Raw genomic sequence first — 143,832 nt, forward strand, 5'->3', positions numbered from 1 at the left:
GTTATTTTCCTTATGATTGAAGTAATGGTATATTTAACGTAACAGTTTTTAGCACAGTGTTGATATTACTGATGTGTGTTATCAAATCCTCTTAAAAAACACTTAGGAATGAACATGGGCAGATCATAGTTTACCTGAATTTTACACTTGTCACAACAGCGTGTCATTTAATTTATCCCACGATGGTATTGATGTTAAAGCTTTTACTAATTACAATTCCTTTTTTGTTTATTTAAATTTACTTTTTGTCCTTAGAAAATGCCTTAAAGAGGGAATTTTCTTTTCTTCCTCCGAACCACCAGGTGTCGCTGTTCCAAAAGTCGCACAAGCTATTGTCCAATCAACGGTTTCCAAGAATTTAAACTAGTAGCGGCTCCTAAAGCTCAACGACCTTAACAAAAAATAAATAAACAAGTAAAGCCTGATCATTGTACCGCGTTTAAGATTAGCGAGTTTTAGACATTTTCCCCCTAGAGGTGGACTAAAAGTGGTATTTTGTTCAAATTTTTTTTCATCAAGTGTGACGAAGTAGATTGAACGCATTGGACCCGGTACTACTACTGTAGCAGCAGAGATCATCGACGCCTTAAAACTTGACGGGTTTTCTTCAATCAGTTAGTGATATTTTCGTTTAACTATTTAATTTCAACGTGTTTGGATAACTCGCCCGGTTACTGCAAACATGAAGCCGGTAAAGTCGATATTTCTGAAGACGTATGGCAAACAGATGCGGAAGGTTTCCGCTTGGATTTCCCCTAAAGATCGCAAACGAGCCTTCGACAGCACCGAATCTGATGATGATTCCGTATTTGAATCTGCAAATCCCAGAAGGACGAGGTATGATTGGGCTTTTTAAACGGATCAAAACAACATTTATAGATTAACAAAAACTGCTTGAGTGTATTTAAATTGTGCTGTCTGTCAAGTTTACAGCATGACAAAGAATGTGTATCATGATAGATAATAAATAAATAATAAACAGTAAACAGCTGATAACTCTAATGTTATTTTATTGACATAATTGCTAGTAGTATTTAACTAAAAAATAAAACACCCATGACTTTTGGCTCCTTTCAGAAATGATTAACTTAAATAATTGTGGCTTCTGTTGTCTTGTTTTGTAGAGGAAAGCACAAACGGGTCTTCAGACAAGAAGTCCGTCCAGCCAAGAAAAAGGCCATGCAGCACCTGATCGAGTCGAGTTATGATGAAGACAGTTTAATAAATGAGAACTTCAACCAACCCAGGTTTGCTAAATAACACAACTGAAAAGTTGGTCTCAAAATACATTATAGAATCTCATCTCGCCTCAATCCTGATGGGCTGTTTATTTTTCTTTGTATTTTTCCATCTCAGAGGCAGAAAAGCCAGTGTTTTCAGCAGAACCTGTGGTTTAGCGGGTCATCCAGTGAAGAGAAGGGCCAATCTGCGTTCAAAAGAAACAAGCAGCAGTGAGGAAAACTTACCTGTGGGGCCATGTACCCTAAACAAAAACAAAAAACTTAAACGGTCAGTGCTTTATTCTTTTCTTTTTTTTTTGAGCCATTTTCCAACTAACTTGGATTTCTGCTGATGGTTATACAGCATATAGTCAGGCAAAGAAAGAAGATTTTTACAGTTCGCTATTTAGATGAAATTTGTGTTTTTTAAACATGTTCTTGTGGCATTTTTCCTCATGATGCAGGACATATAAAGAATATTAAGATTTGTTTTCTTCAAATCTTCAAACTGTTCTGCTGGATGTCTCCAATATTGCTCGCCATTTTTATTGCACTGCTAATGTTATGTTTGGATTGTGAGGGTCTGTAAACTTTATCTTTCTGATTAACAAACTCGGTCTGTAAGCTAGTGGGAGAGAGTGTAAACAGGGGGGTATTCCAGAAAGCAGGTTATGCTAGCTCCCACGATAAGTCTGAGGCTAAGGAAGTTGATAACCTCTGCTTTCGGTTCCAGAAATGGAGGTATGTTTCAGGGTAGGTCAAGTTACCATGGCAACTCATGCTCTGAACATAACCTGGTCCGGAGCAGGTTTCGTTGAAGCTTAGTTTGTTTACAGAGAGGTGAAGCAGCATGGCGTGTCCATTTGAAGATGATATAGTGGATGAAGAAGTTCAGATAACACATTTTCCACCATGAGAGGGTGATAAGACCACGTATGGATGTTGTAAAGATAAACATTTTTATTTTGATCCAACTTAATTATTTTCTTCAGTTAAGATAAATCATTTTTTTAGGTCACCTTAAAAATAACACGTAGTTTTCAGACAATCATTTTCCTTTCATTCAAATTAATTCAATTAAGTAGGTGTAACTTTGATGCTGCCGTTAGTTCGGCACCGCAAGGGATTCTGGGATATCATTCCCTTTGCCTGTCTGGACGGATTTGGGTTTAAGTGTGGGTTTTTGACAGAATGTGTTTAGTTGTATAGCTATTTTACTGTGTTATACCGTGTTTTGCCGAGTTATTTTGTCCTACTATGCTTACGGCTCTGCACCATGAGTGAGAGTGAAGGAGAGGATGATGATTTTATATAGCACCCCTACCAGTATACATTGTAATGACAATGATGGAAAATTCTTTATTGGATTTTTGCACTAAGTGCATTTTTTCCGTCCTTTTTATTGTTATAAAAATGAGCACATCCGCCGGCTCAAACTTAGACATATGAGAGTTCAAGAAATATAAGTAATTAAGATTGAAAAAAGATTAATGAAGTAATGTGACATTTAGCTAGATAAATACGTAAAAATTGAGTTGTATAAACAGTTATTGAGTTTTATAGACGTAAGAAATTAGGTTGAATAAATTTAACTAAATTATTTGTTACTAATAGAAGAAATTTATTTAAGATTATATATATATATATATGCAGCCGTGTTACTTTTTTGATGAACGTATAATCTTTATCCGCCGTCATTAAAATCTCAGTCTCCGTCTCACTTCCGTCTCAAGTGTCCCGCTTTCTTTTTTTTTCTCCGCGCGTTTCCATGGTGACTCCAGAAATCGGCGATCTATTGAGAATGTCTTTATGTACCTCCTGTGCACGAGCGTAATTACGCCAACTCATATCCGGTCTTTTGGAACCGACATACCCAGAGTGAGCAAGTTCAGGCGGATTTCAGCCAGAGTTCAGGCTTAAAGTCTGGCTAGTTTAAACATGCTTCCTGGAATACCTCCCAGATGGATGACAGGAAGTGGGGCGGGTTTACTCTGCACCAACAGTCCCGCCCACAACTCGGAGGAGAATTTCTAATAAACTACTGTTGCTCTGCAGAAACTATGTCCAAGAAAATGATGATCCCCCCCCCCCCCCCCCAATTTTGGATAAAGACAGCATAATCATAATTAAAAGACCTTTGGGAATGCTTTGAAAATGAGATCTGAGTGTGACTTTACGCATTTTTGTTTCCTTCTCCATCAAAAGGAATAACCGGCTTGTGTCCGCCCCAGTTTTAACAAAGCGGAAACGCCATAAAATTACGTTTACGAGTGACAGTGAGGAGGAAAACACTGCGCCAAAACCCAAGACAAAATCAGTTGAAGCAACTACAGACTCCAAGTAAGCACTTTTCATGTAACGTTTGTGAGTTTCAGCAGGAGAGAATGTCACGAGTTATTCCTCTCTTTACCTTCCTCAGTGTTCACCCTCTGTCTGCTGGTCGCTTTGTAACTCGCCGCAGATGTGCAGGTCTGACCAGGCTCACCAAAGCTACAGCCAGTGGCCATAGCTCATCAGATGACTTTACGTCTGAACGAGTATTCCGGCCCACCAGGGGAAGAAAAGCCCCTGTGGCATTTGGACTTTGCAGTTCAGAAAGTTCAATGAATGACGTTGGGATGTCAAACTGCACTGCCAATCCCCTTCAGGAGATTTCACTCAACGCGTCTGTGGAGCGCAGCCTTGGGCCTCACCTCAGAAAGCCCATCTTCTGCTCCACGCCCTCTGCAGGTTTCTTCAGAAAACAAGGACCATCTGAAGCCTTCCCCACCTGTGATCAGGGCAGCTCTCCTCCGTCCATGTCGGTCAGCTGCATCGGCGCTTCACATGAAGACCTCTCTTTTCGTCAGCGTGTCCTTCCAGCGCAGCCTGGATCTGTCTGTGGATTGCATTCTGAAGACAGGCAGCAGAGCAAGCGAGATCTGGATCACATTGAAGAACAGTCTGCTGATTTGTTTGTGGAGCCCAAGGAGAGCAGCTGCAGTGAAGCCAAGAGTGTATGTGGAGCATCGCGGGACGTGAACCTGATCTCTGTAGACAGTGACGGCAGCAGTCATTTTGTGTCTGCAGCAGGAGGTTTGGAATGGTTGATCGAAGCTCTGAAGGAAGAATGTTTGAGCCGGCGCTGGACGGTTCAGTTGGACAGGTTGGGTTTGGTCCTTGTGTCTCAACTTGGAGACACAACATACTCCTCCTGTTTGGAGCGTTCAAGCTTTGTCAGTAGCCCGCAGACGGCTTCCCTGCGTCATCTGGTGGGAAATGACAGAACTTTAAACTTGGCTTCTTCGGCCTCTGACCTTCACGAGACAAAGGCTTCACCCTCTGTTGACCAGGAGAAATCATCTGATGCAAGAGCAACCAAGAAGCAGTCAGATGACTCAACTCACCCGTCTGACTTCAGCTGCAATGTGATCGTGAGTCCACATTCTCCTGCAGAGGCAAAAGTAGCACAAGGGGAGAGCCTTTCTAAGAAACGGCTTGTTGGTTTACAAAAAGAGCAACTCAAAGTCATTACGCAACCTAAGGATGCAGCTTTGGCTTCTGCGATGTTGCCAAGTCAAGATACCAATCAGCCAACTGACGTTAAACGCGCTAGAGAAGTTACTGCTGCTCTTTCTAGGGCAGACACCACCAACGGGCTTAAAGCTGCAGCAGACACACCCGACCCTAAAAAATCAGCATCACCACTGAAGAAAGAATGTCTGGCCAACAGGCCTGTTGTACCGGTTAAGAGGATACGTCTGTCTGAACTGAAGGAAACGCTGCAGATCAAAGATGCTGCACGGGAGTCCTCCGATCTGTCGGAGTCGGACGCTGATCGGCAGGCAAAGACTGTCCTTCTATTGGATGGTGACGAAAACAAATCCACCTCGAAAGCCAACGTTCGACGCAGGAAGGTGGCCTCTGGGGAGAAGGACTCGTGCAGAGGGGCCACAAAGCATAAACAAAAGCCTGCAGGGGACAAGAAAAAGAAGAGCACCACCGCAGACACGTTTAACACCACCAGGAAGGTGTGTGTCAGTGGAATGAGTGTTAGTCGCTGGAAAAACAAGGGCGGGAATTTCAGGAGCCGGGCGGAGCAAACAGGAAGCTCAAAGATTGTGGACTGTAGCATCAGTGAGCTGATCTCTGCACCGTGGAAACAACCACAGGTAAGAGCGCAGGAAAGGATGTTTTTTTTTTCATCAAAGTTTTTAAGCTTGTAAAAGGGTTACTAATTCTGGTGTCTCTCTCATTCAGGAGCTGGTGACAAATCCAGAGAACATTTTCACCCCGCTGAAGGCAAATCTGCCCCCTCTGCTGGCTAACTTAACACCCAGCACACACACCTGGAGCCGCATCAAAGCCGCCCTCTCCGTCCACCGCAAGGGAATGGGTAAAATATCGGCTCTAAAGACCTTCTGTGATGAAAATCCTGTTTTTGACATGTTCTGGTGGCATTATTCTGATGAAGGAGGACATATGTATAGAAAATCAAGCTGGGTGGCTCCAATGTTGCTCGCCATTTATGTCGCACCTGTAATGCTAAGTTGGGGGTGTTATGGGGTAACGGGAGCGGTTATGGGTGGCGGAAAGGGGGGGCTGGGTTGCTCCCCCCACATTTCCGAGGTAAATTTTTAATGGATCCGCAGAAACTATATCTTAAAAAAAAACAACAGGTCTTTGGATTTTGGCTAAAAACTGCATAATCATAATGAAAAGACCACTGGAAACACGTTTGGACTTTTGATTCTTTTGCTTGACTCGAATAAGCGCCATAATCAAGTGACTGTCTCGGCCCATCTTTTGTTCTTTTCAGTTCAGCTCACCCCCACGACTCTCCGGCTGTCGGAGACTCCAAGAAGGAACGCTTTGGCAAATGTGAGTCAGGATCTCTTTGCTACTCCTCTACGTACGCCCCTCCCCAAACACCTGCAGTCCCAGCTGCTGACCCAGCACTCCCTGGTAAGACACCATGTCACTGCCCCTGACCATCGGCGGAAGGATTCCACCAGATGCAACCTTTTTGCATCTTCCACCACAGGTTGTGTGTGAAGAGCCAGACTTGTCAGACGCGGAAAAGGTGTATGCTGAGTGTGGCCAGGAGCACCCTCTGCCCTGGGAAGAGTGCATTCTCCCTCTTCGCAGCAAAGGCTGTGTGAAGATCGGGGAGGGGACCTTTGGGGAGGTCTTCTCCACCACCAACGCTGCGGGAGAGACCGTGGCACTCAAAGTACGAGTATTTTTGGGGGGGAGAGGGTTAGCTACATGATCATAGAGGCATAGTGCTGCCTGAGGAAGTCCAGCTGCATGATAAATGGCAAAAATGCTTCAAATGTGACGTTCACTTATTAAATCAATATTAACTTTAGTGAAGCTTATGTGACACTTCGGCGATTGTTTGATCCTGGGGTCCAGGGAATATAATCAACTGGCACAGACAGTGGGTTTGATCCAGTAACCCAATTTTTTTATTTAGCCAGTTTAAAAAAAAATCCACTGGTCAGATTTAGACTGAATGTGATGTCATCAATTTGGTCTTCCTGAAACCGGCAAATAGGCACCACTGGAGTGCATCTAGTGATCATGATCCAGATCTACAGATCTTGTTATAAATATGTAACAAACAACCATGAAAACAATTAAAAAAAAATCTTTCTTTTTAAATCGGTCACTACTTGTTTTTGTTGTCCACTTTGTGTTACTCTGGGCTGACTACTTGAAATTCAGGTTGTAGTTTGAAAGCAAAAACTGGAGTTGTGTGCAAAATAACCACTAGGGGCTCAATTAAAAAATTGATCATGGCATTTTAGGGAAGAGGATCAGGAATGCACTGTTGACTCTGATGTATGCGAGACTGTATCTCTATGCAGTAAATGTATTAAGTAGTACATACTACACTAAGTACATGTTGAGGTCTATTTGCATTTTTAATTGACTCAAGTTTCATTTTCAGATCATTCCAATAGAGGGCAGCAAGAAGGTGAACGGAGAGGATCAGAAGACCTTTGGGGAGATTCTCCATGAGGTTATTATATCCAAGTAAGTACAGGATAAAGCGCCAATGCCCACCTCCGAAAATCTGTTGTTTACCTTTCATTGTTTACATTAATGCCGTTTTTTGATGGATCATTCTCTTTAGGGTCTAAGAGTTTTGACCCAAAAAAACCCCAAAACTATCAAGAAAATATCTGATGTGGCAATTTGTTTGAGCTTTTAGAGCAAAAAGTGAACATAAATGTTTGGACATAATTGAGACTGCACGGTTCACTGTCACAGGCGTGCACACTATTTGACTGTTTCTGGAGATACCAGGATTATAAGGTCTGGTCGAATTTAATTGAGTGATGCATGATAATTAACTTTGGAAAGCACTTCAAAGCATTCAGGCAGAGCTGTGCTAATAAGCTGTGTGGGTGTGTTTTTTATTTTTTTCTCTGCCAGGGAGCTCAGCAGCTTGAAAGAGAAACAGCACAACCAGACTAATGGTTTTATTGGACTCAATGAGTGAGTTTGATTTGATTTTCTTTGAATCTTGTTTTCTATCTGATCAGGTTTCAACAATGTGACTTAATGTGTTATTTCTCTTAGTCTCCACTGCGTTCAGGGGTGCTACCCGTCAGATTTCTTGAAGGCGTGGGATGCTTATGACCGGCGGAAAGGCTCTGAAAATGACAGGCCAGGTGAGTGAGATGAGATAAAATCCCTTTGATCACGTCTTTCAAGGTCTGAGCAGTGAAAGTTGGAGAGTCATTCCGTGGCCTTGTGTGTCTTTGCATAGATTTCTTTTCAAAAGAGCAGTTGTTCATCATCCTGGAGTTTGAGTTTGGAGGCGTGGACTTGGAGAACAGCAACGGAACGGTATGCACAGTTTGGCAGCTGTCATTTTAGCCCATCTACTGAAGAGGAGATGTTATCGTAGACCATTACGAGTACAGATAGTTTGTTTACAATTTTACTCCAGTGAAAACAGGAAGTTATGATGCCAGAAGAAGGAGGAAAGAACAAACCCCTTAGCTTCTCAGCATTACTTGACCTCCGTGTGTGTGTGTGTATGTGAAGCTGGCGTCTTTGGGGGTGGCGAAAAGCATTCTTCATCAGGTGACGGCTGCATTGGCGGTTGCTGAGCAGGAGCTACACTTTGAACACAGGTAAAGCACTTTGATGACCAATCTGCTTCTTTTCATGCATCACAGTCAGTACTTGGGATTGCTCTACCATTGTTTGCAGTTTATGACAGAACAGCAGATATCCACAGCTTATGATTGACTTTGTCTTAAAGCGATGAAAACCGTGTTCGTAACAGGTTCTTGTGGCGTTTTTCTGATGATGGAGGACAAATATTAAGAATATTGAGCTTAAATAGTATTTTTGAGGATCGCTTTAATCAAATTGTTCTGACTCAGGGGCAGATGAAAAAGATGTTGTTCGAAAAATACCTTTTTTTGTGACACAGAAAACACGCTGGGCGAGCCACAAGCTCCTGCTCTGCTCCATTCTAATGCATCCACTTGTAGACGACTAGATCCACGTATGTCTTTGTTTTCCTCGTCTGAGCTGGCATCTGGCTCAAAACTGTTCTAAGGATCTGCATCTAAATGACTATATTATCAGCATATGGAAGGCCTTCAAGTTTATTACATGGCCGTTGCAATGGATACGTCACTAGCATACACTGGCACTTTCCTTTGAGCTCAGAAGGTTAGAGGTGCAACATTGAGCTAAGTGTGCAACACAGCCTCAGTGCAGTCAATTTTTTTTGTGTAATCCTTCCTTTTTTGTTAACTCACGAAATGTTTGCTTCAGGGACCTCCACTGGGGTAACGTTCTGGTCAAAACAACCAGGAAACGAAAGGGCAGCTTCCTCCTCAATGGAGAGACCCACCACGTGGAGACCAACGGCGTGCTGGTCCGCATCATCGACTATTCTCTCTCCAGGCTGGAAATTGGTCAGCTTTTTACATTTTTCTTTTTCCTTATTTGTTTTACTCTCACAAAAAAAAATAACGACAAAAACCTTTATTTTACTCTTTTTAGATGAGCTGACAGTGTCCTGTGACATCTCAAACGACGAGGAGCTCTTCATGGGTCAGGGAGACTATCAGTTTGAAATCTACAGGCTGATGAGACAAGAGAACGGGTCAGACTCAAACATTTGAACATATATGTACTGTGTGGAGGTTTAACCAGTATAGGTGTCCAACCAAACAGATTAAAAAGGGATTGCAGTACCCCTCAAGTACAAGCCGGTAGTTGTGGATTTTGTGACCACACACCACTGATGCTGTTGGTATATATATAAAAAAAAAACATTTATGTTTACAGAGACTGTTCCTTGTAAGTGGTAGCTTTAACGCACCTAGCCAAGGGCGGTGTGAACGCAGATGAACACTGTCCCCTTATGGATTGCTTGGGTTACTACAGTACGATATTTTCTGAGGTTCAGGGGGTTTAATACATCTGAAGGAAGAAATGTGCCCAAAAGCAAAACAATTTCAGAAAAATTGATACAAATCGTAGAAAAATATTGTACAGCAATCACGTCTCCTTTACTAACATCCATACCTGACATCCTGACTACATTCCTGTTTCTTGTAATAATCCAAACCTAACTTTGGCTTAACTAACAGCTCAGTTGTGAATTCTGCTCATTGAATGAAGCCATGAGAAGACATGCAGTTTTTCAGTCCTCTTTCTGCTGGTGTTTTCCCTACAGGAACGACTGGAGCAGCTACCACCCTCACAGTAATGTGCTCTGGCTGCATTACCTGTGCTCCAAGCTGCTGTCCATGAAGTACCGCGGTTCAGGACGCAAGGGGGCCAAGGACACGCGAGAGGCGCTCAGCCGTTTCCATGACAACATCCTCCAGTACAACTCGGCCACAGAGGCGCTGAGAAATTGCGCCATGTTTCAATAATGAGTGAGTTAACTCCCCAAGTGTGAGAAAGCTCACATGGACAGAGGCTTAAAGGAGAGGGGGGTGAATTCTGACCTGATGTAAAAATTGAAATAAAGTGTCGTAATCCAGAGAACTTGTAAAAAGTATAGTTACATTAATAAAATTGACATACTGGTCAAAAGTAGTTTTTCTTTTTTTAAGGTCTTTTAAAAGTTATTTGCCTATTTTATTTTACTTTTTGTTTTAGATCAATAACCTTCCATCTTTTCTAGTAATCTTGAGCTGCTGAAAAGTTTCATTGAATGACTTGTCCAGTTTTTGTTCAACTCCTTGTTGCTTGGCAACGGCTGCTTATTTAACAGCCTCTGGTCTTTTACGTAGTGTGTAGTTTTTCATATCTTTGGGCTCCCGCTGTTGCTTTTTTAATGTAATGCATCACCTCTGCTCATGAGAAATGGCTAGTGGGATGTATTTGCAGAAACTTAACAGTAGCTCTGATGATTAATCTTTGCACTGGTTAATTATTTGCTCATAAAAGCCAAGAAAGAAAGCAACCAACTGCAGAATCAAATGAAAAATCAGGGCAGGAACACTTACAAAAACAAAATATGTTTATTCAATTTCTTAAGTAAGATTATACATTTTTGCATTAAGACGAGCTTCATTTTGATATGCCGTAGAGTTATGTGGTTTTAACAACTTCAACGTTTCCTTAATTGAAGAGAAATGTATTTTTTTATTTTTAAAAAAAGTACACTTATCTGGAATATCTGATGCAACGGTTGCATTTAAAAAAAAGGAAGACTGCCTTTAAAAAAAAAAAGTGAAAAAAATTCCATGGAAACATGTCGGACGATCCAATCAACATACGTTCTGAGAAGAGGTCAGGCATGTGTAGAGAAGCACTTTTTGGTTGATCTTAGAGGCAATGTTAGAGATGGCCTTGCTGGTGATGAGCCAATAAATCCGTCAATCTGGGTATGTCTTATTTGTGTGTGTCCTTTAGTCTGTATTTGTATAGGAAGCAATGAACTGTATAGGAAATGCAGTTGCAGCTGGAGTGTCTGTGTGCATTTGTGCTTAGAAGGAGAAGTATTTGGTGAACCACTCCTGCTTCAGCCCTTCTGTGCCCCTTTGCTCCAGGTATGAGCCCCTGCAGAATGCAAAAAAAAAAAAAAACTATATCAGGCATTTAGGACATTAAACTAGAGGAATGCATCTTCCTCACCTACTGTCTAACATCCAACTGTCCTGTCAAATGTATTTTTATATTTAGAAATGGTGGAAATTTCCCTTCTGATTTTTATGATAAATGGCTCATTTATCATAAAAAGTGCAAAACAGTTATTATGAAAAGAAAAAAAATGCTTTGAATTAATAGTTTTAATGCTGTGACCAGAATATCCATTAAAAACAAAGTAATGATTAAAAAAATAGTGTTGAAGTGACAAAAATTGGAAAAAGAGCAAAAGTACTTGTTTTAAATAATTATTTAAAGAAGACATTGCTTTATGTTTTTTTTTCTCCTAATGATTTGATGGCTTGACCTACCAATGCGGGCATGTGACGCTGTTTCTTACTGACCAAAACCCAGAAAGAGTCACTGTTTAGAAAATTACCTTTTTTGTATGTCAAAAAATGTTTTGTGACCAATAAACTATTTAACTTCACTTTCAGCCTTGAAATTCATACCTGACTGATTGGGCTTGGAAGTGTGCATGTGGCTCCTGGCAGGAAGGGGACACGTATCGGATGCCTGTGGTGGGTGAGGGGCAGACGGGGAGGGGAGCCGTTGGCGCCGGCGTTGGAGGGATGCAGGAGGCCCGGGATCTGGTGGAACGTGGGAGGGACGGGGAGGAATGCTGCCCTAAGGAGATGGAAGTGTGCTTGTGTGGAAGAGAGGAGGTGGAATATTGGGGAGAGACGTGAGGGTGAGAGGATGACTGGTGGGGGAGGGTGGAGGAGGAGTGCTGAGGGATGGAGGACGTGGAGGATTGGGAAGGGAAGATGTTCCTGTCGAGGGCAGCAGTGCTAGGGATGCTGGTGACTCGGGGGGGCGACTCCACGCCCTTTCTCTGGAAGAAGATCAAATGCACACGAAAACCATTTAATATACAGCAAAGCACACAAAGTCAGTGATTCAGCTGCAGCCTTTCTATTAATGATGGGAATAAAAACTCACTTAAGGTAATTTCTTTACTTTCAATCAAAATATGACTACGGATTTTTCCCCTTTTATGAGTCTTCTGCAAATAAAGCAACACAGGTGCTATTTTAAAACGCGTTACCAATGGCCTTTCAATTATGAATATGCCGTTTTTAGCCAAAATTTTAAAATCAGTGTCTTTTTTTAGGACATAGTTTCTGCAGAGTGACAGTAGTTTAATAGAAATTTTTCCCTTGAGTTGTGGGCGTGACCGTTGGCGTGGTATAAGCCTACTTACACTTCCCGACATCCGACTGTTTACACTTTCTTCCACTTGCTTACAGCCCCGCACAAACCCCAACCTCACATTACCAGTGCAACAAAAATGGCGAGCAAAATTGGAGCTATGTAGCCGTACAGTTTTGATCCAGATTCCAGCTCAGACGAGGAAAACAAAGACGTACGTGGATCTATTTGTCTGCAAGTGGATGCATCAGAATGGAGCAAAGCAGGGAGCTAGTGGCCTGCCCACGTTTTACGTCACATGTAAATGTTTACAAGGACATTGACTGGAATCTTGATATATTTACAAATGTGATTAGGTAGGCAACCATATATTTAATTTTTAAACAAAACAGACGAATTAATCCATCAAGGTAAACCTCCACCAAGGTTACCTTTGATTCTTTTATGTTTTTATAGCTCTTAAATTTGCCATTTCTGACATTGTTTGCCATTAAGCTTGTTGATTTTATGCTCCATGAAGCACTTTAGTGATTTTCAATCTATAAAGAGTGCTACGGAAGAAAAGTTGCTCATTAACTTATATCACAAACACAGACATCGCTTATTTTTAATATTGTTAAGGTGGACAAAGTTAAACGTTATGAGCACATTTTTGTCCCCTAACCTAATCCCAAACCTACACAAGTAATAATAAAATAAAATGAAGATATACCAAGGGGCGCACTTTAATTGATTTATTTTATATTACAACAAATTACTTAAGCCTGTGCAACTGAGTGCTTGCACAGTTACTCCTTATGACCAACTTCCCTGAGGAAAATATAAAAGAAGAGAGTCAACAGTAGAATCTAAACACTGGAAATTCAGCCCATAGAACAGTTAGGCAAATAAAAACATTGATTTTCCAGCAAGGCTGAAAATGGGACATTTCAGCAACATTATGTACAATAAGCAAAGAAATTGGGACAGCTGACATTCTAAATTTGCCAACAGAATGGATTCTTCCTTTCATAACTTCTTCCCGTCTGGTGGCTTAGACATCTTCAATGATGACATCTGTCTGAAACCATCAAGTCTCTTGCTCTCTGAACCTTTAGGTGGGCCACCGCAGAGCCCAGGATGTGCAGGACAAGGGTCCTCCTTGGACATACACAGAGGAAGCTTTGAACATCTCAAAGATGTCGAAACATTAAACTTAATGTCATAGAAGTAGTTAAAAAGATTTTTCCCAGAAAATCTGGCTCCATTATACGTACCATTTTAAAGGATCTGTAGCAACAGACCAACATTTTTTTTTTGGCTTAGATGTTGCAATTTTTGTTTCATTATGAAAAATAAGATGTTTCATCAGGTCAACAAATCCTGATCAGGTCATCCTAAAATGTTTACCTCGCTAGCAGAGAGAGAAACACATGCCCCAGGATATACAGAGACTTATAGAGACTTAAACAACTACAGATTAGAAAATATGCATATTTATTTATGCGGTTTATGAGAAACTACTATAAAATGTGGCTAGGCTGGATCTGCAGAGGCTTTGCAGCCTCTACAGAGATCCAGACTCAATCAGGCTGGAAAGAAACATATTTGGATGAATAAATTATGCTCATGAGCCAAAGCGGACAAACTCACTCTCATAGTTGGAGTGACGCTCCCAGGGCGGGACTTGGTGTCCCTCAGCCTGAGGGTGTTGTTGTCCCCGGCAACAGGAGGGTGAAGTTGCAGCTGATGCCTCTCCTCCTGCAGGGAAGAAAAGACGAGGCAGGGATTTTACTGGCCTTGTTTACAGCTGCTGCTGTTGTTCTTGCATGTGGAGGGTAGACTTGTGTCCTTCATGTCACATAAACATCACACATGTCAAAATGCTCCGTAAGAAAAATGATTAATAAACATTTTTCCCCCAGGAGTAGAACGACATTCCAAGAATTACTATAAAAGCCTTGGTTACTTTAGGTGCATCACCACTGTCAGTTTAAGTCTTCACCAAAGATTTCCTGTATTTTTTATTTCTAGTCAGCCTTTTGTCGTAATCAGGTGAGAACTCTAATGCAAAAAAAGATAACGCCTTTTTCCTGAAAGGAATTCAACGTGACATGGCAGGTGCACGGTATTAGTCAGAAGGATATTCAAAGACTTAAACAAGCAGGACATAAGGTTAGAGTGCTGTTCACGTAGTAGTGAGCTTTAGAGGAAAACTGCCACTTGCCGTGAGAACCATTTATGATTTTAATTTCTAAACCACACAACTACAGGGAAAGCAGAAGCAATTTTGAAGAAGCAGTTCTCTTGCTTAAAAAGACACTTTTTTTTATTGTTTATAAGTTTTAAAATGAGTGAAGAACAGGCTGCACGGTGGCGCTGTGGTTAGCACTCTTGCCTCACAGCAAGAAGTCGTGCCTGGGGGACCGGAAACCAAACATCAATGGGGGACCTTTCTGTGTGGAGTTTGCATGTTCTCCCCGTGCATTCGTGGGTTTTCTCCGGGGACTCCAGCTTCCTCCCGCCGTCCAAAAACATGCTTCATAGATTAATTGGTCACTCCAAATTGTCCATAGGTGTGAGTGTGAGTGTCACCGCCGTGACCCCGAAAGAGATAAAACAGAAGAAGTTGAATGAATGAATAAAAAACAAATCAGTCAATTTGACTGGTATTTGAAAATGTATTAGTCAAAATATGTTCAGACAAAAATGATAAATCTCACGGGATCTTGCTCACAAGGTTTGCCCCAGTTAAGTAGAAATATTGGACATAAAGCCACTTTTTCAAGCAGACATGAGGTAATTTGTTATGCTACTTTTGTATTTTTTTTTGCATCGTTTTATCCATGAGTATTTTATTTCCACGAATGTTCTGTTGTTTCTTTTACAGAGACACACAGTTGTATAAGAAGGCATGAGATGATGTGCAGGCTTACATAATAAACAGCTGTTGCAGATACTGACCTGTGTTGTACCGAAAAGACCTAGGCTCTTTATAAGGCTTCCCAAATTTCCGACCCCTGCGTGTTGTTGAGTCAAAAACAGAGCAGAAAACACTTGTTCTTTCAGCCCCACTTGTCTCATGCTGTTGTTTTATTTTGAAGGCTGAAAATGGTCCATCTGGAAATTGGCTGCAGCTGGTTTCTCATCTTTTAGACTTTAATAGAATTATTGCTTTCCCTTTCATCTTTATACCATCCATCCATTTTCTGCACACACAACCCCACCGAGTGACAATCTAGAGCAGGGATGGGCGCGTTCCCTCGACAAGGTGAATTCAGTGACCACTTCCAATTTAAGGTCTATGTAGATGTGCAAAAATGTGTGTTTCAGGCTTCCGCGTCCCAAACTCTCACATTCAAGCAACGCTCTGCAAGTGTCTAAGTCTAGGTACAAAATGCATGGCCACTGGACGAGCGCTGAAAGTCAAACCAGGTTGAACTTTGACCAACTAGGGACTCAAATTTAGTGGTGATGTATGGGTGGTGTCCCTTTTAATTCACCAGAGCGCTAACCCTTTGAGAATTGATCACACTAATAGGAGCTCACCAGCATTTGAAACAGGGCCTCTTTCCCGTGAGGCAAGAGTGCTAACTACTGCACCATTTAGACGAGCAATATGATAGAGGTCTTGATAGGTTTTGAAACCTTTTGTTATTTTGCGTAGGTCTGCATCCTCACCACTAATCGTTTGATGAGCTGGTCTCTCTCTGTCAGCCTCTCCTGGAGTCTTCCCAACTGCACGTCGTCCCACCGAGGCTCCCGCCTCCTGCACCGCTCCTCCCGCTCACGCAGTCTGCAGATTAAAAAAAAAAAGTTTATTCTTGCGCAGACGGTGAAGGAGTGGTGGCGGTTTGCTGAACGTTTGTCCTCCACTCACTCATTCTCCAGAGCCACTATTCGAGCCTGCAGGTGGTTTTGGGCGCTACTGTACTCCGACACCAAGCTCTGAATCTCCCTCTTGTGCTCCCTTCTGATCTCCTCCACTTCTTCTCTCCTCTTCTCCTCCTCCCGCTCCTTCTTCTTCTCCTCGTCCACCTCCTCCTCCTTCACGTCATCCTCCCTTTTCTCCTCCCACTGCTTCTGGGACTCCTCAAGTTTCTCCATTTCCACCCTCAGTTTCTCCACCTCCTCCTTCAGACGTTGCGCCTCTTCTTCTAGCTGAGCGTCCCTCTTCTTCCTCATCTCTGCACTGTCCTCTTCTTTCTCCACAATTTCAGAATTCCTCTGAACTGACCTTTGATGGAGCAGCACACAGTTGGCAGTTACAAACTTCCCGTTGCCATAATTTTTTAAAACTGATTCTTAAATGGATCTGAGCTTTTTTTTTTACCTGCTGTTTTCTACTAGTTTTAAGAAAAGAGGGATTACATTTTCTGAAACAACCCAGCGCTGTTTCTCAGCAGAGGTAAGAAATCATACAAAAGCCTTTCACATTTCTATTCTTCTACCTTTTTTTAAGAAGAAATCCAATCATTTAGCCTGTTTCTGCTAATTTGTCACAAAGTTTTTTATAATAAAATGAAATATACATGTAATGGTTGGAGCTGACGTCCAGCAGCGTAGTTCCTTACACCCAGATTACAATTATTTCTAATTATTTTTTTCCCTAATACAGGAGCCTGCAACCTACATTCAACACTGAAAGAGCCATTCAGGTCAATTTCTCGCTGACAACTTGCCACAAAGGCTAAGATCACCCTTTAAAAAAACCAAAACAGTGCTTTGCATTTATATTTTAATAAATATTATGAAAAACATAAATAAAGAATAGCCTTATTTTCTAAGTATGAAACAGTTCATAACTTTTGACAGAGGTTCACATGACTTCCTTGCATAATAAAAACCACATTGTATCTCATAGGATAGTCTCAGTGTAGCAAATATAGTAGTAGGTAGTGTAATGCAGTTCTATAAAAAACAAAAAGACCCTTAATGTATTTTTTAGCCCACTTAAAATCTATCAAAAATTTAAAAAATCTGCTTTAAAATCCAGCAGACATTATGAGGAATCTGGTTGTGCTTATTGACCTCGCACTGATTTTCTGTGGTAATCGGCGCTCAAATATCGATCAACATGTTTTAATATGACTTTGGTAAATTACAGAGCTGCACCTCTGGATGGATTGTTGGAGCATCACAGCTACTGTAGTCAGGACCCTCGTGGAGTAATAAATATTGTTTGTGAATGAGTTGACTAAAGTTTGACTAATCTGACTGTTACCTTTCAATTAATTTGCCTAAAAATACATTACTTTTTTAAGCGCCTCAGGTTGCAGACCCCCAATATAAACTTTCTTTAGTTACATATTTTTAACTTTTTTAAATTAGTCAAGTATACTTTTTTTCCTGCTGCTGAACGTAAATCTGGTGGATTTTATTTTGAGTGACAAGCCAAGACTAAAGGCAATGGAAATGGAAAAACAGGATGGTTTTAAAAATGAGTCTATTCCTATTTTTCCAAATGAAGTGACGTATTCTGATAAGATTTTTTGTGTTTCATTGTGCAACAAGAAAAAATTCATTGATGTATACATTGATGTGCTACATCAATAGTACATCTGAGCTCTTCCTACCTTTCCTTTAATTGCTTCTTTAATGCAGCGTTTTCTTTCTGGAGCTCTTGCATGGCGCAGCGACTCTCATCCAGCTGACGCTCAAACACCTGGTACTGGTTCTGTTGCTTCAGGTCCTTCACACCATAAACCAGAGAGTAAAGAACAAATAAAAAGATGGTTTATGTCTTATTTTTATGATCAACCAACTTACAGACCATTAGAAAGGTTTGTGTGCACAGCCACTGCCAAAACAGACTCTTAGGAAAGTACAAAAAAAACTTGTTTCTGTTTTGCAAGAAAAACAATCCTATCAATAAAGCTTTTCAACAGTTTAAAAAACATGTGGTAGTGACTAGAATTTCTTTCTTAATCTTTTGCAGATCCCCCCCCCCCCCGCATATTTAAAGAAAATTGTTCAACTTTAAGAAACATATATCAAGGGTGTCTCTTTTTGCAGTGCATTGTGGTTGGGTGTGTGAGTCACCTGCTGCAGAGCCATCATCTGCGTGTGTGCTTGCAGTTGGGCCTGTAGGTCTTCTATTTGCTGCATGTGTCTCTGGGTCATCTGTCTGCTCCACTCCGTGTGCTGCTGGGTCAGCTCAGCTCGCTGCTTATCTGACAACGCACGCACAAAACCACACGGAAACAAGACCAGTGTTGCCCTCAGTACCCCTTTGCTGTTGCCATGGTGAATTGTAGCCATGGCAATGGGAAGTTCAGTGTTGGATTTGAAAACTTCTCCATGCACATCACTCTGCCTTAACTTCTTGCTCATTTTGTTCCTGTTTGTGTTTCTCTGTGAGCTCTTTTGTGTTGATAAATGAGTGTGTTACCGAGCTCCAGGTGGTGCAGCGTCTGAAGTCTGTTTCTTTCAGACAGCAGATCTTCTTTTGCCTGTCTCTCCATTGCCTGCAGCGCCATGGCATGACTGTGCCTCTCCTCAGCTGACGTTTGGGGCTCCTGTTCCATATTAACACATTTTCTTTTCAGTATTCATTTGCTTTTATTTGTAATCAAAGTGCAATTCTTTAAGCCCACAAAACACGTCCCGCATAAATAGGGCGCTTCAGCTTGCACTCGCTCACACTTACTGAGAGAAATTACACGGCTTTTCACGGAAACATTTTGATCAAAGCTGCTAAATTATTCATCATAGAGAAACTCTAAGAAGGAGAGGACATAGGATTTTTCAAGCAGCACATGAAAGTATGTATGTGTGTGTGTGCGTACGTACCTGCAGCAGCTCCTTCAGTTTTCTGTTTATCTCTTTGGTCTCTTGAACCTCCCTTTTCAGCCTGTCAATCTCAGTCTTGCCGTGACTATCGTCTCCCTGCCCCGCCTTCTTTTTCTCCTCCTGCGTTGGTGACAAATTGCAAGCAGAGGTTTTTAAAGGTCACCGTGCTGCCATCCTCAGCAGATGAGTTTGTAGCAAGAATTTGGATGCTGATGTTTGCTGACTTCATATAAAAAAATGAACAATTTTGACGTCCACTTAATGATCATTAAAGTCCAAATCATTGAAAGCGATTTAATTATGATTATGCTGTTTTTAGCTAAAACCAATAAACCTGACATTTCTTAGGAGAGTTTCTGCAGAGCAGCAGTAGTTCATTTGAAATTTGCCTCTGACTTGTGGGCGGGATCATTGGAGCAGAGCAACCCCGCCCTCACTTTCCATCAGCCATCTGTTTACACGCTCTCCCACTAGCTTACAGCCCCTCACATCCCCAAATACCATTACTGGTGCAACAAAAATGGCAAGCAATATCGGAGCTATCCGGCCGCACAGTTTTGAGCTGGATGTCAGCTCAGATGAGAACAACAAAGACGTTCATGGCTTTATTTGTCTGCAAGTGGATGCATCAGAATGGATCAGAGCAGGGAGGTTGTGGCCCATCCAGCAGACTTTCTACTCTCTTTTTAAAGTGGCATATTTTGTTTGCTCCTTTTTCACAAAGATCTGGAAAAAAATACTTACAAATGGAAACTTAAGGTTAATTTTCTTTATATATGTCATACATCAGCAGAAAAATGCCACAAAACCATGTTAAAAACACCAAAAACACTTTTTTCCTCTGGGTGTATCTTTAGCGCTTTCTGCTGGTTTAATTGCTCTTAAAAAACTTGTATCTGCTTCTGTTTGTTTTAAACTTGAAAGAATAAACGTTACCACAACGTGAGAAGAAAAAATGTGAAAAAAACATGTAGAAATTAAATGGAGCAAATATCTTGGGCTCACCTGCTCCTGCATCTGGGTCAGCTGAGCCTGCAGCTCAGATATTTGGCTCTGCAACTCCTGCTCTCGGTCCTGCCACCTCTGTTCACTCTCTGCAACGGCTGCATTCATTTCTATCCGGAACTCCGCTCTGAGGCGATCTTCACACTCCACCCTGGGGACGCAAATCAGAGCGAAAACGGAGTCACTATTAGCTTAAAAATGAATATTTATCATTTTCTACTGTTCCTCTCTCTCATCTTTGCACAATCTCGGGCATAGTTTTGTTCTGCACTTCATCTTCTGTTTAAGAAGTCCCTTTTCCCTAACAAGCATTGTTGTAGCCCAATTAATACTACTACTTCAAAGAACATGAGCACCAAATTGTAAGTTGTATTTCATTGTCCAGGTACTAGGAGTTCTGAGGACGCAGCAAAATCCTGATTTGATTATTTGTTTTAAAACATACATTTTTTTTATTGTTGACTATAATTTAAAAGTAAATGTGCATCTATACTTTGTCAAGGCTCTAGAGAACTCAAATGTTGTTTGGAGTCACCATCAACTTTGTCACACAGTTTGGGGTCACTTGATATAAAAAAAAAAACTGTCAGAGAGCTTTTTTATTTTGGTGTGGTTCTGTTGGTCACCATCTGAGTTTGAAGATTTTGTAAGATTGGTAAAAATGTATTTAGAAGATTTCTGTACTCTGTGAAGAAATGAAAAGTATTCTATTTAAAAAAATCATTTATTTGTTCAATAGCATCTAATGATATTAAAATGGTTCAGAGAATGAAGGCCAGTCGGTTGTCCATCACACATTTTCACCTCACCAAATCTGTCCCTCTTTGCAAAAAGTTCGGGACCCCTGTTCTAAAGGCTGCTACCTTATCCGGTCCTCCATCTGCCGCTGACTCTGCTCTAGAAGACTCTTCTCTGCATTTTTCCAGCTCTGCTCCAGGATCTTCTCCTCCAGCCGATGCTTGTCAGCCTTCAGAAAAGCCATCTCCCTCTGCTGCCTGTCTCGCTGCCTCTCGGTCTCCTCCTGAACCTGAGCCAGCCGACCCAGAGCTTGGCTAAGCTCCTCCTCCAAACGAGAACAGCGGGGTCCGCATGAGTGTGAAGCTTCAGGCGTAGCTTTTTCTTTGTGATTTGATTGTTGGATGGTTCCTTCTAACCTCTGGATCTGAGAGCACGGAGACAGTTCACTAAGCCTTCACAGCTTATGGGATTTAAGAGATATTTATTAATCAAAGATATACACACCTCAGTGGTTGCATCCTTCAGCGATTTCCTTAACTCCTCCTTTTCCTTCTCTAACCTGCTGCGTAGCTCGTCAGCAGCCCTCCTCTCCTCCTCCAAACGCAAACACACCTTAAAGAGCATTCATCCGTATCAAAGACAGTGTAGCAACCGTATTTAGTCTTCATTTTAGCAATTCTGTGCTATTATTACCTAATCTAATCAAAACAACACACGGCAAAAGCATGCTGAGAAGGGCAAGACTTTAAATAATCACTCTGTGAGCAACTATAATCCATTTATCATTTTTTTGGTTGATCTGTGGTCAAAGCCCCCCCCCTCCCTCCCCGGGTTCCCAAGATACTAAATTAGATAAGAAAGAAATCATTTCCTTTGAAGAAAAAAAAATATATATATAACATTAGTTATACGGAAGGTACCAATTTTAAACACTGAAAACGTTTAGAGCAATCGTTTTTCATCTGGGGGTGGGCAGTTAAACTCCTTGAGGCACAGAGGGTGTTGGAGAAGCTCAATTAGAGGATCACTACAAGCCCCCCCATCTCAGTTCCTGTCAGTTTGATGCATTGGCCCTGTTTTTTTGAATTGACACACTCAGTCATTTTTGACAGGTTTATGAATCACGGGCTCAAATGAGCTGTATCACACATATGCAGATCAGAAGCAGCTAATGACAGGAAACACTAAGACTCCAAGTTGCTTCTGCGCCCAAAATAACTACATCTAAAGTTCGGCTGAAACTGAAACCCAAAAATATCCACCTTTTAATGTTGACATTTTACAGTAGGCTATTTTAAAAAAATCCATTTCAGTTCACGTTTAAGAGTTTGTTTCCTCTAATAGTCTTCTTTGAACAAACAAACCCCAGTATGACAGAAGATGATGGTCTCAGTTCCAAGTGAATTCTTGGTGCAGTTTGGAAACAGTGTGAACACTAAGTCACAATTTAGAAAACCAAAGAACGGAGGAGGCGGAAGACAGAACATGACAAAGGAAAAGCATATTCATGTGGAGCACTACCCCCAAAATAAGCAGCTGTCATAACTGCATGACCTTTCCAAGCACACTGGTTTTACAAAGTAAATCGAATGAGAACTTTTCGGTATTTCCTGCCCAATCCAGGACTGTTCTAGTGTGACAGTGCAGTAAAAGGGAACGTTTATAGACTTGAATCCCCTAAAAAAGCTTGGGCAACCTGTTCTAGTTTAAGCTTGAAAAGCATATAAACTGATCATTAAAATTTTGTTTTTGTCATCAAATAAACCAATAATTGATATGATTTTATCTGGACTACTACAAAGCAACTTAATCTGTAATAAGTCATGTAGCCGTTAGTCCAGCATCTCTGAAAGATTTTAGGCTGGATTTTTATAGCTTCATTGTTTTTAAAGCAGTGAGACACTTGCCCTCACAGTACGCTTTAAATCGATTAAATTTGCACACTAAAGTTAGAAAGTCAGCCCTAGAAAACTGATTTTTTTTGTGCTCCCTCAATCTCATTTCAGCTTTTTAATGCCTTTCTAAGTCGTTTTTGGTGGCACTTTATGGTCCATCGCTTTTTTTTTAACAGCGCACTGTTCTGACTGACTGTTGTCAATCAACCTCTTCTGTGCCATGTGACCGATACAGAAGGAGTTCAGCTTTCCAAATTTCCATCGCAATCAGATCTTTGCTTTTATTCCATAAAACTAGACTTATTTTCTACAAAGATTTGAACTTTGAGAGTTTAAAAAGAGATAAAAGTGTGAAAACGTTCATGTCTGTCTGAGAAAAGTGTATAAAGTGTGCAGTGAGGAGTTTTACAGATTCTAGATTTTACCTATGGTGGACTAATTTTTTGAACGCAACTCTCACTGTAAAAAAAAAAATGTAAAAAAGAGTTTCTGACCTCTTGGTTGGTCTTTCTCTCTGAGCTCAGAGCTTCTTGAACGTCATTTAGTTCAGCTGCATGTCTCCTCATCACCTCCTCTATCGCCTTCCGCACCTGCTCCTTCAGTCGCCTCCTATCCTCCTCTGCTTTCTCCACCAGCCTCTTCTTCTCCTCCTCCAGCTTCTGCTGCACGTTTGCTCTCTCCGCCTCCACCTGTTCGATGTTCTTGTCCAGTTGGGAGCGGACGCGAACCCTCTCGACCTCCAGCTCCTTGCGCAGCCGGTCCACCTCTTCATCTTTTTCCCTCCTCAGCTTATCTCTGATCTCTTCAACGTCTTTGAGTTTGGCCTCCTTTTCTTCATCTCTTTCTTTGCGCAGCTTTCTCCTCTCCTTCTCCATATGATCTTTTTCTTGTTCCCTCTCCCTCTGCATGTTTTCCCTTTCCTTTTCGATCTCCCTCTGCAGTTTGTCCCTCTCGTCGTCCGCATGTTTTTGGATGCGGCGCAGCTCTTCACTCTGGGCTCGCACCATCTCCGAGCGCAAACTGGACAGGGCCTCAGCGTGCTGTAACACACACACACACACACACACAATAGATACTTGCTTCATGTTAGATATTCTCCAAGCGTCATTTGTCCAGTGTTAGGGTGGTACCTGACGTATCTGCCGGGCGTGATCATTGTTCCTGCCGCTGCTCTGCAGCTCCAGCTCCCTGTTCCTGCTCTGCAGACGGCTCACCTGGCTCCTCAGCTCCTCCACTTCAGCGCACACACACACTTCACAGCCTCTGCGATTCAGCAGCTCCTCTGCCGGACACAGGGGACACACATCGAATTAAAACCAATGCCACTTAATTCGCAGCTACTGCACAAGCTCCCTAATTAGTTCCATTCAACAGAAGTAAGAACAACAGAGAGGATTATGAGAGCAACTCACTTGCAAGAACTTTAACAATCTATTGATCTTAATGCAAGACCTGAAAGGAAATCTAATGCAGGAAGTTGCTGATAAACAGAACTCAGCAAACGGGAGACTCAACCCTTCACCACAGGCATGCAATAACTCACACAACATTTACAAAACTCTGGCTCAACTGAGATGACAAAAAAGAAAATCAGATTCACAATCATGATTTGGGGACTAAATCTTTGCGACAGAGTGATTATTACAGATAATGAGGGAAAACCTTTAAAAGTAAAAAAAAGAAATAAGAAAATGGCGTTACTTATTATCCACAGGTTTATGACAATATGCCCTGAAGTCTTTCTTGGAGGCTTTTTGACCATCTAAATCACGGGGCTGGAAACTTTAATGCTAAAAAAGCCATTTGGTCCAGTACTAATCAAAATCCATAAAGAGTCGCAAAGTCCCTGTTTAGAAAAATACACTTTATTTATGGTTTTGTGACCATTAAGCCAATTACCGGTATCTATAAAATGAACCTATTCAACATTTTCAATAAGTCAATTATCATAATTTTCTTTGAATACTTTCGCCAGCAGCGCATAAAAGTTTTTTTCAAAACAAAATACACCCTAAGTCAAACAAGATCCTTCTGCTGCAGCAGATTTACTTGCAAATAAGAACGCAAGAAAGCCAAATCAAAACAAGGCATCTTTCTATCAGTATGACTTTGATGCTTCTTCATCATTTTTCCTCCTTGTACTGTCAAATCTAAACATGACAACAACCAACTTTTTAAATAAATCCACATAAGCTCATTCTATGAATAAACCACCCTTATCATTATTTTCTCAGTCATGTGACATGTTAAAATTCTAAATATAAATGCCAAAATTTATTTAACTAAAATAAAAATCAGTCACAAAGCCTTTATTTATTGAAATTGTTTGATTTTTTTTCCATAGCTAAAGAGCCACGATGGAGGGATGAAGGAGTCGCATGTGGCTCCAGGGCCTCAGGTTGTAGATTCCTGATCTAAATATCGAGCATCTAACTAAAGGCTTATCTCTGTCATTGTGTGGTAAATTGGGGTGTGTTTTTGCTAAGACGAGTACTAAGATCCAGTGCTAAAACCATACTACAGATGTAACTGTGATGTAATGTATGTCTTGATTCCTATTTTATTTAAGTAAAGTTTTCTTCCCATCCAGCTGATAAACAGCATAGAAGGCCTGAGAGTCTTAAGAGACCTTTGCTACCTCAGGAGGGGTTAAATCAACTCCTCCTTGGACACTCCAGAGGTATAGCTGTGTATGTCAATGAAATCCTCAATAAACTACGAAAAAAGTCATGGAGGTGCCGCAAAAATATAGTTTTACATAAAAATAAAAATTTAGAAACTTTATTTTAGATACACTAAAGCAAAGATAAATTTCAATATTTTTAGCCAAAAAATTGATATCTATGAAGGTACGGTAATTAGATATTTCTTTGTCCACCGGGGGACAGTCTATCATCTGTCCCCAACTTACCCCCTTCCTCATATAACCTCATAATAGGGTGAGGGGGTGGGGGGCTTAGCCTGCGATGAGCCTTGGGGGGGGGGTTTACTAGGCAGTGACCCCCCTCCTGTGGTTGCCGTATGGAGTGGGCCCCCCCTCTTTCGGTTTTATTTGCACCTTAGACATGTAGGGCCCTTGGTAGGGGGGGTGCTTGGACATCACTGCCAGCAAGCAGCGGATGTCCTCCTAGCACCCTACCCGCCAATTTTAACCGCACCTTAGACATTTAGGGCCCCTTGGTGGGGAGGGTGAGGGGACATCACTGTGAGTAATCAGGAGACGTCCCCTTAGTGCCCTACCCGCCAATTTTAACCGCACCCCCCTTAGTACACACACCCCTCCCCCCTCAATATATACATCCCAACATAAACACACACACATGCACACACACACTCTCTCAAACACACATACACGCACACACATTTTGCAAGGAAGGTGGGACCTAGGACCATCTGTCCCCTGCCTCTTCCCTGGTGGGGGGTACGGGCCCCTTTGCAACGGCGGCTGTGTCCCCGGGGTGCCGGCTTCCTGGGCCCGGCGGTGCTCTCTCCGCGCGGTGGGGGGGTTCACATTACATCTGAGCCGGGGGTGTTCGTGTCCCTGGGGGGTGGGTTCTGGTCCTTGCTCCTGAGTGCTGGGCCCCGCCAAATTTCCAACTGTGGCCGAGCCTGGTCGGGCCATATTTACAACACCCCTTGTGGGCCCTCTTTTTTCCCCGGGGTTCCCCCCTTCTGGGCGGGGGCGGCGGGCCCCTGCCTCGCTCCTCCCTGGACCAACCGTGGGCCGGGCGGATGGCTGCCTGGAGTGCGGAGTGGGTCTCCCTTGGGGGGTCCTGGCTCGTACCTGGGGTTGGGGCGGGGGGATGCCCGGAACTCCTGGGTGGTGGTGGGGTGCTCGTCTGGGGCTGTGGGCGTCCTTCTCCGGTGGGGCCCTGCGTTGGGTTCTCCCGGCGCGGCGGGGGGGCTGCTCTTCTGGTTGGGCTGGGGCGGCGCCCTCTTTCCCTCCGTGCCTCCCTGCTCTCTGGCTCTGGGGGCCTTGCGGCGGCCCTGCTGGCCCTGGCCTGGGTGGCGGGCTTGGTCGCCCGGGCGGCGGTTGTTCCCTGCCGGTTCCCGTTTGGCGTTGGGGGGATTCCGGCTGCCGCTGCTGGTGCGGTGGGGGTCTTGGGGTGGGGATGGCTGGGCACTCTCCCTCCTTCTTTTCACGTTCCACCATCCATTTTAGAAGAACATAAACACTCACCTGAGCACAGGTGTTAGCTCAACAGACTGAATGACTGAAATATTTCACACTAGTTGGTTTTAAGGCATAAGTATGCGTGTGAACACTATCTGTTTTGTGTACATGTCGACAGGTGGACATTATTGCAACTAACAGGTGTGTTTATAACATTTGAGTGTGTGTGTGGACAGGCTCCGCCCTTTTTTTTTGTTTTTTTTTACATTTGAACCTTACCATAATGATTAACAACCAGTAAACTTGCTGCTTTATGCTGCTTCATGGTCTTATCCCCCTTCCCCTCCTATTATCACCCCCTACCCCCCCTCTCTCTAACGTCCCTCTCTCTTCTTCCCCTCTTTCCTTTTCCGTCCGGTCCAACACCAAAGATTTTCAGACATGTTTGAAATGAATAAAGTTTGGCCTCAATTACAAAAGGGGTTTATTCAGACATACCTTTGGTTTGTCTGAAGATGAATAACCCCTCTTGTTAAAGTAAAATATGTCCAACCCAAGAGGCCCTCAGCTCTCATCTGTCTGCCTAGCTGTTGGACAGGACAAGTTAAAGAAAAAAAAAAAAAAAAAAAAAAAAGATATTTCTTTGTCTATAATATTTGATGGCAAAACATTTTATTATTAAAAAAAAGGAAATAATAGACATTTTTTATCTACGGGGATTAAATTATCTGTTGTAAAATATGCGTTGAGGTTTGCTCAAGTAGGAGGGTGTTAAAAAATGTGTCATGATGTGGCCTGACGGTTCTTGTTTAAGGGGAGAAAAGATTATTGGAAATTATACCAGTCAGACCAAAAAAAGTGCTTTGAATCCAGTAATCTTTGCTCATTTGGTATCCCGACACCTTGACAAAAAGCTATCGGGGGAGGAGGAGCAATAGCAGCTTGTTGCTGCATCTCTTTGTAGCAAAGAAGCATGAGGCGAAAGCCTGATGAGGAACAATGGAAATGCAACGATCTTTGCTGACTTTGCTTTTTCTTCTCACTTGACTACAACAGAGGAGCATGAGGATAATGTAAAGAGTCAGACTCAACCTGCTCGGCTTTGCAGCTCGTCTTCCTGCAGCAGCAGCCTCTCCTTGGCGACTGCAAGCTCCTCCTCCGCCCGTTTGGCCACGCCTTCCGCCTCCGACACGCGCTTCCGATGCAGCTCCAGCTCCTCCTCAAGGTCCTGGTGGTGTGCATCAACGCCAGGAGTGTTCAGGGGGGAATACAGAGGAAGAGAAGATAGATGAGAAAAAGAGGAACCAGCGAGAAGTTTGATATGGATAAGAAGTGGGCAGACAAAGAAATCAAGTCAGACAAACAGATGATATGGAGGAGAAATAAAACGAGGCATAAAATGTGATGAGTCAGAAGCTTTCTAGCACAGAATTCCGCCTTTAATGGTGTGCTTTGAGGGCTTATGTCAGCTCTGTGGCGGCTCTCCCAGGGCTTCTCTAATGCTTGAGGTGGTAATGATGGTGGCAGTGACTATCTTGCTACTGCTACTCATTAGCAGATAGTTGGCAGAAGAAATCATACTCAGGGAAGGCTGTCTGTGGTTAGACCAGCATAACCTCCAGGCCTTGTTACCTCACTCCCAACTTTCCTATTAACACAAAATCAGTAGCTGCTGAACCAAGAGCAGAAAGCTGCAGCTTCCCTGAATCTATATTCACACCGAGCATGTGTTGAACATTCATTTTTCTTTCACAGGTCTATTCCGATGAATGAAGGAGTTGGTGTCATATAATTCAGGTGGGGCACAAACCACAGTTAATAATTTCTCCTTCGTGATAAATTTTCAAACGGTTGGCACTCCTGTCAATTTAAAAGGGACGATCCCCATACGTCACTACCAAATTCGAGTTGCTAATTGATCAAAATTCAACTGGTTTAACTTTTAACGTTCAAAAGCATTGCCTTTTAATACAAAGAGTCCGAAAATGGACTTAAAAACTTGCATAGCGACACGTAAAATTATTAAATGTGAAAGTCCAAAATGCGCATTTACGCACATTAGCATAGACTTTTCATTGGAAGTGGTGGCTTGAATGCGTGTTTCCGCGCCGTGTGTGAATTTTAGCATCACAGCTCTGATTCTAGGTTCAGGATGATGGAAAGTGATCACTAGGATGTATACCTGTATGCGCTCTTGCAGTTTCACTGTGTTTCTCTTGCTCTCTGCCAGCCTCTCCAGGTGACTTTCCACCTCTGCTTCAGCCCGCTTCACTCTTTCCCGCAGAGCACTGTGCATCCCCTTCTTCTCCTCCTCTTCCCTCTCCTCCCACCTCTGCCGCTCCTCCCTAAACTCTGCCTCTATTCTCTTCCTCATCTCCTCTTTCTCCTCACTCAGATCATTCACCTTTTTCTCCCACTGTTTCCGCTCCTCTTTCATCGCTTCTTTCTTTTCCTCCTCTGCTCGCTCCCTGTCCTCCTTCAGCGCCTTTAGCTCCTCCAAGAGGGCTTTCACTCTTTCCAAGTCCTCCCGTTTTTCCATCCTTCGGTCCTCCTCTTGCCTCTCCTTCTCCTTGTCCTCTCTTTGTCGCTCATCCTCTTTCCTCTTATTCTCCTCATCTGAAGCTTTCTCCAGCTCCTCACATTTGGCGCTCAGCTCTTGGATCTGCTCCCCGGCTTTCTCCAGTTCTTTGCTCAGTCTCAGGCTCTCCTCTTGGGCAACACTGATCTGAGCTTTGGCCTCCTGGAGCTCTTCCTCTGAGGCCTGGAGTTTCTCCTCAAACTCTTTCCTCAGCTCTGCTTCAGTCTCACGCTCCCTCTCCTCTGCCTGGATGCGGAAGAACTCAAAATCTGCTTGAACCTGGAGGCAGAAGGGATTACAAACTGTTTTTAGAAATAAATAAATGAAGAAACATCTCGGGCCCTACAAAACTGCTAATTTGCATTAATGATTTTTTTATGATTTGCAATAGCAATGGAAGTCTGCTTCAAAAGCCTGTTCTATTAATGTTATGTTGTAGCTAGTTTCTAGGTCAACTATTTGTCTCCAACTTTTTATGCAGCCATGACGGATTTTTGAGTTCATTTTATTTAAGGAGTCTTGCTTTGTTTAGAATTTGCAGTAAAAGTAGTCTTAGATGAAGAAATGAATGGAGTGCACGCACAGGGAGAGCAGATGTTCAGATTCAGTCTCATGTTTTTAGTTGTCAGTATGGGTTTTCTAAAAGAAGCAGATTTTTTTGTGATTTTCAGTGTGATCCACAGCATGTAAATAATTGGGTCTGATTTTTGTAGGACATGTTCTGGTGCTCGTATGCTTTGCTGCTTCAGATGGGAGGAAAAAAGAAAAATGGATCCCATTACACCAGCATTATGCAATTACACACCTGGGCTCCGACCCGCTGCTGCTCATCCAGAGACTCCTGCAGCTCCAGGAGTCGTGTCCTCAAAGCTGACCCCTCTCCTTCGTGGCACGTCTCCACAAGGATGCGGTGCAGCTCATCGTGGTGGGCGTGGCTCAGGGCCTGCAGGGCTGTCTCGTGCTCCTCATTCCTCATGTTCAGAGAGTAAATCACCTGCAGATTGGCAGGAATAAGCAGTAGTAAAATCATTGTTAAAACCCTGCACAAATGCATATCATTTTTCAAATAAAAATGTTTTTACTTTATTTGACCACAGCCAATTTATTGCATTTTAATTGTCAAAATATAGAAGAGCAGCCAGCATCAAACATCTTGTCTTTACTGGTGTCAGCCAAATAGAGAAGGGACTTTTCTCTGACCAGGTCATGCTACATGTGCATTTTCTTATAATGCTTATGAAATAGCGGATAATGAAATACCGCGAAGGAGGGTCTAAGGGCAGCGATGCCCTTAGTTTGTTTAGTTAGTCTAGTTTAGAATTTACCTATTGAATTGTATGACTTCTTTATAATTTTATATTTACAACACAATTGCCAGTATGAAACCCGTTGAGATGGCTATTGTTGTGATATGGGGATATATAAATGAAACTGAATTGAATTGAATTGAATTGAATTGAATTGAATTGAATTGAATTGAATTAATTTTTGCATGCCTGCTAATGTTTTGTGATCACGTCTTCTGAAGTTTCCAAATTAACGATATTTGGGTTCTACTTTCACACAAATTGTGTGATTAGACCAGAACAGAACTAAGCAGGCTGACCTTCCTGTATGTCTTAATAACGTAGCAAACACCAGAAAAATACAGTATAGACAACAAGTTTATAACAACTCCTTGTAACCCTTGTGCTATCTTACATGACCCCCCCCTTACATTGACGTGTTCTCACTACCATGACAAAGGTGGATAAAAGAGGAAAGATTTCATGTAATCCATGGACACCAGTGAGGTTCACAAATCATTGAAGAAAAAAGGTTCAGAGCACTGTCTAGTGGGTCTAGATGACCCAACTCCCAATGTTAAAGTGCCTAGGATAGCACAATGGTTAAGAATCTTCACCTAAAAGGTAATACGCTCCAGTCATATTTTGAGCTATTCTCAAAGCCTTCTCAGTGGTTTTTAAATTATGATTATACTGTTTTTTAACCAAAATTTTAAAAACCTGTGACATTTTCTAGGACATAGTTTCCAACGCCAGTAGTTTACTAGAAATTCGCCTCTGAGTTGTGGGTGGGACTGTTTACTTGAAGTAAGCCCACTCCAACTTCTCCTCCTTGTTGCAGAGAGCTCTCTGTTTACATGCTCTTACAGCCCCTCACACCCCCAACGCAACATTAGTGGTGCAACAAAAATAGCGAGCAATATTGGAGCTATCCGGCCGTACAGTCTTGATGCCAGCTCGGACAAGGAAAACAAAGACGTACATGGATCTATAAATGCATCAGAATGGAGCTCATGGCCTGCCGTATGTATTTTCAACGTCACAAGAAGCTCATTTTCACACTTCATTTTGTCCTCTGCTCCTGATGCACGAAACTTTGAATAAAGAAATACTCAGAAATGTGATTTTGAGCGAATTTTCTTTATATATGTCCTCCATAATCAGCAAAATGCCACAAGAATATCTTAAAAACACCCAAAAACACCATGGGACAGTGTAATAACCTACAGCAGATGAAGTTGAAAATAAAATAGTTTGTGATTGACAGGTTTGGAGCTTTATTCAAAGTTCTCTTCTCTCAGTCTTTCCAAGCACTGTTTTAGAAATACACAATATTTCCTTTTAGTCGGGTACATAAAGTATGCAAAAACCTACACATCCACTTTTATCTGTACAAAAGCTTGTCCTTATGAAAGTGGCAGTGTGAATGGACATACCTCATGAATTCTTCAGGTTCCGTAAAAGCCAAATAGAGACTTTTTGCAATTGGAGGTTGTGAGTGTACATGCAACTTTAAAAGGAGAGCGAACATTTCAGGAATGTTCTCTTTTTTGACACCACATATTGGCTGGATTCTTTATAATATTCTTTTATTGTTTTAGGAAATGATTCAACACAATGACGTGTGAGCATAACTAATACAAAGTTGTGTTGCTTTCTCCCCCAAATACACAGAAATATTTTTTGGACAAATGAGCTGCAAATTAAACTAAAAAGACTTTCTAAACTTCATAGAAAGTCTCAAATGCTTTACCATGAAACAGGTGAGCACAGAAAAAACCAATAGATGGGTGTTGGAGTTGGTACTTTGCAAAATTGCTCACATAACAGACAGATCTTTGAGGTAGCAAACATTAAACTGACCAAAGAATAGAGACAGCTAACAAGAAACTCCAAAACTGTGTGCATCTACTATAACCATAGACTTGTGAGCCAGTACAGTCCCAAAGTGAAGCCGTAATTCCTGCCTGCATGTGTGGCATCTCTTTCAGCTCCCATGCAGAGTATGGCCAGCATGTTTGAAATACAGTCTATATCCCTCCCCGCCACTCATTTTAACCTCTGCGCCACATCTCCAGCCTCATCATTTGCTGTGGGTGACCCTGACGTCTCACTTACCCACTCGAAAAAGTGTTTGTGTGCGCACGCAGGAATGATATGGGCTCATATTTTATACGGACGCCTCTCTGTCTGCAGCACTCAGCTGGCACAGCTGTGCCGGACATTCCCTGTGTGTGTTTCTGTGCTGTGTGTGTGTGCTCTGCACACATGCTAACAGTAAATCTCAGACAAATCAGTCCTATATTTCAATGAATCCAGCTCCACGTATTGATCCTGTCACTGGATGGGGTCAGTCTAAATCTGGCCCAGCTTGTCAGTCATACTGCCTGAACTTTGGCTCACAGAGAATGACTCGTGACGCAGAGGAATGCATGGTCCCCTAAAACAAGGGCAGGCACTGAGGCCGCCGAGTTTCCTCGTCATCTGGTTTAAAAGTGAGAGGGCAGACCGTGGCAGGGGAGAAGAAAAGAAGACTATTTAAAGAAAGGTCAGCTAAAAACCAGGATTTGTTGGGGGAGCCTGTGTGATCACAAACCTGAACGTTGCACCAGATGAGTAATCACCTCGATTTCAAGTGCTGTTCATTACTATGTTTCTAAAACTACCCCTGGAAGGAGCTTTTCCGAATATTTTGAAAGCTGGCTGCAGGGGTTGGCTCCCTTCGCTGCAAAAGCATCAGTGAGGTCTGCCGCTAATGCCGTCTGACGCGGTCTGGCTCGCAGACTGGAATGCAATTCATCCTAAAGGTTTAGGCAAGATCTTCCACACAAACATGGTCAGAGGTGTTATGCACACAGACATACTGTATAACCTCTGAAACAAGTGGATTGCTTCAAGTCTTTCTATTGGTGACTAAACAATAGCAGACCAAACTAACTGGGTTTGGTTCAATAGTGTAAATGTGAGATCTGCATGACTTTGTACCCCTGCTCCCTAAAAAAAAAAAGGAAACGGAATCTTTGTCTGATCATTTTCATTTCAATTCAAAATATTTCATCTCAATCAACTATTTTATGAGCTTCACCTAAAATGACCAAGTTACACCTAATCTTTATTCTCAAAAACACCCAAAGGTGATTAAACACTCATAAAAAATTATATTTTTGTTGTGTGTTTTAATGTATAAAATAGCTGATGTTAAGATTTGAAGAGTTTACATCAAATGTTATAATGGATTTAAAAAAAAGAGCTAAACAAGTACCGGTACTGTGTTTTTGAAAATAGCTACATGTCTATACCTAATATATCTGGGCGGACATGATGTAGAGCGGTTAACCCCTGTTTGAAAGGTTCAGTTTTCTGTCTTGTCCGACCATTTGTCAAAGAGTCCTTGGACAAAACTGTCCAACTGTATAAGAGAACTGGACTGAGGGAGTGTGATGTCACCCATAGAAAATGACTTGCTTCCGGTTCCAACAAAATGAAGTAAATTAGTTGCCATTGTTCGCAATATGGACGTCACCATGTCAGAACCACAAATCGTCAGCAAGCAGTGATTAGTCTGAGTTGGTCTGAGTCAACATTTCTATGGCAACCACTCTCACCAATCAGGAGTGAGCATGTTGGAAGTCCACACCCCTTTCACTTGAAAGCAGAGTTGGGATCATCTGTCAATCGACCGCTTCTAACTTTTGATGTGAGATCACATATTCGAATTGAATAACTCATAAAAAAATATATATTATGGGGAAAAAAATGAGGATTAGCAAAAACCTGTTTAAAAAAGTAGCAGACAGTTACTCTGACAAATTTGATAACTGAGTAATAGCTGTTTATTTCTCTGTAGAAGTTTCTGTAATTTTGGCTTCTTGGAGTCTGCAGGTACACCCTGTATAGAACACAAATGGGGTGGGGTCACTCAGTCCAGCTTTCATATGCAGTCAATTAGCAAGACGATGAACCCCACATTGCTCTTGGTGATTGAGGTTGGCACCACGGCACCAGAGCCGCCATCAGAGTATGCAGTTGTATGTGTGTGCATAGGTGAATAGTAGTGTGACTGTAAAAGCACTTTGAGCCCTAAATCAAGGTTACAAAACAGCATTGTGTACACTATTTACAATTTAATTAGTCATTTAAAAAATGTTTTTGCTCATTTTGCATTTATTAAAACTTTCAAAATATAAATGCAATAAACAAAACCTCAAAAACGGTTAAAAATGTATGACCAATTGCAATACGTAAGATAGCACATTTACCCTAAAATCTGAGACTATTCATTTTTCCATTTTCATTATGCAGTAGTTTTCTGTATAAATCAAAACCAAACTGTGCAGGTTTATTTGAATCCTCTACAATCCCCTTTTACTCTAGCAATCCTGGATACTATTAAAAGAGAAAACTATTACACTATTATAAAGATAAATATATTATTTTTGATCCCAGAGGCATCATTTACAAGGTACATGGCAGATTAAACGTCATCAAACTCAAAATAATTTCATCCATTAACGAATTGTTATCTGGCTGCACATTCACATGCAATGTTCAGATCTGAAACTCTTAAAGTTAGGTTAAAAAAAAGATCTGTAAGACAAGCTTTAGGCACTTTTAACATGTCTGTACTTTCTCTTTGAGAATATGAGATGTCCCATTTCTCTTTAAGACACTTTTACTTAATTTTCTTTACGGGAGGTGTACCAAGGAAGCCCACAGAATGGCCTCTTCCAACTGTAAATCTGGACTCTTCGGATCGATACTAACATCAGCTGATGGCGTTATTCATGTATCCTCATAGGCCAGTGCCCTTTCTTAGTGACAAGAAGTTCAAAGTCAGCAGGGCATGAAATGAATTATCTGTCCAACAGTGGAATGAGGTGAGTCAGAGAGGCTGAAGGAGAGAAGGGACGTTTGAAGGAGAAGAAGACGAGAAAGCCTCCTCACTATCTGTTTGGAGAACCGTGGTGGAGCCGACGCAGAGCCTAAACAGAAGAAACCCAAAGATAGAACCAAAGCTTCCAGGCTGAAAGCGTAAGCTTCCACCCTCCTGTGCTGTGGTTGGTCTCTGGGAGCTCTGTCAGGAAAGCAGCTCGTTTCCTTGCATCAGTAGCATTCGCACTCGTGAACATTTACCAGCTGGTTCATCGTGGTCAGCCACTGTAGCTCACACACGCCAACTGGTTTATCTTTTGAAACGCCATTCAACCGGGACGCACCTCTCATAAGAAAGGGGAAGAGAAGGCAGGGGGGTGTAAGTTAAGCATAAGGGACGAGCACAAGCCGCGCGCAGATGAGAGAGTTATTCAATATATAAGGTTACCAGCTGACCCATTTCCTACTTCCTCTCCACTTCACTCTGCAGTCCAAACCACTCAAAAGTACGGTGGCCTTGAAGTGCAAATCGAACCAACAAACCCCTTAGTGCAAAAACATACTAAACACTGCACATAAAAAAGAAAACCAACATAAAATGAACACAATTTCAAAAAAACGTAATAAAATAAACATAAAAGCGTTTTTATAAAACAAAATTACATGTTAAAAAAGGAAACAGAAAGAAACCTGAAAAGGAAGATACTATAGAAAATCAATGATTAGATGATGACATTCATCCATCATTTCAAAAGTAAATTATTTAGCGATACTTGATATTTTCCATAATAATCATAAAACTTTGAATAGCAGGCGGACATCAAAGACGCATTTGAAATGTCAAATGCGTCTTACTATCCAATAAGTGATGTCCTATGGTAACTACCTTTTCTGGTTTCTTATTGGGTTTGGTTTTTTGAGGTTTCCTTTTGATTTCTGGAAATTACTTTTGTTTTTCAAACATTTCTTTTTTGAAATTTTGTTTTGATTTATAAAATGTAATTTTGTTTCTTTATGATTTGTTTTGCTTTTTTTAATTTCTGATCTTTAATCTGTTTTTGCACTGAGTGATTTGTTGGTGTGAATTGCACTTCAGGGTGACCGTACAAATGTGGCAAATGTCAGCATCCCAAAGCACAGAGGATCTTTGTCTCCTACAAAAACATCAGATTTGTTTTTCCCCACTGTTCTGGGTTCCGGGTTTTCTGTTACAAAGAGCTACAGCGTGCATGAAGTTTCCAAAGATATACAGTAGATGAGTCCAGACTCCAGAGGAGGAAGACCATGATGGAAGGAGTGCGGGTTGGAGGAGAGTAATTACTCATGCACCAAACAAGACAGAAGTGCTGATGTGTGTCACCTCTGATGAAAAGTCCTGTCTAACCCAAGCACGTGGATCCCTGAACCCACACGTCCAGTCGTCAGGTAACATCAGGTAACTGTCACCACACACAAAGGGGTTTGATGGTTAGACAGCAGGACGCAATGTGCTCCTGATTGGAACAGTAAATACCAACAGAATGTGGTGGCATCTCTGTTAATGGGACATGTTTCTGGTCTGCTGGTCAGTTTAGAGTCTGATGGAATGAGATGTGCAACCTGGAGCACTGTGCTGCACAGATGATTTTTGAGTCAGTCACGATCACATGATGATTGATTCCAAATTTCCCTGCTTTCATTCAGCGTTTTTGTTTTGTTTTTGTCTTGGTGTCGCTGCGTCTGGATGTTTGGTTCCAGACTCGGAGGCAGATCATGATGATCCAGCAGGAGGCGGCGCGCCTCTCCGGGCAGGCAGGTCTTACCTTGGTGAGCTGGGCGATCTTCTTGCACATCTTGCTGTGCATCTGGTAATCATAGAGCTCCTGCTCGATGTTGGGCAGCTCTGCCGCAGTCCCGTTCACGGTGGAGCCCGGCGCGGCGGCGGCGGCGGCAGCGGCGGGCTGTGCAGCCTTACCGGCGCCTGTAGCCATGATGAGCCTCCTCCCTCGCTCTCCCAGGGGAACTTCTACGACCGGAGGACTGTCAGAAAGGATCCTGCCGCCACGCAAAAAAAAAAAAAAAATCCACCCGAGTCGTGTCAGATTTCTATTCGCGCATCTCCCCCCTCTCCTGTCAACAGCGCCTCGAGGATTTGGCTGCAAAACATTTGCTCGTGGATCGGCGCGGCTCCGCTCGTGCGCTCCGGCTGCTGCCCCACTCTCCTGCGGGCCGCCCCGCGATCACGGAGGTCACAAGGCGGGAGTCCATCGGGGACGCGCTCCAACCGCCCCTCTCCGTGCTGTCAACAAACGTGGGCGATATATTTATTTGTCCTATTCTAATGGGGGAGAGCTCGAGGATGAACGCGCGCGGGCCAACCACCTGTCTCGCAGCAGGGGCGGGAAGGAGCGCGTGTATCTATGGAGCATTACCGGAGAAGCGCTCTGCTGCAGTGCTGCCCCGCCCCTACCGGCGCTGCTGCCGTATCAATGAGCGGAGAGGGGCGGGGGAGGGTCCCCAGAGGCCCCGGTGATGGGTGAGATAAACATGTTCAGTCCCAAAGCAACGAGGAGACTTTTTAGTAATCCGATTAGGATTTCAATGGAAAGGAATCTTTATGCGCCAAAATGTGCCAATGTGCCAAACATATTGACTAATTAATAAATAAATAGAAAAAAGTAAATATTAAAAGAAAAAAAAATACAGAAATCGTCTTCACGAAAGTTTTTGAAGATGCAAAAGTGTTATAAAGAAAAGCCCTTTTTGTTGGGGGAAAAAACTGTAATTATCATTTGTAAAACTTTATTCTAAAATAATAAGCCTGAATTTAAATATGTTCTACTATCTCAAAACTAACTACATTTTAAGTAACTGCATTTTAAAGTGTTCTTTCTGTGCTTTCAATAAAAAACATCTAACATGTATGTTCTGAGAGTATTGAAAAATTGTGACATTGTAGTTTTCCTTTTTCCTTGTAGTTTTCCTTTCTCTATAGAAATGTTGGTTTGAAAAAGTAAGCTGCTAAATGTAAGCCGGGAATGGCTTACATAAATGTTTTTTCTTATTTTATGTCTGTTTTCTCGTGATAACAATGTTGTTATGATGTGATAACAACATACTGAAGAATATACTATACAATCTGCGGCAAAACCCAGCAGTTTGTCAGAGAAAATGTCGAACACAAGAAGAACTGATCAATTCAAAATTTGTTACTTTATTTAATGGTGTAACTCAGGCAGAGATTGTTCTCATATGATTGTCTGTCAGTGATCCTGCAATTGAATCGGTTAGTTTAAAAGGGGCCCAAGTCCAAGAGGTTTGTTTTTCCAGGAAATGATTTTAATTGCATAGCTTAAATGGAGGCCACACCAAATGATTAATACTTTACCCAGATTTAGCACCAGTTCATAGCTCACAAATGCTATAATTTTATGATTTCAGAGGACTAGCAAACTAAAGTCTCTGGACTTGGGCCCTTCTTGAATTAAACAGGGGCGATGCCATATTGGATAACTAGTGCTGCCATCTGTGGAATAAAGCAAAACCCATGCAAAAAAAGGCCCAAGTCCAGGAATTTTGCACTTAATGCATTTTAAATGTCAAGCATAGTCAATACATCACAACGGACTTGGGACTTTTTTGCACATAATCAGATAGCTTTTCCCTTGAAGACCATAGAACATGTAATATCCCTATTATGAAAAAATTGTGGACTTGGGCCTCTTTTGAACTAACCGATTCAATTGTCAATTTCATCAGTGAACAAACAAAGTGACCAGGAGGTCTGCATGCTTGCAGAAAGATGCATGAAAGGTGCGAGCTGGAAGGACTGTATGTCACTCCAGACTTGGTCTGTTGACATGATAGTAGAAAACAGTAAAAAAAAAAAAGCAAGGTACCAGTAGGCTGTTCTCGGCTTCTGTATGATAATGACATCTACCTTTGTTTATTTCCAGTTTTTTACCATATTGTTATCACGAGAAAAAAACTTTTTTTCTTGTGATAATGTGATAGTACATGTCATTGTCACATGAAAATCCCCCCCCCCCCCCCCCCCCAAAAAAAAGGTTGGTGGGAAATCTCTGGTTTCCATAGTTACTGGTCTGTTTAGATACGGTAGTTTAAAAACTGCAACTAATATAAAATAAGGTAAAATCACGAAGACTTTTGAAATAAATGCTTTACTTACAAAAAGCAACTCTTTGGGTTCAGCTTCATTAACTTTGTGACAGCCAAAGGAAAACAAATGTCTCCAGTCAACAAATTTATAAAGGGCCTATAGTGTGCTATTCTTAAGCTTTTTATAGTAAACAATATCCATGTACACGATACTATATTATTTTTGGCACACAAAAGAATGCATTTTTTTATATCCAATATTTAAAAACATTTCCTGAGCATTTTTCCAATCTGGAAGTAAGACGACCCGATCTCTGAGGCACCACTGGCTTTCGCTCGTTGTGGGTGCCGCCCATTTCACATTGTCAACCTAGAGTCGGTCTCAGCAACATCCAAACTTTTGCAAAGTTGGATGTGCAAATTGGGCTGTAAAATGAAAGCGTTTTAGCTGATTACTAGCAATGCGGATGGAGAAAGTGTTTGTGTCAGCCTGGGGGCGGTGCAGGCAGCGCAGAATCTACTTGGAAGGGACTGTTCTCACTTGTCTACATCACAATGTGAGGACCCACTTGTTTTCATGGGTTGGGAGGGGCTGGCTCTCAGAGCGCAGGTTTTTAGAGGAATACTCAGAAATGTGTGAACAGATCAAATACCGCTTTGGGGTTTCTTCAAGGAAATGTTAAAGTAATCAACATTATATTACACTTTAAAAGCTCAAAAATGAATTTCGCATGGCATGAACTCTTTAAATTCACTAAAAACAACAATTCCCAGAGCCCCAACCCTGTCATATTTAGTTTGATTGAAAAGCTCCAAATGTCATCTATAGTTACCAAAGCAGTTATTTCAGTAGTAAGTAGTGGTTGGGCAACATTCAGGTTTAGAAATGTCCTTTAAATTAGGCACATTTGCATTGCTTGTAGTCAGGAGGTTTATACAAAGAGGCAAAACAGTTTAGAATTAAATGCTGTTGGAAAATTAAACCGATGGCCTATTTCCATTTTTTAATAAGTCTTTTAGTCAAAGCAAGTTTTTGTGGGTAAATAAATTCAACAATACCCAGGTATTTATCCAAAATTACTTGAATTGTTTCAACAGCCTCAGTCAGTTAATAAAAAGAAATAAATTGAATGCTCAGTAAAGTAAATTGTACTGGTACTTTACAGAAAAATGAAAAGCACATCTCAGACCTTCTGTCAATTTGACTTTTTGTAGGCATCCTTTCATTTTTGTGCTTTTTTATGTGCCCGTCTTCAGCATTAGAATGTAATTGGATGAAACCTTGATTTTATTTCCCACCTGCATGCAGGTCCAGCAGACATTCAGGCTGGGTACCATCTATTTTGAATTGATTTCCGGAAACAGACGCCAGAAAATGAGGATCCTCGTCTGTCTGAGGATGAAATTGTTCCTCCTGCATGTTCCCATGGGTAAGTAGTTCTTGTCCACACAGCTGTACTGGCAGCTGTGGCTCTTTTACAACATCACACAAACTGCATTCAGCTGCCTTAAACTTGGAAATATTAGTGACGTTTATGAATGCTTCATTTCAGTATTTTACCCAGATTTACATAAATAAGGATTAACACTTACACAAAAATGTTACTCAACAATAAGTAAAACAGGGTTGGGCAAACTGCAGCCTGGGGGACAATGCTGTTTTAAACTATTTATTTTGGCCTGCCAAACTGGAATAATTCAAATTGATAAGCCTTAATAATGTATTTTCCCTGTAATTCTGGTGTATCTCAATAGATGGGGCATAACAAATAAACTGACCCTTGTTTAGGTAAAGAAAGTTATTCTTCATTCATATGGTGGTGGAATATTTTTTGTTTTTGTGACGTTCATGTGGGTTTTCCATCACATTGTGATCCCGTTGGTGTTATTTGTCTTTGCTCCAAGGCGGAATTCCTGGATTGGAATTTTTTTTCACAGGGTAAATGTAAAGACTGTGTGGATAAAAACTGTAATGTGTGTGTTGAGAAAGGCGTGGATATGTTTCCTGGTTATTTTTACAAGTTTTTTTAGGGTTCTTGTATTCTTGGTGTGTTAGTTTCAGCCAAATACCATTAGAATTTATTGAATTCAATCTGTGTTTTACAGAACTCCTCCTGTGTTTGCAGGGACCAGATGAATGGAACTTTAGTGGAGGTGAGTAATGTGTTCTTCTGATGGTGAGGAATGAAAGGTCTGCAGACACAGGCCTCTTAGCTCCTGCAAACACACTACAATAATACAATTGTCACGTCCATCAGTTTTCTTCAGACAAAACTCAAAGTTTTTCTTTTTAACGTTTCCTCTTTCTTTTAAAGTGGATAAATCTTTCCTTGTGTTGGAGAAAGCTGCTCCTCCGTGCACACAGTGGGGAAGGTTACAGATGAAGCTGAGCTTGTCTGTTCCAACGTGGTGTTCTGCAGCCATAACCTCTGTAAAAAGAGAACTGGTTGGAAAAAGAAAAGTCCTGTTATGAAGGTTTCCAGTTGAAAACCAGAAGATTTTCCTAAAGGTTTACTTACATCCGTCCATGTTTTACAACTCCATCCCTCTCCCTGAGCTCCATCCTGCAGACTGTCTGGATCCGTCTTCAGAAAACAGCTGCACACTCCCCAACCAGGCCATCATCTCCAAATGTGAACGTTAGCAATTAATTGTCCACAGTCTATACCCTTTATTGGAATTTCATTAGTTTTAGCCCAGAACATTCTGTTTATTATTATTTTTTAATAATCTAGGTTTCAGAAAGAAACAATAACTGGCACGCAGTGACTGTTGTTCTTCTGGTTAGGTCCTCCAATGAGTCAAATTGTTGTACTTTAGTCAGATGTCTCCATTAACACGAACCACATGCTGCAAAGAACATGAGGCAGAACTAAGGAACACCTAAGATCCCTTGGAACACTGAGTGCTTTTCATTAACAACTATATACATCTAAATACACGGTTAAATTCTGACCTAAACAAGATCACCAAAGGGATTCAGAGAAATAGAAGAGGACCACATTTACTATCACTATTTCCTGTCAAACTGCTCTGGTCCAGTGTTCAGAGAAGAAAGGGAAGGGAAGAAAGAGAGGGAAAGAGCTCTCACAGCACACCTGTGAAGTGTGCACCTGCGCTATGTGCCAGCACTGAAATGGTGCTGACCCATTTTTTCCTGCTCTCTAGCAGCAACAGACAGCTTGCATCCTGTCACTTGAGGGAATTTCTTCCCTTGGGTGACAAATTGAAAAAAAGGGCACTTTGGATATCTAAATTAATGATAAACATTTGAAAGGAAATTAAGATTAAAAAGAGAAAGGAAGGCATGAAGTTTAATGCATAAAACATGAAGGAATCTTTTTTTTAAGAAGAAGAAGACAAAAATGGAACTTTTTAAAAGAATAATAAATAAATAAAACCCTTTTTGGTTGTGTTTTCTTCGTCGAACAAGAAAGTAATCAATCCAAGGGATAGAAGACAAGCATGAAGTAGTCTAAACACCTACTATTTTTTTTAACAATAATGTTGATATTGATGATGTTGTTGAGCTGCTGCCACAACCAATTTCCCTCATGGAATGAATAAAGTATCTATTTATTTTCATTTTGTACCATTTTATCCCTTTTGGGGTCACGGGGGTGCCAGAGCCTATCCTGGCCACTTGTGGGTGAAGGCAGGGGACACCCAGTCTGTCACAGGGTCATATATCACACACACATAGGGACAATTTAAAGTTGCCAGTTGATCTATGAAGCATGTTTTTGGATGGTGAGAGGAGGCTGGAGACTCTGGAAAGAGCCCGTGATCGCATGGGGAGAACATGCAAACTCTTCACAAAGAAGTTCCCCATTGATGTTCTGTTTTGGGTCCCCCAGCCTGGGCTTGAACCAGGGGCCTTCTTGCTGTGAGGCAAGAAGCAAGTGAGGCAAGGCAAGAGCGCTACCGTGCAGCCCTCGTTTAGTTTCATTTTACTATATTTGAAACCATTACACGGGAGGTGCTCCTTTAATTTGTTCGTTAAACTTTATAAAACACGTAAGATTAATTCACATACTTTTTTCTGTTAAAGTTGTACTGAGCTTTGTGTGGGCTTATTTTGGCATCCAGTCCGAAAGGGGGCAGTACTGCCCTCGTGCATGTTCTGCCAAACGCCTTTAGACCAATTCATTTGTTCTACGGTTACATTTGAAAACAGGCGGCAGTTTCATAAAGAAAAAAGCCACGACAATATTTATCGGAAATCACAAAAGTAAGTCGGTTTTGACACCTTAAGGTCAAAGCGTGTTGCAATACTATTGTGTAGTTTTTCTTTTACACAAGAGGCGTAAACGCTCTTTGTCATCGTCGGATTATGTGTTTTTTTCCGAGTTGTTTCCTGCCCTGGTTACTTTGTCATAATAGTTTCAGGCATGTTTGGTGTAGTTGTAGCTAACGAAACGACATCCGCAGTTGCCGCTAGAGAGAGCCGCTAGGTTCAGAAAACAGTGTTTCTCCGAGTCTGTTTAATTAATTCTGTACGTCATTTTGTTCTATTCTAGGCAAACATGACTGCGGATAATGAAATAGACATCAAGGAGGCGTTTCAGCGAGCACAGAAAGGCCACAACAACAAGGCGAAGCTGTTGGCGAGTTTGAAGAGTCGCTACAACAAGGTATAGAGCTAACATTAACAAAAAAACACACACTCAGGGCCTACTATTACCATTGTTGTTTGGTTTTATATGTGTGTTTGATATTTATTATTGTTTATTTATATATCTTTTCTGTAAATGGAAAAATGTGGAGCTTACAACATAAGCAGACACAGGGATGCTTTTCCTTGTATTTTGTTTAACTTATTTCTCAACTATGACTTTTTTTGGGTAGGTTTCAGAGCAACTGCTGTTGGTTTTCAAGTTGGAACTAGTTAAGTTATATTAACTTAGGTACTTGAAATGTAAATAATACCTCAAAACGTCAGTGGATTCTGTTCTGTTTTAAATTAAAGCAGAGTTTAGCTGAATCCTTCAACATGTTTGGATAAACTGGGATGAGTACATTACAGCAACAACTAGATTTCAAAAGAAAAACCCAACAACCTGTAGCTTGTTCTCCTTTCTTCATCATCTCCATCAATAATCCCTCCATCTCTCTTTTCAGCTTGAGGATAAGACTCCTTTCCATGAGGAGTTCATCCGCTGCCTGAAATATGCCATGATTGTCTACAAACGTGAGCCTGCAGTGGAAAATGTCATAGAGTTTGTGGCAAAGTTTGCCACAAGTTTTCAGTCTCCACCTAAACCTGAAGGAGAGGACCAGCAAAATGAAGAGGAAGAGGAGGAGGAGGAGGATGAAGAGGATGATCACCCATTCTTGAGTTTCATCTTTAACTTTTTGTTGGAGGTATAAAGATTGTTGCACACAGGATGCATCCCAGATATTTTTGTTTTTTTCTTTTCTTTAAATCTTACATGTGGTAACTACCGGTAATGTAAACCATTTAATACATCTGCCTCTTATTCTAAAAAAAAATCTTCACTATGTTTTTTAGTAAGTAATTTTTATTTTTATTTATAATAAATAGCTGTATTTATAGATCCCTTTTTTTTTAAATGCCTTGGTAAAAGTAGGTCATTATCTTGTGTTTTGTGATCCCTTCCCGCTTCTTCTTCTTCCACTTTCGGCTTCTCCCATCAGGGGTCGCCACAGCGAACAAGTCGCATGGTAAATTTGGCAATGTTTTACGCCGGATGCCCTTCCTGACGCAACCTTCTCTAACCGGGCTTGGAACCGGCAGAGGTAGAGAAGGGAACAGGGAGCAGCCTGGAGTCGAACCCGGGTTTCACGGACGGAAGGCGCCGCAAACCAGCACGAGCTGATCCCTTCCCGCTATATGTCGCTAATTCGCAAATTACCATTAAATCCAGGAATCCGTTTAATTTATCCTGGACCTGAACAGAAAACGGCTTTGAATAATTAATTGATATATAATTATGATTGTATATAATTAGAAATTAGCTCAGGAATTAATGGGTTAAATAAAAAATATTAAAGTAAGCATACATTTTTTTGTATTGATTAATCCAATCCAGTAATCTGTGTTCTAACAAAATGATTTCATTTTTTTAGGAAGCTTTTTGTTTGGTTTTCAATGTATTTTTTATCCCTAATATAATTGGTCAAACCATAAAGGAGTATTTCTATGATCAGACAAATCATTTTAGAAATAAAATTCCACATACTGATATTTAATTGAATTGGAAATGTGACCTTCAGAATGAAACAGATTGTGTTTTTTAAATTGAAAATATTTTTTTTATTCTGTAAAGCACTTGGCATTACTAATGTACGATACGTTCTTCATAAAAAACGTAATTCTATTGTGTGCCTTGTTTACACTGAATAGATACGTATAAAATTCATGTTTTTATAGATGCATTTAAAAACTAATGTTAATAATTTTACCTTTTATTTCATAGAAACAATGTCTGCATGACTTTAACCTGTGTATTTTGGGTCTTCCTTCCTCTAAGTCCCATAAAGCCAACAGTCACGCCGTGCGTTTCCGGGCGTGTCAGCTGATCAACAAATTGCTGGGCAGCATGTCAGAAAATGCTCAGATTGACGATGACCTCTTTGATCGCATCCACCAAGCCATGCTGATTCGTGTCACTGACAAGTTCCCCAATGTGAGGATTCAAGCTGCTCTAGCCATGACTCGCCTTCAGCAGCCAAAGGACCCCGACTGTCCAACCATCAACGGTGTGTTTGCTCACTTTTCTCTGTTTCCTTCGGAATTTAGTAGAGTTTATTCAACTCACAATATGGAACGTTTGAGTTAGTCCATGCCTACAAAAGCTTTTGTAAGCTGGTATTTATGATCAAATGTGTAACTCTCAGCATCTTGCTATTTTTCAGCCTACATGTTAATTCTGGAAAATGATACCAACGCAGAGGTGCGGCGCGCGGTTCTTTCCTGCATCGCTATGTCTCCTCGAACACTCCCCAAAGTACTGAAACGCACTCGTGACATCAAAGACAACGTCCGCAAGCTAGCCTATCAGGTAGCCTTAAGAAAAAGAGGGTTTTTTCCCCTGAAATTTAAGCAAAAAAGGCATTAGTTCATTTTTTTAAGCACTTTTGCAATGTTAATGATCAATATTTTGACTGTCTTCTATTGAAGGTTCTTGCTGACAAAGTTCATATTAAAGCTCTTAGCATCGCACAGAGAGTCAGTCTGCTGCAGCAGGGTCTTCATGACACCTCAGGTAAACTTTCATCAGTCAAAATACTGATACTTTTTGAGGTACTTTCAGTAAGTTGATGTAGAATTTTTATAAATCTGTATATTTAGAAGTAATAAAACTTCCAATGAATGTTCTCTTTCTCACAGTACATGTGTTATTTACGTTTCCGTGCAGAGGCAGTGAGAGAGGTGGTCTGCAGCCGCCTCCTGCCAGCCTGGCTGCTCCGCCTGGACGGTGATGTCATCGAGCTGCTCCACCGACTGGATGTGGAAAACTGTGCAGATGCGGCGATGGACACGCTGAAAGCCATCTTCAAAAGCATGCCTGCAGAAGAACTGCTGCAGAACAGGGAGGGGCTTGACAACAGGTCCGCTTTTAGCTTTCCTACTATTTGAAGAGATGTCGTAAAAATGTTGGAGGGTTAAAGAATCTGTTGCTTTACTTTTTTCAACAGGAAGGTGATCCCAATTGACTCTTTGACCTGTGAAAATGTGCTTTACTGGAGAGCGCTGTGTGAGTTCATCAAGGACAAAGGAGATGATGGAGAAGAAATGCTGGAACAAGTGTTGCCAGATGCTGCTGCTTATGCTGAGTACCTTTGTGGGTAAGAGCATCAAAGGTTTTAAATTGCTTTTGAAAGTTAGTAAACGGCTTGTGCAGTCTTATTATTGATTAGGAAGAAATTTATGGAAGAATCCCATAATACTTACTCTGCAACAATTAATTTTTTAACTAAGCCGAGTTGTTAATGTATTTCTCTGTACTTATGTGAGAGCGGGTTCCGATTTCTCAGTGGAATTCAGCAATGGAGGAGGCTCAAAGAAATCCTAAGTCTTAGGACACTACTACACCACTTAAGTGGCTGTGGTTTTAAATATAACTTTATTATATTACTAACCAGAACAAAAGAGCATGCAATCAGAAGTAGAAGCAAGGACACACACACACAGTTGGAAAAAAAACGCAGAACTTGAACCAAAATCTGTAAAACAGAACAGCTGGTCAATTCCAGTTTGAAGCCAAAAAAAAGCAGCACATTTTTTTACAACTAACAGGTGAATGAAAGGGCTCAAACTGCTGTTTGTGAGGCCTGCTCCTTCCTGCCATTTAAAAAAAGAAACAAAATCTAATTTTTAAAATCAAAGAGGAAAGACAATCAAGTTGGGATGATATATTCACTCATAAAAGAATAAAATATTCAGCTTTTCAGTGTAAAACAGTTTAAATAAATGTAAAGCTTGACAGGATTACAGATGTCACAACTCCAGAGTTTGGATTTTCCCTACATTCAGTGAATTGGTCAGTTTGCTGAAAACTGACAGATTGTATGTAGACAATAAAGTAGTTAACACAACTTTTCCTAAAAGCTGTATTAACGTTTCTTTTTTTTGAAAATGTTAATGTCATTTTGCGTTGATGTAAATGGGTTGTCAGCTGATTCCACGGCGTGCGTTAAACAGTGACACTGCACACTTCGTCGGCCATTAACCCTTACTTAACTCGCAGATATCTGAAGGCGGTGCCGTTGCTCACAGAGGAGCAGAGAGGCGACTTCAACCAGCTGGAGCTGGTCATGACCAAAGAATTCATCTCTCAACAACTCATCCACCTCATCCGCTGCCTCGACACGAACGAGGAAGGTGGCAGGTAAGAAATCCTTTGAATCCAAGGAAAACTACTGGAAAACATTATTTGTTTGTTATTGTATGGAGAGGATTCAACAAAAGGAAAAATGTAAAAGTTTAAGCCTTATAGATTCACAATCTGATCCTAAGAGAAACAGAAACAACAACAAATACTACATGGAAATGAATTCTTAGAGATCAACCAAAGCACGTTTTTGATCTGGTTACAGTTGGTACAATCTATGTTTGAAGACTTCCTGTTGTGGATTGAAATCCAGGCCTTAAGCTTATTGTCAGATGGGATTGTGTAGATTTTTAGTGCATGTCATGGTTTTTAATATTTGCAGAAAGCGTGTGCTGGCAGTTCTGCAGGACATGATGGCTCTTCCACAGACCCCCTCCTCCCTGATTTCCCTGCTTACTGAAAAACTCCTCTCCCTCATCCCTGATGACCACAGGCGCATCCAGACTGTAGGTTCCCTTCTGCTGTGTTGCTTTACACTGAGGCTGACTTCTACTAGATGCTGTTGTCTTTTTGCAGGTGGCAGAAATCATCTCGGACTTGAGGGAACCCATCATGGAGCCCAATCGGGCTGTGGATGAGAATGAGAGCCGACGGCAGCAGGTTAAGGTGGGCAACGCTTGAATGAAAAACTCCAGCAGGATCTGGATTTTGCCATCCTTTCCCTGCCTTTAGTGAATAAAATGTCTAACTCTTTTCACTAGAAAAATTAAGGCTTTTAACATTTGCCAAAGAAACCTATAAAAATGTGGATTTCCTAACTTCAAATGTTTCATGTTTTTTATCTGCTGCATTTCCTCCCCGTCAGTCATTTTTTTGTTTTCTCTCCTTTCAACAATTAATTTTCGGTGTTCCATTCAAAAAAAGAGCATTTGAAAATAAAATAAAATGACAGTAAATACATTGAGAAACCGTAATATGAAAACTACCTAATAAATGTCCAAATAAAAGCCAAAAAGTGATGTTTTATGTTCCTGCTGCTATTATTTTACCTTAATAAAAACAGATCAAGTTTCTGGTTTAGGAGTCACTCCCACATAAATTAAAGGTGCTACTGAGAAAGTAAAGAATGTGTGAATGTTTTAAACTGATTTCTTCCTGTTTGTTGGAAATAGTTGTAGCTGCATCCAAACGTTCTCCTTTCCTCCTCCTCCATGCAGCTGGCAGAAGTAAAGGTCCAGATCTTGGAAGCTAAACAAACTCTGGAGGATTGTATCGCTGCTCAGGAGTTCAGCCGAGCGGCAGAGCTGAAGGAATCCATCACACGCCTCGAGGAGAGCAGAAACCAAATCCTTCAGGACATCGCCGAGGGCAGCCAGCCGACTGACAAGGAGCCCCGCGCCGAGAAGGTCCGGTGAGCTCCAGGATGCGTCATCGCTGGGTTTCATGGAACTGATGTTCTTTTTTTTATGTCCTTTTTTTAGAATGACCCAGAGACTCTTCTGAGGTGTTTAACGATGTGTGCTGAGCTGATGAAGCAGATGAACATCAAGACTCGAATTGGTCCAACTATAAGTGCATTGATGTCTTCCTTGGTAAAAAGCGTTTTTTATTTTTACTTTATTATGCTGTCAAATACATCTTTATGCGTGTTTTTAGGACGAAATAATGATAATCATTTATTTTATTTGAAGCACTTGTCAGTCAAGGTCCTTAAAAAAACAAAACACACATGAACAAAGTCGAAGGATTTTGTTCTCAACCCCTTTGATCTACTGAGAACCAGTGAAGTTGGTGAAGAATTTGAGTGATGTGAAGAAAAGGGGGAGCAGTGCAAGTTTAGGGAAAAATGAAGAGAAGGGAGTTCCAGTAATGAAGACAGGAAATAAGCTGTGGATGTGGAGGGAGGGAGGGAGGGAGGGAGGGAGGGAGGGAGGGGTTATTGCAAAGGTGAAAATGTGCTGACTATCGATGGGAGCGTAAAAGGAGAATGTGTCGTTGAGAGTGACACCCAAACTCTTTGCTGGAGGGGAGGTGGAACAAGAAAGCCATTTCTATCCAGAGAGTAACTGTTGGTTTTTGAAAGAGCAGATTTAGTGCATTTAGTTGTTGCTTAGTTTTCAGAAAGAAGGAGAATGAGGATTTAATGACAGAAAAGCACTTGGTAAAGGAAGAAGGGAGAAGTACAGAATTTGGTTTTACTGCTCAAGCGGGGAATTCAGCACAATTCAGTCCAAACTAGTGCTGCACGATATGAGGAAAACTCGCGATATGCGATATTGGTGATTAATATTGCGATAACGATATAATTTGCGGTATATAAACAAATAGCAAAACAACCAAAGACATCATTTCCATTTCACTGCAACAGTTTAAAAATTAGACTCCAAATGACCCTTGTCGACGTAGGAGGCAAACATCAAACATAAAAGGGCTCATCTGGTTGATCAACAACGCAAACGGGTCCTTCCGATTGGTTAAATGCATAAAGGGATTTATTTCATTTGTTCAATATTTCAAGCTGCCATGAGTTTGTTTTAGCACATTTAAGGTAAACATTTATTGCGATTTTCGCCGTCTTTTGCGGTATGCATATTGCACAGCTTAATGACGCGATAACGATAAATTTGCGGTATATTGTGCAGGCCTAGTCCAAACCTGAATTTTTGGATCGTTGTTTTGTTAAAGTTCGATTTAGGGTTTGTGTATTACAAAAACACAATAAAAAAACTGAAAATTCAGAAGAAGATTTTTTTTGTCCTTGGGCAAGACACTGAACCCCACCTTGCCTGTGTTTGGCAGTGGAGCCACCACCAGTGTGTGAATGTGTGTGTGACTGGGTGAATGGTTCTGTGACTGTAAAGCGCTTTGGGCCTTGTAGGAAGAAAAGGGCTATATAAGTATACGCCATTTACCAAGATTTTTTATAATTTGTTCTAAAGCAATTAAGAATGAAAAAAACCTTCCAGTTGGCCAATACTAAGCCTGGTATAATGTAATAAACCAACTACTAAATCCTTCTCAAATTTAAGGCTACATGTTTGACACTTTGAATGTGAATATCCTGGTTTGCTGTAGGGATGCAACGATTCCCTTTCCCCAACGGTGTATTATATGGTTTGATTTTAGGCCTGCTGGGTATTAACGAGGGTTCGTCAAGTGTGTTTAAAATGTCATTTAAATGTTTGGCCTTCCTTTGACAAACTTATATTTGGTTAACATGAAACCAGATCTTTGCTTAACACATTCGATTTCTTTTCATTTCATTTCTGTAAAATCGAGTAGAAACTGTGATATAAATTGATGCTAAAAGTTCAGATGCTTTAAGGAGAATGACACAAAGGAATCTGCTGGTTCTGTGATTGAGCTGCAGAAGTGTTGATGTGTGAACCCCTCCCTGCACAGAGTCACCACAGCAATACCCCAAAATGAGCTTGAATACATTTGTGAATGTATTTGTGTGTTTTCTTTGTTAGATTTTACCCAGTATAGCAAACGCACACCCTGCTGTCCGCAACATGGCTGTTGTGTGTCTGGGAACGTGCACTTTGCACAGCAAGGAACTGGCTAAAACCCACATGGTCCTCCTGCTCCAGGTCAGTCAGCATTCTTCTGAGCACCAACAAAACTACAAATGTGACCAACTGCACTGAGTTTTCTCCGTCCGTTTCCAAGATCTCCCAACTCGACGAGGTGAAGATCCGCATCAGCGCCCTCCGTGCCGTCGTCGACCTGCTGCTGCTGTTTGGCTTCCAGCTTTTCTCCGACACGGCGTCCGCACAGCCCAGCCAGTCCCCAGAAAAGCAGGAGGAAGAGGCAGGACCGGCTGAGAAGGGAGATGCTCCAGAGGACACCACGCAGAGTATCCTTGTGATGCTTTCAGAGCTGTTGGATAGCGAGGCGAGTTAGTCTGTGTTTTTCTAAAAAGCTCTCTGCCCTTTTTGCACTTTCGACTTGCTCTCAAAATGAACCTATTTGCATATCTGCTCAAACACTCGCAGGTGTCTGACCTGCGCACAGAGGCGGCAGAGGGCCTGGCCAAACTTATGTACACCGGCCGCATCTCCAGCGCCAAGATGCTGACGCGTCTGGTGCTGCTGTGGTACAATCCCGTTACTGAGGATGACACCCGCCTGCGGCACTGCCTCGGCGTCTTCTTCCAGCTCTACGCCCGCGAGAGCAGGTGTGACACGCACACACGCCGAGCTGCGCAGTCACGGCTGTAGAATATTCTCCTAATGGGAAGACATATGGGGGTTATTTCTTGATTGGCACAGCCGCAGTGATAGCTGTTCATTTAGGCTGTTCCCTTCAGGGTTCACCACGTCAAATCAGCTGTTCCCACCTGACACTGTTAAGTTTTCTTTTCTTTTATTTCATCCACAAATCCCTTTCGCTTTTAGGTTTTACTTCCCGATTTTTTTCAGTTAGCCCCATTCTGCGTCATATCTCAGGGCATTTTTTGTAACCTAATATAATAATGAGAAAGCTGACGGAGAAGCTCCAATTTGCCACATCCACAGGGTGTCTTTCACTCATCCACAGTCGTATGCTGCACCCTGTAACGGATCTTAATGCTCTGCAGAACTCTGTTCATGTTTTGTTTCTTTTCTAATGAATAGGAGTCCGTTCTCAAGCCACAAAGAGCTCCCTTTCATTTGCTCAAAGAAGGCAGAACTATCAGAAAAATGTCCTTTGATCACTTCAGTTCGCTTAAAGACTCACTCCGATCATCTTTGGATCTGTTGTAAAAGTGTTCCCAATGCTCTTGTAATCATCATCATACTGGTTTAAGCCAAACTAAAGAAAAAAGCCTGTGTCGTTTTCTAGGACATAGATTCTGCAGAGCAGCAATAGTTTATTAGAAATGTCCATTGTAACAAATATGTACATCGCTTAAGGGGATGTATGAGAATGGAGCAGGGAGCTTGTGGTCCGCCAACGGTATTTTCTACCTAACAAATAAGATCTTTTTCAAACAGCATTTTTTTTTCGTCTGCTGTTTTGTGCTTATATGTTGTCCACCAGGAGAAAAATGTCACAAGAACATGTTAAAAACGCCAAAAATACCATTTACATTTGAGTGGGTCTTTAACATGAGCCAGCTTCCAGAAGCTGCAAGGATCCTTGCTCTGGCACCTGAATTAAAGACGGATAAATAAATGCTGAGAACAAAATAATGTTTGATAGTGCTGCACGACATGAGGAAAACTCGCGATATGCGATATTGGTGATTAATATTGCGATAACGATATAATTTGCGGTATATAAACAAATGGCAAAACAACTAAAAACATCATTTCCATTTCACTGCAACAGTTTAAAAGTAATACTCCAAATGACCCTTGTCGACGTAGGAGGCAAACATCAAACATAAAAGGGCTCATCTGATTGATCAACAACGCAAACGGGTCCTTCCGATTGGTTAAATGCATAAAGGGATTTATTTCATTTGTTCACTATTTCAAGCTGCCATGAGATTGTTTTTTAGCACATTTAAGGTAAACATTTATTGCGATTTTCGCCATCTTTTGCGGTATGCATATTGCACAGCTTGATGTTGCGATAACGATAAATTTGCGGTATATTGTGCAGGCCTAATGTTTGATCAATTGCAAAATCTAGTCAACGTTTCCCAAAATGTAGCAATATTGTAATCTTCCCAGATTTCTGTCCTAGCAGGCTGAACTTGTGCTTCCAGATCAAAGCCGTTTCTTCACACTGAAATCAAATGTGACGGAAAGTTTCTTTTTTTTTCTTCTTCTTTAAGAGTTCACCAGGAGGTCGTAGAGGAGTGTTTCTTGCCGACGGTCCGGACTCTCCTGAATGCCCCCGCCACCTCTCCGCTCGCCGAGGTGGACATCAACAACGTGGTGGAGCTTCTGGTTGAACTGACGCGTCCAAGTGCGCTCATCAAACCCTCCAGTAACACAGAGGTAGACGCAGGGACGCCCAATGGAGTCTGCTCAGATGCTAACGGCCCCCACATGTGACTCGTCATGTTTGGTGCCGCGTGTCTTCAGGAGGTCTGCGTCCACGACTACCTGGCGGTGCGCTTGTGTGGCGAGATGCTGAAGGACCCAACCGCCCCTGAGGTTCGCCTTTATGCAAAGACGCTAAGCAACCTGGAGCTGAGCAGAGACAGCACTGTGAGGGAGGACCTGCTGACGCTGCTGCAGCAGCTTGTTCAGGTACACACACCTGTATTTCTATTCATATATTTGAAGGATTCATTATTATTACCTGTAATTAATTATAATCAATTTCCGTAAAAAGCCTCATTTTGAGGTATTTTTGTTGGGGGTGCAACAAATCTCTGTCGATCAATACAGACCATGAATTTCTGCTTCTTTTTTTTTTTGGATGCTGGTGTGCCGCGGGATTTTTGTCAGGGTTAAAGTGTGCCGTGGCTCAAAAAAGGTTGAAAAACACTGGATTACATCACATCAGCAATGGATTTTATTTATCACAATTATTTGCAATTATTTAATTGTGATTACTGCAAGACTTTGGGACCCCTAATTTATAGTTTTGGTTTCAAAAGTTGACCCTGACAAAGAATCCAAAGCACATGATCAAACATTCGTGGCTGCAGAAGAAACGTCTGGTGTGGTCGCAACTTTTCTTCTAAATGTCTGAAATTAAAAAGCTTGTTGGGCTACATTTTAGAAACTGTTTTTTTAGGGATTTAACAGCTTTATGTTTTCCAAGCTGGGCTGCACAGTGGTTAGCACTCTGGTTTGAATCCTCACTGGGAGTTTGCATGTTCTCACTCTACATGTGCTGGTTTTCTTCAGGAACTCCAGCTTCCTATCAGAATCCCAAAACATGCTTCATAGATCAAATGCCTATTCTAAATGACCCCTAGATGTGTGTGTGTGTGTGTGTGTGTGTGTGTGTGTGGGTGTGTGTGTGTGTGTGTGTGTGCGTGTGTGTGTGAGAGACCCTGCAACAGACCGGCGTTCTGTTCAGGGTCTATCCCGCCTTTGCCCAACAATAGCTGGGTGGGATCCAGCAGCCCGTGACAGGTTCTGAAGACAGATGGACGTTTTCCAAACGGACAGTTTGTTCCTCATAACTGACAGCTCTTCAGTTTTCCATTCTTGCAGGACTGGCTGTCGTTTTTGACAGTTTATCGTCATCCTAATCCCACTGTTGCCTCTCCTACCACCATCCTTGTTCACACTCCTCACCTCCTTTGCTGTAACTCTTCCATTTAGCCTCCCTACAAGTTCCAGTTGGCTCAGAGTTAAGCTGCTTCACTGTAACTCCAGCGACCCGACAGGCTCCCAGCTTTAAGTAGAATCTTCCTGTTCACCTTTCAAGCCACGACGTTTCCTCTCAATATCCATGTAAATGCAGAATGGGATTTTTTTTACTTCATGATTGTGTGCTGCATTTTTTATTTTTGTGCTTTTTCTTGTCGGCTGCATTTCTTAAACTGGTGCGGTGAGTCCTGACAGAGGTGGGCCAGTTTCATGTCTTAAAGCTCTTCCTCCTCTCGCTGTCAGACGGTGAAGGATCGCATTTGCCTGCGTGCTCTGGAGAAGATGATGCATCAGCTGATTGACTCCAAAGAGCAAGCTGAGCTCTTAAGCGCCAGTGCACTGCAACCGCTGGATGTCAACGCAGACGGTGAGAAACTCCTACATAAATCATTTGGGACAAATGGTTGTTTTCTTTAGTCCAAGGTGCAAATCCAGAAATCTGAATTGTCCCTTTCCACAGAAGCAACAACAGACGATCCATCAAAATCTGCCAAGAGAGTCAAAAGAGGTAACATCCTGGACACTCAGCTTTTTGCTGCAGCGTCGTATTTTTAGAGCTCTTCTCGTTTACCTGCGTGAAGATGTTGACTCAGCAGGGGGTGGTAACCTGAGCGCGTTTGTCTGCACAGGTCAAAGGAAAGTCTGCACCGCCAAAGGCAGCAGAAAGCAGAGCAGGAAAGCCGAGTCATCAGAAGAGAGGTGGGTTTAGAGGTATTCACCTTCAAAAAAGTGTTCGATTCCCTTCATCCACGCCTGAACTCGCTGCTTTGTTTTTTGCTGCAGCGATGGAGAAAACGTTCCTGAGTCCGTCCCTGCAGCACGTCCATCAAGGAGGGCGAAGAGCGCCGCGATGGAGAAGACCAAACTCGACCTCAACCCCCTCCTCAATCAGGAGGCCAATGTGTCATGAAACCCTTTTCAAGCTTTTTCTTTTTTTGGGCAGATAATCTTGTTCCTGTGTTTTCTGCAGCATCTTTTCATAATTTCAGCTCGAGGTTTTATCAACAATAAACTTAATTTTGTCTCCATCTTTTTAGTTTCATGGTGGACTAACAGATGAAACATTTATCAATCACCACTTCCAGAAAAATTTGATCTAGAATGAGCATCAAGAGTCTAGAAAGTGAATTTCAAACAAACTAAATGTATTCTGAAGTCAGCTGTACATGATGCCTAGATTTCAGTTAGAAAGTTGAGGAGGAATCAAATTTCACTCATAGGTAAATGGAGCGGAACAGCAGTAAATCATTTCAATCAGTTCTCCAATGTGAATTCAAAACATCCGTTCATTTTTATACTTCCCTGTTGGGGTCACATGGTTGCTGGAGCCTATCCCAGCCACTGTGGGGTTAAAATTGAGACACCCTGGATGGTTTGCCAGTCCATCGCAGGGACATAAACCCACATTCATACCGAAGGACAACATAGATTCCATAATCATCCTATGAAGCATGATCTTAGACTGTAGGAGAAAGCCCACACAGGCACAAGGAAAACATGCAAACTCCACACAAAAAAGAACCCAGCTGGGATTTGAATTGATGCTACAACAACCAAGCCGCCTGAATTTAAAAAAACGCATAGTTAAAATATTCCAGACATCATACGTTGCAAAGTATTTGTAAGTTATTCAATGGGCTACGAAATAGAAACTGAAATTAATGTTAAATTATGTTTGGAAATATATTTTTAGAGGCAAAAAAAAACACAAACTAGATCCACCAATTTGTATAAGACAAGCACAGAGACTGGTTTGATCCTAATTACAGACCCAATAAAGTTCAAAGAAGTGAAGTGAGAGGCTGGTTTCCTCCTCTTAAATGTCGCACAGGAAATGACACATTTTACTTTAAAAAACACCTTTATTGATCAAGTCACAGAGCTCTTTGCTGCATCTGTAAAGGGTAGTATAAAAATGCTCCAAGAGAATATTACAACAGATGATTAGCACCAGGTTCTTCCAACAAAGGTCAACTGTTAAACGTCTTTCATGATGACATGGCAACCATAATTGATGCACAGAAAGGGACATTCAGGCACAACACTCACTACGGGGGAAGTTTTGACCCACAATCCAGACATTTGGGATCTATCAGAGCAAAAAAGTAGCATATAGATCCAAGATTAGCGTTGAATTAGTTAAATGTCCGGCCTCAGCTACGACACAACTGATAAGCAACAGCAGTGGATCTAACAAAGCCCCAGTACAGGGTATAAAAAAAACAGAACATAAAACTTTAATAATGCTAACATAAGAATAATGCTTCAATCAAAATTAGTTTTTTTTTTTAAGGAAAGAAAAGCGGATGAGAAAACTGATTTTTAAAACAGATTTTTTTTTAAACCCAGAATGACTTCATTACAAAAAAAGAAGTACAGTAACATCCCAGGCCATTGTGTACATCCATTCGTCTGTCAGCAATCAAATCATTTTTTACAAAATGATCAATCATCTGGCTTTCTATTGCACCAAAGAGACGTTTGTGTTACAGAAGGGATCGGTATTGGGGCATGGGATGTGCAAAACATGGGATGGGGTGGGTAGTGGGATTATTAATCTCAAATGGTATAGTGCAAGAGGTCCGTCTGTCTGCAACATACAGTAAATGCTAGGGGTTAACAGGAAATACACCCGACAAATACAACAGAACCTATTTTTCTAAAACCGCAGAAAGCCACTTCATTATTCAACACGCATTTCGAGCATTTTGTGGACTACTGAGACCTAAAAAATGGGGGAACACACTTTTATATTAAATCTTAAATTAAAAACATATATTATTTGGTTTTTAGTTTGGAGTTATGGTTTGTCTGTCATTCACCTCACAGTTAAACAACCGGAGCCTCAACGAGTCCTTCATGAAAAATATCTGGCTCTCTTGTTAGAGATATTAAAGGGCTCAAATTCAAAATTAAAGTTTGTGAAACATTTTTTTTAAACAATGAGTTATGTGTAAATTCAGAGAGTGCTTAAGTAAAAGTTATATAAATATAAAAAGTGTACAGTTTAAAGCAGGGCTGACTTAAAGGAGCCAAATTCTGTAAAAGGTCGGTCGGTGGGGGACACACTTAATGCAGTCACGTTTTGTCTTTCCTCACAATCACCTAAAAAAAAAAAAAAAAAGTCGTTTTCAAATTCTCTTTGATGGAACGAGCTGTAATTGTCTGCACATTCTGAAAGACACAGGTGGGTTTTACCGGAAAAAAAACGACAAAATACAAACACTTCCATGGATAAAAGTAGTGCAACATTAAGCTTTTAAGTTAGACTGCTACATAATGGCTGAGTGTAAGACTGAACCGTAGAGGGTCGGCCAGTCCGTGTGGTCAGCTCAATGTCCAAAGGCACCACGGTAATTAGTCTCAGAAACCGGAGGCCTTCTGCTTTCCCACTTCATTTACTTTCCTGTCGGGATAAACGAAGATAAGTTAATTGTGCAACTCAATTTAAATTCTAAAAATGAGTATTAGGAGAGAGTAGTTACCAAACACAAAGTCGCGCCATTTCAGCCCGGTCAGGCCCCTCATTCGCGATTGTCTTAACGTTTTCGCTGGTGGCAGCTGTGCTAAATCAGTAGACGCATTGTGACTTTTGGGTTTGTCCTTTTGCCGCCCTGCTGGAGCAGAGTCCTTCATCTGGACAGATGTGGGCAAAGGGCTTGATGGCTCTCTGGAGGCAGTCTTCTTCATCGTGTTCCTTTTTCTTTGACTTTTCGAAGCTTTAACAACTCCCCGCAGTTCCCTCTCCTTTCCTGCAAAGAGGTATGCAGAGGGTGACCCATCATCCAGTGTCACAGTGCAGGAGTTCCAGCCCTCCTCGGCGGACTCGTTGTTTGGAGAGTTGATCTTCCTCAAAAACACCCGGCATTCCTTCAGGGTCTCGGGACTCCAGGCTTTGGAACAGAGCTTCTGCTCTTTGCGTTCGCCCAAAGGCTCTAGAGTTTGCTCAACACAACAGGTGGCAGAACCAATCCTAAAACAACCATAAGACCCATCTTTTACTGATCTATGTAATCTTTTGTAATCTGGTTGTAATCCAGACCTTCTCGGACAACTTCTTGCTAACGTTCTGTTCCTCCTCTTGTCACTCCTCTTTAACCATTGCTCCTTTTCTATTTTGGTTAGAAACCTCATCTTTGCTCTAAAAAGATTGGCCTGGAACCTTCCAGAACTGGACTTCGAACCCCAAACTCTGGAATTGCCTTTGCCCCCCTCAGTCCTGATTGCAAACAGTTGTCGCATTACCTTGCATGCTCTCGCCTTTCTAAGTCTCTGTTGAGCCCGTTGGTGCTGCAGGGGACTTTGTGGCACAGCCGTTGCAAACTTCTTGGTGTGCCTGCGAAGGCGCTCTGCCTGAGGACTGGGGCAAACGCTGTTTTTGTTGGCAGAGCGAGGGAAGTGCATGACTTCAAAAGGGTTACGGGAGCTGTTCTGCTTGACGATGGCTAGAGAGTGTGTCTCTGTGGTCTGCATGAACCAGGAGTGGATCTGCTGCATGCTACAGGATCTAGGTTTGTTAAGTGGGCAGTCAAACAGCGTTCGGACTACAGAAAACTGTTTCGACTTCCTAGGAGATGAACTGTGACCTTTAATATCTTGTTTAGGTTCACCAACGCTTCCCCTCTGTTTGTTCTCTGTGTTGTCAGACACCCAAGTGTCCGTGATGACTTGTATCCGCCGAGCAAGCTCCTGGTTTACAGCTTTCTCCTCAGCCGAAGATGACCACCACTTCAGCGGCTTTTTGGGGCTAAAGATGGAATCTACAGACACTCCTGCCACTCTGCTCAGATCCTGAGATGCTCTTCTCTTCTGTCCATGGAGCGGTGGTTTCTCCCCACACATTTCCACATCGCTCTGCTTCTCCTCTTGCCTCCTTTCATTGCTGGCCTTAGTAAGCAGGAGTTGCTTGGAGCGCCGCAGTAGAGCATTGCTGCGACTGTATAATCTGAAAGGGGAGGTGGCCACAGCGTGAAGAAAGTGGATCGAGGGTTTTCTTACCCTATTTGAGTGTCTCAAAGCTACAGATTCATCAGACAACTCCTCTTTATGTGAATCACGCGTTTGTAAACCCACCTCTTTTCGACTTGTTTCGCTTAGTGACTTGTGGCTAGTTTCTCCGGGCTCTTTTAAGGATTTGAATTCTGGCAGCAGCACCTTTTTACGTTGCTGTGTTTCAGATGGCGGCTGAACATCTTTATTTAGCTGAATCTGGCGCAGTCGAGGCGATACTGTGGTAACTGTGACTGAGATCCCAGTAATTTTTACTTTTGCTGGTCTGCCGGGTTTCCTCAAGGGGACCAATTGTTTTTCAGGGGTGGCAAAATTGATTTCCTCTGCATTTTTGTTGTTGCCAACAGAGTTATTCTTGGAACGCTGAGTCAAAAAGTCACTTTTGAGATCCTCTGAAAGCAAAGAATCACGGAAATCTGTTTGCAGCTGGTCGATTCCTTCAGACACCATTCGTTTGTTCCTTCTTGAACGGCCATAAACCACTGTTACCTTGAGGTTCTTGGTGACATTGTCCATAATGGGAGCGGCTGTAGATGCTTTTGGATTTGAGGATTCTGCCTCCACAGCAGCATTCAAATCTTTCTGCTTGCGTGGTCTCCCAATGGGCCTTTTGACTTTTTGCTCCAGCTGGGGCCCCAGCTTCTTTGGCCGGCCCGGACGTCTTTTTGGAGGAGTGGTTTCATGGACAGACACCAAATCGCTCTGTGTCTGATCGCTCTCAGATAAGTGCTTGGTTGGAGAACTTTGGCCAGATCTACGGTGGCCACTTTTAGGAGATGAAGATGCCGACCTAGGACAAGACACAGACTTTGGAGGCGAAGATGGTGATGAGGGCACGGGCTTGGTTGGTGAAGAAGATTTTTGTGGCGAGAAATGTGATTTCAGAGGAGATGGTGAACACTTACTTGTCTGTCTCTTGTGCTTTTGGGGTGTCCCTGACCATGAAGACTCCTCACAGGGGTCAAAATGATCTGTTTGAGTACTGGAACCACCGCCTGTTGACTTGAGACTGTACTTAACTCCTTCCTGGTCTTTTACAGGTGATACAAACATGAGCTTAATAGGACTGCTATACTGCAGTCTTGAGGTAAAGGGGCTGTCAGAGGTAGGTTGGATCCCACCGTCAACATCTACCAGGTTTTTGGACGTCATTGAAACTAATCTTCTTGGAGATGTTCTCAGTCTACCACATATGGCTGAGTCAGTGATGATGGTAGTCTTTTCTGGGCTTAATTTATACTGCTTTTTATCATTTATCTCCTTGATTGGCAAGGTTTGGGATAACAACTGACCGTGACCTTTTGACTCCATGCAAGGTTCTTCTGTTTGTGTTGACTCAAGTATTTCTGTCTCTTCGGGTGAGCACTGGCTGGCTTCTTTTTCTGCATTATCCTGTGTGATGTTTATGTTCTTACTTTTGGAACAGGTTTGTAAAGCATCAGGTGTCAGAGTCTTATTTTGAGTTGTGTTATTAAAGATGCCATCAGAGAAACATGCAACAAAGAGCATCTTTCTGGGCGCTGTCACGTAAGAGGAGAACCGCTGTGGAGGCATTATATTCCTGGTGGATCTTCTCATCCCATTCAAGTGGTTTGTAGAAGAGCCATGCTCCTCTTTGACCAGCTCTTCCACCATAGCCTGTTGATTTGATGAAGCTTCTTCACTCTCCCTCTTTCTTGCATCACTGGGAGCCTTGGAATCTTCACTGTTTGGAACTTCACACTGACTTGATGAGGTAGCAGTTGCTGAATGATCTTCAGCTGCCTTCTGCAGCTCAGGGATGGGTGCATGTACGATACCAAGATCTTTTTTCTCATCACATATTTCTAAATCCTTTACCTCATCCTTTACAATCTCTAGCTTTTCAGTTACGCTCACTTCCTGAAAGTCTTCTTTGACATCGTCCTGGTCTGTTTTTGCAGACGCACAGTTTTTACCATGGTTCTCTACAGGCTTTAAATCTACCATAGTTTCTGTTTTGGACATTTCTGTGACTAGGTTTGAGTTTGACAAAGTGTCTGATGTCACTGCACAGGAATTTGGATCTTGTAGTCTTTTCTTTGCCGGTGACTCCTTTCTTCGGTTGTTAGGCTTATCAAACATGGCAAAGTACCTTTTAATTTGTAGCTTCTGCCTTCTGGTGGATGCATCGTCAGCAGGTCTAGATATAGCTGCCAGGACTTCTTGGCGACGTCGCAGGCGGGTATTAGGTGACTTGGGTTCTCCGCTGTCGTGGCGGTTGAACAGCTCACTGAGACTATAGTCGCTGGCGCTGCCAGAGTGCAGTACTCGGGTGATGATTTCGGTCAGGTGGGCGTCGCCGTGAAATGGCAAGCTCTGGCTGGTTGAGGGAAACTGTTGCTCCTCCTTTTCAGAGTCTCTCTCTGCAGGTGCGATGGTTTCTAGCTTTTCGCTGAAGCGACTCACGACATCTTGCAGCAAAGTTCCGCTTGTGTTGTTTTCTGCCTGACGACTTACTGGGTTCTGAGGTTGCGGCTCATACTCTTTACCTGAATCTGCTGCCTGCAGACAGCCACTAACAAGACTGTTTATCATTACACCAGCTTCCCCCACCTGTCTGTGGTGAAGGAGGGAAGGCGGCTTTTCGTCGTTTGTCTTATTGATATCTGAGGGGATGGGTGAGAGGGGTGGAGGGGGAGGAGATGGGCTGTGCTCCCTGTTCAGGACACTACAATGATGCTCCCCATCTCCAACCGCTTTTTCTACTGAATACTTGGCTTGTGTTTGACAGAGGTTGCTCCAATGACAGGAGCATGAGAGGCAGCTGCAATGTTGGTGACACGATGAGCAGAATCTATGTGTGGACATAGGTAACAAAGGAGGGGATGCCGGTGAACTCACTACCTTGTTTATGGGTGTGACTGACAGGCTTTGGTGGCAAACGCAGTGCAATCTTTTGGAGCAGAGGCTTTCACAGCTGTCTGTTCTGCACCTCCAGACACAAATACAGCTTGAGCCCCAATGACCGTCACAGCTACAGTCTCTGACAGAGGCATGATGAACATTCCAGCAAGACTGAGAGTCTTCTGGGCCGCAAACAGCATTGCAATGACTTTGATGATCACATTCGCTTAAGGGACAGTGCTGTCTGCAGTTGCAGGCTTTACATCCACTCAGAGGGATAGAACGAGGTGACACTTTGTCCAGTGGGCTCGTACCACAGAGACAGGAGGGGTTTTCAGCATGACTGAGACACATGAAGGACATTAACTGTGCCTGGTGTGCAGCCTTCAGGATCTGATGGAGTAGAGACTGGTGCGCGGGGCAGAGAGAGCGTAGAACAGCTTCCAGGGCAGTCCTCGGACACACTTTAGTCCCTCGAAGACAAACATCTCCCAGTTCTTCCGTTAGTGACGGCCGCTGAGAACTAAAGGTAAAAAAAAAGAGACGTAATTTAGGGAGCTTAGCTAAAATCTGAGACAACAAATGAATAATAATAGCACAAAAACCCAGCAATGTCTGTAGAACAAATACCTAAATACTTGACTGGTAATATAAAGAACAAAGCCCCACTTTAAGATACACAAAAAGTGTCTGTAATCTTAATTTATGCTCTGGCTTCATCTTAAATTACAGCAAGCATCAAACATGAAGTTAAAAAAAAAAAGAGCATCATTTATCAAATGTTCACCCTGTGATAGTTTTTGGAAATACATTTGATCTTTGATTACAATGTCAGCATTTTTCAAAAAAAAGTGCAGAAAGATGAACATTAGAGCTAAATCCTCACTTGGAACTGCTTTCTTAGTTCATGGGAGGCTGTTAGTGTAAAGAATGACGTGTTTCAGCAATAAAAGTAGGCTGGGTTGTAAACATTATTTGGTTTTGTTGTTTTTGTTAGTTCAAAAATTCTGTACAAGTTGAAGTGTGGAGCTAAGCTAAATGTGATGTCAGTCCAGGAAATGGCTGCATCTTGGATATAAACTTTAATCAAGATCCATTTATTGTTTGGGTCATCGTTTTCTGCACTAATGAAAATTCTCATAATACTTTTTTGGATCAGTGCTGCAGAAAGAGGGGAAAAAAGCCCCCAAAGAAATGAGAATAAAAATGAAATGAGAAACTCAACAAGAAGGCTTTGAAGCTGCATTCAATATTTATCATGGGGGTCCAGAAAATAGTGTTGATGTTAACTGTTGCAAAGCTGAAGTCAAAGAGGAGCGGGAACAAAGTGGATCTGAAGAATCAGATAGAACCCCCCAATAATCCAAGTCACATCTGCCCCTGTAAGGAAAGACCAGCCATTATACTTAAAAACAAATAGCTTTCTTCATCACAAAATCCATCTGAAAACCCCCAAATATTTATGTGAATAAAAAACAAGAATCTGATGAGGTTATAGGGCTGTTTAATTGATATGACATTGAAGAGAAATGCTGACATTCTGCTGAAAGCAGGATTGTAGAAACGCCTAAATGTAAATGTCTTCTCACAGCATTTTTGCAGACAAATTCAATGTAATGTTACAATTAGCCAACAGGTAAAATAGACAGGTGTAAATGTCTATCTAGTCTGTTACAAGACATTTTCAATCAGCTCCAAGTAACATGTTATTGTTGAATTTGTAATTATAAAATGACATCATGTGATTAAAAAAAAAATTATTAATAAGTAGTAACAACCACAGTAATTTAAAGTGTAATTTTTCTTTCAATAAATAAATTATTTAAGCAAATATTTAGAAGCGCTCATGCAACTGTAGCAATAGAGATATTACACTGCATCAAGGTGCCCAAAAATTAAAATTAAATTACAACCAACAAAAGGAAATTTGTAATCACAATCGATAAATAGGTAAGCACAACAACACAAAACCAGGCTCTACAATTGAAATGAGTCAAAAAGGATAGTGCAATCATTGATTTATGCATAAATATCCTGCATCTGCTTCTCTAATTACACGAGCGTTTTACTTCAAAATGAAAAATTCCCCACTAAGTAAACAAGACTTAATACATTATCTTTTTTCGGAGTATTATAGGATGATTGGGCCTTGAATGACATAGCAGATCCCTCCCAGAGTTGAGATGGTGGTGCGGCAAAGCTGCAACTGTGTACCAATTTAAGCAGATACATTCACTATTTGAGTAGATACCATGGTTACAAAGTTACATCTTTATCACTAAGGAGGTTTTAAAAAATTAAGCCCGCAATATTACATATCAGGGAGGGGGGAAAACAAAGAACAAGACTCATTTTATCTAAATTTAAATTAAATGTAATAAATTTCTATAAAATGGCTTACGATATTAATTTAGGTGCAGAGTTTTGCTGAGGTCTTTTTGATGAAACAAACGTACATTTAGTGTTCCTTCAGAGACAACGAAATAAGATGTGTTTGCACACCTTGTAGTGTAGGTTCAAGGGCTAGATGCTCAACCAAACGCTGAGGTTGTAAATAAAGTTCTGAGGTAATTAGAGTAAAAGGAGGCGGAGTTTGTGAAGACAAGCTGAGGCTGCAGCAAATCAAAGCAGCTTTGCGTGGCCGATCCCGAAAAGCTGCTTTGGTGGTTGCATTTTCAAAGTTTGCAGAGGAAGAAACCTGCAAACCTGGCACAAACAGACATGTCACATTGACTTCTCTAAACCATAACCTACTGTGACCTTGTGTAGCAGACACCATCACCAATAACAAGAAATCATACACATGCAACAAATGCTAAACTGGCTTTTAGGCTCATGCTATTTACGGCATATGTAAGTCATCAGTGTTAGTCAAAGCTATGCATCTTTGTGTCAGGAAAAAAAACAGTCGATTCAAGCAGCAGTCATGTATGAGGTCAACAGTAAAGGTGTTACAGTAGCAGAAAAAAGACCTGCTAATAAACAAAACAACCTTCATCAACATTACACGTACAACAAAACGGCGAGACGTTCCCCTCAGCTCATCAGTGCACATTTTAAAGCATGCTTCATTCCAATGACACTCAATGAAAAGTTCAGACTAGCTTGTGCAAGGGGACGCTAAATGGCTTCAAGCTAATCTCTCACAAACAAACAACTCGGTTTTGATGTTTAGCCACCACAGAATTTCATATATACAAACTTCCCTGTGTGACTTGGTACCTTACAATAGTTTTACATTTCTTAGAATGGCTATAAGTTACGTGAGTAGCTCGGGTAAAAACAGAAAGCTATGACAATCGTCATCACTCCTTTGCTTAGGATATTAAAATTGGACAAACCTGAATATTCTAATAAATCAACTATGAAATGTAATGTTAGCCAAACTTTTCTTTCAGAACTGATTCAGCTTTTTTTCTGTCTAATCAAGGTCCTAACATAAGTTGACAGAAATGCTGTTTTAAGTCAGATCTGTAAAGGCCAGTAAATCACCTGACATAAGTTTAAATTTAGTTACAGACTGCATTAAATAAATCTGTTAAAGCTGTGCATTGCGCAGCATTCATCAAAACATGAGGTAATGTAATTTCTTCAATAAATGAGGTGCTGCAAAGCTTTTTTTCCTTTTTCTCAGAGGTTTAAGACTCTCTAGCCCCGACGTAGGAGCAGATTTGCACTCACTCATGGTGCACTCACTCATGGTGCACTCATTTTTCTAACTTGGAGCCAGTTAAAAACTCAAACTTTAAACTCAAACTCAAAAACCTCAGAAAAAAGAGAGCATCTCAAAGCATACAATTATTTTAAGTTTATCTTTTAACTGCAAATAGGTTTTTTGTTTTCAAATATGGCGATCCAGGATATGAAAATTTACATCTTGTTAGTCTTTTAAAACAAATGAAACATTTTACAACGTTGAAAAAAAAACAAAGCTTAAATTGAGGAAATCTGAAAGATATCGTATTACGTAACTGCCAAACGAACACAAAGATTTGTTTGTGTAATAAATGTACGGAGCAAATATACGAATGCCAGAGACCCCCAACTACCATCCAAAACATTTATATTCATATAAATATTAGGAAATGTATGCTTCTGCTGGATTTTACCAGAAGTAGGCAACTTCAAAAATGTAAATCGAGTCTCTGGACCAAAACTTTTTCTCCTTAGTGTTTGTTGATAAACAGGTAGGAAATACAAAACAATGCACAACGAATTCTTAAAACAGTTAAGAGTTTAGCAGCCCATGTAAACAAACGGTGCATGGAGCACCACTACTTTTTGTAGAAGGCTGTATTTCACAAATGCTTTGAGAACAGCCGAGGACCCGACGAGACGATTACATTGAAGACACATTAAATACCTGAATATTAACTTCTGTATGTTTTGTAAAGGCATGAGTCGTGTTTCTGTCTCCAGAAAATGCGTGTGTTGTAAAAAGTAATCTGTTCAAGTGTTGAGGAGTTTGAGGCGTTCCGTGGTCTAGAACCTCTTTGCATCGTAAGATGAGGCAACATTTCCTGAGTTAGCGGAACTGGTTATGGGACCAGAACCTGATGAGCAAAAGTTAGTAGATTTTCTCTTAGGAGGGTTCTTCAGTGTTCCAGTGCGCTCTTTAACTTTGTATTCCAGTGTGCTGTGGGGCACCCCGTAAACCCCCTGGGCCTTGGAGACGCTCATGCGACCAGCCATCACCATGGCGATGGCCTCTTCCATCATTTCGTGGTCATACTGACGGTATCTCCCACGCTTTTTTCTAGGTTGCTTATCTTTATCCTGGCAACCCAATCCTTCGTCTGACTCATCCAGGGGGAATTCTCTGGGTCCCAGGCCATGAGGTAACTGGCTAGCACTGCCCAGACAACCTTGTGCCAAGAGAGGTGGTTTGAGTTTGAAGAGGGATGAGGATCTGGCGGATGCCGTGGACAAACCATTAGTGCCTTCGGTTAGTGAGGTACGTTGATATAAGTTATCAGCAATGCTGCAATTCTCAGCCAAGATTGACCGGTTCTGGTCAGAAATAGGACGAACCTGAGGAATACGTAGAGGTGGCGGTGGTTCTAGACTGGGAGTAGGGCTTGGCGGGGGCTGCAGAGTATCCCTGAGCTGAGAGGAACAGTGGGGGAGAGTTTTTTGGAGACTGACTGGTTGATAGAGGGTGAGGGCAGACGAGGAAAAGTCAAAGTCTCCATTCTCCTCTGCTTCTCCCCCAATTTCTGCTTGCTCAGTCCAAGCGGCCACTTTCTGCAGAAAGAGACGGGCTTCACCACCTAAAGTTGATATCAGACTTTGTGAAGTCAGTCCCTCGCTAAAATCTCCACTTTCTGACGTAAGCTGGCCAAGGATCGCCTGGCTTCCCTTAGCCCAGATGTCCAAACCTTGCCTCAAGGTCTGAAGTGGTATTCCATAAAGCAAAGCAGCCCGCTGCTCGTGCAACCTCCCTGAACGAATATCCTTCAAAGCCTTGGACAGCAACCCCTCTGACAGCTCCCAGCTCCTCTCAGTGTACTCAGGCTTGTGCTGCCTCCTAAGGATGGGAGGACCAAACATCAGGGTCAGGATGGAGGGGTTTGATTTAGGCATGGGGGGGGTCAGGGGGATGCAGACCCAGGGGTCCACTCCTTTATGCCTTGTGTTGGTAACATCACTGCGACAGTTAGTCTCATGTCTGTATGATCTCAGTCTGTTTGTGGGCCCTCAAACACACTCGTGCTGTGCGTCTGTCATGCGCACGCATTCTTTGTGCGTGGCAAAGCCTCTTCACGTCCGGTGGGACAGTCTGTGAATGGCTGGGGTTACTTTGGTGCTCACACACAGCCCCATGTAGTTTTGTGATATCCAGTGAGACTCCTACATGCTTGACGGTTGAGTCATCAAAAGTCATAGTAAATAGATCAGTTAAACGGAAGTAAAATCATTGGGAGGTACTTCAGTGTTCTTCTCATTGAACAATCATATATATAAATATAAAACAGCCTTTGGTGTGACGTTACCGCTCAAGAGATAAAAGAGTCAACCCCACAGAACCAAAAACATCAAACTAGATTCCCACAATTAATCAAACATTAACAATTCACTCCAAAAATAAGTGCATTATTCAGGCAGAGGTGGTGGTAACTATCCAATTTAAATTAAACATCTTAATGGCTTTAACAATGACACACCACAGCATACCAGCGTTTGTCATTTTACTGTTTGAGAGCAGATGCTGTGGCTAACAAGTGTATTTTTGCATTTGGGTCTTTTCTCAAACGCATCTTTTTCCTGTTCATTTGAAATAAAATGTTTAAATCGTGTGTTTTTTTTACATTGTATCAGAAAAATTGGAAACAAATACAGCAACACTTACCCTGAAGGTTTATGATTAGAAGATGATGTGGCACAATTCCGTTTGGACAGGTCCAGGGCGCCATCTAATCCATGAAAAATGTATGTCATCATGTATTTGGTTTAGTATAGTAATAAAGTTTTTCCCATGTTTTTTTAATTTCATTTTTTTGCACATAAAAAAATGATGGAACTACAAAATTCTTAAGCAAAGTTAATGGGGGTCTCCTTACCGATTTCAGGTTGATCTTCCTTCTCCTCCTGTGTTCGGCTCACTGTGAGGTCTAGAGGGGCATCGGACGCTTCCGATGAGGGGGAGGATGCCCTTGAAATATAATTGACCTTTGTGCACTTTGATGCATACTCCACAGCAAACTGATGGATCATTTTCTTCATGAGCTCCTGGGCAACCAGAGGTATGCTCGAGTCACAATCTGGGGTCACATCTGAAAATACATCAAAGTAATTGAATAAAAGGTGCCATTCAAACACATGGAAAATCAATCTATAGCCCTCCAGAATACAGTAAAAGGCTGAGAACTGGCAAAGTCCTCAAGCTTCATATTTAAAAATGTCAACACCCGAAGACAATGTGCTTTGTGAAATGTATTCAATTGTATACAATGATAAACATCACCAAACACCTAAATATTTGACCCATTACAATGATAGTGCCGTATTTACATGAATTGATTCTTTTTTAAAGTACCAATCATCCATCTCAAGCTGACAACATAGAGATGAATAATAGCTCTAAGAGCAACTTGAAAGGTCTAACCTTCACCAATGAAATGACTCACACTGTGCTGCTCTAAGCAGTAACACCACAATACTATATATATATATATATATATATATATATATATATATATATATATATATATATATATATATACATAAATATATATGTAGGGCTCTAGTCACTGTTGTATCTATAAGCGTGTTTGCTATTCATCACTTTAGTAACTGTTATTTTACATATTCAACTGTGCTTGTTTGGTTGCTTAAAATACTTCTATAGCAGCAACTTCAGTATTTCATGTAAAGAATGAATTGATTTGAATTGATACTGAATGTGAAATTTTATACCAATAATAAATTATCATAGCATTATTTTCTCTGAAGTCCCCAAAATCTATAAAAGGATTGCCAAAGTCATTTGACAAATGAAGTGTAATTTAACAAGCAATTTGGATTAAAAAAATTGTAGAAAATATATATAGAAAATAATGGTTACATGAGAGTAAAAAAAAATAGCCTCTAACGCCCAAGTCTTTTTCCTTATTAGGAAATTCATCTCTTTCCTGCAAAAAGCTGCTAATTAAAAAAAAAAAAAAATTCTGAAAACATCTATGCATTATCAAGATAATCCAAAACACCAGATAGCGGTTCCAGAAGTAAATAGAGAGCTTAGTCTCTTCTAATAAACACATTCATACATGAGGAGAAACATTCCAGATGATAACCAGGAAGCAGGAAGTTAGACTGGGTTTGGGCTTGACGAGTGGCAAAAATGAACAAAACTCACCTTTTTTGTGAAACACAGCATGAAGAAATCTTTGAGCTGAATGGCTGCTGTCAGATATAGTTGGACCCTGACAAGAGGAGTAATGAGAGGGGGGAGAGAGAGGAGACGTGGGGGCAGCTTCTTGATCCTATAGAGGGGAGAGAAGAGGAAAAACCAACATAAAGACAATTTCAGCAGCAAATTAACTTTTTTCTGACATTACTTCATGGCTGCCATATATGGTGTGAATACAAACACATTCTTATTGCATACTGAGAAAACGCATTATTGTTTGTTAGCATTTAAGGAAATTTCTATATTTGTGTTGAAGACTAATCTTTGAAACCTGAAGATTGGCAGGGCTTTTTATAGTTTTACGATGACAACACTTTCTATTCCAATTTAAAATTTTGACAGGAAATTGTAAGCATCTTTATTCTTTGAAGATAATTCACAAGATGTGTCTTACACTGAGTTTTTCCAGCAGCAGTTTGCAGAATGAACAATGACTGCGGCTTGTTTCTGGGGACCAATCGTCCACTTCTTCAGGCTCGCAATCTGAAAAATAACACAAAATATACACAGGAATTAGGAATTAAGGTTAAATTTGGAGTCCAATATAGACATCGAAGAATCTACATTTTTAAAGTAGTTTTTTTTAAATTAAAAAATATTTTTTCATATTATTTGACCTTCGTCCTTTCGTGGATGCTCCAAACTGCAAAAATTGCACATTTTTGATATCATCAAAAAAACCTCAGGCTATAAGGTTCTCAGGTTCTTCATAAAATAAATAATTTTTCATTCATCTTTTTCTGTTTTATCCCTTTAGGGGTCACGGGCTGCCGGAGCCTATCCTGCCACTAGTAGGCGAAGGCAGGCAAATATTTTTTAATATAAATATATTATAAACGTATACATCTTAACTTAGAGATATAAGCTGCTTCATTTTCTTATCGAAATTTGCCTTTCATTGCAAGAAAGGGTACACAGCTTTCATAATTTTTTTAAAATGTATTATTACTAAATGCTTTCATTTTGAATTAATCTTAAATAATGCATGTGACAGGTTACATAAAGCAATAGATGTTTGAAAAGCTGAAGACAAAACCAACAATGGCTTCCAGCAGATTGAATGTATGAACAAAAATTACTTTGAAAGTTTGAGGTAAGGAGAAGGACAAAAATTTATGTTATATGATGTTTAATGAATAATGAAATGGACAATCAGAAGAGCACACTGACGAGTTAAGCACAAATGATCTTTGACAGTATTAGAAATTTGAGCATTCAGTGCTAAAAACTGAGGTTACACAGCAAATACAAGACATTTGTCAAGACCGTCATGCTTCATCATAAGGCTGCAATTTCAATCACCAAATGCATAAAAACAAAAAATAGGATTGTCTGCTAAATGCAAATGACATAATTTAATTTTTTCTTTAAATGCAGCAGCCTATTCAAATTAAATATATTTGCCACATGTCTTTGCTTGACATTCTTTTGTTGTGGCTAATATTATTTCACCTTCGATTTTAATCGTTACTCTGCTCACAGATCAAAGCAACTATAGAGATAAAAAAGTTATTTCAGAGGCAGATTGCCAAATCTATTATTATTTTAGTATAAATTCCAAGTATTTTTCATTTCATCGTTGAAACAGTTTTTCAAAAATATGAAGAATAGAAATAATACTTTTTTTAGGCAATGGCAAAATATGCAAGTGGAATTGGAGGGTCTGCATATCGGTCATGCGGCAATGCTCAAAACTATTGTACAATCAAGATAAAATATTTGTAAAAAAAAGCTGGATACCACAAGACAAGACAAGCATTGCATAAAGAAGCATTATTCTCCAGAACAATGCATACAAATACCCTATTATTGTTGTAAACCAATGTGGAGCAAAGCAATGAAAATTGATAATCACAGAAATTCAACCTAAAATCAAACAATATGAAAAACAGTTTATTTAGTTCAGATGGCTCCTCTACTTTTCTGTTGCTTTTTCCAATGATAGATAAAAAAATGCAATCTACTACTTTAGATTTATACAATGTTACCTGATTAAACCCATTAACCAAACATCTAAGTAACAATAAAAGCTAAACATATCTTTTAAAATGTGATAAAACAACAGAGACTGTCTTTTAATAAAATGTTAACGTATCTGCAGTTTCCTGTCATTTTTCCTGCAACTTCAAAAGCAAATCTAAACAAAGAGATTTAAATAAACCCCAAATGAATTCATGCCAGTAATCTAAAAATATTCCTTATAAAAAACATTTGCATATTTTGTGCCCAAAAATGACTGTAATGAGTATCACAATCATAAAAAAACAAATTAAGTATTTAAGAAAAAAAAAAATAGATAACACTTTTTGCTTTGCAAAATGATTTTTTTTTTTTTACAAATAACTAATGAAGACATGCTTTTATAAAAACCCCAAAATGCTAGTGGCACAATTTAGCTATGTGCAAGGCCAAAGGAACATCAAATGAAGGTCAATTTCAGATGGGGGCGGGTACTTAACGGATTTCATTATACAAAGTGTCAACAACGTCAAAGAACAATAGACTTGGCATAAAAGCAGAGAAAAAAAATATTGCTGCCTCAGAAAAATCATTATTTCAGCTCAATTTCCTTCCATCACCCAGAAAATCATTCTCCTTTCTTCACAGCAAAGCAAAACTAAAAGACAATGCATCAACATAGCCACCACCACCATAAAACTTAACATTTTTAATTGTTTAATACTGTTTTTTGCCTTTTGGGACCCATTAATTATTGTGAATGGCAGGTGCTGATTGGATTAGCAGAAACATCCAATGGCTAATTCATCAAATGTAATGTTTTATTTATGTTTGCAAAATCAATAACTTACCAACAAATAAACTGAGATCTTTCAGAAGCATCGGGCCATAAATTCCCTCCAGAATTGTTTCAAAGCCTGCAAAACAAAACGAGCAATCAATATTGGTGTGAATTGGACATTCTTGACATTTGGGTACTGCCTGTTCTCTTCAGTTTTTCCTTTCACTCACGTAAAACATGGCCAACAACCTAGTCTCTGACACTGAATTGTTGCAGTTTTCAGTAAAGTTGAAGTACAGCTAAGTCCTCGTTAAGTTAGTTTTTTCCTCACCCAAACAATACCACATCAACTAATTAATAGTCATATTTTCTTACATGCATTTACATTTTTGTTGTTTTGTTTGCACGGACTATAAACACCACAACTTCCAAAGGAAATTACCAGCAGAAATTGTCTGCTGTCTGTCTATGCCGGCTTCCTCGGTAAACTGTCCACAACGTTGTCAGAAAAAAAATGGAGGCGACACATTACAAACCCCTGAAATAAATGATTTTCTCAACACCAAATTACACTAGTTTGTTTAAAGTGTAAACAAAAATGTCCCCTAGAAATAACAATAGCCCTAGCTTAGCAACATTTAGCCTAGCCAAAAAAAAAATTAATCATGTGTGTAAACATTTTCAGCTCACGAAAAGAAATGAAAAACAAATATGCCTTGGTGATGTACAAGTAAATGTAATACTGGGATTTATTAAAGCGTTTACAAATAACAACAACAACCCGTTAGTAAAGCTAAATACCTGTCTGACTGGCTTCGGGGACAAAGACTAAACGCAGAGGTGCAGTTATGTACGTTAGCCGCTACTGTTCACCTCCTATGGAGCTCAGGGTTACCAACGAACTGAGAGCTAGCTAGCATCAAGTAGCGCTACAACATAGGTCGCGGGAGCAATTCTTTCCCTGTCGGGTTACGTCTTTGAAGTCCATTATTTTTTGGCTCAAAATGAATAAATCTTTTGGCTCATACCGACGCAGTGTATCAGTCTGTGTCGCCAAGAATCCAGTTCCCGCCGAAACCCTTTCCTTTCTGCCGTGCATTTGGAGCACTGCACGGCCGCCATTCTCACTCCTGCCCCCCTCTCTCCCTCTGGCCGAGCGACAAGAAGAGGCAGACGGACAGAACGGCAATGACCACAAACCACCACTGGGGGCAGTGTTTCACCCATTTTCTGGTCCACAAGACTTTCGGGTCGATAAAAGTAAACATAATATAATATTAGGAGCATATACGTTGACAAAGGCAGATCCTTGTGCTATACATTTATTTGAATTGTGGAGCATTGTCATTTATTCTCCTTTGTCTTTGGGTAATTCATTCACCCACCTCCATCCGAGCCTCTCCCATGATCCAGTCTTTCTCATTCACACCAAACACATCCATGTACTCCTTTACTACATCCATGGACAACTTCTTCAATCTTTCTCCAGGTCTCATTACTTGCAGCTCCAACCTCTGCATCCTTTTATCAACATAATCAGTGTCCCTCCTTTTAACACTCAAAGTCCTTTACCTTCTTCACCTCTGTTCCTTTTAACTTCACTGATTCATTTGAGTCCTTTTTAATTTACAGACAAATACTCTGTTTTGCTTGACTGACCTTCATTTCTCCTCACCTTTCCAAAGGAAAACCTCCACCTCTCCAGATGTTTGTCCACAGTGTCGTCTTTAAGCATCATCCAGGGAGATTCCAGTTTAACTTCATCTGTCAGTCTGTCCATCAGCACAGCAAACAAAAAGGAGCTCAAAGCTGATCCCTGGGTTGCCCCACCTCCACCTGGAACTCGACTGCCACACCTGCAGCACATCTCACCAGTGTCTCACAGCTCTCATATGCTCTAAACATACTTCCTCGTACGAAAAAACACACAACTCTTGTCTCAGTATTCTGTCAGAGACTTTCTCTTGACCCACAATTCAGCTCCTTCTGATCTTCTCTGTTCTTTTCCAGAAGCATCCTTGAAGCAAATAATGCATCTGTGCTTCTCTTCATGCCTTGAGCCAATGGGGTTGCTCACATTTGACCTCAGCTTAACTTCCACTATTCTGTGATATATTTCTTTATAGATATAAAATTCTGTTGTTTTTCTTCATGGTTTAATTATTTATTTATTTGAAATAAAGTATTTCCAAACCCAAATCCAGATGACACACCAAAAACCTTCCCTTCAGTTTCCCTAATCACTTTAGTTTCAGTATCCAGTCATCTGGAACCTCCTGATCTCCCAAAACCTGTTTGAACTCCTCCTAAAAGCCATACAGCACACAGGGACCGGGACACAAAAGTCCCTTAGTGTCCCTTTGCAGTTGCATTCAAAGCATTATTACATTTAAATGTATTATTAATATGTGTATGCTATTGATGACATTCATTTAAACAAAGTGATAATTAACAAATAAACTGATTTATCCAAAGATGAATTAATTATTAATTAAATAAAAAAAATATATATATATCAGAAAAACCTTAGTAGGGTTTTTAAAGAGCAGTGTTAAAACTAAATTTAGTTTAGTTTTTCTGATTGGTATTTAAACAAATGTTACTGTATTATACTGTAATTAAGGCCAGGGCAGCAGAACGGTCATAAAATATACAGGGAGCTCTACAGCATTAGTAGGACAGATGGTGTCCATCTATATCATTGGCTTTTTTCTTTTTGTTTAATTTGCCAAAAACAGAAGAGCGGATCATAAAATCTATGGACAGACTTTTCTTAAATAACGTTTTTTGTAACACTTCTGTGGAAAACTGCTTTACTTCAGTGCAAGCATGAACAATTTTCTTTATGTAAGTTTCACCTTTATTTAGTTTCATTCAAAGGTTTGACAAAAACTGTTTTCAGAACCTCACTGTTTTTTTTTGGAAAGTTTGTTAAATGAATTAAATGTACTGAAACTTTAAAAACAAAAATGTAAATGTAATCAAAATCTGACCTTGATAGATTCTCATATTAAGCTGTGATAATCAGTCTAAATATTATTGGCCCACTACGCTAATCAATGGATTGAAGTGGATTTTAAGTGTGAAAACAAGGCTTTGTGGACACAAAGAGACAGTGAGACACATTAAGAAGACACACTATGCATATTCAAACTTAAATGTATGAGGAACAGAATATGAGTGAATACGGGTTGGTGCAAAGTTTGTTGATTTGCCTTTCGATAAAAGTAAAAAAAAAACACCAAACAAAGAAATGAATATGGGTAGAGTTGCTGTTGTCCCAAATTAATTACGGTAAAGGCGGCAGAGGAAATGAGACACCGCCCAGCAACCACATGAGGGCAGCAGAGCACCAACACAATGCAATGACTTTGCTGTTACCCCTGTGTGGGCTCCATTTACTCCTCAACATCAAGGCAAAGCAGAAATGCATTCGCCTGTTTAGGCAGAAACACTTCAATCTAATTACCCAAACGCTTCATTAATCAAAAATGAATATACATTGATTAATGACTAGTTGTTTTGACAGGTTGACCATACCTCAGCATTCCATGTGGCATCAAAGCCCTTGCGGTCTCACTTTTCCTTTCTATTCTTATCAACTGTAAATACATGTAAATGAAACGGGACACCATGGTCACAAAATGCATTATGCACTTATTTTTGACCTGCGTTGTGCCAGAAGTGGAGACAAATTAATTGTGAATTCTGTTCTGATTTGAATTGGTTGTGAATATCTGTGGATAGGGAAAATGAACCTGATCTTGCACTGTTCTTTATCACCATTTGTGTTAACAGTTCTGCAATAAAGACATTCACTGCAGCACTTCGGTAGAAGTTGCATCAGTTCTTTTTCACTTTGGGGTCTCTTGTCAGATTAATTGAGGTACTTCATTTATGAAGAACCCCTGCAAGGTGTGAGCAACCCCAGTAATCGCTCTGTTGCAAGAATGGAGGTGATTGAGAGAAGGAAAGAGGCAGGGGGTGGAATGCGCAGCACACAAAATGTAGTTATGCAGAGCAGAGGCTCGTGTGATTGAATGTGAAGCGCGGTGCAGGCAGCGAGTGTCACATACCCAGGTGGAATTCATTGTCACGGCGACTTAAGGTGCTGTTGCTGTGGAGATAGTGATGAAAGATGGCAGTCTAGTGGATGACATTTCTAAGCTAGAGCGTGACCAACAGACCACAGTCCACTGCACCCCGGGGACAGAGGTGATTATATACAGGGTCACAATAATGTTGTGAGCATTACCACTTTATGTGTGGAACAGGGCAGGGAGTGTGTGTTTGCAGGGAGGGAGATCAGAAAATGAAGAACACCCAACTCGGTAGCAACATGGAGGAAGTTCAACAGCTCACTTATGTCCTAACTAGCCTCATAAGACCATTTGGAGGTGTGCGTGTCCCTTTGGGAAAGCCTAACTGAGCAGGCCTGGATCCTGTTAAGTATTTCAGAGGTGAAACACAGTAGCTACCCATAGGGAAAAAATGAAATCAACAAACTAGAAAAACAAACATACCTGGAGGATGAAATCAGAAAAAAAAAAACCTTTAGCAAGATAAGAGCAATCGATCAGTTTCACATGGTCAAAATTCTTCTTCCCTTTATACATTTTTTCAAATGCCTATTACTTTCATTCATTTTTATTTTCTGTTCCTTTCAAGGTGGCTTTGAGGATGCAGCTCTTCAAGAGGCTTTGAAGTCATCTAAATTTACAGGTTCATTCCGCCAATCTGAGCTTTTTTCATTTAAAGGAGATTAGATCCAGCTCTGCACGGGCTATAAACGAAACACCTCACATATTTACTGCCAAAAGGATTTGGCCAGTATTAGTAGGGTTTTATTGTGCACACTAACAACTGAAGGGGCTCAGCATGTTTGTTATGTATGGGCTCACTCTCCTTGCCTGGTGTGCACCAGAAGTGAATGCAATCCATGTTCCCTTATTTTTTTCTGCTTTTTTTTTTATACTGAGACTAACACAAAGCCACTTGCTGAGTTTACTGCAGTCTGAGTGCTCAGTTATGTATGTGGCAACGTTTTCCTCTAAAATTTGGAAAAGATTTTATTGAACCGCTCTGTGGTACGAACCAGCTGGAGTCCAAGTTAATTAAATGGGGGTGGATAAATTGAAAAATAGGCTTTATGCCGAAAAGCTCAGACTTTGTATCAGTTGACAGACAGAGTGGTGCTTTTGCCAATAGTTTTATTTGATACATTAAAAAATGTGTACATTGAATGGGTCAGTAGTAGAGAAATCCCCTCCACATCAAACTGCTTGAGTTTAAGTGTGTCTTTAGAACTGCTCTCTGTATCACCTGATGTCTGACACACAACAGATGGCCACCACATTTTTGAAAAGAATTTACATGCATCACAAGAAATGGCTTTTATATAACCCGCTCGATGAGCTTTTACATTGTTCAATGAAAGCTTATGAAGGAATTTGAAAGAAAAGAAAATAAGTATGGAAATAAGTACCGTACTTGAATATTTTTTTGAGTATGTGTGTTAGTTTCTGCGTGACATACAATTTTTTGGGCATTAGTGTTATGGTTGGAGCGTGTCCAATGTGGTTGTTGAAGAGTGGCTATGCGCAGGTCCCTGCAGAATCCAAAATGGCCCCTTGTTGAAGCTTGTCAGACATACAGTCACACTTGCTGTAAGGCAAGTGGACGCAGGGAGTAATCTGTTTGGAATTCCTGCCTTTGAGTGAGAGATGGGATCACTCAGTGCAAGGTTGATCTCTTCTTTCCTCGCACTTTAAAATAATCTGATTTGACCAACAGCTTGGCCAAGGAGCTATCCATCCAAAAACTGTGGCAAACAGTTGAGAAGAGGAAGGAAGGAAGGTCAAAATAAGTAAAAAGAACTGTTTAACTTGAGCTGGATGATTGTGGACATGCATGCAGCGACCAGGAGAGCTTGACTGCTGTGCCGAGACATGCTGAGCTGCTGCCGATTTGAAGAAGCCTTTCATAGTTTCTGCTCCGTCCAACTGGCTTCAGCTGACCCCCATCCCTCTCCCTCTGCGCCTGTGCTGTCCATCTTCTTTGCATCTGGATCTGAAGGCGGGATAGGGAGACGCAAGTTGTTCTGGAGGTAAAAGGTAAAAAGCAGCTGGAGGGGATTAAGCAGCACAGCAGCACTACAAAGGATTATCATTAATTCCCTGAACAATGAAGCATTTGACTTTGAAGACGAAAATTCATGCACGCACACACACAAAACTGGGCCGATGGTGCACTGTGGAGGGTCACTTGAAGTGGCGCTGCACAGGGCCAGACTTTGCTCCAGGGATGATGGGGGAGGAGGTGAAAGAGCGGCGAGAGGAAACAACCCAATGAAAAACACATGCAAGGTCAAGTATCCACCTTCATCAGGAAAATCATTTTCCTTGCAGAAAATATGTAATGGGTAATCCAGCACCTTGTTTTCAATCCCAAATATTCGCCAGCAGGTTTGATATTTTCATAAGAAGTTGATTTTTAAGATTTCTGCACTGTGGTGCGCACCGAAATACACAGCAGGCACCGCCAATGAATGGTCAACTTTTGAACCCATGTTAAATAAAAGGTGCACCAAACTATACGGTGCGTTACGTGAGACAATAGAGTCAGAGATAAGTCCGTCAATCACTCAGACCTTATTCACTGTGTTCAAAATATCTCTTGAACTTGTTTGTAACACGCTACACGTTAGGCACATAAGAAGCTTTGGCATATTCCCAATATCTGTAACTACCAACATTGTTTCAAAAAAACGTTAAAAAAAACAGATTGATGTCGTGTTTAACAAATTTTACTGTGACAACGCTAACTCCCAACCTTCTTAGTAACGCCTTCTGACACCACTACACATTTGCCGTGGTAGCGTATTTACCCCCAACATTGTTTACAACAGAAACAGAGTGGCTGTCATGGTATGTCTTAACTTGATGGACCCAGATGCTGGAACCCGGAAGAAAACCGAGGAGGCGAGAGGTAAGAGAGAGGTATTTTATAATTGGTAAGGAATATAGCTTGAAAGTTCGAAATATGGAGGAATGAGCTAGAGTCCTTGGCTTGAAGGTGCGGCGTGGCCGGAGGGTTTCGGCAGGACGTTTCCAGAACAGCAAGGCAGTTGCGGACGGCGGGACGTGGAACCAGGGAAAACTTCGGTGACCAGGTGAGCACCCGTGGATGTGTAATCCTGTAAGTGAGGCGTAGCAAGATTATCGAGAGGCAGATTAACATGGAACATGATACTAGATTTGACCAGACTAAGCACCGTTGAGGAACAACGAACTGGCGTAGAAGAGAGGCAGTGGATCTCCTTAAGTAGAAGTGGCTTGATGAGATGAGTGAAGTCAGCTGGTCACCGTCAGGAATGGAGCAGAGGAGGAAGGGGGGAGGAGTCTGACAGAGGCACCATGTCAGTACCCCCCCCTCAACGACCGCCACCTGGCGGTCCAGGACGCCGATCCGGGTGGGCACGGTAGAAGTCATCAATGAGGGTATGGTCCAGGATGAGGGAACGGGAGACCCACGAGCGTTCCTCTGGACCATAACCCTCCCAGTCCACCAGGAACTGCCAGCCACGGCCACGGCGCCGAACATCCAACACCCGACTAACCGTGAAGGCAGGAGCGCCGTCGATGATACGGGCGGGCGGCGGGGAAGTGGACGGCGGGCACAAAGGGCTTTCATGAACAGGTTTAATTTGGGAAATGTGAAAAGAAGGGTGGACCTTGAGTGCTGCTGGGAGGCGTAATCGGACACAAGAGGGGTTGATGACACGGTCTATGACATAGGGACCAATATAGCGAGGTGCCAACTTACGGGATGTAGCCTGGATGGGAATGTTCTGAGATGACAGCCATACCTTCTGGCCAGGTTGGTAGTTGGGCCCCACCACCCTGTGACGATTGGCGATCTGGCAGTTGCTCTCCTTGGTGCGGAGGAGAGCTGCCCTGGCCTGGTGCCAAATACTTTGGCACCGCTGGAGGTGTAGTTGAACCGAGGGCACTGCCAGATCGAGTTCCTGTGATGGAAACAGAGGTGGTGAGTACCCTAAGGAGGCTTTGAAGGGGGACATACCCGTAGCCGAAGAAGGGTGCGTATTGTGGGCATACTCCACCCATATCAGGAACTTGGACCAGTCAGCACTGTTCTGGGCGACCAGACACCTAAGAGCCGCCTCCAGCTCCTGGTTGGCCCTCTCAGCCTGCCCATTGGACTGTGGGTGGTATCCAGAAGTGAGGCTTACAGAGGCTCCGAGGGCGGAGCAGAATGATTTCCAAACGTGGGACGTGAACTGGGGACCCCGGTCAGAGACGATGTAGGTGGGGATGCCGTGATGGCGGAATACTTGGTTGACAAGGATGTCAGCTGTTTCGGAGGCGGTGGGTAGCTGAGGAAGGGGAATAAATTGAACAGCCTTAGAGAAGCGATCAATAACGGTAAAGATGACGGTATTGCCTTGAGACGGTGGTAGTCCAGTTACGAAGTCCACGGCGATGTGGGACCAGGGTCGGCTGGGAGTGTGGAGAGGTAGCAGATGACCAGCAGGCGGGGAGTTTGAGGTCTTGGAACGAGCGCAGGTTGTGCAGGCAGCCACATACTCGCGAACATCCTTCATCATGGAGGGCCAGAAAAAACGTTTCTTGAGGAGGTTAAAGGTTCTGTGAACCCCTCCATGGCAGGCAATGCGAGAAGCATGTCCCCATGTGAGTACGTCGGATCTAAGAGAACAGGGTACAAAGAGAGTTCCAGGGGGGCAAGTTACATGATCAGGTTTCTCACCTTGGGCCTGCTGGACCTTTGTTTCAATATCCCAGGTGAGGTTACCCACAAAACAGCTGGTGGGAATAATGGGAGAGTCAGTAGTGGTTTCGATGGAGCTATACTTCCTGGAGAGAGCGTCCGGTTTGATGTTACGACTGCCTGGACGGTAGGTGATTGTAAAGTTGAACCGGTCAAAAAACAGACACCAACGGGCCTGACGGGAGTTGAGTCGTTTAGCGGATCGAAGGTATGCCAGGTTCTTATGGTCCGTCCAGACGATAAACGGTAATTCTGCCCCCTCCAGCCAATGACGCCATTCTTCTAATGCCAGTTTAATTGCCAAAAGTTCACGATTTCCGACATCATAATTTTGCTCAGCGGGAGATAGCTTTCGGGAGTAAAATGCACAAGGCTTGAGTTTGCCGTAGTGATCCTCACGTTGGGAGAGGACTGCCCCTACCCCAGAATCTGATGCGTCAACTTCGACAATGAATTGTTTCTTAACGTCGGGTTGAATTAGGATGGGAGCTGAGACGAAAAGTTCCTTGAGCTTGGCGAAAGCTTTGTCAGCGGCAGGACTCCAAACATAGGGCTTATTGACAGATGTGAGTTGGGTGAGGGGTGAAGCAATGCTACTGTAGTTTCGAATAAAGCGTCTGTAAAAGTTAGCGAAACCCAAAAATTGTTGCAGTTTTTTGCGTGTCTCGGGAATCTCCCATTTGGCGACGGCCTCGATTTTGGATGGGTCCGGCCTAATGCTACCGGCCTCAATAATGTATCCCAGAAAGGTGACAGTAGGTACATGAAATTCACATTTTTCGGACTTAACATACAGTTGATTTTCAAGCAGTCTTTCCAGGACGAGGCGGACATGATGTTCGTGTTCGGTAGGGTTGGTGGAGTAAATGAGGATATCGTCTAGGTAGACAAAGACAAAGCGGTTGAGAAAATCACGTAAAACGTCATTTACCAGTCTTTGGAATACCGCAGGGGCATTGGTGAGGCCGAACGGCATGACGAGGTACTCATAATGGCCTAGCGGTGTTTTAAAGGCAGTTTTCCACTCGTCGCCTTCTCTGATGCGGACCAGGTGGTAAGCATTGCGGAGGTCTAGTTTAGTGAAGATACGAGCCTCCCGGACAGAGTCAAAAACGGAGTTAATTAAGGGAAGGGAGTATTTATCCTTGACCGTGATTTGGTTAAGTTCTCGATAGTCGATGCAGGGCCGCAGAGACTTGTCCTTTTTTTCAACAAAGAAAAACCCTGCACCGGCAGGAGAAGACGAGGGGCGGATGTGACCAGAGGAGAGGGCTTCTTGAATATATTGCTCCATGGCTGTTTTTTTAGGACCGGACAGGTTAAACAGTCTTCCCTTAGGGAGGGTGGCACCACTAAGGAGCTCAATGGAGCAATCATACGGCCTGTGGGGAGGTAACGCGCTAGCTTTAGCTTTACAAAACACGGGCTTGAGATCATGATAGCAAGAGGGGACTTTGGACAGGTCGACATTATTTATCTCGCCAGAGGAGGTGGTGGTAGTCGGCGGAATAGCAGAGTGTAAACAATTGGCCATACAGTAAGTGCTCCAGTTAGTAATGCGGAGGGTAGACCAATCGATGTGGGGGTTGTGCAGATGTAACCATGAAAACCCCAGAATGATAGGAGTTTGTGGCGATTGGGTAACAAAAAATCTTATGTATTCACGATGGTTACCGGAAGTAAGAGCTAAAATGGGTTTAGTTCGGTGAGTGATACGGGAAAGATGTTTGCCGCCCAACCCGGCCGCAGTAATAGGATTGCTAAGTGGTTCAGTGGGCAAAGAAAATTGTTTGACAAGGTGCTGGTCAATTAGACTGTGCTCAGCGCCAGAGTCAATGAGGGCCCTGCAATCATGAACTAGCCCATTATGGGATATTTTGACAGGCACAAACAGAAAGACGTTTTCTTTAGTGTTAAAAGAGTCCTTCCCCTGTGACCTGTCGCCTAATGGGGTACTCAGAGGTTTACGGAGCGGGCACTGCGAGACCATGTGATTTGAATGTCCACAATAAAAACATAAACCCTCGTACTTGCGTTTTTGTCTCTCTTCTGCTGTCAACTTGGAATGACCCACTTGCATGGGTTCCTCAGTGACGTTTACACAAGGTTCGGGACTAGAACGAGAGGAAACATTCCCCATAGGGGTATGGATGGGTGTGTTGTAAGTTTGCTTACAGTTCTGTTGATTTCTTTCATTTCGACGGGCTCTGAGCCGAATGTCAGACCGGAGGGCTGCAGAGACGAGTTCTTCGAAACTATTTGTTTCAGGCTGTGAGCAAAGATGGTCTTTTATAGTTTCGTTCAGTGATTGGTAAAAGATCCCTTTGAGTGCAGTGTCGGGCCAGCCTGCCTCCACTGCCAGGATCCTAAAATCAACGACATGATCACAAACCAAGCGGTTGCGTTGTTGGAGGCTAAGCAACCGTCGGATAGCTTCCTCCTGTTTACGAGGTTGATCAAACACAAGACGGAACTCCTCAATAAAACGGTCAAAAGGCAGGTGAGTGATGGGATGGCTGGCCAGAAATGCTTGAGCCCACTGGAGAGCTTTATTCCGTAATGCAGTGACTATCAGGGTGATTTTGCTATGGTCAGTTTGGTAATACCTTGGTGCTTGTTGAAAAATGAGATTACACTGTAGTAAAAATCCGCCGCAGGCTTTGACATCCCCGTAGAAGGGTTCCGGTTGGAGGCGGAAGTTTTCTGATGACGTGGCGGAAGTAGGAGTGTTGCCGGAAGACGGCGGCTGAGTAAGCGCTGCGGGAGTAGAGACTTTTTCGGTTAGTTCCAAAAAGGTTTGTGTAATACCGTCTAGGCGATGAAGAAGGTCCTGTTGAGCCGAGGACATCTGGGCGAGAGCATCCGCTTCATGACTAAGAATCATTCCTTGCTGCGATATGGCGAAGCGGAGTCCTTCCGGATCAGCTGGGTCGGGCGTCTGGCCAGTTCGTTCTGTCATGGTATGTCTTAACTTGATGGACCCAGATGCTGGAACCCGGAAGAAAACCGAGGAGGCGAGAGGTAAGAGAGAGGTATTTTATAATTGGTAAGGAATATAGCTTGAAAGTTCGAAATATGGAGGAATGAGCTAGAGTCCTTGGCTTGAAGGTGCGGCGTGGCCGGAGGGTTTCGGCAGGACGTTTCCAGAACAGCAAGGCAGTTGCGGACGGCGGGACGTGGAACCAGGGAAAACTTCGGTGACCAGGTGAGCACCCGTGGATGTGTAATCCTGTAAGTGAGGCGTAGCAAGATTATCGAGAGGCAGATTAACATGGAACATGATACTAGATTTGACCAGACTAAGCACCGTTGAGGAACAACGAACTGGCGTAGAAGAGAGGCAGTGGATCTCCTTAAGTAGAAGTGGCTTGATGAGATGAGTGAAGTCAGCTGGTCACCGTCAGGAATGGAGCAGAGGAGGAAGGGGGGAGGAGTCTGACAGAGGCACCATGTCAGTGGCATTTTGCCAGAGCACCATGTGGCAAAATGAGAGGTTTGAGAGGTCTCTCAAAAACGCTTTGACAGGCACACTGTCGTTTAAAGAAAAAATTATAGTGCGAAAAATACCATAAATATGTGCGCAGGAGGAATTGAGGATTACCAATTTAAAATCTTTTAAATGTGACAGGAAATCACTTTGAAAGCTTTGTCATATAAACAAGAACTTGTGATTTCTTCCCTGAAGAAGAAAATGAAAAACAACATACATGAAAATCATATATTTTTCCAATTGGATAATTTTAGGTCATAAAATCCAAACCCTTCCTTGATTGTTCACATTTTAAAGATTCACTCTGGGCAACAATTTCAAATGACTAAAACACAAAGAAGGCTCAATGAAGTCTGCTCTGACACAACTCCATGGACCTTGGACAAGATCTGCTGGCAGCAGAAACTGTTGAAGATGAATAAAAGCCTCAGTTTATCCGTCCAAATTGAAATTAGTGGGTCTCAACAGACATGGCTGTGGAGAGAATTAGATGGATTGTACAACAGAGGGTGCCCTGGCAGCAGTAACTCAAAGTAGAAACGTCACTTTGAATTCTCATTTGTAAGGCATGGAATGTGTATAATGTAAATGCAAATTAATTATTAATCATTGTGCTTTTCCGCTTCGAAATGTAAACACCACCCACTCGAGTCCTGTAGCTGTTCTAGTGGTTATGGTCCAAAATGTGCTTGCCACTCATCAGTCTTTACCGATGGTGTCCAAAAGTTTAGATGGGATGATGGAGGGACCTGAAGTCATTACTGCAGACTTCTGTCTGCCAAAGCGGAAGACCACCAAGACGGAGAGAATTTTGGAAACAGGTACGATTAAACAATTGTTCATCACAGGGCAATCATTGGTTATTTATTCATCCAAGTTTTCTCTTCTCAGTTCCTTTTCGACATAATGCCATTATCCCAGTTAAATGAGTCTCTTTGCACATGTTGCAATTACTTTAATTTGTCCATTGTGGGTGATTCATTCATCATAACAGTCAGAAACATTCAATATGTGTTTTTATCAAAGGAACAACACTTTCACGTTTTCTCTCAAGCTGGGTTACAAATGAAAGTAACTGGAGACAGATCACCAAGTAACCGCAGGGAGCCTTGTTATGCAGGCAAGTCAGTTCCCAAAATTACAAACACGTTCTGGTTCAAAGTTTCCTCACCTTTGTGGTTATATTAAAAATCAAAAACAATTTGACAAGGTGCTAATATTTTTCAAGGTTGTTATTTTATATTACGTTCAAGATTGAATTGCACTTATGGGGCGTGGCCTTTTGAGTAAAAGGTTATTATTAAATCAAAAAAGGTCCAGAAGTGCCTTTCAGGGTGTTTGTGTCACCCATGTGCCCACTTTCAGAGAGATGACGTCACTTTTGACCAAAACCATGACTTACAAATGATTAAAATGAATAAAGTTTGGCCTCGATTACAAAAAGGGTTTATTCAGACATACCTCTGGTTTGTCAGAAGATTCATAACCGCTGTTGTAAAAGTACAATATGTCCAACACAAGAGGCCTTCAGCTCTCATCTGTCTGCCCAGCTGTTGGACAGGACAAGTAAAAAAAAAAAAAAGAAATTTACCTCTGAATTGTAGATGGGACCAATGGTACAGAGCAACCATGCCGGTCACCCATAACTGAGAGCTCTCTGTTTACACGCTGTCTTGCTACTTAATAGCCCTTCACACCCCCAACCTAACATTACCGGTGCAACAAAAATGGCGAGCAATATTGTAGCTATCCATCCGTATTTTGAGCCAGATGTAAGCTCAGACGAGGAAAACAGAGACGTCCTTGGATCTAGTCAGCAATAATTGGGTGTACTGTAATGGAACGGAGCAGGGAGCTTGTGGCCCATCCAGTGTATTTTCTAAGTCACAAATAAGCTCTTTTCCCAGCATTTTTTTGTCTGCTCCTGATTCACGAAAACTCAGAAATCCAAATTCAAGCTTAATTTTCTTCAAATATGTTCTCCATCTGAAAATGGCACAAGAACATAAAAACACTAAAAACCTAATTTTTTATCAGAATAGGTCTTTAAAATGGTTTAATTTTCTTTCATTTTTCTAACTAGAAGGGAAAATATCCTTCTTACATATAATGCCCATGATTTGGTAAGTAACAGTTTTATAAACAGATTTGATGAGGAACAATGGATCTGTCTAACTGCAAATGGGAGAGCAACTAGGTGGTTGCTACTAGCAACAGATGCTCAAATGAACTTTGATAGTTTTGTTAAGTGTATCTTTTGTCCTGGATGATCCTCATCCCTGATGGTTCTGGCAAGATGCTGAAAATGCAACAAAATGCCCTCAATCCATTAAGAGCACATGGTAATTCTAAAAAAAAGTCATGTCATTTTTAAATGAGTACACTTCCCACGTTTACAAGTTCTTTTGCGCTTTAGTTGACACCTCATCTACATTCTCACCCGGCTTTGTGTCTCAATTATACCTCTTTCTGCTAGAGACATCAGTGAGGACCTCTGCCCACCTCACTTTCTCTCTTTTCTCAGTCTCAGTAACAGCACAGCGTTTATGAGACTTGGCAGGCCTATCTAATATAATCCACATGCCAGCAGTGCAATGGCATTCTGTCTTCTGAAATAATGACTGCAAATTACACAAATGCTTGTGTGTCTGTGTGTGCACTTCTGCGGGAACCCCAGACCTGGCAAAAAATAAAAACTCAGCTTCAGTCTGGGCCAACAATGAGACACAGCAGGGAGGGACAGGGGGAAAGCTCAGTTTCTCACTTTAAATCAGTTATGATTCACACACACCCTCTCACACATGCACACACCACCCTAAAATCATCCACACACAGATGTTTCTGCTAATTGATTGCAAGCCTGTGGTGACTAGACTCCTTGCTTAAGATTGGTTCTAAGTGTGTGGTGTGTTTCTGGCTGGCTTGAACAGACCACACAGTAGACTCCCATCCTTTCCCGCCCACACAAATATAATTTGATCAAGGGGTTTTGCCTAATGTGACTAGGGTGAACTGTTGCACAGGTTCTCTGGAGCTTTTTTTTGTGTCCAAGCATAAAGTTGTCCAAACAATACAGGAACTGTGCAAGTGATTGATGTGTATGTGCGTTGGAGAATGCATGCTATGGTATAAAGCAGGAAATATCTGTCGGTGAATGTGTGAGTGACAACTCTGACTGATGAACTGCGGGTGTGTGTGTTCTTAAGGGTGACTAATATTGGCTATGTCATGTCACGCATTCACGATTCTCAGCTTACCACCATCAGATCCAAGACAGACTGCAGGAAACTACGATGAGGTGTCCTGCCGACTTGTGAGAGTGAGTGATTTCATATTTTTCCAAGTGACTGAAGGGAGAAAAGAAAAGGGAGGATTGTGACTTGTAAAAAAAAGTGTGTGTTGAACATGAATGTGTGTGTGCATGTGTAGAACTGCTTAATGGTAAATTCTCCTTAAGAAAGCTCAGCATACAGAGCCATGTCCCATCCCAGCTCCACTGCAGTAAACATCAGCGAGCCTGCATTTCTGCTGACAGAACTTAACATTCAGTCAGTTATTCTGTCTCCACCTCGTAACTCTCAATATCCTTAAAAATCGATGTGGGATTGAAGGAGAAAAGTCAAAGAAAGATTAAAAGTGAAAGAAATACTGAAGTTGGACAATGAGTTTGTATCCTCCAGGTGACACTATGTCTTGTCTAAAGGATCTTTATCACCAGATAACCTTTTTTTTGAAAATATAACAGCATGCTGTGATAATTTTCAGTATAGTTTCAGTTTTCAGGTTTCCTGACAGACAAAAGACAGTATATGCATCCAAACTACCTTCTTCTTCTTCCACTTTCGGCTTCTCCCATCAGGGGTCGCCACAGCGAACAAGTCGCATGGTAAATTTGGCAATGTTTTATGCCGGATGCCCTTCCTGACGCAACCTTCTCAAACCGGGCTTGGAACCGGCAGAGGTAGAGAAGGGGACAGGGAGCAGCCCGGAGTCGAACCCTGGTTTCACGGACGGAAGGCGCCGCAAACCAGCACGAGCTAAACCGGCTCCCTTATGCATCCAAACTACCTGAAACTTGTAAAAATCCAGTTTTCTCAAGCAAAAACATGTTTTTTCAGACTATCTGAAGTCTGTGTTCAACAGCGGTCTATGCACCTGCCAGAAAAAATTAGTATGCTTTAAAAAGGGCTGCTCTCTGAGGTGTAACTTTGGTGTGTAATGTATTTTGTCTGGAAACTGATAATGTCCCTAGTCCCAATGGTGGATTCGCCTGGAGTTCTCCCAAGGAACCTTTGGAAGAACTTTCCTAGAGAAAAGTTCCTGAGTTGGAAAGGATCTGGATAACTACTGATGCATTTCTTCCCCTATTCTGGTTCTGCATCTAGATCCTTTTTGCTCCCCAGTAGCCATGATACCATCTGGTTTTCAGTTCAGATCAATTTAGTTGTTTCTACCGCTGCTGGTCATGTTTCAGTTTGGTCAAACTTGAGTTCTGTCATGCGAAATTTTGTTGTTTGATTTTTGCTTTAGTTTAGTCATTACATTAATTTTATTTTTCCACGGAATTGAGTTAAAATACCCATGATAGATACTTATAGATACTTGAAAATCTGGCAAAAGGTTAGCTCTATAGAAAGGATACAGATGAAGATGTCATACAATGTAAAGTATATAGTCAGACTTTTTTCAGTTATATATTTTGACTAGAAATGGCCTTGCATTTCTGATGTTTAACATTGAGGCATCGGTTTCTTGTTCATTTATTGAATCTTATACACACTGAACCATTACAATCCTGTATAAACTGGATGACCGCCGGAGATCTCAGTCCCTTTCACTCCTCATGCCTTTGTGAAGTGATAAAGGACTTGGCTTCCACATCATGCAGGAAAACAAGATAATTTAGAATGGAATAGAACTTTAATAATCCCACATGAGGAAATTCACCCTATGTTGAAATTGGTTTCAGTACAACCTAGAACAAGATTAAACAGGCAACAGAAATACACACATACAGTTCAAAGTTGACTGCGATTCCATCTGTGACCTCAAAACTATCTGTGCCTGTCTGATGAGGTCACAGATGATTTTATTGTTTTTATTCACTTCACCTGCACGGAGCCAGTTTAGCTCGTGCTGGTTTGCGGCACCTTCCGTCTGTGTAACCAGGGTTCGAATCCAGGCTGCTCCCTATTCCCTTCTCTGCTTCTGTGCCGGTCCCAAGCCCGGATAAATTGGGAGGGTTGCGTCAGGAAGGGCATCCGGTGTAAAACATTGCCAAATTAACCATACGACTCATCCTCGAAAGAGATGTTGTTTCACTGTGGCGACCCAGACTGTGGCGACCCCTGATGGGAAGAGCCAAATGGGAAAGAAGATTCACTTGACCTGTACATGTTCAAGAATTATCATTTAGTGTTTGAAGGCTCTCTGGTTAGTAGCAATTAAATAGTAGTCCATATTATTCCACAAATTGTCAACAAGTGAATAGTGTAATTCAGTAAAAACTGCATGAAACATTCCCAAACTTGATGCAAACAGGAAGTACCAAAAGTTTCAGTTCCATCAAAACAATTGGAGGCAGATAGCACAAGAAAAATGTCTCCTTTGACTCAAACATTAAAAACGTTGGTTTGACACCAAAATAAATGTATTTCCAGTCTCTTTTTTTTTTTTCTTCTTTTTTTTTCTTTTTAACTTGTTCTGTCCAACAGCTGAGCAAACAGATTAGAGCTGAAGGGCTTTTATGTTGGACAGGTTTTACTATCACAAAAAGAGGTTATATAGCTTCAAGAAACTAGAGTGTAGATTTGTATAAACCCCTTTTTGTCGTATTATTTTTTATTTATTTGTTACATTTATTGTGTGTGGGGAGGGAGAGGGGAAGAATGTGAGGGGAGGGTGGAAGAGAGTAAAAGGAAGAAAGGTGAAAAGGTGGGGGATACAAGCACTGATTTGAATAAGTTATTATTTTAAGCTGTAACAATTATACCAGATCTGCTGGAAAGACGAATGTTACATAAAAGGTGAAAATCTGATACTAAGATGAGCGAAAAAAATCTGTCCATCAATACACAGTAGGTAAGGAGGAGGGATGAAGCAGACAGGGAGCAGTGTGGCAGTGTGCACGTGCACGTGGGGGTGGAGATACATGCATGCTGCCGACGTGAACCGTGTGTTCATAAAGGGAGCCAGATCCTACCCAGCCAGACCAGCCAGACCAGGAGAGGGGAGGAGAGCCCCCCAGGCCAGAAGCCCCCCCAGCATCCGGACCCAGGCAGCCCGGGAGGGGAAGAGGAGGGGACCGCCCACCCCACCAGCCAGGCACAGAGAGGGCCCCCCTACAGGGGCCCCCCCAATGCCCAGAGGCACAAGCGAACCCAGTGTCTGACCCCCAGGCCACAAGACAGGAGCGCTTAGCCGTACCAGGCGGCAGCCATGGGGGCCACCGGGCGCCGGACACCGAGACAAAGGCCAGGGACGAAGCCAGGGCCCCCGGAACCCATGAGCCGGCCACCACCCGACCGGCGCCCCGTCTCCGCAAGCCAGCCCAGGCACGCGACCTTAGCAACCCAGGGATCGCCACGCACCCACAGCCACCCCCCATAACCCTAAAACCCTATGCACTACAACCCCCCCCCCCCCGCCATAATATCTGAATGTATTTCCAGTCTCAGTTTGAGGATCTTTACTTCATATATTGCTTTATCTCCTATTTGTGACAACCATTGCATTCGGAAGATGTTTAAAGAAACTGTTGTTTTTCTTTCTGTAGAGCTCATATTTGTGAGATTTGGGGGCTTTTTTTTTTGGATTGGCAGGTGGGTGCATCCATAGGTAAATCTAACAGAGCTTTAAGCTTTACTTTGTTCTGCCCAAAAAATAAATAAATAAAACGTTTTCAAAGTGTTATTGAGTTGAGCGGACTTCAGTCAATGTTCCGTTCTCACTTTGAAATTCCTTTTCATTGTTCGGGATATGCCTCGCAATGCAATGGCAAACTGTCCAGGGTTTACCACATCTTTACCCTTCAGTAGCTGGGTGGGCTCCAGCAACCCGATGACCCCAAAAGAGAACAAAGCGGGTTTGGAATATGGATGGATGAGTGGATAGATGAATGTGGAGAATACAATCCTTGATGTGAGAAGTTATCAGTATAGTGTATACATGTTTATGGTGAAAACAAAATGAAAACCGTACCCCTCCACACACACAAACACAAACAATATTTGACAAGAAAGAAAGATACATCTAACGAACTCCTGTTTCATCTTTTTTGGCTGCTTTCCTCACAGCACAGCAATCACATACATTCCAAGAGCCCCTGATATGGAGCTTCTTTCCTCCAAATGGGAAGTGATAACACAAGAACTACAATAAATTATGATTGTGGAGGTGATAAGTGCTTTAACAGATGATCCAAACACATGGTTCCACTCCTGTCCATCTGGAGCTCATCCGAACGTCCTCAGCATGCTTTGGACTTAAAATAGAAAGTCTTTTGGACAAAAAGAGTAAAACTCGGTGTGGACCAACTGCATTTAAGTCTTTGAAGTATTTCAGAGAGATATATAGCCCATGACCTGAGGCAGTTACATGGAAGGTTTGCTGTAAAAGTTTGGCTCAATTTGTGAGTCTGTTTGTGCGCTTATGTGCATGTTAGTGCATGACCTTTGTGTATTTTACCATACACTGGCAGTGGGTTATTGATTTGAAAGTGTGAATGAATGATGAAACTCAAGGTGAACCTCCAATCTTGTCAGTTGTCCTTGAAGAGCTGCCTATGGATTTGCATAAACTCCACACACCCTGTATTTTCTAATTCATTACTTTCAATCACACATCCATCAAACGCGATCCTGCGAGGAACTAGCTGCGGAAGCAAGTCTGCAATTTTACCTTTTAGGAGGAGGAGAACAACGCAATGTGCTGTACGAAAAAAGCAGCATTTCAATACTGTCCCATCAATGCTGAGCCAAAAATCTTTAAGTCCAGAGTACCATCCATGAAAATATGTGTGCATTGATGGGCAGCTGATGCTAAATTTGTCTACTAAGCCTCTAACAGTCTGGGCTGAGAAAAAGGTGGACTGATGCATCCTCTCTGCTGTGGACGTTGTGCCAGTCAATTGTGGTGGGTGTTCAGCTGGACTAAACGAGAACTCCTTGGTGTTGAAAACTTTTGGTGAACATCTGACCAAGCTTGCCTTGTAGACATGTGCCAGTTGAGATTTTGGGGAGACGACTTGGGAAAGACTCAGGCTTCACTGGACAGGTTGTGTCACTTCACAGGCACAGAAACACATATACAATTCTCAGTAATGGACAAAAGATTCCCTAAATGACATAAAAGAAGGTGAAGGTTTGGAACATATGTCTTTTCTTTCCTTTTAACCCAGGATGGTGGAGGTTTTCACTCTTGCTGCACAGTAAGATGGGCTTGGTTCAAATCCCAGCTAGGACCCATAGTGTCGGGTTTGTACAATCTCCTTGTGAATGCACTCCATCTTCCGCCTATGGTCCACCAATAGGTGTAATTGGTGACTCCAAAATGTCCCTCGTAGCGTAAAGGATCTTGTCCGAGGACCCACACTGGATGAAGCTCATTGCACCCCCTGGTAGTCAAACCCTGATTTACTGTGTGACATTCCTATACCTAACTAACTGAGCTATCTAGCTGCTAACAACTAGCAGCTTCACTAAATTGTGTAATTAGTGAATTGTTGAGAAAGCAATAAGGCAACTAAAGTGTGGAATACCCCATGGAAAATTGAAACAGGCTTAAACAGGCCAAGGATAGAGAAGTAAATGTATCTGTCAAAGTTGTAAAAACTGCCTAATTTTTTATCCTGATCATTAATAATTATTTCAATTTACACCAATTCTTTACAGAAAATATATTAACATCAAGCTCTTTTATTCACAAAGTTAACCTCTAAATAAGGTTAACTTTGATCTGTGTTACAAGTGTGAAATGACGACAATCAAATGAACCATTTCTTGTGTTCCATCCATTATGTGAGGCCTGGATAAATTTTACCATTTTAACTTAAATTTTGTCTACAGAAATGAAGTAAAATCTTGTTCAAAGCATTTTTGTGCTGCTGGTTGTTTGAAAGTTGCACTTTATAGTTTCACTGCTGACATGATATTTTCTGACTGAATATTGTAGTGTCTTTTGCTTAAACTTTTAAATAAATTGTTCGTGAGTCGATGCAGGCTATTTTTTTTTAAGTTTACTTTTTGTTTCACTTAGGAAGGAGTAAATGGAACAGCTCATCAAGCGTCTCAGAGTGATCTCTCATGTGTTGACCTCTTCTTGAACAATGCCCTCAGGCCATTTTGGTTAACCACCACCCAACTAGCAGGATGTGTGTTTATTCAAAAGAGAATGAAAGCGTCTGAGCGTATTTGTGCGTGCCTCTTTGGGTTGTACGGCTTTGTAGGTAACAGTCAAGCTTTCTATGTGTGACCTACATAAAAGGTCTTGGTGAGCCTCCGGACACGCTTACATGTGTTGCTCCATTGCTCACACATTCACACACACACACTGACACAATAGTGCTCGGTTCCCATGGTGACTGTCTTCCAGCGTGTGGGATTTTCCGGGCGGAGACCAGAACAGGGGACACTCCAAACAGTTTGTCCTGGACGTTTGCTTTGATCTGAGTGGGTAGACCATCCCACAGGGAGGACAGTTCCTGACCCCTGACACACACAAACACACGCACACACACACAAACTTGCACATCAGTGCTTGTCAGGATACAGAAATTACAAATGCAATCCCAAATTTAAAGAAATGCAAGTGACATTTCTTAATGTCAGCATTTTACTGACAAAAAGACATGAAGGTTTAGTCATCAGTGTGTATGCTGCTGTTTGTAAAAACTTTTTCTGATGGACTCACATCTCGTTGATTTCCATTTGCAGTTACCTGCTTCTCACAATGTGATTAGTTTCAGCATTTAAGTGTTGTTATTGTTTGGTCTGAGAGCATAAATATTATTTTGTGCATTGAAAGGGATTGATGTTAGAAAGAAGAGCATGGAAACAGAAAAAAAGAACTGCTGCAATATGAAGACAGATTTTTAGGCTTTATTATTACTACATTTTAGCCACTTGAGCCACAGTCATTATATAAATATTGATTTGTTGGAGCCTAATCTATGGGGGGGAAAAAACAAACTGTAAGAGACCTTTGAATAAGTCTGAATCTGAAAAAAATTCAATTTCTGCTGTGATGTTTCAACCATCAAATTAGCCATTAAGAAATGAAAGCACAAACAACTGTGTTGACTGTAGTTACAATGTTTATGGAGAGCATTTATGGTGGACTAGACCGTGATCATAAACCATCTTTGTGAAAGACTGACTCAGACATCCAATTTTATAGAGTTGGCACTGCCTTCGTGTTAATGTTTATTTTGTATGTGTAAGTTTTGCAGAAGTCAATTTTAAAGGTTTAATGTTTTTTTTTGTTTTTTGTGTGTGCCTATTTCTAACGTAATTTCTGCACAACAAATTCACAAATTAGCAAAAAATGTCGGAGGTGATAAGGAATAAAGGAAATGCTTTTGTTTGTGGTCATATTTTGCGCAACAATTTACATTCTTTCTATAGCTTGTTTTTTAAAGATCAAGCACTGATGAGCCTGTGTGGCCAAAAACGGGACATTCTGTTGTAGGATTTGATTATAAGTTGCTTAGTATTATTGTTATTGCAATTTCTACTCTAAAGTACATTGACACATTATACATTATTTTCTTTAGAAACAGGATTCCAGTATTTCATAATAGATTTATAGTAAATCTGGATTCACTCATTTATAAGAATTATGTATTCTGTTTTTTGCATCACTGCATTATTATCTGCCTTCTTCATAGACACCTTAAAAAGACCATTTCATGGTGTTTTAAAGCTTTATCATTTAAATCATGTATCCCTTTGCAACAGCTTGCATTTACATTGTTAGGGAAACCTCACGTGTGATAAAACAAACCTTTTTGGTCTTCTTACTCATTCGTGTTGTTTGTAACAAGATAATGCCCACCTCCAAGGACACATGGTTTTCTAATAGACAATTGTACAGTGAGTGTCTCAAACGGGTGGGTTTGCAAACATAAAGAGAAGATACACATTTTTTTTTTGTTCCAGGCAAAAAAATTTCTGTTTACCTTTTGTCCAACATCAGTATGAAGTTGTTTGCGTTCTTCTTTGGCCTTAAGAAAGGAATACAAGAGGGAAATGTTTTAAATTTTGACTAAGAAGCAACACGTTTGAACTTTGATTCAATAATAATGTAATTTTTTTAAAGATTGTGGCCACATATTTATAGTTAAAAAAATAAAAATACCAAAGACTTTTTAATGACAAATCATGTGCATAACTTCTGCTAAATTCCATACTCAGAAAAACTCTTTGATCCTTTTTCGTGTCAGTTTGCAAATGTTACAGTGTTTCTTTCTGCATAGCCAAAAAGGCTTTCTGTTCAAATTATGGTACTGGACTGGCACTATTTGCCTATGTGTCATAAACAAATTCGCTGTCTGAGGGAAAATTTCCAGCAGCGTCCAGCATCCTTTATGTCTGTCTGGGCCGGGGCATGTTTTTCAGTTTAGGTTTTTGTATTTGTGTCAAATGATCTGAAAATAGGTGGTAATTTTTTTTGTCCTTCTTTTGAGTTTTTTTCCCCTCACTAGATCAGTTTTGCTGTTAAAGAACAGATGCAAACATCTTTTAATAGAAAGGTTTATTTCCAGTTATATTTCCATTTATTATAGCTTAATGATTAAATTTGAACTTTTCTAATACTTTGAGATATTCAACAAGTTACTTTTTTTATGTATAAAAAAGTCACAATCAAACATTTACCATATCAGAATAAATCTAATCACAAGACAAAAGCATTTTGATATTGATGAACAAGTTGCGGAAACAGGAAATTACAAAATAGAGTAAGAATTTTTACAATAAATGTGATGATTTAATTTAAATTTTAAAAGAAAAACACCAAGACACTACAAAAAGAAACAAAAAAAAGGAGGAATAACAAGAATGACCCTTTGCATTGCCTTTGTTGCATAAGATGAAATACAAATTTTACACAGCAGCCCTTGTGCTATCCTATGACCCCACCCTTACATTGACGTGTTTTCCCACCATGACAAAGGTGGATAAAGGTGAAGAGGATTTCATGTAATCCATGGACACCAGTGAAGATCACAAATCACTGAAGAAAAAAGGTTCAGCGCACTGTCTAGTGGGGTCCAGATGACCCAACTCCCAATGTTAAAGTGCCTAGGATAGCACCGGGTTAACAGTTTTTATTTAGACTGGAAACCTTAAGCAACTGGCTTAAAAAAGGGCTCAATTGTATTTGAGGAAATAATGCATGAACATTTTAAACAAATAGCAACACCTCTCCTTGCCCTGAGTAATTTAAGTTTAATCAATTTATCTTGTTGCACAATACGTTCAACTAAAACTAACACATGTTGGCTTTAACTCAAGCTTTTGTGACCTGCTACCAGAGCATATAAAAGCAATAATGAATGGGATTGGTAAATTAAAGCAAAATATACTAGTGTTCTTCTTAAATACCTAAAAGAACACTAATGGTAGTATGTACACTATATTTCAGCTGGATTTGTGTATTTTTTTGCAGCAACCACCCTCAGGATCTCCATGAAGGTCATACCTAAAATGTGATTTGTTCATGCAGTTGTCGCTGCAGTGGTGGTGCTAAAGGTGCTGTTGTTGTTGAGGAAACGGAAGAATGACTCTTGTAAGAGGCCAACAGCAGGTGGGTTTTTAACACACATCCATACCATGGAGTAAAGCAGGCGTGTCCAAGCACTTGGACCCCCTTCACTTGCAATCTGCCATTCACTGATCTACAAACACATGCAGCATTTGCCACATGCTCCACAGGCAGACACTGAAACTTTGAGTCTTGTGTAAACAGGTTCCAGGTAAAAGTACCTGCTGGGACGAGTCCAGATGCTTCAGTGGCTTGTTCCTTCAGTTCCTCTCGTACTCTGCTTTACCCCGCTTCTTGTCTCAGTGTGAACTCTGCCGTGCCACCCTTGCATCAGATTTGTGCTGATGGGAGCCTGGCACCTCGGATGTGCTCCTGCATGAGAATGTAAGCCTCCATCATCCGGCATGATTGTTACATGAGCTAACCCTCAAACAGAAAACTGTGCCGATGATACCACACAAGATGCAGGGTGGGGATTTTCTGCAGTGGCAAGAACAAAAGACCAAATAATAGCGAGAAAAAAGGCCGATTTGTGATTCAGAGTATTTGCTATAAAATTGTCTCAAGGACTATAGAGTTAAACTCTTAATTGGCATATGTTATCACTCAATGACATTTGAGAAAAAGCATAGTTAGCTAATTGAAGTTTTGGGATTTTTGCAGCTATTACATTTATTTCCTTCACCCCTCCTCTTGTCTATTTAAAAAAACAAAAACAAATGGTGTCTTTTTTGGAAAAGGAAAATTATTTGTTTTCCAGACTCACCATTGTTTGATAAAAGACTGGATTTCACGATTGGACTCTAGACCTGACAGGCTAGAGCTAATTTATCCTAACTACCTCACCTCTAAAAGCTATTTAAAGGACCATTCATGTCCTCACATGCTTGATGCTATTACAAAGGTATTGTCGACAATGCTAAACTGTCTGAGAGACTGTTTCCAGCACTTCTTCGTCTAGACAATCTCTCTCATTTTAACTGGCACCAGAATACTTTTGTGCATGAAGCACCACTTCTGCTTACTTTTGTTGTCCTGAAATCTTTTCCTCAGCTGAAGAGCATCAGCGTTTCAAAAATGTCAATTTAAAACCATCCCTTTAGCAATAAATGAGCAGTTGAAAAAATGTGTAAGTTACTGAATTGTTTTTCTTCTTATTATTTTTCTAGGTGAGAGATTAAAATGCTTAAAAGGGGAAATTGGAAAATTCATTTGTGTTCATGAACACAAAGACTGAATCTTGGGTCTTTGTTTATGCATGTTTGGGTTTGAGCCAAATGGAAATCCATATATTCCAATAATGAGAACCACAGAAAAATAAGAACATATTTTCAACATTTCAAATCCATCTTCTTGTGCACTGAAAATCTGAATTTAGTCTTAAACTTGAGAAATATATCCCACACCCACATGCAAAACAGATTCAGAGGGAAGAAACAGCACAAAGCCAGTTAAACAGACAGAAAAAATGCAGACAAACAAACTGCAGCATAAAAAATCTTACAAAACAACAACAAAAATAAATAAAAATAAACAAAAATGTTATAAATAAACCCAAAAATCTGATGTAAAGACATAAATCTGGACAAATGCAATCATCAGTCTGTTGAGACGGAACTTTTGTATTTTTTAGGAAGCGATGGAAGTTGCTGAAGATTCTGTTTCTGAATATCTTTAGGTTTTGTGACAAATACTTTATTTGTTGTGGTATCATTTCACTCAAGCTGTTGACAGCTCCGTAGCTTTTATTTCTCTTGGGTTTACTCCCCTTTAATGCTGCTGGTTCTTCATGTCTATCAAACACATAGCAGGAACTTTGGCTCCGTGAAAAACGGCTTACGTGCTGCATCTAAAGTTAAAGGATATGGGGTAAAGTTTAGAAAGTGTGTGCCTTACAGAAATAGATGAGACAGCCCTGGATTTGACCTCTAAGTAATCAATAAGAAAGTGTAATTTGCTTATAACAAAGGTTTAAAGACTTTTTGTTTTTAACATGTTCTTGTTACATTTGTCTCAGGATGGAGAACATGTATATAAACAATGAAGAGTAAAATTGCATTTCTAAATATTTCTTGATTTAAATCTTTGTGAATCAGGAGTAGACAAAAAAATCCCATTTGAAAAACCTGTTGCTGTGACGTAAGAGCTACAGTCGGCAGGCCACAAACTCCCTATTCCGCTCCATTCTGATGCTTCCACTTGCAGACAAATAGATCCATGTATTTTCTCCGTCTGAGCTGGAAAACAAAAACTGTACGGCTGCATAGCTCAAATATTACTCGCCATTTTTGTTGCTCTATGTGGGAGAGCGTGTAAACAGAGATCTCTCAGCAATGGGGTGGGGAAGGGGAGGGGGTTGCTCCGCACCATTGGTCCAGCCCACAATGCAGAGGAGAAATTCTAATGAACTCCTGCTGTTCTGCAGACTATTTGGCTATAGCTAAAAGGTGCATGATCAAAAGGTCACTGGAAGAACTTAACAGCTTGAAAGATGATTGGAGAGGGACTTTGAAGTTGTATTAAGAACAAAAACAGACTATAGACTAGATTCCAATGTAAAAATAAAAATGAAATGTTCTAAATTTTAAGAAATGCACTGGAAATCAAATCAAATCAAATCAAACCAAACTTTATTTATACAGCACTTTTCCTGTAAAAACATGAAACAAATTTCTTTACATTAACACAAAACAAAAAAAATATATAAAATAGTACAAAAATTAAGATAGAGCCCCCTCCCCAGAGGAACACACAACCTCCCACCCCAAATGTGAACGAATGATTCAGTATTCTTGAATTTGACTGGTATCTTTTTGGGTTTTTTTTTCAGCAGCTTTTAGACAAGTTGACAGTAGAATGACGACTTTCCAGAAGGATCAAATCACTCATGGAAAGAACAATCAGATTTCCCAAAAGTAAGTCAGATTTTCCATGATTGGCCAGACTATGGACAGTATTACTTTACATGATAGCCATGGCTTCAGAGAACAAGGCTCTGTGATAATCCATGAAGACATTATCTTCCAGCTTCACACCCTGTGAGAAAATGTCTATTTTCTTTTCTTTTGAATGAAGACAACTTTAAATTTTTCTTTGGGCAAGGGGACTGAAGGAGAGTATGCAAAGGAGAGAATAAAAAACACTGTTGTGACCATGCATGAGCACAAAAGTGATGGATACAAGTTTTAAAGATGGATGTATTAAAGATGGATGTATAGCAATCGATGTGAGGAATTGTTGCTCATGTGCTGCATTTTATTAGACTGCTGATTGACAGCTCGCTACAAACCATCCAGCAAGCCAAGGGAGGTCAACTTCCTTGAGATGAGATTCATTTACATACTAGTCTATTGAATTTGAGATAGCATTCTGTCAAATTTGCCATTTAATTGATATTCAGACCATCTTAGTGTTGGTAGCAATACATCCTCTACATGACAAATGTTAATTTCTGCAGTCAAGGACAGACTGGAGTGTGTGCAGGAGTAGGAAATAGGAGGAGAGGATATCTTCCTCCTACCTCAAACACTGTTTGACATTTCATTTTACAGCTCCTGACCGGCAAGGTTAATAATGCTACTGAAGCCATCAGGTAAAGCCACACAGCGCCTTGTATGTAGAGCGGATGTGTGCACACACATTTGCATTTAAATCATCCCAGCTTGGTTAAGTTGACAAAAATGTGCAATTTTGAACCAAAATGTTTTAAATGTATCTAAATTTGACCAACTGATCAGCAAAAGCATCCTCCAACCCATGACTATTTCCAATTCTTGCCAAGTGCTATTACTGCACTACAAAGTTTCTTTTTTTACTGCTGGTAAATTGACTTTTTTATGTGTGTTCTTATATCTCATGAGTAGCTTTCAGAGAAATCATGAAATTTCCCGATTCGAAAAAAGAACAGATTAGAATAACTTACTGGGACGCTTTTGGGATAGAATGTTTGTTATTTTCAGTATATCATTTTGTTTAAAGAATAAGAGCCTAGAAGTATTTTTTTTTATTTCAAAACAAAGCAAAACAAGAATCATAGAGATTTTCACCATGCAAATTGTCATAATACTGTCCTACTTTGCATGCAAATGACTTCTTTATCTGTTTGTGAGCTTCAGCTTTATTTGTATTTAGTAGAATCATATTCAGACGTCTGTACGCTGTAATACTTTTGGAATCCAGCATCTGTGGATCATTGGTCTAGCAACACAGTTATGCCATGCGGCCAAAAGATATGAACTGAGCCAAGCAAACAGAAGGATTACTGGGCCAAGTACAGCATCCTGTGGTACCCCTTTATTAAATGTGTAAAAATACAGATTACATTATGTAAGCATAATAATGTAAGCATGTCAAACTTCTTTTCTTAAAGATGTTAGTCCAAACTTTCAAATGATGTTAAAGTTTATTGTGCTTTAGATGGTAAAGAACTGGTTAAAATGTTTTAACGCTGCTTTTTCAGTGTTTTCAAATGAAACTACCGTACTGAAAAAGCCAGTTAGCAACAAACAAACAAAGGATTTTGTAAAATAGATTTTAACACCTTAAGTTTTGGTGACAAGACAGGTTTAACAAAATCTTTCCGTGATTAACTTAAACAGTGCAAACAAAAAAAAAGAGTGCGTTACGCAAAAATGTAATAAACAATAGCAGGTTTGTAATTTAATGGAATAAACACATCTGATGTCTTTGCTGTCAATGGAGGTACAGTACAAATGCTCAAAACAATTATTTGCAGGTGAAAAATACAAACATCACTTAAAATAATTGTTTTTGCAGTTTTTGATTTCAAATATGTCTTTTGATTTTATGACACACACACAGCCAAATTGTTTCCAACTTGTGCCGATCAGACCTTTAAGTGTGAGTGGAGACAGCGAGGGTGGAGAAGATAAGCCACTGGCTTTGTAGAGAGGTAGTGTCTTCTATTATGGAAAAGCTGACTAAAGCATTGTGCTTTGCTGCTAAATGACAGCTGTAAAGATGAGAAATGAGATTATCTAGCTTCCTAAGCTGGAAGTGGAAAAACTCTGAAGTATGCAATGTGGTTCACAACACACATTCTTCCTTCAAGTTGCATGTGCAGAGTATGGGAGTTTCTACTTCCAGTGTGAAAATAATGCCAATAATGACAGTATATGTATACTCAAGTAAAATGTTGTTTTTTTTGTTGCTTATATGCAAAAAGACAAAGTAAATTAAACACTTAGACATAGGACAAAATCTGTTTTACAGGAGACTTAAGTAAAAGCAGAATAAGCCAATTCTAAATTCCAGAAACTTCCTTTCTAGTGCCAGTTTTGTGGTCTGTGAGTCTTGCAAAAGAGGCCTTTTAAAGCCACTAAGTCAGACCTACAACTGCTATCTACAAGTGTGCTCTCCTTTCTTTCTCCTCTTGCTCTCCTTGTCAGTAGTTATCACTGTCAAAGGCCAGCTGCGCAGAATTTGCTAGGAGTTGTCACACAGATGTGTCACCATGATGTGATGCTTCACACTTTGGCCGACACATCCGCTAGCCATTATTCACACACTGGCACCATTAAGTTTTTACTAGCACACACACAGATTTAAACCCTAATACATATAGACATATCACCACTATTGACAGACATTCCTATTTATCTGACCGGACAATGTATAATCTTGCTTTCCAGACACTGTTGCACTGTGTTGCTTCTGTCTGGAGTTAGTGAAAACTTTCCTGCTTGCCGATGACTCTTTGTTTTTTTTTTTTGTTGTCTCATCTTTTTCATAACTTGTTGACTGTGACATTTTCACACACTTACTTAATAAACTACTTCAAGTAGTGGCAGAGTAAATGAATATGGGCTGAATGTGACCTTGGAGAACATCTCAGACAGCAGTGGCTGTTGAAGCCCTTGTTACTATGAAGACTTTCTTCCAAAGTGATTTTCTCTGGATGATCAAATCCATAGGTTACAGAGCTCATAAGCGGTTTCCAAATTCCCTCACTACTCCCTAACCCTTAAAAGACAATATAGTGCAGAACTATATAGTGAACCGGATTTTAACACAATTCAGAGAAAAGCTCAGTAGTTTTTTTTTTTTCAAACCACAAATCTAATTTCACTCATTCCCTCATTCACTCATTAGTAAAAACCTAACAAATATGAACATTTGACAGAGACAAATTTTTGGCCAATGTCTTCTGATGATGAAAACTTGAACGATTTATAAAAAAACACATTTACATACATTTTTGATCGTGACAAATCTTTCAAACGCAATGCATTGTGGGCTATATTTGCCAATCTAGTGAGCAGTGATGCACACTAGTTTTTTGCAAGGACTTTTGGTAAAATTTCCAGGGCACAAAATGGGCATGCCCTATACGGTGCACTATATTGTGAAGGAATTTGGGCAAAACCATATTATTTACAAGTTTATTCGGTGACTTTAAGTTATTGGCTTTAATGTGGCAGCTTCAAAGGAAAACATGAGCTACAGCAACAGGTCACCACCAGCAAAGCACAAACCCCCTCGCACTTGTTTTCTTAAAGTCTTAAGTTACATTTCACAACATGCTCGACAAAGCATGTTCAAGCGCGTTTCCATTGAAAAGTCAATGGAAACGCGCTTCCATGTTCAAATCTTTCATGTTCATGTGTCGCCACATAGGTTTTTTAGTATGTGTTTGGGCTCTTTGAAAGTTAAAGTAGTTGAGCTTTGAACAATCAAGGACTTTAATTTGGTCATGTTCTGTGTTTTCAAAACACAGAAGTGCCAACCATTTGAAAGGTGATTGGCAAAAACTGATAATAATTGTGGTTTGTACCCGGATGGAATTATATCATATTACATCAAATTTTTCATTTATCAGAATAGAGCTTTGAAAGAAAAAGCCTGGAGCAAGGTTTGCGAGATTTGCACCGCTCTGAGATTTTGCACTAAAACTCTTCTGATTGTAGGAGGTGTGCGCTAATTTTGGATAATGACAGTTCAGTATACCCAGTGTGAGCATAGTATTACACTTGTTACCTAAAGTCTAGCTTAGAGTAAAGAGAAAAAACTTTGTTTCACAAAGGCATTGATTAAAAAAATGATTTAAAAATCAGTACAGTCACTATTCTTGCATCACATAAGGAGATTCAGCAAAGCAAAAAACCTCAAAATGTTATAACTATGGAGCAATTTATTTACTTTTCATGCTGAAAGAGCTAATAAATTCCAAGAACCTGTCAGGCAGAGATTAAGTTGTAGATGTACGTTCATCCCCCATCTGTGATGGATGCACTTTCCAATTTTAGAACCAAGAGTATTTTTGTCTTCCCTTTAAGGTGAAGTCTTCTCCAACGCAGGACTGATATGGCTTTATTGGATTCACCTGTTCAGGAAGATGGTTATGGGCAAGCCAACAACAACAGATAGATTTGTGGTTGTAACTCAAATAAATTTACTCAAACATGAAAAAATCAGCTAAACTTAAAAGTGACAAATGACAGGTGGGTCATTAACTGAAGCAGAAACAGCTGTAGATGGTTAGACCTGAAACCTTCTGTGACTGTGACTGAGGGAAAGCAGAAAACCTGAAAGCTCAATGAACTGAACAAAAAAAAACAAAAATTAAACGACAAAAACGAAAAGCAGCAAAAAACATATTACTTTAACGAGTAATTCCTAAAATTTTGTCTATTTTTCTGAATGTTTAAAGACATTTAAAGCTGAGTGCAAATTTATTCACCTTTCATGTTAATAAAAACATGTTTGAGGATGTTAGAGATCATTAAAATAATATTTAACTATGATTTAGACAAAACTGACTTTTCTAATTAGCACACAACTCACATATGCCAAATAGTGCGCCGAATCAAACCTATGGTGGTTTGCTGACTCAAACCACCATAGATCCAGCACAGCATAGGATTGTATTTGAGGGCAGCATTGTGACTTTAGTTGTGAGCTAATGTTCTAGTAAAAAAAAAAAAAAAACTTAACAGGATTTAATTGAATATTTTGTTGTTGCTGTCTTGAACAAAGTGCTGGTGTGCATTAGTGTTAATGGAAACACCTGTAACCAATCAGTTCTCCTGGAAGAAACAGATGACTACCTAATAAATCACATGAGCAACCAACAGCTTCTATCTCCAGGGAGCAAACAAAGCCAGAAATCACTAATATGAAAGAATGACAAAAACGTGTTCAAGTGAAACCGGTTACAAGCACTTGTTTCCTGACGTTGCTGTCTCATGTTTCCAGGTTATTTTTCTTATTTACTTGTGTGCAACCCAGTCTGTCCGAGGACTGTAAATTCTTCTTTGCTGTTTTATTCCTGCAAACACAAATTCTTTTATCACAAAAAAAGTTTTTATTTAGATTATTATCATTATTTGGCTGAACATTTCTGAAGAAATTAGGTGTTGCATTACAGTTTAGCAAGATCCTTTGATTCACACAAAAAAAACAAAAACCTTTCCAATTGTTCCATTTACTCAGCATAGGCCAAACCTTATGAAAATACACTCAATCCACACAAAGCAGCAGCACATGGGGCAGTGAACAGAAAAGCTGTAGCTAAATATAAATTGAAGAGCAAACAGGCCTAGGTGAGCAAATCTGACATAACAAGCTCTGAAATTCCTGGAAGGCAAAGATGGCGTTTGTGTACATTAGATCAAGAAACAAATGTGTAAAACGCAACAAGAAATCTCACACTATTTCTTCGGAATTTGAGCAAACAGTTGTAGCAATGTCTCTGGATGGAAACGGACCTTCAAAACAAGAGGGCTTTTTTACATCCTAAAACATTAAATCTAAGGCAGGTAGGTAATGTAGCATCAGAAAAACAAATGTGCGCTTCGAAGAGTTTAGTTATTCTTTAATAAAAAGATTTTGCTTCTAGCCTAGTTTGTATATATTTCAGGTAAAACTCTAATCTACAAAAACAAACAATACAGGAGAACTCAACCTTTATACACAGGAAAGAAATGTGTTTGCATCCAGAGATTAAATAATCCCTTGAAGAAAAAAAAGAAAAAAAAACACATTTCAGCTTGACCACATAACAGTCTCAATGGCTGCAGTAAAATATGCATATTGATAAAAGAACAGTGTGAGCAGCTTAGCTAAAAGAAAAGTCACTTTATTAGCCTCTTTCCAATCTTAAAATGAAGAATTGAAAGAAAAAAATACCAGCCAACAGAAAAACTTTGGTTTTAGAATTTACTTCCATATAGAAATTTATTTTTTGTTTTACAGAAAATTTTATTTGCAAAATAAAAAACAGCACCAGTAAAAAAACAACTCAAGCTTGAAAATTGTCACAGAAAGAAAAACATGTTCTTAATAATATTATCTAAGCATACTCTAAAATTACAAAAATTTTATATTAAGATTAAAAAAAGTCACTAGAAAAGTGAGAACGATAAAAGGTCTTTCATTCTGTTCATTCTTACCTACTCCGAGCTACTCTCAGGTAAGCTGAGGTAGCTGTCACAGATGCAGAAACAAAGATTTTTAGGGCACAAGTTTCAGAAAGTATATTTGAAAACGCATTTGTTTAAAGCTTAAATAAAGTGTTTAAAGTTTAAATAAAGCTATTAAGCCTCACAACACCGCCTCATGGTGACATGTTTGTCAGTTATATTCCAGTTTTGTCTTACCTAAAGCGGTCACAATAAATGGTCCATCCTTTAACTGATTCTGTTGAATTCTTTAGATTCATCCATTCACAGAAAACTGTGGTGGTCACCTATATAAACAAACAGATGAGATAGTTTACATTAGTGAACATGACAATTAAAAACCTTAAATTGGGTTATAACAGTTGTTAATCCTGTCAAATTTTGCTTAACTTTGATTCTTTTGTGTATTGTCAGCAAATTATGCCAGTTTTGCTTTTAAAAAACTGAGTAGAATCTCTGAAGCATGGGGGAGTACTGTCATGGTGCAGAGCTGACAAGATAAACTGAAACACAATACCTTAAGGAATTAACACAATGCAGCACACATTGGAAATAAGCATCCTATGACATTAATTAGAAAGTCAACATGAACATGACACCTCCGAAGGTGGTAGAGAATGAGAGGGCAAAGATCCTGTGGGACTTCCAGATCCAGACTGATAGGATGGTAATGGCGAACCAACCAGACATTGTAGTGGTGGATAAAGAACAGAGGAAAGCCGTTGTGGTGGATGTGGCAGTGCCAAGTGATGGGAACATCAGGAAGAAGGAACATGAGAAACTGGAGAAATACCAGGGTTTCAGAGAAGAACTGGAGAAAGCATGGAAAGTGAAGATGACAGAGGTGCCTGTGGTAATTGGAGCACTCGGGGCAGTAACCCCCAAGCTGGAGGAGTGGCTACAACAGATACCTGGAAAGACCTCAGACCTCTCAGTCCAGAAGAGCGCAGTGCTAGGAACAGCTAAGATACTGTGCAGGACCCTCAAGCTCCCTGGTAGAGGACCCGAGCTTGGAGGAGAAACCACCCGCGGAGGGTGAGGGGGGCGTTTTTTATATATATATTTGTAAAAGTGGGATATTGTAACTTTAGATATCTTGATATTTGTTTTTCCTTCAGATAAAATTGTATTGTATTGTAAGGGTTAATGGCCGACGAAGTGTGCATTATCACTTTTTAACGCATGGAAGCCTAAACTGTCCGACTCGAAGTACACTTTGAAGGCCATAAACCCGCTTATACCATGGTCACTTACAAAATTAATAAAGCAGTTCCGACTTGGATCGCTTTTCTCACAATAAGCGGACTATCCACCACTGCAGTCAAGATTCAGCGATATAAAGCGATATATATATATGCTGATCTTTCCAATGGGTTGAATAAAGCATCAGTTCAGAGAGGAAGTTCACCTCTTACCGGTTGTTTTGAAGAAGCCGTCCAATCAGAATCGAGTTTTCACCCGGACCATGGTATAAATTTGGTTAATACATTATTAAAACCCACCCCGATACTCAGAACTGCCCTGAACTTAAATGGCTTTTTACTGCTGAGCATTTTTTTAGCAGCAGCCTCATCAGTGAGTTGAGAGCAAAGGAGGACTCCCTTCAACTACTTTGCTACTAAAATGATCAAGACACATTCTGCTTTTCTTTCTTCACAGTTTTATTTCTCAGATTTGATCAAATGACACATTAACTCATGCAGGCTTTCTTTTGTACTTGCACACCCTTTCTTCTGGCAAACAGAAAATGTATGTGGTTTCCCTCTGGGTGGTGTCACATATGGTCAGCCCTTGCCTCTGATGTCTATCGTCATCCATTTGGCCACAAACTTGGGCGATGGCTTGTGTGTATGGTATGTCCTAGGTGGCTTTTGCACTCTTGGTCTAGTGATATACCCCGGTGCCCCTTTTGAATGTCTCACCTCTTGTTTCTTTTTACGCAGCTGCCTAACCTGGAAAATGGTGGCTGGATAAGGGGGATTGAGTTCGGAATAAGCGGAACTCCTTTTCTCTCTCTTGTGTTCTTCATGGTTTTCAAGTCTGTAATAAACCGCCACCAAAAGAATTCTGTTACCCTGGAGTTGCCTAGACTTTAACAATACATTTTTACTGGCATGCACACAAACACACAAATAGAGTTGATGAAAGGTTTTTCTGGTTTGTGATTTTTGCAGAAATCTTAGCAATAGACAAGCATAAATATCCATGTCACTTTTGCCAAGAAGGAACTGCATGCCTCACAGATAGAGGCCCCTCATTTGAATCCTGGCTGAGTCCTTCTTGTGTGGACTTCACATTTTCTCCCTGCACATGAGTGGGTTTTCTCTGGGCACTTTGGTTTCTTCCACAGCCCAAAAGCTTCATAGATTGATTAGCAGTTGTAGGAGTAAATGGGGGAGTGCGTGGTTATGTGGCTCATTGACAGACTGGCGATTTGTCCAGGGTGTATCCTGTCTCACCCAACAATAGCTGGAATAGGCTCCAGCAACTCTGTGACCCCAAAGGGGATTCAGCAGGTTTGGAGAATGGATGGATGGACTTTTGGCAGGAGAAACAAGTTTTATTAACTTTGAACCTGCAGGAGAAGAAACCCTATCTCTTGCTTTTAATGCCCAATTCTTACTCAAAGTTTTGGTTGGCTGGAGGAATAACTCACCTTAATGAGGCATCCTGAAACACATTTATCATCACCATTTGTTCACCTATTACAGATAGCTGTGGAACTAGAAGCCATGGATCAAATGGGATTTCTCAGAAACGACAGTCTAACAGACCAAGCTCTTAGACTTTTCCATGTGCGGTTCCTATTATGCTACGTACACTGGGCAAAAAAATCAGTTTTGGCCCAGTTGGAAGAGGCGTGGCGCAAAAGGCCAAATCTCATGAATATGGCATGAAACAGAACCAGTTTTAGTTCATTGATGGTAATCATGTCAGGAGAGTTGCCTTGGTTTATCTTTATTTGAAAGATAATGCAGACGACGTCAGGTTCGTCGTCAGGCTCGTCATCAGGCTTGTCGTCATGTCTGGGTTCACCAAATAAATCAGCTATTCTCTGAGTTCAGTCAGATTTACTGCCTGCTCCATATGCCACCACCAAATCAGAGTCCCTAATTGGTTAAAGTCCGGCCTGGTTTAACTGTCGAAGCACATAGAGTCTGAAAGCGGACATAAAAACTTGCATACAGTAGCAACGCATGAACGCAAGAGTTTTGAACGCAGAAGCCCAAAACCCCCCTTTCACATGTACTTTTCAAAGGAAGTGGCTTCTTGAATGCGTGTTGCAGAGAGGGGTGTGTAGCTATTCTTGTTTGACTCCTTCCAAACACTAGTAAACCTGGTGAAGACTTTTTATCCTTTAGGCCAAGGGTGTAAAACTCCAGGCCGCGAGGGCCGACCTCCTGCTGGTTTTCCAAAACCTCTGCCTTATCTGCTGTGGATTACCTGGATCAGGTGTGTTTAGTCAGTAAGGAGCTTCAATGGTAGGTTTGTTGGAAAAACATGTGGACATCCTTGCTTTAAGAATTCACGTTTTAAGGATGAGAATAGGCCATGAATGGAGGTTGAGTCTGGAATAGTAATCTCTGCCATCATCCAGAGGAATATGAACAGAGGAAATTAAGCATGAAGGTCAACCATCTTGACAGTTTATCTGAACTATCTGAATTAAAGCAATTAGGGAGCACAAAGTAAAGTAGGAGTTTTTTCAACTCCATCCATGGGTCAATATGCCTGTCAGTCACAAAAAAACATGCCTTAAGTATTTAGAATTTTGAGTCCTTACAAAAATAAACAGATGATGAAAAACAGTCGTCATAAATACAAAATCACCAAATAAACACCCAACAGATTTTTGATTCTCGTCTCAGACTTTAGGGACACAGCTGTAACATGGACCATATAAGCTGCATCTTTAAATAAAAACAAAACAACAACAGTGTGGTTTGGGATTAAATTGCAACTTTATTCAGGTTGTGAACCTTTGTCATCCTTGGGAATTGAGGACTATAAATATATTTGTTGAGAAAGAAAGTTTTTTGTCATCCATCAGCCTTAAGACTTTCAGAACTCTCTTCATATAAATTTATGAATACACTATAATCCTATAATAAATAATTGCACATGAAAATGCACGTATTTCTTTTACCATGTATTATTTCGGCACTTGCAATGTTACGATTTATTGTGCCATTCTTTGGAGATATTGCCCGCAACTGCCTGGAAAGACCTCCTTGGGGATTCATAAGGGTGAGACAAGCAAAACTAAACATGACAAACAGTAAGAGCAAGGCAGACTTGCAACATTTGTGCTTTGACAAAACTACATTAAGATACTTGCTGCTGTAGGATGAGAATGGATTAAACTAGATTGATGTCGGGACACCAAGAAACCACACAAAGCTCTTCATCCCCGTCTGACCTCTGGTATGGTTGCACAATCACAGAGTCAAATAGAAACTCTAGAAAAAACTTGCAAACATTGTCTTGTACATAATAAACACAAGGATATACTCCTGTTATAAAAATACTGCAATTTATAGAAATTATCCAGTCTATAATTATCATTTAGTAGCACGGAAAACTGATGCTGAGACACTGTGTATTTATGGAAATTTTATTTTTAGCTAATAACTGGTGATAACCGATACTTGGCACAACCAAATGGCTGATAAAGTGACAACACACACTTTTATTCTTGTCTTGTTGTTGACTGTAGGCATCTTCACATCATGTTCATTAATTGTTGACCTTGTGAAGAAATACCTGTGAATATAGAGAATCTTGTTCTGTCAGAATATCTTTGCTAAAAACTGCAATGAGAAACACGCACTGCCATGGTATCTCTCTCAGCAGGGGAGCAAAGAGAACATTTAGTTAATAAAACCAGATTCACTTATAGAACTGTAAAAGTAAGAAAAACAGCATTGGACATTTTATACTTTATTTTGTCATCAGAAACAGGGTAGCACCCACACATTTGTTTTAAAATAATATTTGTTTTTCCTCTTTTTTGCTTTAGCTTAGAGGAAAAGCCGATGCTAATTTAAAATGGATCTAATTGAAGTGAATTTTCTTTTCTTTTTTTTTTTAGTGAAAAGAACATCTTTGGACAGAATAAGATACCTAAAAAATAAACCTTCAACAGACCATGCTTTGCATCAATTTCTTTGGGTGTTTCTACCCATTTCATCCCAACATCAATTTTTCTAATTCATTTTTGGACAATTTTGAATCAAACATTAACCTATGAAGCATGTGTTTGGACCGTGGGAGGAAGCGGTAATGCCCAGAGAAACCCACACATGCATGGGGAGACATGAAAACTTAACATAGAAAGAACCCAGTGAGGATTCAAGCCAAGGCCTTCAGGCTGGCAACAATGCCACACCACCATGTTCCCCATGTCCATTACATGGAAGTTAATTTAAAAATAACATTAAAACAATGTAAATTTTTGGACCAAGAAAGTTTTGACATGTGAACCAACTAAGACAGAGATCAAAGCAACAAAATAACAAATGAAGAGCAACAGCTTAGCTTCATGAGTAAGGTCCATTTAAAATCTATAAAAACACACAAATGTTTGCTTAAAAAGTGTTGAACTCTCCCGAACAAAAGTTTACAGAGGGTTTAAATTCAGGGAAACTGAAGCCTGGGAGACTAACGTTCATACAATGTATTAAATAAATGAATCAAATCAAAAACAAAAATTCCAACCTTAGAGTGATAAAAAACTAACTAATCAAGAATTTAAGTAGAAAGTAGGTGACATAATTGACTTGCTTATATGCACATAGTGATGTTGTTAAAACAAAGATATACCCCCCCCCCATCAAGAAGATTTACAAGCCTTACCGTTGGGGAACAAGAGAAACCATCACAAAGTACTGAGCTTGCTTCAATCTTGGAAGCTGTGCATCTTGATGTCCCAAAAACCAGAAATGCAAACAAGTAAGATGCCTGATGTGTGCGTTAAAAGCCACATTTTAAAGCTATGTTCACACCACCCTCTGCAACGTGTGTTTAAGTGGCCACAAGTCTAAATGTGTGTTTTGGACTTCTGTGTTCAAAACTTGCATTCACGTGTAGCTGTACACAAAACATGTGGTTATTGAATGAAGTTTGACCAGAACGAATTTTGAACAATCATGGACTCTGATTTAGTAGTGATGTATGGATGGTGTCCCATTTAATTCAAGGAAGTGCCAAAAATTGATTATGGTGGCGAAATTATTAATTGCACTTCGTTCCCGGCCGGTATTATATGACACCAAATCTTTCATACATCTCACATTGGAATAGAGCTGTGAAAGAAAAAGCCTGGAGCAAGATTGGCGAGATTTTCACCGCTTTGACATTTTGCACCAAGCCTTTTCCAACTGTAGGTGCCAGACATGCACCAGTCAACAGTAGAAAAAGAAGAAGCCCCTCCATGGTTGTCCAATGTGAACACCATTGACTGAAAGCACATTTAAGAACCCGTGTTTAGTGCACCCTTAAACGTGCGTTGCCTTTCCAGTGTTTATGGAGCTTATCATTGCCACAGATTTAAACTGAGGAAATACGATTATCTTTCAGTTTCTTTATTTTTATTCAGAGTTATGAACATTTTTTCCCACGATTTTTTATAAAGTGCCTCTATAAAATGATAAAATCCCCTCAGGTCATTGAAAATGGATCGATATTGTTATAAGGAGTATTGCTTTTTCCCTATAATATTGCTGCCACCGTTTAAACATTTCTCAGGATGTGTTGATGCTCCAAACTGTACGTGACAAGATACTCATATTACTTTTGATGATTCGTCCTCCTCAACTGCATGATCTGGTAACTTTTAACAAACTGGAACAAACAAACATGGACCTGTACTGCGGGCTAGCTGAAGTATGAAGACGTATTCTCACACAAAGAACTGACAACCAGCATTAGACCTTTTGTTCCGTGTGTTGACTCCCTGTTTGACATGTGTTCTGTTGTGCCGAAGGACGAATAAGCCCCTCGCACATTGTTATATGTGTCAGACGAGCTGTTAGTGGCAACAAGGCTACAGTGGAGAAACCAGTACACTAATGACATGTGACAAGGGTGTACAGACTTGACCCAGTCTCCAACTTTCTCCCCTGTTTTTCCCTCCTTTTTCACATTAGTTTTTGTCTGTTTCTGAGCTCAGTTGACAGCGGTTGAGTGGAAGGGAAACCCTTCAGCGTAGCTTTTTCATGTCGCTGTCATCAAACCTTGGCCACTCTTGCCAATACTCATTAGCCACATCCCCCTTTAACATGGTTTGTGTTTGAACTCCACCACACAATGCACCAACAAAGTGAGTGAACAAGCAGTGCAGCGATTTAAAGGGAACCACGAAGGCCTTGCTCTGATTTGAAATGAGCTAATTAGCTCTACGATTTAAGATGAGGAATGTGGGGATTAGGACAAAAGGTCAGGCGTGTGTGTTTGTGCTGAGTGGGTAAAAAGCAGAGGAAAGTAAAAGTATATTAAGCAAACAAAGAGGGTCAAACAAAGGGTGATGGAAAGTGTGGGTGATTGTTTTGTGCGTGTACTAATAGGAAAAAAAGGGTATAATTAGCCTGTTAATCACCTGGTTTGAATCACTGAAGGTGCCTTACAGTTTATCTGGTTTTAATACTTCTATGTGTGTTTGTGTGTGAGGTGGAGGGGGGGGTGTCAAAACATGCTTCACACAGTTGGCAACCGTATAAAGTTTTTGCCTGCAGGAGAAAAGTTCCTAACTGCTGTAACTTTAGGCTTCACCCAAAGTGTGAATAGATCCAGACTCAGCATCGGGGAACTCTGCCGCAGTAGACAGGAGATTCATGCCTGTCCGTGCTCTACAAAGCAGTGACCCACAGACTCCATAAAACTTCTCCCGGAGGCCTGATCAACGAGCTGACTGAGTGTCACGGGAGGGTTTTAGGTTTTAAGTCATTTCAGCAGCAGCTGGAACCCAGTTTCACCTTGCAGCTTTCTCCTAAAAGTGCCCTCATATCAAGTTGCAGCCTCTTTATCATAATTTCAATGAAACTGCCTAAAAAACCACTAATGTTGACTTTGTTTATTCTTTTCCACGTCTGTCAGAGTGATTTACCTAATGTCAGGTAATGACTTAAGTGAACCAGCTGGAAACCTAAGAAAAAGAATGTGTCCAAAGTTTACCTTCATTCATATTTTTTAAGTCTTATTCATTATGAAGCGCATAATTTTTTTTTGTTTATCATTGCAGAGAGCAGCACAATTTTTTGTAACATGAAGGTTCAGAATAATGTCCAGAGCAACTTATTTGGGCTAAAAACAGCTTAATCATGATTAAAAAGCTGCTGGGAATTCTTTGAAAATAGATCATAAGATGATCGGAGTGGGACTTCACTGTAAATCAGTTTTGTTTCAACAAAATAACAAATCTCTCCTGTTGATGGTTCATCAGGCACAACATCCTGACATTTACTGCAACAAAACCATCAATTACAATAAGACTGGGAACAATGAATAGCTCATGTTTTCTCTAAATTTCTTAATCCAACTCCCCCATGTACTATTCTGGAAGTTTACAAGTCTTTTACGTCTTGTAAATAATTAATAATAAGACATTATACTTATTGTTATCCTTATAACATAAGCATGACAAAATACTATTGTCAAAATAAATTAAAGGGTCTATACCTGGCAAAGTTATCTTTTAAGTTTTTAATTGTATTATAATGGTCATTCCTCAAAAAAAAGAAACCCCAAAACGGTATTTTGATCTGTTCACGCATTTCTGAGTAGTCCTCTAAAACAAAACAAAAAACTAGCAGGTTCTTATGAGCTGACGCAGACAAAGTGAGAACAGCCCCTTCCAGGAAAAGTCTGCTAGCAACCTAACCCCCCCACCCCCTGGCTAACACAAACACACCTACTTTTTCCATGGAGCTAGCAGTGTTTGGTATCAATCTGCACAATATGCACATCAGTCTTTGCAAAAGTTGGATGTTGTTTGTTTTCATGGGCAAAACGCAGACACGCTGCACCAACAAAGATGAAATGAAATGGGCAGCACCCACATGGAGCGAAAGCTGGTGCCTCAGAGATCGAGCCGACTTACTCACGGGTAGGAAAAGAGCTTGCGAAAATAACAACTGTTTAATAAAAAACTCATTCTTTAGTGTGGCAAAAGTAATATATAATCATAAAAATAGGTATGGTTTACTAAAAAAGGCTTAAGAATAACCTGGTATAGGCCCAAATGAGGAGATCTAGATGCTCTGAGCAAAAGATTAAGTCACACAAATAATCCAGGGTCATCCATTTGTGGAGAAGTGAAGAAGATTCCAGTGACTTACTCTGGACAGACAGGCAGAGGAGGGGCATCAACAATCATTTTGGAAAACAAAATAATGAAATAGGCGAGTACTATTGTTTGCAATAGGTTAGTGATAAAACAGCTTCAGTTTCTTTAGTTGGATTTTTGACTTGAATACACTGTACAGGTGAGACAGTTTATCAGTTTTGAGATTTTCTTTTTTTTTTTTGATGTTGTGTCTAGAGAGTAACAACTAAATTCCTGTCAATCAGATGTCAAAGTCTCATGACAGATGTTTTCGTGTTAAGTATCATCATTTTAATCCTTTCCCTCAGTCACAGTAATTCTTCAGCTGACACTGCTGCAGGAACACCTACCATAATTCACGCTATATGGTGCATTAAATTATAAGGCGCATAATGCCGTATGCATTATATAGCACATTGTCATTTTCAGAAAAAAAAATTAAGGCTCTAAAGTGCGCCTTAAAATTCAGTAAGTCCTTATCCCATTTCTTTTTATATTGATTTCATTTAAATGCTTATGTGTTTGTACCTTTTCTTTCTAGAATTTGCCCATTTGTACAGCCCTTATCATTGCTTTAAACAAGACATTACAGTGACAAATGAAGGGGGCGAGTGTACATGTGAGGCTACATGAGGTGTTACATGTGAGATTACATGCCCACACAGATTCATACAACTCCTGCTCTAAATATTTTGACACCAACAGCTGTATTTTCCTGTTTTCGAAGAGGGAAGGTGGAGGAGCAGACCTGAAATGATGTTATGAATCCTTGATCTACGAGGGGAGGATGCCAAAAAGGGGAGTGGGGAGGGTTTTGGAGTACTCTGACACAGATATGAAGGGAGGAGAACGTCAGATCGGGCTTTGCTGAAAGAGAAAGTTTGTGCAATATGTTTCTTTTGGTATTTATCTAAGTTCAGTGATAGTACATGTGGCAACAGCTGTCTCATTTTAAGCTCCAACCCCCTAACACCCACTAATCAAAACATTTATAAAACTTTAGGTATTATTGTGCTTTAAACATATACTTTGTACGCATTTCACTCAGCATTTCAAATATGTATTCACATAAAACTGTGTGGCCTTACATTTAAGTTAACACCTTTAAAGTCTATTTCTTGTTAGCTCCAGGCAGCCTCTGTCCAAAAGTGCATTGAAATTACAAATTCTGCTTGGTTTAGTTTTCTTTCAGCTTATCATTTCCTGTGAGGGTTATGGCGGGTGACCTAGACTTACACTTTTACTTGCATTACCATAATAGTCTGTCCCTTGAGCGCCTGTCTGACAAAGCAAAGAGAAAATAATCGCAGAGATGATAGAGGTAGGGATGTCTGAAGGCGTGCTTGCCTGCAGGAAATCTTTGAAAAATAATAAATGGGAACTTCTGTAGAATTCTGGGGCAAGCAGTTTGGAGTTAACTTAAGTACAGCAGTTAACCATAGTTGCATTAGTTGACAACAAAGGTTACTAAGATGCTTTTAATATTCTGCCATTCACACCCGGACGTTAATTGTCAAAATCTTTCAACTCAAGAATTAAAGTGCAAAAGTGTTTAAATGTGCATTTCCCCTAATTAAAAAAACACTTTTAATAATTGTATAAATCTCCTTTCTTACAATACAGTACACGTGTAGACAAACTATTTCTGCAGAAAAATATAAATTCTAAATATTATTCCAAACAAGGTTTATCCTACATATTCCAGCTATGCTTATCAAAAAAGCACATTTACATGGAGATATTTGCGATACTAGCTGATATGACTATTTTTAATTTTGATTGTCAGTCCACATTTCTCCATCCAGTGGCCTTCCACCTCTACTGATAAAGAGGTCATTAAAGTCCTGTTACTTCAAAATTTAACCCATGCACAAGCTTAATTCAATTTTTTAGGTTAAAAGTTTACACTTCAGATTCTAGTGACTTATTTACAACTTTATGCACTGGCTCTTGTGAGGGCATGTTTGTTTTCTAGAAATCTGTGTCTGATCTGTAGATATCTTTGTCTGACATGCCCTGAACAAATGTTTAATCTCCTCGATATTTTATTGAAAAAGTACTGTTATATGTACTTTATTCTGAAAGTCTAATGTAAGACGTTTTTTTAGTTTGCTTAAAACCTTTAAACACAACTCAGTTAGCGGCTCTCTCATCTCTGGATCTGCTTTCTCCATCGCCCCCTGCCCTGTAGAATCCAATGAGGATATTACATATGTGATAAAGATTTTTTTGCTTCCTTCTCCTTTGGCCTGTAATAAAAAACTCTGGGTAAACACAGCAGACTTGTCCAGATCCGACATTGTGCAGATCCCCGTTATGTTCGCTGATTAACATCTCTGGCTTCAACTGTGTGGTGAAAACCTAGAACCTGGTTTTAGATTCATTGCTAAAAAATGCGTGGATGGCTGAGCGTATTTTTGAAAAATGCATGCCAGTTGTTATGCAAACACGCAGGAACACTGGCACAGAGAAGTATCCAGATGTGAATAAATGTGAACCATACATGCTTTTAAAAACACACTGAAGTCCGCTTTCATATGCCTACAGGCTATGTGTGACATCTGTGGATGAACTGTAGACTGAAAAGAAACTGTTCCCAATGGTATACAAACACTTAAAGTCTAAATCTATGGTTGATTGGTTACAAACTTCACCCCAAAAAAATTTAAAAAGTGAGGGTGAATAGGTTTCTGTTTGAGTTATAGCAGTGCTCTAAGGGTAAAACATAATTTTCAGGTTTGTCTAATGTGATTTTAGTATGTGTGTTAAATGTGTTTTTCTCACCATTTTCCAAATATCCTTACAAAACCGCGTTTCCTACAACTTTATCCAAAGTATAAAGTGTCACTTGTCTTTTGCCCTTTTAAAGGCAACTCCTCAATCTGCTGAACAGAGCCAGACATGAAAATGTAGAACTTAAAAAAAATAAAGACAACTTAGTGTGACATAGAAGCCGTTTGGGCATGACAGATGAAGCAAGTATGTTCTTTCTTCTTAACTTTACTACGTGGAATGTTGGTTCACGTCTAGATACACAAATATGGGTTCTCTTTACAAGAAAATTATCATAATTTTCAATGACTTCAACATGTTTCAAAATAGAATATGGGAAATTAAACCTGCCGGTTAGAATTTGAGATCACTACCACTAAAGGTATTGAATCTGTAGTCGCTCTGCCCTTTTTTTATCTGCCACATTTCTTCCTGGATGTTTGGTGCTCCTGAAACACAAGACACTTGAACTGTGATAGGTTAGACACGTTGGTTTTCCTAAGACTTGTTTTTTAAAGGCTGGTCTTGACTTTCGCTGCCAAATTCTTGGATTTATCAAGGTAATTTAGGTATGTTTTTGTCTGTGTAAGAAAACAAAATTGTTTCTAATTTTCAAAATGTGTCTTCTAGGCAGCAGTGGATGAAGTTTATTTTTTACTGACAGAAATGAACATGTAGAGGGTTTTTTTCTGGAGATTGCTCCTTCATAGAAAACAGGTTTTTGGACAAAACATTTTCTGTTTATGGAGTGCAGCTTCTTTTAAATGAGTCTGATAAACAACCCCTGAGTTTGCATCTGTCAGACTGTTGGTGTAAAGATGTTCAACGCCCCCAAAAAACCTATTGTTCATTTGTAACAATGAAGTTTGCTTAGAATAAGTAAAAAAAAAAAAATCCATTCCTGAAATTGACAGTTTAAAGCATGGAGATGCAAACAAAGTACCAGTAGATCATTTGTCTACATTGACTGTAATAGTTTTGAACCAATGCAAAATGAAATGCTGTATAGTCTTTTTAACCAGAAAACTTCAGAAACAAGCATTCTACTGTTTTCTGTATTTCAGACAGTGATCAGCTACTTTCAAAGCTTCAGTGCGAATCATTTTCTCCATAAATAGTGGTGGAGCTACATAATTTTATATGGGGGTGGGAGGGGGGCAGTAGACTTTGGAAGGGTGTCAAATGAGAACAGCAAAAATACTCATGAAAGAATCAAAAATATGTATTTCAGTTTTATTTATTTAAAGAAGGGTGTATTTTGCTGCCCTCCTTGACCCCCATTGCTTTGCCCCTGCCTGTAAGTCAAATTTACATTATTTGAAGAAAAAAAAGTGTGACATTATAGAAATTGTTTTCCAAAAGTATGGTGTCTATCACAGTCATGGACTCATCTCCCAACTAATTTACATTTCTCCCTAGTTTTGTCCCTTATATTAAAGTATTAAGTTGTTTTTATTTTAAACTTTCAGCAGATGGTTTCTTTAATTTAGCCTTTTTATGACAAGCAGCAACAGATCACAAGAAGATCACATTCTATTAAGTCAATTGTGTTTGGGAGATTTTTGGTATTCTAGGAAGTGAGCCTAACATGTATTTTTTATTAATGCAAGAAACAGTGAAAACAAATTCTGTCCATGCTGAGAGCTTTTTAAAAAATTTTATGTTAATTTATAGCAACATTTAAGCTGTTTTTTTAAAGGTAGACATGATGATAATTTGCTTCTTTAACTCTCCAGAAAATAATCCGTTTTGCTTCTCATAACAAATTTCCTCACTTTATTTTAAAGATGGCTGTTTATCATGGTGTGTGTTGCGATGACGGGATGATTGCTTTGCTTAACAACCCCCCCGTGTACGATACCCCTCTCTCTCATAATATCACATGTAGATTCTTTTTCCAATTTATGGTAAGTCCAAGTGGCAAGAGGTGCCAAGAGCCTTAAAATTGTGAGGAAAATTGAATATCAGATTCAAAAGTCAGTTTTAATGTGAATAGCCGTCAATTGCAAGAAGCAAAAGGGAACTTTCTCAATCAACAGCAACACATTACCTAAATGTACAGATAATGAATCTGTCCATGGTCTATGTGTGGCTCTAATTGCATCTCAGCTTACCAGACAAACAGGCACTTAACATAAAGGTGCACTGGAACCTTGACGGTCACTTCATTTTTAATGGGTTACTCCCGAGAGCATCATCAAACTTATTTAGCAGTCGGTGTGAGTGCAGAGGAAGTGTGTGCAGAAAGGGCTGCTGGAGGTCTGTGTACTGTTGTTAGTTCTGAAGCTAAGCAGAAACTTTGAGTTTGCCTCCACTGTTCTCTGTACTTGTCAGAGAAAGTTCACATGAGCGCAAATCCACTTGAGCATATGTGTTCTCATACACAGACAGAGAAAACACAGGGTTTGAGAAAGGCAGTAAGTCAATTGGCACCGATGGTTGTTCTCATAACATCGTTTCATTGCTGGCATATTTCAGTGGTTCTAAATCTGCTCTGTTTGTTGATGCAAAGGGTGGAATGGAAGACTGTACTGTGTGTGTGTGGGTGTGTGTGTGCGTGTGTGTGTGTGTGTGTGTGTGAGCCAGATGAATGGAAATCATCATACCCCACATCCAGTTTGTCTTCTGTCATATTGAATGTATTTATTTTCCCTATCAATTGCTGTGATTTACAGGAATCTCCATGAATACATTTCACGCTGCATCCTCACTTCATTCCACTTCTGTCTTCCTTGTTTCCCACTTTCCTGCTTCAGCTCAGTCCATCTTAGACAAGGACATTAACAAGGTGAGAGTAACGGTGAAGCTCACGCATGCTCTTTTCACTCAGTCGCTTTTTATTTGGGGGTAATTGCAAAATAATAAACACGGCTTTGGTCATGACAAATGGGTGCACCCAACAGTGACCGTATTGTAAATGAGCCGGGGCCAACACTTTCCACTGAGAAGTACGATGCAGGGAAGACTGGAAAAATTAAGTTAAACAAAGTTTGTCATTTCTCCTTGAAGCCTCTTGTTGAAAATTCTTAGCTGCTTTGCTTGTCAAACAACAGTCTGCAAAGATGTCAAACTAAGAATCCCATTTTTAGAATGTATAAATTGAAATCCATACAGACAAAACCTGTATTATTATTTCTTTTTTTTTTACTGGTTTACTTGGTTTTTACTTGTGCACGAATGCTTAACAACTTCACATTCCACTTTTTTTTTTTTTTTTTTTATAAATCTCCTTACCTTCATCTGCTTCACTTCTGTTAATGATTGTAACTTTTGGAATTATGTTGCCTCAGAAGAAAACTGCAGTGAAACTTTCAGATGAATGTTTTATTGCTTTATTTTACTCCTGTCTCTCCCTGGTGCCCTCTATTCTACACTGTTAAAAAAAAGATAAATGTTGCTTCAGTTACACTCACATAAAAATAGTCAAAGTTTAACATTTGTATGGGTTTCTGTTTTCCTTTTTTTTTCAGACACTTTCTTGTAGTGATCCACGATCGAACAATGAGTTTGGTAAACTGTGTGCACTTAGAGCTAATAATAAAACAGCCAATACTTAAGTCTTTTGTGTTCAGATGTTTGGTGCCATGTTGGGAAGAATCAGGTGTGAGGGATGAGAAGGAGACAGAGAAGAGCCTTGAATAAGAGCAACCTGTTGATCCTTTCAGAACAGACAGTCGAGTAATGGAAACCCAATGAGGAAGTGCAGAAAATGGAGGTTTTTGGAACAGGCAAACCACACTGGTTTGGGCTGCTGCATTAAGTGAAATGGACTGCAGTGGCAGTAGGGGCTTAATGATTGATTTATTTTAACAACTATTCAATTCCTTTTATAACTTTTTGCTGCTGAAACAATTCAAGGTTAATTTTGATCGATCTGATTTACCAATCCAGGACATATTTGACCAAAAATTCAGCCAGTGTGACTCCGAGATAAATATCTGGGTAATGAAGAGTGCAGGTGATGTTATCAAGGTTCCTTGTATTTTTTTTAAGTGTAAATGAAATATGTGCACAAAAATCAAGTAAACAAGAACTAATGTCAAATCCATTCAGTTTCATAAAGCTCAGCCTACTGTTGTTTTTTCTACACTGTATGGTCACATGACTTTGCAAAATTCAAAGTGTGTCCACACATTTGACTGTATAGATGGCTTGATCATTTTTGGTGCATCATGTGTGTGTAGTCCGCTGTGATAGCACTTGGTCGTTTTTACATAAAATGAACCTACTGTGCCTCAATCCAAATATATCAATTTTAATCAATTTATTTAATTTTGAAACAATTTTATAATGGAACAGGTCGATTTGATTAACAACTTGTCTCAGACACACTGATCTGGTTGGATCTTAGGAATATAAATCCATTCATTGATTTAGTGGATTAATCGTTACACCCCTAAGTGGCAGGTAGGCCACAACTGCAGAAAAGGACCTCCTGATTGGTCTATTGTGGTCCTAGTAATATTAGAGTTTTAAAAATATACAAAGGATGACATGTTAAAAAAAAGGTTGCTAAGTAGAATTAGACTGCATGTATATATCTTTTACTCAGCTTTATAATCTGTCTTAAAGTGCGCTCAAGTCTGTCTACCCTCAAGTTACACCAATTTCAAACAACCCTTAAGCAATGATGGTGTGTCACACAAATGTAATCATGAAAGCCTAGAAGCACCACAAAAATCCAAACACATGATGTGCACTTGCGGCAATGTATTGTGCCTTCCTGTTATAACTTTTGAAGGTTACATTTTTGTGTTGTGCCGTGGCCAGGCAGCTGAGCTGATGTTGGTATATGCTTCACAGACCAGGATGCTCAAGTCTTGCATGCAACTCCGTATTCCATGATGAAAACCAGCACTGTTAAACACACATCAGTCTTGTATTCTGGGGTTGGCCATTAACCAGGTCTGCAAGAAGATCAGAGAAGACAATCAAGGATTTATTCTTTATGGCCTTCACTTCAGTGCACATAAAAGCCATGAATAAAGTATATTTCCTTCACACTCCTTCATTCTAGAGTTACGTTAAAATAAAATATTTTGGTTTGAGTTTTTCTCATTTCAACTTCTTCTCCATTTTAGATCTTTATATTTAACAGCAAAATTATCAATAATTTGATTAACTGTGAAAAAAAGGATAAATCAGTTGGGGCAGAATTCATTGGTTAGTTTTGGAAACTCCTGCCGACACATAAACAAGTCCACAAGTCTGCAGATATAAACTGAAGATGAACAGGAATGTTTGCACAGTAAATTTAGTGAGGCACAAAACAAAAGTGCTAATAAAGCCTTCATTGTTGATGAATGGGGCCATCTCGGATTCAGAGGTCAAGGGGCGGAGAGCCCTCTGCAACTTTTCATGTTGGTAATCCTACCACAGGATTTTATGCAAACGGTGGAGACAACTCCTGAAAGAACAGTGATTTTCAGGATTTCTAGAGCTTCTACCCATTTAAAAATGATGAAATAAGCTGGTCAAAAATCTCCTGTGGTTTTTGAACCTTGCCATTTTATAGTGCTAAAGTTAAAACGCTGACTATTGAAGCACTTCTCACAGTTTCTGTTTTCACTTTAAATAATCGTCTTTGTTTAAAAAGTCCCACTGTTCATTTTTTTATTTCTTCTGATAAATGAATATACACATTGATGTCCACACAAAGTCACATAAGCGTTTGCAAACAGAAGCACACATCACATTCCCGTGCATTTATAAACCGGTCTCTATATTTAATCCCGGCCTTCGGCAAGACAAAGAACTCTGTTCTCTCGTCTACCGCCATGCTAATCTACCCTCCAAACTACAAAGGCGCTCCAGCCGACTGCCCCTGCTTCTGCAGGGATTATCATTCACTTCTTGAACCGGCTTTTATGGGCCCTGAACACTTGAAGAAAGGGAAAGATTCAGCATACAGTTTAGGGGTGCAAAAGGCATATATACACTTGAGTTTATTTTCCTTTTCTGATCTGAAAGCCTGATTGAAATGTTAATACAGGAGAGCTGCAGCTTCGCTCAGATGAATTTCTCTACCTGACAGTGAAAGCAAAGAGGACAAAAGGGTTTGTAACAGGAAGAAACTGGAAAAAAAAGACAAAAAAAAGATTCAGACAAGGAAAGAATGGAATGTGGGAACGGCCAGTAAATGCAACCCATGTAATTTCCGTGGTAATCTGTAAAATATCCCAGCAAAGGTGGTATGCGAATGAGCATTGATGTGTGCGTGCATAATTGAGGTAAGACTGGGATTTATTTTCTTTCCACTTGTTTTTGTTTAGTCTTTTAGAATTTAGTTCTCATTTATTTACTGTAGTGAGTCTCCAGGGCTACATGAGCCACACATATTGTTTGGTTATTTTGATAAATATATAATTTTTAACCCCCAAAGTCAAAATTTCACATTTCAATCATAAACCTTTGGACTTGACTGCAAAAAAACCTTTACTTGACCTCAAAGCGTCTCAAAAAACAATGAAGAATCAGTTGATCATGAGATCTAAAGAATTCCATGTCCAAATTCTTTAAAGCACTAAGATTTCCTGAGTCATTTGATCAGCTTTATAAAGCTTTATATATATTTATGAAGCTATATATTAACTTTACGCACTTTCACAAATGACTGTTCCGGACCTGCTTCAGTTTTTCACAAATTGTTTGATTCATTTGGCAAATGTGGCAGCTCGTCTGAACCGGCTGACCAACCAACCAAACAGTGATCTGCCAGAAAACAACAGTCTCAGCAGTGACGTGCGGTGAGGTTAATGGCTGGTGAGGCACTGACGTCATCAGTCAGATTTACAAACATATGAACCATACTGAGTAACTTATTCACCATTTAATTGACAACAGTTAACGTGTTTTGTTTAAAATATCATTTCAACGTGTTTTTTTTCATATACAAACTGCAGCATAGAAAAAAGCACAAACGTTATTATCCTCTTACCTTTACTTGTAAATAAAGTCCATACGCCGCTCCTTCTGAAGAAAATGACTTGCCGCTTGCTATCACTTCTTCTAGTATTTTTTAGCGTCATAATCTCAGGGCTCACCGGCGCCCCCTAACATGAGGCACGAGAATGTCTGGCCTCACCCAGCGGCTTTTTTGCCGGCGTTTAGCGCTCAGCACAAGAAACACATCCCTCACATACAGTTATTTATAAAAACAAACACTGTACATCATATACATCTGCTAAATTATGTAATCTCAGTTTATATAGTACAAGTGATTGAACCGACATACAGAGAGACAGCAGTACCGTCTGACTGCATAGGTATTGCGCAATCCAAGGTGAGGCTCAGCGGGCTGGTGCCTCATCGCACGTCACTTAGTATCTGAATGGCAAATGCGGAAATTCAGCGATTTTAAAAAGAAAAAACACCCAAAAATGGTACATTTAAATGGAAAATGACTGCAATGCACAAATTACTGATTAAATATAATAATTGAATTTATTTTTTCTCTTTTCTTCCCATAATGACAGGTGAGGCACAGCCTCACCTGCCTCTCCTGACTGCACGTCACTGAGTCTCAGTTTACGTTCAGTGCAATTTAGTGATTTCTGAACATGGACTTGAGTTTGCTTTCATACTAAACACTGAGGAATTCTGTTTGAATGGTTGTATTTATCACAATTATATTTGGTTTGGTTAAGTTATGCACGTGGTTTTCTCCGGAGCAGACTGGAGTATAGAGGCCTTCACACAGCACATCAGTTGGGTTTGAGCCATGAATGGTTCTTTCCTTAACATCCTGGTTCCAAATTCTTTTTAACCTCAGTATTTTTGATTCACCTGGAAATGTGTTTGTAACCTACATTACAAGTAAAGTCTGGTTTGGTTAACCAAAAAGAGAGAAAAAGTGTTGTAAAAAACAGAATATAAACAAACTGTGTGATGTTTCTAGAGAGTTAGGTTCAAACTCTCAAGTGCAGCTTCTAAATGCAAGTTTGATAATAATTGATAGAATGAAAGCAAGAGAATAGGAGTGATGCTGAGGAAGACCTCAAAGAGATGAGCAGCTGAAAGTAGATTGAACATTTTTGGAACCCAGCGTCACCTCAGAGGTGAACAACATAGACTGTGACCAGAACATGTTCGTGAGAAATCTCTCCATTTTATCCTTCAGCTCTATAAAATGAATATCCATATACAACATTTGTCATTTTATGTAAAATTTCTCTTATTTTCTCATATTGAAATTGGCATTTTGAAAGAGTTTCCTTTGGGTTGTTTCTTTTTTTCTGTGCAGGTTCTTAGCATCATCATTGGACGCTGAAATGTTGTAATCAAATTACCTTAGCAAACATTCTGAATTCTTGGAATATAACAGTAAACTTTTAGCACAAAACAAAAGCATGAAAATGTATACATGAAACTAAATGTATTATTTGTTTATACCTAAATTTGTTCTGTGAGGGGGGCAAAACTTCTACATTACCAAAAAAAATTATTTACGTGTTTTATTGCTCACTGTGTAATGAAGTTAATCCTTTACCGGCACATAATTCAGCTGCTTCCAGCCCTGACCTCACTTTACCTGTTGATGTAAATGTCTTTAGTTAGAGATTAAATAATTAAATACAGATTTTTGACTCTGAAATTCCCCTCAGTTCTTCTCCCATAATTGTAAAAAAAAAAAAAGGCTTCATGCTCTGTAGCTTATGCTGGGTGTACATTAAAAAGTGAAAAACCACATTGATAACCACACGGTGAAAAAAGAAATTCTGGTCACCTAGCTTAAATGTTTCATGTCACTGCGCTGGCTTCTTTAAAACAACCTTTTGCTTCATCAATTGGACAAAACCAAGCGGTAAGAGGGGAACTTTCTCTCTGAACTGATGCTTTATTCAACCCATAGGAAAGATCAGCATATATATCGCCGAATCTTGACTTCAGCGGTGGTGCGGCGCATCGCTTTTTGTGAGAAAAGCGATCCAAATCGGAAAAAAAACAAGAATTAAGGACTAAAAACTGGTTAATATGTATTGCTTTTGTAAGTGACCATGGTGTAAGTGGGTTAATGGCCTTCGAAGTGTGCATTATTACTTTTTAACGCACTTCGCTTCGCGTCGGACGGTTCAGGCTTCTATGGCGTGCGTTGAAAAAGTAATAATGCACACTTCGTCGGCCATTAACCCTTACATATTAACTGGGAACAGAAAAGCCTTCTTGTGGTTCAATGAGTTGTATCGGGGTTTGGAAAATCACGTTTCAATTCAAAATTTTGAATCAAATTTTCAGATTCTTTTGCAGATAAAACTTGCCTCCAACTTTTAGAGGCAATCCAAGAAATAAAAAACCTTAAAAGCACTTCCAGCACAAGCAGATGTTGACAAGTTGTAAAGAATACTTCCCTCACCTTTTCTCCATAATGTCTGGCAGCTGAAAGCAACACCAAAAACGTATTAGGAGAGCTGTGAGTCCTCCTAAACAAAGCTGAGCAAGACTGAGATCCTTATTTTTGTCCCTCTTTTTCTTCCAGTGGCTTATCCTGTAGCTGACCTTCTTGTAACCTCTTTCTCTCATTCACACACCCTTTACTGTTGATAAAGGCCTATCCCAGCTACATGTACGTCCTCGTTTCGCTGCTGTCAGACATTTGACGTCATGGCTCACTGAAACCTTCACAGATCTCTAGGCCACAAAGGACTAAATGAGGCAGGCACACACACTTGCTTACACACCCAAAAACAATTTAGAATATGTTTACAGACATGCTAGGTAAAGCTGTGTTGGAACTAGAACCTAAATGCTTGCATGACTGTTTTTCTGTATTGAATTTGTCTGAAACTTTAGAAGTATCCCACAGGGACCTGCATGTGCGCAAACTAGAGCCAGGGTCCGCTCAGCTTTTTGTGTGCATGTTGCCAAACCTTTTGCATATCATTGCTTGTGCACGATCTTGGGCTGATATGTGGTTTACATTAGTCCTGTTTGATGTCTCCATCAGAGGCCTCTCTCCTCCTACTTCAACACTACTGTTTGATCTGCGACAATCTGGTCCTGATCACACCGTCTTTGTTTACTTTCAAAGACACTTTTCTTTTTCTCCTTGTTTCTCCAACCCCCATTCACCCGTTCTTGCTGTCACTCACAGTCTGCGTGTGTGCTTGTGTGATAGCGTGTTTGCAGGTTTAAGTTTTTCGTTCTGTGCAGAAAAATGCTAATATGTCATGAATTGTGTGTTTTTTTCTTTCCTAACATCTGTTCATTGCTCCTGTGTTCTGGGCTGTATCCTTTTTCCCAAGAATTTCCTTATTATGAAAATGGAGCGCAAACATAATTTCTGCTCCCAGCATGTCCACAAGGTCCTGATCAGGGATCATGATTTGACGGCAAACTCGACGCAACGCTGGGTTCAGGCCCAAGTATTGATGCGTGCTTTGATCACTGTTTGATCAAATGGAGGTATAAGTCCCACTCCAGCTGCCTTTGATTCCTTTCAAACTAATGTCATGTAATCAATCTAATACACAAAGGGAAGACGTAGAGAGTTCAGTAGTCATCCAGCAACTCTATTTCTCTCCCCTTAATCATCTATGATTGCTTTTTGTATGTTTTTGCTTTTGTTATGTTGAGTGAGGCACAGTGAAATTACAACTTGAACCCTAACTCTTTCCGGTTAATGGCAACAGTGTTAGAAAACTAAACCAAAAAAAACAAACGGTATTAAAAAGCCAATTAACACGTTTTTTTATTTATTTATTATAAACCTGTTAAAATGCAACTAGATAACTCTAAAGCTACAGATACACTGGGCATGTGATGAGCATTCAAGAACGCATTAAACATGGGTTCTTGAACTTGTCTTTAGCCCGTGAGGTTTACGCTGGACAAGCAGGGAATGGATTCTTCTTCGTGTTGTTTTTCTTACTAGCATCTTACTGTGCACCACCTAGAGTTGGAAGAGGTTTGGTTCAAAATGTCGAAGCAAATCTCTATAATCTTGATCCAGGCTTTTCCTTTTACAGCTCTATTCTATAAATAAAAGACTTGGTGTCATATAATTTCAGCCGGACACAAACCGCAGTTTTTAATTTCACCTCCATAATTATTTTTCAAACGGTTTGTTCTTCCGTGAATTAAAAGGGATGATGGCATCCATACATCACCACCAAATCTGTATCCCTGGTTGGTCAAAAATGCATTCAATGGCCACGGGTTTTGTACGTCATATTCTGGAAGGTGTGGACCGAGCAAAGACTACTTTTAAGGCTGGACAGTGTGTTTTCACCAGACCCACCTCTTTGGAGTTGGCATTTTTTATGCCAGTTTATTACGTAGTTCAATGGTGATCTTGGCTAGCTTGCCACCAATGCCCCAGAGTTTAAAAATTAAACAAATTTGGACAACAAACCAGTCTGAAAGTTTTTGGCACTTAACAGCTAAAACCTTTTTAAAGCTAAACGTATTTTAATATGTAGACTCATGTTCCTTCATGCATAGATAACAACCCTTAAAGTACTCAATGCACTTTATAGTGTGACAGAAATAAATATATAGAAAATCTGGTAAATGTTTTTCCTCTTTGTGGGGTAGCAAACAGAACAACGCCGATGCTCTACTTCATTTCCTGCTTCCCCAAACAGTTTTTAATTGATTCAATTGGCTAAATACACAAAATCTATGTGATGAACTGTTTTTTCAATTCTTTCAAAGCAAGAGTCAGAATTCACTCCAGACATATATTGTATCTGATTGTCTTATTTAAAAGCTTATAATTACACCCACTTACCATCAAATCAGTATACAACATAAATGCACATACCTAACCAGTGTATCTATTTGCTAAGCCATAGATCGTCTAGTACGTACACTTGATACTCTTTCTTTTCATCTTTTTTTTCATTTTTGAGTCAGCTACAGTATGTATTTCACATACTTCATTTCTGAAAATACCCAAACATTTTAATTTTTGTGCTAACACCGACACAGTAATAACATTCTGACTGAAGTTTAAAAGAAGCAAAAACATTTTTAAACAATAAATTGCCATTTGCATTTATTACTTTGTTGTTATATTAGTAATTCTCCTGCTGACTGACAATTCAAGTGAGCTAAAAATAATCTTTCTTTCCTAGATTCATATTTGATACATAAGTAGGTGTTTTTGCATAAGCAGCTGTAGAAAATGTTTAGCTGAACATCATTGGCTAAAAAGAAAATGTTTGAAAGGTCTGTGCTGACTCCAATAAAGGCAATGAGGGAAATTACTTAGTGAATGCAGAAACAAAAAGCCATCACTTATTTAGAAGATTCTTTAGGTGCAGAAAATTTGTCATTTTGGACTGACATGCAGCTGTATGCCTGTCAGCTTGTTCACATTAGAACTTGACAGCAACCAGAATCAGCAGCAATTCCACATTTTTCTATTTTTCATGGCCCAAGACACCTGCTGATGCCAGATATAAATGCAGCAGAAGTCATTTATACTGTTGGAGTCTTAGACTTAAACTTACCAAATTCTTCACAGGCGATATCATTTTAGTGAAAGCTGTTTCTGGAAAGAGAAACAAATCTGCTATGAGTGCAGAGGACAAAGCATGCAGGTACACCAAACAAACGGAATAATTTATTATTTAAGCACTAACAAGCTAATATCTCAAGACTTTTAAAGTTGCAGACACAAGTTTTTGATTCATGTTGAGGCACAAGTTAAATGCAAGTTATGAGCAGTGTTACAAGAAAAAACTATTTAATTACAAAGTACAAAATGTACTTTTACTTGTATATTTTGTTTCATTTCTCCATCAGCTTCGCAGAAACTTTTAATCCAAAATAGAAAGCTTACCAGGACAGAAGCACATGGGATCTATTTTAAAGCATTGAAGAGGTGTTGTTGTTATGACTTTATTCTGTATTTAAATTTTTGTCAAATTCCTTTTTTTTTTTTTTAAAAGGGCATCCAAAGTAAAAATGTTTGCCAAGCCACCTGTGGCTGGATATGCCGAAAGGTGAACAACATAAGAATTAGAGAATTACGGAAGTTTATTGTTTTAAATAGAATAGCCCTTTAATAAAAGTTTGCATTAAAAGCCATCGTGTAGAGTTGTTTTTAAAGAACATTTAGCTATATTGTTGTTCTTGCTTGTAATCATAAAAAAAAACTTTTATTGCTGAGCTTTTAGATGACTAATATAAATTATTTTTATCTTCAAAAGTCTGAAACACTTTGATAATTAGAGATGGGGATAAAAAACTGCTCAACTCAGCCTAAATGATTTCAAACCAGCAGCCTTTTTTGGGCAGCTTCATTTTTACCCCACACAATTCTGGGGGACCTTTACAAAAACTCAACAAAAAATGCAAATTTAAGGGGGGAAAAGTGACCACAGCAGGTGAAAATGAGCCATTAAATGCTTGTGAGAATGCACAATTTTTGCAAACCTTTAAATGACTGATTCCTCTCTGTTTGGCCTGATGTGATGCTTTGACACCATGGTAATCACAAATCTCAACCTTTTTTTTTAACAGTGGACAATTCCTGTGCTGATATCAGATTTATCTTTAAATGATTTCTGTTTTCACTTCACCAACCTTTGGAGACAGGATCTGCGTGTGGTGTAACATGAGCAGCTGTTTCATGATAAAAACAATACTTTTGCATTACAGCTTAAACTACTTGATGCTTTGAGTCATCAGTAGAATCCATCTTAACATGTTCCTGTAATGAAAACCACTCAGCATATAAGGGCGAGTGCTGATTAGGTTGGATAAAACTGGGTCAAAGAAGTTTGAGATAATGAAAGTCAGTGTTGCTCCGCTGTCAATCTGCATACTCGGGGTCCTTTGGGACTGAAGCAGGCCTGTTAAACTTTATTAGAGTGAACAGGCTTGCTGAGTCTACAGCACACTGAGCCTGGAAAAAGGACCCACAAACAGAGACTATCAACAAAACAACAACATATTGTGTTTGTGAGCTGAAGAATGAAAGGATGATGCAATTGTTCGATGAATGAACTGTCTGTCCAGAGCTTCTCTTGCTTGTGGACACATATCACTGTTGAGCTCTAAGGCATTATTTACGAGCATAGCTAGAATTTGAAATTAGATTAGAGTTTCTCATTTTCATGAAACTTTACTAACATGCTCTGTGTAAAAAAAGGGGGGGGGGGAGTATCGAAAGGGTTCATTTTTATTCAGAACAATCTAAAATGAGCCAAAATGTAACCGCTAGTGGTTCAGATATAAAAAATACTGAGTTATGATACTTTGTAATGCTGTTTTAAATTCTACTTTCGGGGAAATGTTAGCTACTTAAAATTGCTGAGAATGATTCATGCTAACATTAAGCCCCCATTTGTTTTCATCATGATAAGAAAGAAAGCAGTGGGACAAAGGAGCCAATGCAGCAACACTGAGGAGGATGCCTTGTAGCTCTGCAACCGTTTTTAAGTTAACAACAAGCTTCATAACTACAGAACAGTGGACTGTTTGTTTGTAATCTTTTATTATATTTTGCCTCATTTTTTCTCTGTAAGGCACATTTAAAAACCACTTCAGTGTAAATGTAAAAAAGTGCTAAGAAACAGAACAGTTTTTCCTTTTGGCTTTCTTAATTTTAATGGTGACCACATTTAAAGTCATGCATGGCATTTTACTTTTTAACAAAAGCATTTTTTTATTTATTGTTCATGGCAAACTAGAACAAGCAAAACACTAAAGACCCTGACCATATTTACCAAGTATTTTAGGAAAGAAAACTGTTAAACAATTAAAACCCCACTCAAAACTTGAGAATAATGGTGCAGCATTTAACAATTCTTACATATTTTTATTCCAAATTGTCATATAGTGACATTACCTCAAGCTGACTTGTAACCAGCTTCAGAGGCTCTAGCAGTAGCATGTTTCTTAAAGAAATATATTTTTACTATTGTAATCCACACACAAAAAATCTGTGAAATGAACAAATTAGGTTAATAAAATGCAAAAAGCAGCATATGAGAATTTCTATTCAGTAAAGCAACAACATTTATCATTTAAACTTTAAGTTTATCCTTAAGTCACTACTGTTTAAAAATTCTAAGTACCGTATTTTCCGGATTATAAGTCGCACTTTTTTTCATAGTTTGGCAAGGGGTGCGACTTATACTCCGCAGCGACTTATATTAGAAATAAATTGAAATAAATACATTGTTAACCCTCCTGTTATGTTCATTTGTGAGGAACAGAGATGATGTTTCTGGGTCAATTTGATGTTTGAGGTATGTTAAGTGTTAAGAGGATGTTAAGTGACTCAGAGAATCAGCAAACTTTTTTTTACAGTAAGATCTTGAAGGCTAACAACATAATATTCTATTTTCCAATGATTTCATAGATTCAGAAATGCAATAAAAATGACAACTGTTTCTACAAATACAGGATGAAAACAGTGTCAGGATTAGTTAGCCCTCTGGCTGTCACTTCCTGTTTTATTTTGAAGGCTGTCTTTTCTGTCTTCATTTCCAGTTCCTGCTGTGTGATCTGCTTCCTCCCTAATGTGCTCCACCTGTGCCTCATTGTCTTCCCTATATAAGCAGTGCTCTTTTCTCAAGCCAGTGCCAGATTGTCTTTCTTTTCCTGTGAGCAATCCAGCCTTAATCTCTCCAGAGTTCATAGAGCAATTTGTTCCTGATTCAGTCCTCTTTTGGATGGCCTCCTGAACTTATATTAAAGACTCTGATTCTGCCACTCCCTGACTCCACCATTGTGTCCGCCTGAGCTGCATCTGATAGTACAATCTGGCCAAAACATGGATACATCGGAGTCAGAACGTCTCCTTGCAGCGCTTGGAACACAAGGTCAGAGAATAACCCAGCAGGACCAACAGCTCGCACAGCTTCGCCATGATTTTGCCACTGCCATGTCATCACTCTCAACGCAGCTCTCTGACGTAACCACGGCGCTCCAGAATCGGACCGTTTCGGAGTGTTCTTCCTCTGTGACTCCCTCTGCTCCCTCTGAGACAGCTACTACGCCCCCTGGACCTTCCGAGCCCCGCCCTGTCAGACTATCCAGTCCAGAGCGCTTTTCCGGGGACTCAGGAGACTGTCGCTCTTTTCTCACGCAGTGTGAGCTCCATTTTGAGTTCCAGTCCCACGCTTTTCCTTCAGACAGAGCCAAAATCGCCTGCATCGTATCCTACCTGTCCGGACGAGCCAAGGCGTGTGCCACATCGGAATGGAGCCGGCGCAGCGCTGTGTGCAACTCGCTGCCTTTATTCCTAGAGACCTTCAGACAGATTTTCCATTCAGCTGTCCCTGGAAGAGAGGCTGCCAAAGCTCTTGTGAACATAAAACAAGGTAGAAGATCAGTAATGGATTATGCCATTGAGTTCAGAACCCTATCTGCTGATAGTGGATGGAACCAGCCGGCGCTAGCGGATGCCTTCTACACCGGATTGTCGGAGCGTTTAAAGGACCATCTCGCTCCTCTCGACCTCCCCCCAGAGCTGGATGCTCTGGTTTCGCTGGCGTCCAGAATAGATCAACGTTTACAAGAGCGTCAACGTGGGAGATTATCTGCCCCTCTCTCCAGACCTCCAAGTTTGCCCTACGCCCCTGAACTTCAACCATCATGCTCAGGGGGTGTTCCACCTCCTGATGCTGTTGAACCCATGCAAGTGGGTCACACCCGCCTAACTCCAGAAGAACGCCAACGGCGTTTCAGCGAGGGTCGCTGCCTCTACTGTGCTCAGCTGGGACACCTGATCGCCAACTGCCCTATCAGGGGAGCTGTTTCCACCAACACCTCCTCCGTCATGGTGAGTGCAACCCAGTCCAGGATCTCTGTACCCAGACAATTAACGCAGGTCACGCTCACCACTGACACCTCCACATCCGCTCAAGGTGCGCTGCTAGATTCTGGAGCAGACACCAACTTGATGAGCTATGAGCTAGCTTCCAAACTACACATAAAGGAAGTTAAGATGTCAGTACCTCTCACAGCCACTGCACTGGACGGCAGATTGCTTTGCTACATCACGCACAAGACCCCTCCCGTGACTCTGTCATTTCCTGACGGACATTCAGAACTGATAACCTTTCACCTGTTTCGCTCAGCAGCTCATCCTCTGATATTAGGGTTCCCGTGGCTTCTCAGGCACAACCCTCACATAGACTGGTCCATGGGAACTGAAGTCCTGGGGGAAAAGCTGCTTTAATGACTGTTTTCCTGTGTCCCCTAACCTAAATCCTGACGACACTCCAGACCTGGAAGGTGTTCCTCGGTGCTACCATGACTTAAAGGATGTGTTTAATAAATGTTATGCCACCTCTTTACCTCCCCACAGAGACGGTGATTGCGCCATTGACCTCCTCCCAGGGGCACCCATTCCTAAAGGCCGGCTGTTCTCCCTGTCAATCCCTGAGCGTCTTGCCATGGAAGAATACATCAAGACCTCGCTACGGGCGGGGCAGATCCGGCCGTCCTCTTCCCCTGCTGGTGCAGGATTCTTTTTTGTTGAGAAAAAGGACAAGACCCTGAGACCTTGTATAGATTACACTCAACTAAATGACATAACCATCAAAAACAGGTACCCTCTTCCCCTTGTCTCCTCTGCCTTTGACATTCTGCAGGGTGCTAAAATATTCACAAAACTTGACCTGCGGAATGCCTATCACCTGATCAGAATACGGGAGGGGGATGAGTGGAAGACGGCCTTCAACACCCCCATCGGACATTATGAGTACCTGGTCATGCCGTTTGGCCTCACAAATGTCCCCGCCGTATTTCAATCTCTAGTGAATGATGTTCTCCGGGATCTGTTAAATAAAAAGGTTTTTGTGTATCTGGACGATATCTTGGTTTTTTTCCCCCAGCCTGGACGAACACGTCTCCACAGTAAGAGAAGTCCTCACACGACTACTTGACAACAACCTCTATGTGAAGGCGGAGAAGTGTGAGTTCCATAAGGACCAGGTCAGTTTCTTGGGTTACATCATTTCTCAGGGGTCTCTGACCATGGACCCATCCAAGGTGGATAGTGTGCTGAAGTGGCCCACCCCTACCACCAGGAAAGATCTCCAACGATTCTTGGGCTTTGCAAACTTCTATAGGAAGTTCATCAAGGGTTTTAGCTCGGTGGCTGCTCCCCTTCATGCGCTAACCTCTTCTAAAACTACTTTCCAGTGGTCTGCATCGGCTGACGCCGCCTTCCAACGTTTAAAGTCATCCTTCACTACAGCTCCCGTCCTCACCTTGCCGGACCCAGCTAAACAGTTCATCGTGGAAGTGGATGCCTCCGATATTGGTGTAGGAGCTGTCCTCTCCCAGAGGTCGGGTGAGGACGGAAAAATTCACCCTTGTGCTTTCCTTTCTCGCAAGCTGTCTTCTGCAGAAAGGAACTATGCTGTGGGGGACCGCGAACTCTTGGCAGTCAAAGTCGCACTGGAAGAATGGAGGCACTGGCTAGAGGGCGCAGTCCATCCGGTTCTTATCTGGACCGATCACAAGAATTTGGAATTCATAAGGACAGCTAAACGTCTGAATCCCCGGCAAGCAAGGTGGGCTTTCTTTTTCTCCAGATTCAACTATATACTTTCATACAGACCTGGATCTAAAAACATAAAACCGGATTCTCTGTCGCGGATGAATTCCTCTGCTGACCTGCCTGTGGATGAGTCCGTCATCTTGGCTGCTGAAAGAGTTCTGGGAGCATTCACATGGAGCATTGAATCCAAAGTAAGGTCTGCCAACAGATCCATCGCCAGTCCTGCAGCATTGCCCCCTAATCGGCTGTTTGTTCCTCCGGAGTTGAGAAGTGAAGTACTACAGTGGGGGCACTCCTCCCTGTTATCGTGTCACCCAGGGGTGAAACGGACCTTGTTTCGTGTAACAGAGAGGTTCTGGTGGCCAGATATGAAAAAAGATGTGTCCGAGTTTGTGTCTGCATGTTCTGTCTGTGCCCAACAGAAATCCTCAAATGCCCCTCCAGCTGGACTCCTTCTACCCCTGCCTATTCCTCAGCGTCCCTGGTCAGAGATCTCTGTGGATTTTGTCACCGGATTACCTGAATCTCAAGGTAACACTGTGGTTCTTACAGTGGTTGACAGATTCTCCAAAATGACCAAATTTTTTGCCCTGCCCAAGCTTCCAACTGCCAAACAGACTGCTGAACTCCTCACCACCCATCTGTTTAAAGACTTTGGATTTCCTCAGAGCATTCTGTCTGACCGGGGTCCACAATTTGTTGCCCAATTCTGGAGGGCGTTTTGTGTCCTGATAGGTGCTGAGCCGAACCTGACCTCAGGTTACCACCCCCAAAGCAATGGCCAGACAGAGCGAGTGAATCAGGATCTGGAAACGGGACTGCGATGCTTGTCTGGGCAGAATCCCTCGTCCTGGTCCAGATCTCTTCCCTGGGTGGAATACGCCCACAACACGTTACCCTCTGCCTCCACTGGCCTGACGCCCTTTCAGGTGGTTTTTGGTTACCAACCTCCTCTGTTTCAGAGCTTGGAAAAGGAGGTTGCGGTTCCTTCAGCGGCAGCTATGGTGCGTCGTTGTAAAGGCATGTGGATCAGAGCGAGGGCAGCCCTGTTGAAATCGTCACACTCATACAAAAAGTCTGCAGACCGCCGCCGTCGTCCGGCTCCGGTTTACTCGCCTGGGCAGAAGGTGTGGCTTTCATCCCGGGACCTCCCGCTGAAAGTGCAGTGTCGTAAGCTGGCTCCGAGATTTATTGGACCATTTCCAGTATCGAAAATAATTAATCGCTCTGCTGTCAGACTCCGCTTACCCAGGTCTTCTCGGATTCATCCCACCTTCCATGTTAGCCGCATCAAACCGGTAAAGGAAAGCCCCCTGGTTCCACCCTCTGCACCACCTCCGCCCCCCAGGATACTTGATGGAGGCCCTGTATATACTGTCCGCCGCCTGCTGGCGGTACGGCGTCGGGGCCGAGGTTGCCAGTACTTGGTGGACTGGGAGGGCTATGGGCCTGAGGAACGGTCCTGGGTTCCCTCCCGCCATATCATGGACCCCCATCTCATCCGGGATTTCCACGCCTCTCACGGGTCTGGGCCGCACGGGGTCGGCCATGGGAGGGGGGGTACTGTCAGGATTAGTTAGCCCTCTGGCTGTCACTTCCTGTTTTATTTTGAAGGCTGTCTTTTCTGTCTTCATTTCCAGTTCCTGCTGTGTGATCTGCTTCCTCCCTAATGTGCTCCACCTGTGCCTCATTGTCTTCCCTATATAAGCAGTGCTCTTTTCTCAAGCCAGTGCCAGATTGTCTTTCTTTCCCTGTGAGCAATCCAGCCTTAATCTCTCCAGAGTTCATAGAGCAATTTGTTCCTGATTCAGTCCTCTTTTGGATGGCCTCCTGAACTTATATTAAAGACTCTGATTCTGCCACTCCCTGACTCCACCATTGTGTCCGCCTGAGCTGCATCTGATAAACAGAGTATTAGTTAGCCAATGATGCTTCATGAAAAGAATAAATAAATAAGTTTGAGAAAAAATTACTGTGAAATTATTAGATAAACAGTCTGCTATGATTGTGTCATATGGTTGTGAAAGTTAAAATGCGACTTATAGTCCAGTGCGACTTATCTGTTTTTTTCTACTTTATAATGCATTTTTGGGCTGGTGCGACTTATACTCCGGTGCGACTTATAGTCCGGAAAATACGGTAACTAAGCCTTATGATCTCACTTCCTTTGTTTGTAATTCCAATGACACATTTTTGATTTATTTACTGTAGTTTTAGGTTTTTATATTTACCCAATAGTCCCGAAAGGGACAAAACGGGTTTAGAAGATGAATTAACGGACGAATGAATAATTTAACCAGTGTTACATTTTAGGCTCAGAATAACTCGACTGAAAAGACTAATAACCAATTTTCCTCATGTATGCATTTGGAGAAAGGATCCGATGTCTGCTAGAATACATTTCTTTACAGTAACAAAAAATGTAAATTGATTCATAAAGCCGTCATTTGCAGATTATAGAAGCGCTTGCAGACTTTAAAACATGGCAGGCATCAATTTAAGCCACACATAACAGTTAGATTGAATGGGCTGCTACTCTCTTGTGACCCTGTGGTTGTATTGATTAACAGAAAGCTGTACATCATAGCTATAAAGATTTCCAAAGGGTCTACTTTGTTCTTGGCAGTGATCTGTAAAAAGGATTTAGAAATGTCAGTAATGTTTGCTTTTCCTCTCTCATCATTTGTCATATTTATTCTTATGCATTGTCTTGCAATTAGACAAGACAACAGTCAATTTCTGAAAATTCCTTTTGGTTTTTTTTGTCAGACATTGTCAAGTTAGTAAAATCAATCAGCAGTCTGTGAAAATCCTCCACTGCAGAGCAAGAATTTCCATTTATTATGTTAGGAACCAACAAAAACAAGATGAACCTGCCTACAGAACCTGCCGAACATTATCGGACGGAAGGGGAAATTATTTAACTTACCATACTAACCCAAAACTAGGGTTAGGGTAGAGTTGTTAAAAAAAACAAAACAAAGCAAAAAAAAAAAAAACCTTAGGGTCGCGGGTTAAAACAAAGCGATTTTTCGAGCGATATGAGGGGACTTCTGTTCTGGCTATTGATGTCTGCAGCCAGGTCCTCTTGAGAAAAAGTGCTGCACACTTTTATGGTGGAACTTTGCCCAAAGTGACCTTAACTTTATGGCTTTTCCTGTTAATATTCCTGATGTTGCTGATGTCTTGGACGATTGCTGAGAAAATACAGATAATGCAAGAAACTTGTATTTTCTTTTGTAACAATTTATCAGTACAGTAAACATTTCCAGAGCAGTTGGGTCAACAGATGTCTTGATTCCTCTATAGCTTCTGCGTGCATGGGTTTGAATATGCTCTACTTATCAAATCAAAATGTTGTGCTGTGCTGTGCTACTGTTCATCTTACACCTAAACCCAACTGAGACTGACTCACCAGGAGAAGTTGGGAGCTGACTTTATGTGGGTTGTAAAAACGTCTCTGTCCTGATTAGCTAAGGCATCTATCTTCGAGTGTTTGGACAGGAGGAATGGCGCAGCGAATGGACATGACATCAGTCTCCTGTGCAGGTGCTGATGGGCTAAGAACACACACAGCATTTTACTCGTTAATCTGAAAAGCAGAATTGTGTATGGTAAAGAGACACTGTGCTGTCTATATTGTTTTTCTGATGAGTTTGTGTAGGTGTCTCTTAATTTTCCAGTCAAAAAAAAAATGTTTTCCTTGCATAACGTGGAACAAAGGCAGTCAAGTATTGGAATGGTGAGACATTGTTTTATTAGGAGTCCTGCCAAAGTACAAATCAACCCAACAGACTTCAAATTTAGCCTTTGTTTGTGACTTAAAGAGGAAGATACGGCGATTATGTTCACTTTGGGCACGTTACTTTAAAAAAAAATCTGTCCCCATGGTAACTTAGAAAATGGAAAATGTGAGGAAAAGTTTGTAATACAGGAAAGAGCTGTGTCATTTAATGCAGTCCTCACATGAACTGTGAGCATTGCCACAGCCTGTTTTTATAGTTCTGACCTTTCCTTTGTGGCAAGCAAGGCGTTTTTGTACTTAAGTTTGTAGCTTTTAATAATATGAGGAAAGTGAAGAAATGAAAGTTAGCAACAAAAAAAACATCCCTGCATCTGATAGGTGATGAATTGTTGCTGATGTGAGGTCAGAGTGATGAAAACCATCTGTGTTAGCTGTGTTTCAAAAGTTACAGCATCTAATATCGCTCACATTTAGATTTGTCACAACTTTGTTCAGGACTTATTGCACAGTTACAAAACGATAATGCTTAATCTTTCTGAGCAGTATCACTGAATCACATAGCAAATAAACAATTGCTGATGATAAAAAGCATAGTTCATGAGGTTAATATAAT

General features: G+C 40.7%; 4 protein-coding genes across 10 annotated transcripts; 2 read left to right on the forward strand and 2 right to left on the reverse strand.

Moving 5' to 3' along the window:
- Positions 1-332: 332 nt before the first annotated feature.
- haspin (histone H3 associated protein kinase) lies at positions 333-10,280 on the forward strand. Its single transcript, XM_023956683.2, has 16 exons — positions 333-837; positions 1,125-1,247; positions 1,357-1,509; positions 3,426-3,560; positions 3,640-5,371; positions 5,460-5,595; positions 6,019-6,164; positions 6,244-6,432; positions 7,156-7,241; positions 7,644-7,706; positions 7,791-7,882; positions 7,981-8,060; positions 8,262-8,350; positions 9,006-9,148; positions 9,237-9,339; positions 9,916-10,280. Exons 1-16 carry the CDS (start codon positions 683-685, stop codon positions 10,115-10,117), a joined length of 3,627 nt encoding a protein of 1,208 aa, XP_023812451.2. The 5' UTR covers positions 333-682; the 3' UTR covers positions 10,118-10,280.
- Positions 10,281-10,692: 412 nt separating this feature from the next.
- Positions 10,693-38,191, reverse strand: fam184b (family with sequence similarity 184 member B). 2 transcript variants are annotated; one of them, XM_023956681.2, is made up of 18 exons: positions 37,553-38,191; positions 30,398-30,586; positions 29,419-29,871; positions 28,107-28,242; positions 24,031-24,182; positions 23,395-23,940; positions 21,510-21,617; positions 21,131-21,429; positions 20,268-20,418; positions 19,263-19,382; positions 18,862-18,988; positions 18,513-18,643; positions 18,047-18,162; positions 16,351-16,707; positions 16,152-16,266; positions 14,124-14,231; positions 11,792-12,174; positions 10,693-11,252 (listed from the first exon to the last, which is right to left on the reverse strand). In XM_023956681.2, the coding sequence occupies exons 1-18, from the start codon at positions 37,718-37,720 to the stop codon at positions 11,180-11,182; spliced, it is 3,732 nt and encodes a 1,243-aa protein (XP_023812449.2). In that variant the 5' UTR covers positions 37,721-38,191; the 3' UTR covers positions 10,693-11,179. The 2 variants fall into 2 exon arrangements, with proteins under 2 accessions (XP_023812449.2, XP_023812446.2); XM_023956678.2 differs by having other exon boundaries at positions 29,197-29,871; positions 37,553-38,180.
- LOC144990283 (condensin complex subunit 3-like) lies at positions 37,496-56,939 on the forward strand. 3 transcript variants are annotated; one of them, XM_078943447.1, is made up of 24 exons: positions 37,496-37,556; positions 41,158-41,278; positions 41,955-42,002; positions 44,369-44,482; positions 44,970-45,212; positions 46,343-46,571; positions 46,728-46,873; positions 46,993-47,077; positions 47,231-47,423; positions 47,511-47,660; positions 48,563-48,703; positions 49,029-49,152; positions 49,223-49,312; positions 49,864-50,052; positions 50,128-50,238; positions 52,120-52,239; positions 52,319-52,543; positions 52,645-52,826; positions 54,414-54,579; positions 54,667-54,834; positions 56,155-56,278; positions 56,372-56,419; positions 56,541-56,610; positions 56,695-56,939. In XM_078943447.1, the coding sequence occupies exons 2-24, from the start codon at positions 41,267-41,269 to the stop codon at positions 56,819-56,821; spliced, it is 3,105 nt and encodes a 1,034-aa protein (XP_078799573.1). In that variant the 5' UTR covers positions 37,496-37,556; positions 41,158-41,266; the 3' UTR covers positions 56,822-56,939. The 3 variants fall into 3 exon arrangements, with proteins under 3 accessions (XP_078799573.1, XP_078799572.1, XP_078799574.1); XM_078943446.1 differs by lacking the exon at positions 37,496-37,556 and adding an exon at positions 38,239-38,265; XM_078943448.1 differs by lacking the exons at positions 37,496-37,556; positions 41,158-41,278; positions 41,955-42,002 and adding an exon at positions 43,942-44,079.
- Positions 56,940-57,753: 814 nt separating this feature from the next.
- Positions 57,754-75,621, reverse strand: LOC101173839 (ligand dependent nuclear receptor corepressor-like). 4 transcript variants are annotated; one of them, XR_002873527.2, is made up of 9 exons: positions 75,464-75,621; positions 74,506-74,571; positions 72,090-72,178; positions 71,642-71,768; positions 70,347-70,559; positions 70,136-70,199; positions 60,157-64,309; positions 59,397-59,663; positions 57,754-59,317 (listed from the first exon to the last, which is right to left on the reverse strand). XR_002873527.2 is itself a non-coding variant. In XM_023956661.2 (8 exons), the coding sequence occupies exons 1-8, from the start codon at positions 75,555-75,557 to the stop codon at positions 59,310-59,312; spliced, it is 5,574 nt and encodes a 1,857-aa protein (XP_023812429.2). In that variant the 5' UTR covers positions 75,558-75,621; the 3' UTR covers positions 57,754-59,309. The 4 variants fall into 4 exon arrangements, 3 of the variants coding, with proteins under 3 accessions (XP_023812429.2, XP_078799571.1, XP_023812439.2); XM_023956661.2 differs by having other exon boundaries at positions 59,397-64,309; XM_078943445.1 differs by lacking the exon at positions 75,464-75,621 and adding an exon at positions 75,237-75,372 and having other exon boundaries at positions 59,397-64,309.
- Positions 75,622-143,832: the final 68,211 nt, after the last annotated feature.

This window comes from Oryzias latipes (assembly GCF_053564925.1).
Source record: "Oryzias latipes strain Hd-rR chromosome 1 unlocalized genomic scaffold, Olatipes_Hd-rR_3.1 chr1_Y".
Taxonomy (NCBI): Eukaryota; Metazoa; Chordata; class Actinopteri; order Beloniformes; family Adrianichthyidae; genus Oryzias; species Oryzias latipes.

Bases quoted from the DNA above. Each gene is read 5' to 3' on its own strand.
- LOC144990283 (XM_078943447.1), top strand. The intron at 46,572-46,727 runs GTGTGTTTGCTC...GCTATTTTTCAG, and splicing joins CGACTGTCCAACCATCAACG to CCTACATGTTAATTCTGGAA. The intron at 47,078-47,230 runs GTAAACTTTCAT...GTTTCCGTGCAG, and splicing joins GGGTCTTCATGACACCTCAG to AGGCAGTGAGAGAGGTGGTC.
- haspin (XM_023956683.2), top strand. From the start codon at position 683: ATGAAGCCGGTAAAGTCGATATTTCTGAAGACGTATGGCAAACAGATG. The intron at 6,165-6,243 runs GTAAGACACCAT...CTTCCACCACAG, and splicing joins TGCTGACCCAGCACTCCCTG to GTTGTGTGTGAAGAGCCAGA. The intron at 9,149-9,236 runs GTCAGCTTTTTA...TACTCTTTTTAG, and splicing joins TCTCTCCAGGCTGGAAATTG to ATGAGCTGACAGTGTCCTGT.
- LOC101173839 (XM_023956661.2), bottom strand. From the start codon at position 75,557: ATGGCGGCCGTGCAGTGCTCCAAATGCACGGCAGAAAGGAAAGGGTTT. The intron at 70,560-71,641 runs GTGAGTTTTGTT...ATGTATTTTCAG, and splicing joins TGCTGTGTTTCACAAAAAAG to ATGTGACCCCAGATTGTGAC. The intron at 70,200-70,346 runs GTAAGGAGACCC...TTCATGGATTAG, and splicing joins GGAAGATCAACCTGAAATCG to ATGGCGCCCTGGACCTGTCC.
- fam184b (XM_023956678.2), bottom strand. From the start codon at position 37,720: ATGGCTACAGGCGCCGGTAAGGCTGCACAGCCCGCCGCTGCCGCCGCC. The intron at 21,430-21,509 runs GTGTGTATATCT...CCGTGCTCTCAG, and splicing joins TGAAGGATGCAACCACTGAG to ATCCAGAGGTTAGAAGGAAC. The intron at 16,708-18,046 runs GTAGGAAGAGCT...GCTCCATCAAAG, and splicing joins AAGAAGCAATTAAAGGAAAG to GTCAGTTCAGAGGAATTCTG.